The 144,179-nt window shown below is 43.2% G+C and overlaps 3 protein-coding genes across 3 annotated transcripts in view; 1 reads left to right on the top strand and 2 right to left on the bottom strand.

The window, feature by feature from the left end:
- Positions 1-24,378: 24,378 nt before the first annotated feature.
- LOC121620537 (pyruvate dehydrogenase (acetyl-transferring) kinase isozyme 2, mitochondrial-like) lies at positions 24,379-33,305 on the top strand. Its single transcript, XM_041956622.1, has 11 exons — positions 24,379-24,616; positions 25,301-25,442; positions 26,953-27,024; positions 27,181-27,368; positions 27,516-27,605; positions 28,716-28,793; positions 28,891-28,967; positions 29,449-29,547; positions 30,931-31,041; positions 31,129-31,242; positions 31,424-33,305. The coding sequence occupies exons 1-11, from the start codon at positions 24,499-24,501 to the stop codon at positions 31,565-31,567; spliced, it is 1,233 nt and encodes a 410-aa protein (XP_041812556.1). The 5' UTR covers positions 24,379-24,498; the 3' UTR covers positions 31,568-33,305.
- Positions 33,306-59,071: 25,766 nt separating this feature from the next.
- On the bottom strand, positions 59,072-119,818 carry LOC121620842 (potassium voltage-gated channel subfamily C member 1-like). The gene is made up of 5 exons (XM_041957072.1): positions 119,252-119,818; positions 87,914-88,045; positions 86,037-86,898; positions 82,698-82,910; positions 59,072-59,223 (listed from the first exon to the last, which is right to left on the bottom strand). Exons 1-5 carry the CDS (start codon positions 119,792-119,794, stop codon positions 59,072-59,074), a joined length of 1,902 nt encoding a protein of 633 aa, XP_041813006.1. The 5' UTR covers positions 119,795-119,818.
- Positions 119,819-138,707: 18,889 nt separating this feature from the next.
- LOC121621474 (apoptosis regulator BAX-like) overlaps positions 138,708-144,179 on the bottom strand; it is a 7,846-nt gene continuing 2,374 nt past the window's right edge. The window contains exons 4-6 of the mRNA XM_041957952.1: positions 144,028-144,166; positions 142,747-142,851; positions 138,708-141,271 (exon numbers count right to left, since the gene is read on the bottom strand). Of these exons, the coding sequence (XP_041813886.1) occupies positions 141,128-141,271; positions 142,747-142,851; positions 144,028-144,166 (388 nt within the window). The 3' untranslated portion in view covers positions 138,708-141,127. The remainder of the gene's footprint in view (positions 141,272-142,746; positions 142,852-144,027; positions 144,167-144,179) is intronic.

Raw genomic sequence — 144,179 nt, 5'->3', positions numbered from 1 at the left:
GCACAGGAACTGATGGCTGCAGCTCTGGCTGAGGAGATCGCTGCAGCACAGGAACTGGAAACAGCTGCAGCTCTGGCACAGGAGACATCTGCAGCTCTGTCTTAGTCGATTACTTCACTCAGGCTCAGAAGATGGCTGCAGCACTGGCTCAGAGGATGGCTGTAGCTTGGCTCACAAGATGGGTGCAGCTTTGGTTAAGCAGAAGGCTGCAGTTCTGGCTTAAGAGATGGCTGCAGCTCTTGCTGAGGACATGGCTGCAGTTCTGGTTCAGAGGAGGGCTACAGCTCAAGCTTAAGAGATGACTGTAGCTCTGGCTCACGAGATTGCTTCAGGTCTTGCACAAGAGATGGCTGCAGCTCTGGCTCAGGAGATGGCTGCAGCACAGGAACTGATGGCTGCAGCTCTGACTCAGGAGATGGCTGCAGCACAGGAACTGGAGACAGCTGCACTTCTCTCTCAGGAGACTGTTTCAGATATTGCATAGGAGAGGTTGCTGCAGCTCTGGCTGAGAAGATGACTGCAGCGCTGGCTCACGAGATGGCTTCAGCACAGGAACTTGAGACAGCTGCAACTCTGGTTTAGGAGATTTCTGCAGCTCTGGCTCAGGAGATGGCTACAGGTCTGGTTCTGGAGAAGGCTGCAGCTGTGGGTCAGGACATGGCTGCAGCACAGGAACTGGAGACAGCTGCAGCTCTGCTTTGTTAGATTGCTGGACCTCTGGGTGAGGAGATAGCTGAAATTCTGTCATTTGAGATTGCTTCAGCTCTGCCTTAGGAGAGATGGCTGTAGCTCTTGCTGAGATGATGCAGCTCTGGCTCAGGAGATTACTGCAGCACAGGAACTGAACTGATGGCTGCAGTTCTGGCTTAAGAGATGGCTGCAGATCTTGCTGAAGACATGTCTGCAGCACAGGAACTGATGGCTGCAGCTCTGGCTCAGGAGATTACTGCAGCACAGGAACTGAACTGATGGCTGCAGTTCTGGCTTAAGAGATGGCTGCAGATCTTGCTGAAGACATGTCTGCAGCACAGGAACTGATGGCTGCAGCTCTGGGTCACAACATGGCTGCTGCACAGGAACTGGAGACAGCTGCAGCTCTGTCTCATGAGATGGCTGCAGCTCTGTTTCGGGAGATGGCTGCAGTTCTGGCTTAAGAGATGGTTGCAGCTCTTGCTGAGATGATGCAGCTCGTGCTCAGGTGATTGCTGCTGCACAGGAACTGATGGCTGCAGCTCTGGCTCAGGAGATTGCTGCAGCACAGGAACTGAACTGATGGCTGCAGTTCTGGCTTCAGAGATGGCTGCAGATCTTGCTGAAGACATGTCTGCAGCACAGGAACTGATGGCTGCAGCTGTGGGTCACAACATGGCTGCTGCACAGGAACTGGAGACAGCTGCAGCTCTGTCTCATGAGATGGCTGCAGCTCTGGTTCAGGAGATGGCTGCAGTTCTGGCTTAAGAGATGGCTGCAGCTCTTGCTCAAAGGAAGGCTACAGCTCAAGCGAAGGAGATGACTGTAGCTCTGGCTCACGAGATGGCTGCAGCTCTGGCACAAGAGATGTTTGCAGTTCTAGCTTAGAAGATGGCTGCAGTTCTGGTTTAAGAGATGGCTACAGCTGTGGTTGAGGACATGGCTGCAGTTCTGGTTGTAGACATGGCTGCAACTCTGGCTCAGAGGAGGGCTACAGCTCTAGCGAAGGAGATGACATCAGCTCTGGCACAGGAGTTTTCTGCAGCACAGGAACTGATGGCTGCAGCTCTGGCTGAGGAGATCGCTGCAGCACAGGAACTGGAAACAGCTACAGCTCTGGCACAGGAGACATCTGCAGCTCTGTCTTAGTTTATTGCTTAACTCGGGCTCAGAAGATGGCTGCAGCACTGGCTCAGAGGATGGCTGTAGCTTGGCTCACAAGATGGGTGCGGCTTTGGTTCAGCAGATGGCTGAAGTTCTGGCTTAAGAGATGGCTGGAGGTCTGGTTCTGGAGAAGGCTGCAGCTGTGGGTCAGGACATGGCTGCAGCACAGGAACTGGAGACAGCTGCAGCTCTGCTTTGTCAGACTGCTGGACCTCTGGGTGAGGAGATAGCTGAAATTCTGTCATCTGAGATTGCTTCAGCTCTGCCTTAGGAGAGATGGCTGTAGCTCTTGCTGAGATGATGCAGCTCTGGCTCAGGAGATTGCTGCTGCACAGGAACTGATGACTGCAGCTCTGGGTGACAACATGTCTGCTGCAGAGGAACTGGAGACAGCTGCAGCACTGTCTCATGAGATGGCTGCAGCTCTGGATCAGGAGATTGCTGCAGCACAGGAACTGATGGCTGCAGCTCTGACTCAGGAGATGGCTGCAGCACAGGAATTGGAGACAGCTTCACTTCTCTCTCAGGAGACTGTTTCAGATATTGCACAGGAGAGATCACTGCAGCTCTGGCTGAGAAGATGACTGCAGCGCTGGCTCACGAGATGGCTTCAGCACAGGAACTTGAGACAGCTGCAGCTCTTTTTTAGGAGATTTCTGCAGCTCTGGCTCAGGAGATGGCTACAGGTCTGGTTCTGGAGAAGGCTGCAGCTGTGGGTCAGGACATGGCTGCAGCACAGGAACTGGAGACAGCTGCAGCTCTGTCTCATGAGATGCCTGCAGCTCTGGTTCAGGAGATGGCTTCAGTTCTGGCTTAAGAGATGGTTGCAGCTCTTGCTGAGATGATGTAGCTCGTGCTCAGGTGATTGCTGCTGCACAGGAACTGATGGCTGCAGCTCTGGCTCAGGAGATTGCTGCAGCACAGGAACTGAACTGATGGCTGCAGTTCTGGCTTCAGAGATGGCTGCAGATCTTGCTGAAGACATGTCTGCAGCACAGGAACTGATGGCTGCAGCTGTGGGTCACAACATGTCTGCTGCACAGGAACTGGAGACAGCTGCAGCTCTGTCTCATGAGATGGCTGCAGCTCTGGTTCAGGAGATGGCTGCAGTTCTGGCTTAAGAGATGGCTGCAGCTCTTGCTGAAGACATGTCTGCAGCACAGGAACTGGAAACAGCTGCAGCTCTGGCACAGGAGACATCTGCAGCTCTGTCTTAGTCGATTGCTTAACTCGGGCTCAGAAGATGGCTGCAGCACTGGCTCAGAGGATGGCTGTAGCTTGGCTCACAAGATGGGTGCAGCTTTGGTTCAGCAGATGGCTGCAGTTCTGGCTTAAGAGATGGCTGCAGTTCTTGCTGAGGACATGGCTGCAGCTCTTGCTCAAAGGAAGGCTACAGCTCAAGCGAAGGAGATGACTGTAGCTCTGGCTTACGAGATGGCTGCAGCTCTGGCACAAGAGATGTTTGCAGTTCTGACTTAGAAGATGGCTGCAGTTCTGGTTTAAGAGATGGCTGCAGCTGTGGTTGAGGACATGGCTGCAGTTCTGGTTGAAGACATGGCTGCAACTCTGGCTCAGAGGAGGGCTACAGCTCTAGCGAAGGAGATGACATCAGCTCTGGCACAGGAGTTTTCTGCAGCACAGGAACTGATGGCTGCAGCTCTGGCTGAGGAGATCGCTGCAGCACAGGAAATGGAAACAGCTGCAGCACAGTAACTGGAAACAGCTGCAGCTCTGTCTTAGTCGATTGCTTAACTCGGGCTCAGGAGATGGCTGCAGCACTGGCTCAGAGGATGGCTGTAACTTGGCTCACAAGATGGGTGCAGCTTTGGTTCAGCAGATGGCTGCAGTTCTGGCTTAAGAGATGGCTGCAGCTCTTGCTGAGGACATGGCTGCAGTTCTGGTTGAAGACATGGCTGCAGCTCTGGCTCAGAGGAGGGCTACAGCTCAAGCTTCAGAGATGACTGCAGCTCTGGCTCACAAGATTGCTTCAGCTCTTGCACAAGAGATGGCTGCAGCTCTGGCTCAGGAGATGGCTGCAGCACAGGAACTGATGGCTGCAGCTCTGGCTCAGGAGATGGCTGCAGCACAGGAACTGGAGACACCTGCACTTCTCTCTCAGGAGACTGTTTCAGATGTTGCATAGGAGAGACAGCTGCAGCTCTGGTTTAGGAGATTTCTGCAGCTCTGGCTCAGCAGATGGCTACAGGTCTGGTTCTGGAGAAGGCTGCAGCTGTGGGTCAGGACATGGCTGCAGCACAGGAACTGGAGATAGCTGCAGTTCTGCTTTGTTAGACTGCTGGACCTCTGGGTGAGGAGATAGCTGAAATTCTGTCATTTGAGATTGCTTCAGCTCTGCCTTAGGAGAGATGGCTGTAGCTCGTACTGAGATGATGCAGCTCTGGCTCAGGAGATTGCTGCTGCACAGGAACTGAACTGATGGCTGCAGTTCTGGCTTCAGAGATGGCTGCAGATCTTGCTGAAGACATATCTGCAGCACAGGAACTGATGGCTGCAGCTCTGGGTCACAACATGGCTGCTGCACAGGAACTGGAGACAGCTGCAGCTCTGTCTCATGAGATGCCTGCAGCTCTGGTTCAGGAGATGGCTTCAGTTCTGGCTTAAGAGATGGTTGCAGCTCTTGCTGAGATGATTCAGCTCTGGCTCAGGAGATTGCTGCTGCACAGGAACTGATGGCTGCAGCTCTGGCTCAGGAGATTGCTGCAGCACAGGAACTGAACTGATGGCTGTAGTTATGGCTTAAGAGATGGCTGCAAATCTTGCTGAAGACATGTCTGCAGCACAGGACCTGATGGCTGCAGATCTTGCTGAAGACATGTCTGCAGCACAGGAACTGATGGCTGCAGCTCTGGGTCACAACATGGCTGCTGCACAGGAACTGGAGACAGCTGCAGCTCTGTCTCATGAGATGCCTGCAGCTCTGGTTCAGGAGATGGCTTCATTTCTGGCTTAAGAGATGGTTGCAGCTCTTGCTGAGATGATGCAGCTCGTGCTCAGGTGATTGCTGCTGCACAGGAACTGGTGGCTGCAGCTCTGGCTCAGGAGATTGCTGCAGCACAGGAACTGAACTGATGGCTGCAGTTCTGGCTTCAGAGATGGCTGCAGATCTTGCTGAAGACATGTCTGCAGCACAGGAACTGATGGCTGCAGCTCTGGGTCACAACATGTCTGCTGCACAGGAACTGGAGACAGCTGCAGCTCTGTCTCATGAGATGGCTGCAGCTCTGGTTCAGGAGATGGCTGCAGTTCTGGCTTAAGAGATGGCTGCAGCTCTTGCTGAAGACATGTCTGCAGCACAGGAACTGGAAACAGCTGCAGCTCTGGCACAGGAGACATCTGCAGCTCTGTCTTAGTCGATTGCTTAACTCGGGCTCAGAAGATGGCTGCAGCACTGGCTCAGAGGATGGCTGTAGCTTGGCTCACAAGATGGCTGCAGCTTTGGTTCAGCAGATGGCTGCAGTTCTGGCTTAAGAGATGGCTGCAGCTCTAGCTGAGGACATGGCTGCAGTTCTGGTTGAAGACATGACTGCAGCTCTGGCTCACGAGATTGCTTCAGCTCTTGCACAAGAGATGGCTGCAGCACAGGAACTGGAGACAGCTGCACGTCTCTCTCAGAAGACTGTTTTAGATATTGCATAGGAGAGATCGCTGCAGCTCTGGCTGAGAAGATGACTGCAGCGCTGGCTCACGAGATGGCTTCAGCACAGGAACTGGAGACAGCTGCAGCTCTGGTTTAGGAGATTTCTGCAGCTCTGGCTCAGGAGATGGCTACAGGTCTGGTTCTGGAGAAGGCTGCAGCTGTGGGTCAGGACATGGCTGCAGCACAGGAACTGGAGACAGCTGCAGCTCTGCTTTGTTAGACTGCTGGACCTCTGGGTGAGGAGATAGCTGAAATTCTGTCATCGGAGATTGCTTCAGCTCTGGCTTAGGAGAGATGGCTGTAGCTCTTGCTGAGATGATGCAGCTCTGGCTCAGGAGATTGCTGCTGCAGAGGAACTGATGGCTGCAGCTCTGGCTCAGGAGATTGCTGCAGCACAGAAACTGAACTGATGACTGCAGTTCTGGCTTAAGAGATGGCTGCAGAGATCTTGCTGAAGACGTGTCTGCAGCACAGGACCTGATGGCTGCAGCTCTAGGTCAGGACATGGCTGCTGCACAGGAACTGGAGACAGCTGCAGCTCTGCTTTGGTAGACTGCTGGACCTCTGGGTGAGGAGATAGATGTAATTCTGTCATCGGAGATTGCTTCAGCTCTGCCTTAGGAGAGATGGCTGTAGCTCTTGCTGAGATCAAGCAGCTCTGGCTCAGGAGATTGCTGCTGCACAGGAACTGATGGCTGCAGCTCTGGCTCAGGAGATTGCGGCAGCACAGGAACTGAACTGATGACTGCAGTTCTGGCTTAAGAGATGGCTGCAGATCTTGCTGAAGACGTGTCTGCAGCACAGGAACTGATGGCTGCAGCTCTGGGTCAGGACATGTCTGCTGCACAGGAACTGGAGACAGCTGCAGCTCTGCTTTGTTAGACTGCTGGACCTCTGGGTGAGGAGATAGCTGAAATTCTGTAATCGGAGATTGCTTCAGCTCTGCCTTAGGAGAGATGGCTGTAGCTCTTGCTGAGATGATGCAGCTCTGGCTCAGGAGATTGCTGCTGCACAGGAACTGATGGCTGCAGCTCTGGCTCAGGAGATTGCTGCAGCACGGGAACTGAACTGATGGCTGCAGTTCTGGCTGAAGAGATGGCTGCAGATCTTGCTGAAGACATGTCTGCAGCACAGGAACTGATGGCTGAAGCTCTGGCTCACAACATGGCTGCTGCACAGGAACTGGAGACAGCTGCAGCTCTGTCTCATGAGATGGCTGCAGCTCTGGTTCAGGAGATGGCTGCAGTTCTGGCTTAAGAGATGGCTGCAGCTCTTGCTCAAAGGAGGGCTACAGCTCAAGCGAAGGAGATGACTGTAGCTCTGGTTCACGAGATGGCTGCAGCTCTGGCACAAGAGATGTTTGCAGTTCTGACTTAGAAGATGGCTGCAGTTCTGGTTTAAGAGATGGCTGCAGCTGTGGTTGAGGACATGGCTGCAGTTCTGGTTGAAGACATGGATGCAACTCTGGCTCAGAGGAGGGCTACAGCTCTAGCGAAGGAGATGACATCAGCTCTGGCACAGGAGTTTTCTGCAGCACAGGAACTGATGGCTGCAGCTCTGGCTGAGGAGATCGCTGCAGCACAGGAACTGGAAACAGCTGCAGCACAGGAACTGGAAACAGCTGCAGCACAGGAACTGGAAACAGCTGCAGCTCTGTCTTAGTCGATTGCTTTACTCGGGCTCAGGAGATGGCTGCAGCACTGGCTCAGAGGATGGCTGTAGCTTGGCTCACAAGATGGGTGCAGCTTTGGTTCAGCAGATGGCTGCAGTTCTGGCTTAAGAGATGGCTGCAGCTCTTGCTGAGGACATGGCTGCAGTTCTGGTTGAAGACATGGCTGCAGATCTGGCTCAGAGGAGGGCTACAGCTCAAGCTTAAGAGATGACTGCAGCTCTGGCTCACAAGATTGCTTCAGCTCTTGCACAAGAGATGGCTGCAGCTCTGGCTCAGGAGATGGCTGCAGCACAGGAACTGATGGCTGCAGCTCTGGCTCAGGAGATGGCTGCAGCACAGGAACTGGAGACAGCTGCAGCTCTGGTTTAGGTGATTTCTGCAGCTCTGGCTCAGGAGATGGCTACAGGTCTGGTTCTGGAGAAGGCTGCAGCTGTGGGTCAGGACATGGCTGCAGCACAGGAACTGGAGACAGCTGCAGCTCTGCTTTGTTAGACTGCTGGACCTCTGGGTGAGGAGATAGCTGAAATTCTGTCATCGGAGATTGCTTCAGCTCTGGCTTAGGAGAGATGGCTGTAGCTCTTGCTGAGATGATGCAGCTCTGGCTCAGGAGATTGCTGCTGCAGAGGAACTGATGGCTGCAGCTCTGGCTCAGGAGATTGCTGCAGCACAGAAACTGAACTGATGACTGCAGTTCTGGCTTAAGAGATGGCTGCAGAGATCTTGCTGAAGACGTGTCTGCAGCACAGGACCTGATGGCTGCAGCTCTAGGTCAGGACATGGCTGCTGCACAGGAACTGGAGACAGCTGCAGCTCTGCTTTGGTAGACTGCTGGACCTCTGGGTGAGGAGATAGATGAAATTCTGTCATCGGAGATTGCTTCAGCTCTGCCTTAGGAGAGATGGCTGTAGCTCTTGCTGAGATCAAGCAGCTCTGGCTCAGGAGATTGCTGCTGCACAGGAACTGATGGCTGCAGCTCTGGCTCAGGAGATTGCGGCAGCACAAGAACTGAACTGATGACTGCAGTTCTGGCTTAAGAGATGGCTGCAGATCTTGCTGAAGACGTGTCTGCAGCACAGGAACTGATGGCTGCAGCTCTGGGTCAGGACATGTCTGCTGCACAGGAACTGGAGACAGCTGCAGCTCTGCTTTGTTAGACTGCTGGACCTCTGGGTGAGGAGATAGCTGAAATTCTGTAATCGGAGATTGCTTCAGCTCTGCCTTAGGAGAGATGGCTGTCGCTCTTGCTGAGATGATGCAGCTCTGGCTCAGGAGATTGCTGCTGCACAGGAACTGATGGCTGCAGCTCTGGCTCAGGAGATTGCTGCAGCACAGGAACTGAACTGATGGCTGCAGTTCTGGCTGAAGAGATGGCTGCAGATCTTGCTGAAGACATGTCTGCAGCACAGGAACTGATGGCTGAAGCTCTGGGTCACAACATGGCTGCTGCACAGGAACTGGAGACAGCTGCAGCTCTGTCTCATGAGATGGCTGCAGCTCTGGTTCAGGAGATGGCTGCAGTTCTGGCTTAAGAGATGGCTGCAGCTCTTGCTCAAAGGAGGGCTACAGCTCAAGCGAAGGAGATGACTGTAGCTCTGGTTCACGAGATGGCTGCAGCTCTGGCACAAGAGATGTTTGCAGTTCTGACTTAGAAGATGGCTGCAGTTCTGGTTTAAGAGATGGCTGATGCTGTGGTTGAGGACATGGCTGCAGTTCTGGTTGTAGACATGGCTGCAACTCTGGCTCAGAGGAGGGCTACAGCTCTAGCGATGGAGATGACATCAGCTCTGGCACAGGAGTTTTCTGCAGCACAGGAACTGGAAACAGCTGCAGTTCTGGCACAGGAGACATCTGCAGCTTTGTCTTAGTATTTTGCACTCGCTCGGGCTCAGGAAATGGCTGCAGCACTGGGTCAGAGGCAAGCTCCAGCTCTGGCTCAGGAGATGGCTGCAGCTCTGGTTCAGGAGATGGCTGCAGTTCTGGCTCAGGAGATGGCTCTAGCTTGGCTTATGAGATACGTAGCTGCAGCTTTGGCTCTGGAGATGGCAGCACCTCTGGCTGAGGACATGGCTGCAGTTCTGGTTGAAGACATGGCTCCAGCTCTGGCTCAGAGGAGGGCTACAGCTCTAGCATAGGTGGTGACTGCAGCTCTGGCTAATGAGATGGCTATAGCTCTGGCTCCGGAGATGGTTGCAGCTCTGGCTGAGGACATGGCTGCAGTTCTGGTTGAAGACACGGCTGCAGCTCTGGCTCAGGAAATGGCTGCAGCTCTGGCTCAGGAGATGGATGTAGCTCTGGTTTAGGAGAACACTGCAGCACAGGTGTGAGTATTGTCTGGACTCCCCTTTTCTGAAGGGCAAATGACAGATAAGGTGCAAAAACTGTTAATATTTTCATCAAAATGGTTTCAAAAGAAGAACTATTGATCAGTATAGAAATGCTCATAATAATAAAACAAATATATATATTTACCTATTCTAAGAAGAGGGTTCACAGTGCATGCTTTGTCATCTTTTTGCTGCTTGCCTCCTCTGGTCTTTGTCTCGTGTGCTCTACATGCTGTTTCATTTCCTGTCTTCTCTCACAATATATGCTGTCTCCTTTCCTGGTCACATTGGGACTCCTCTGCTTTTTCTAAAAGAAGAGTTGCAAAGAAGGGAGGATAACAGTCAATACATTTGGTACCTTTGTTTTCGTCTTTGATGTTGCTTGGTTACTGGATTACATTGCAGCTTACATGTTTTCATTCACTCTCATGAATTACCAATTCATAGCTTTATTGTTCCATACTGTGGTATTTGGAAGGGGCTACTTAACCAGAAACACTTTCAGATTGATTGTAAAGGATGACTTACCACTTTGTTCACTCTTGATGATGTTTCCAAGCAGAGTCCACCTTCATTTAAATCTTTGAACAGCCAAGTCTTCTCCTCTCTGTCCACTGCTGGCTGGTGTGGTTAGCTGTGAGAGAAGTTCAGGAGGGGTTCAGGTCTTCATTGCCCTCTATCTTGCTGTTATTGTCTTGTCTAGATTGTTCTATCGGCTTCTTTTTTCTTGTTCACCTGCCTGTCTTTTGTGGATCCGCACATTGTCGGGTCTGACGCTGTTCCTCCAACTCCTCATTTCTTGCAAGCACTGACATCTGAAGTTTTTGATGCTAGCGCTGAGTCTCAGTTATGAAATCAAGTTGCATGTATTTCTAGCTCAAGAAAATACATTCAACATAATGCAAAGAAATCCATCTTTACAGCTTATGCTATTTCAGGGTAGTTGGTGTGGTAAACCCCGGGCAACAGGGCACAGAGAGTTCACAGTTCACAGTTCATCTTTTATGAGAAAAATAAAATTGTCTTCTGCTACTATGTCGGACACACAGGCCAGCACAAAGAAATAAAGAAAGGTGCATGATGCACCGGTGCAAGACGCACCAAAACCACTGACCTGTGGACCATAACAAACTATTTACAAACTCTATGAAAATGTACAGTATTAACCCCTCAGCCAACCATATTCTTCGTATGGGGCAGTATATGTACATGGGCCTCGGTGCAAGACGCTACCAGAGGCGCTCGCTGGTCCAGCCAGACGCAAAGACCAGCTCCCAGGGGTCACTATAATTTTAGATGTATATTTGATGATTATTATTTCAGCTACTTGTTTATTTCATGTACTACTGAATTACTACATTCAGTGCAGTTTGGCTTTTTTGCTGGTGGTAGGCTGCTGAGGGGCCGGTTCATATGAGATGTCCACATCTATGAGTGGTGGAAAGACTCCTGCTCCATATGACTCTTTGATTCTCAGGGGTCCAACATCACTGTCTTCTGTGGTGACTCGTGGACGGTTCAGTTTCTCCCAAAGGCGCTGTTTTATTTTGCGTCCAAGTTGAAGGCTGGATGGGCGAAGCCGTCCGCTTTTGTAACTGTGAAAAATGAAAGACACAAAATAATTGTTGTTAGCATTCCAAGTGAAAAAAGAATAAACTTAAACGTATTTAAAGCATACTCAAATATTGCAAAGTATGTTTCCAGTACATTATCTATTTGAGTGTATTCTCTTTCAGAGGGGCAGTGTTTTTATTCATTTGATGATGATTTCATTAAAGCTGCACTTATTTAGGAGAAAATAAAGTAGAATTCTACTTCTACAACTAAAACAATGTACATTCAAAATGGGGAATGTCTGTCAGTCATTGACACATTTCCAAGGCTAAATTCATATTTAACATTTTTCTCATTTTTATGGCGTAGAAACATACGTGAGCATTTCGTCCACCACAGAGTGGTAGATCTTCTTGTACTCTTCAATACAGTAGCCATGGATCATCAGAGGCGTCTCAGTGTGTGGGACATGTTCCTGGACACCAGCAGGGCTCAGCTGAAGGGTGGAGGCCGGGAGGTCGGGAGTAGGGCTAGTAGGAATGAAGCCCTGGACCTGTAGAAGAACATGAATGCTGTCAGAGAGACGTCACACACTACTAACAGACAATGTATATCTGACACACTGCAGAGCTCCACTGTGTCAAAGTCGAGGACCGCTCGTAGGTTCTGTCCATTTTACAGACATTTGTGTGACATTTGTCCCACTCAACAATCACTATGAGTATATGGAATTGCATTCAATTTGAGATCATTTTTAATCCAGTGGAATTCAATGTACAATGTGTTGAGGACAGTAAAAGCAAGTGTTTACCTGGTTACAGGAGCCTTCCGGTTTTTCCTGAGGCACGGTGACCCTCTTCCTTTTCCTGCAGGGGGTCCTCTTCTCAGAGCCAATGGGCACGCAGCACTGCAACAATACATACACATGTATACCCAGGTCAAAAAGTGCTATACTATAGTGGATTAGAAATATAGCTGAAGTATAGAAAAGTCATGATAAGTACACTTTTACTTTTTGTGCTTCATTTAAAGTGTGTTTGACACAAACTTTTAAAAAGTGTACTTTTAACTATATGTCATTAAATTCCACCAAAATGAATTGTATTTTTTTTATCTCTGTAATTACAAATATGTTTAATAGTAATGAGGTGTACTTATGAAAAGTACACTTATTTTCAAGTCCTTTGTAACACACTATTAGCAGCTTAACTGAAGTCTACTTTAATTTCACTTCATTCAAGTATATTTCCAACACATTGGTGATATAAAACAATTGTACTGCAAGTGTGTGTTGAAGCTCATGAATCCTGATTTTCACTGGTGTATTTCAGCACACTTCACAACTATTTACAAGTCAACTATACTCAAGTATTACTCAAATGATACTAAAGAACTACTTGAGTATACTGAAGTATACTTAAAGACTCCAATAATTCTCAGTACATAAAAGTGTATTTAGTGCATTCTTCCAAAAGTTTGCTTTAAGTTGAATATATTTTTCACCTGGTTACACATCAGTCCATTAAATTTGAGATTATTTTTAATCCAGTGGAATTCAATGTACAATGTGTTGAGGACAGTGAAAGCAAGTGCTTACCTGGTTACAGGAGCCTTCCGGTTTTTCCTGAGGCACGCTGACCCTCTTCCTTTTCCTGCAGGGGGTCCTCTTCTCAGAGCCGATGGGCACGCAGCACTGCAACAATACATACACATGTATACCCAGGTCAAAAAGTGCTATACTATAGTGGATTAGAAATAGTAAAGAAGAAGTGCATTCTTCAAAAAGTCTACTTTAAGTTGAATATATTTTTCACCAGGTTACACAACAGGTTACACAACAGTACCACTGAGGCAAAACATATTGTGTTCTGTCCTGAACTGCATAAAAATGTCACATGCATAATATGCATCTTCTACAAATAACTAAGAGCAACTACTTAAGAATTGTCATTAAATTTCAGGAGCAATGGGTTTGTGGTATCTTAATTCATTTCAAACGAGTTAAGAAGAACTGAAGACAACACTTGCACATGACACACACACACACACACTCACTCCCTGGCTGGACACTGAAATACCCCCCCCCCCCACCACCACCACCACCACACCACACACACACACACACACACACACACACACACACACACACACACTGGACTCTAAATGCCCCCCACCACACACACACTCTGGACTCTGATATGCCCCCACCACACACACTCACACACACACACACGTATACACCCTGGACTCTACAAACTCTCACTGATGTGAACTCCTCCCCTCAGGAAAACAACACACTGTCACTTTATTCACCACCAGTTGTTAAGCTAATTCTTTTTGCACTACCGTTTACATTTGCACTATTACATTCTCAATGTTTCATTGTTTAGTTTGTACAATTTTTACTTAGTTTGTACAGTTTTTATCTAGATTGTACAGTTTTCTTATTTATCTCTTTTCTAATATATGTCCTGTCACAAAGGGTTGAAGAGTAACGCAATTTCGATTCTCTGTTTGTCCTGTACATACTGCAGAATTGATAATAAAGCTGACTTTGACTTTGACTTTGATGATCTTAAGGCACCCTTTTAGTAGAGGGTCCCTGAGCTAAAAGCATTTTTTATAGCTTCAATATCTCTGTTTAGATAATGCACTACACTTAATACCTCTGTACTCAATCAAGTTACCACAAACATTAATGACTAACACATTCACAATGTGCAGACAGGGTTAATAGGGGGCCAGTGATTTTAGTCCTGGGCCCTCTGGTGGGTTAATCCGGCCCCTGGTGTGACCAAAACCAGCATTACATCAAGGACAGCTCACCTGGCAGCATCTCACAGGAAAATGTGCGTGCAAAGTTCATTAAACTGGTTAAATTCCTGTGATCCTTTTGCATTTAAATGACAAGTTTTACATATTTTTGCTGAATATTTTAGCAAATGCTACATATGTTACAAAGTGTTCTATACAATATTATATATTCTACAACACAGATCACTGAATATTATTTATCTTACTGTCTTTCTTTTGAGCAAATCTTAACAGCAGGACAGTTATCCATGTTATATGATGAAAAGGCTCCAATGAATGGGAGTCATATTGTTCATCTCTATCATACAGCACAGATGTAGAGCTGGGGGGCGGCTGGGTCTCTGCACACCCTGTGCACAGTTGATGGTTTCACAGGGGCCAGTTTGGTCAAACGCAGCTACTTTAATGGGACACCAGCAGCGTGCTGTGAGGCCTGTGGCAGTCTCAATGGCAAATTACCAAAGTTGGAAATAAAAAACCTTCAAATCTTACATTTTCCATGCTGGAAGTGTTTTTTTGCGAAGTCGGAAGACGAACTTTAGTAGAAATCTGGTGAATAGTCGAGACTGGATGTCACTTTCTTTTCAACAAGTCGTGTAAAAACGCTGGAAATGAGGCTGTAAAATGGCTGACCGACACTTTCCGTTTGAAAGTGGAATGTTTTGGATTGATGCTCCTGGAGACGGAGCATAGCAACGTGGAACCTGTTGGAATGATGCTCCTGGAGACGGAGCATAGCAACGTGGGACCTGTCAGGTCAACTTCGAGGACCTCCTGCTGCAGCCGGAGCATCGCTGCATCCCGTCAATCACACAAGTAATCACGCAACTTACTTATCCCTGAAGCTCTCGGCCGCATCTCGTTGCATTCCTCTGCAGACGGCGCTGCTGAAAACGCGGCTTGACTTCGTGGCTGTTTTCATCTGGTGTGAACAACAAATGGGACAAAGCTGGGAACAAATCATGTGTGTTTGCAAGTTTGAGGTTTTTAAAGGCTCCTTCACGCACATGACAATAAAACAAATCTTATACTTGCATAACTGAGCAAAATCCACACAGCTGCTTTTCCACTAAACAATAAGCATTTACTAATAAGTTTAAACCATCAGACTAAAACGTGTGGAAATGTGCTTATTATTTGAAAAACCTTTCACAGTGTTTAGACTGTGATTTATGATGTGTAATTATTATTCTAACTATTAATAACTTTGGCTCATTCTAGATTTTCCTCTCTACACTGTAGGAGAAGAGAAATGAAGAAAAAAGAAAATGTTCATGTTTGACAAGAGGATCCAGATATGCATGTATACTGTTAGTAATGTGGTGTGTGTTAATAAACTAATAAACATCATTTTATTTTGTCTTGTGAATGCGTTTTTTTAACTGAAAAAATAAAGGCTCAAAAACTTGATTGTAACTCAGGCTCCTCTACAAGGGAGCAAATTCGGCAGGCAGACGGGCTGCTGATGAGGCCGCCGCTCAGGATCTGTACCGTGGAGAAGACCGGAGCCACGTGTTCACACTCAATGAGCGAATGTTTGGACCTGCCAGAAGCTCTGGAAATGTCCACCATGCTGAATTTTTCAAACCGTAGTTCAGCAGTGGAGTCACAGGGTGGAGTTGAAGCTCCACCACACAGACTTTATGCTCATTTCCAACATGTTTCTCACTGCAGACACTGCTGTCTGTTTGCTTTCTTTTATTTCAAGATCCACTTCCTGGTTTGATGATGGTGCTCTCATGAACATGCCCTCCGCCCACAGATTACACCCACCCGCTCCTTCACCAGGTGTTGCTGATTTAGACTTTACCACTTGAATTTCCTGTTTTATTTCCTGTATTTGTTGTTTGAGCTTCAGGTAGATCTCCTGCCTCAGTAAATGAGGAACTCGCTCTGACTGAACAGTGTTGCTTTATCTTTGCTGATATGTTGATGGTTTGGATCATATGGTGTATTTTTTTATGTATATTTTTATGGCGTTTTTTATAGTTCTTTGTATAAAATACACACATATATAGTCTACTTTTAATTTGTATTTCCCTATTCTGTTATTATTCCTACTACTATTGCCTGCTGCCTGTAACACCTGAGTTTCCCCAGCTGGAGATTAATAAGGTCTTATCTTATGTAAAGCTTCTGTTTCATTGATTATATATTTCAGCAGATGACATGTGTGACTTTGATTCTGTCAAATGGGAGATATGGTTGTGTGTGCAGTCAGTGATAGTATCTAACAACCTTTTAGAGGCTGCATCATTGCATTTTCCTCTGTCGTATCTTATGATCATATATTTTATCACATATTTCATCCTTCTGTCTCTGTTGAAATATACCTCTAATGTTATTTTGAAGTATTTATTAATAAATGTGTCAGTTTTTTTCTTCTTCATTTGTAGAACCTAATAACTCCTGGACATTCATCTGGAGGATTTTCATTTTTCAATTAGAATTTGTAATGTCCAAAAAAAAAGAAAGCTTTTTCAAGTGCAGTGACAGCAGAGCAGCATCCTGAGCAGAAGGAAAAGCAGAACTGAATAACCACATAATACATGATGCACACAGAGTCACTGGGGCTTCCGCTCCCATAATGCGGTGACACATTTAAGCGCCACCTGGTGGTCGATGAGTAAACAACCTAGAGGTTAAAAACCTGAACTATTTTCAGAAGGTCTTTACTCTATTATTAGCTTTGTACTAATACCAGTGCTACTGCAGTAACTACACAGCAGCAAACTTATTAGATGGCCGTATCATTGATCTGTTTTTGACTGAGGTGTCTGAGCCCACTGATTAGTGTGTTTGTCCACACAATTTTGCCATATAATGAACCTGTTTATGGTGGAACTGTTTAAACCACTGAATCATCTAAACTGGCAGCTTTGTTGTGGTGAACTTGCTCTAATGTCTCAGTAACAGAAGGAAATGGTTTTGGGACACTAACACCTTCCTGCTTCCTGATAATAAAGAGGACAATGTAATGGCATGATAATAAATGATATGATAAAAAGATACTAGTCCAACAAGTCGTCCAGCACTGGTTCGTAGCAGAATTTATTTTTCTGGCCAAAAGGACTCAGTAACTTTAAGACAAATATTATTTTGGTACTGTCATTGAGCAAAATGATGGCATGCATTCTGAGAAAAAGCCAATTTTCCTCTGTAAATTATGTTTCATTCTTGTATAGTTTATTATTTGTCTCCCTGGTTAAACTCTGTCAGTTAGTCCAAAATCAACAAACAGGACTTCTCCATGCCAATGCTGACTTTAGAGAAGTCATCTCTGTTCATTCCCATCTGGAGTTTTCTATCATAAACTAGCGGCCTGCAGCAGCACAGAGACACACAGACGAGTGAGCTGCAGGCTCTCAGATGAGCTCTGAGGTCAGTGGAGCGGTTGACTTAAGTTTTGAGTTGTTTTAAAGGTAACTTTATGTGTGTCAAGAAGCACCAGTTGAGTAGCTGCAGGAAACCTTTGAACTGTGCTGAATACTCCATCAATTAATTGTTTCTAATTTTAGTAACTCTGCTTCTGAGGACCATGCTGGGTTCTCAGTATCTGTTAGGAATTACTGTTTGCAGTCTGTTTTATTGACCACAACTGAAATGAGTTGCTAATATCAATGATATCATATCATTAAGCGTTATATGATATGAGTGTTACTCGATACTGCCTGCAATGATTCTGGAGACTTCTGAACAATATTATTTCATTTATTGAAAAAAAAATGTTAATTTTTTCAGTACTCCTGCTTATTATGATTCCAAAAACAGTGCAACGCTGTGGAAAACATAAATAAAACAGAATGTGATCATGCTAATCTTTATTCAATTCAAAGACAATATATTTAATGTTTGACCTCAGCAGCTTCATTGATTTTTGTAAATATCTGCTTATTCTGAATTTGATGCAGCAACACGTTTCAAGGAAGTTGGGACAGGAGCAACAACAGACTGTGAAAGATGTGGAACGCTCCAAAAACACCTGTTTGGATCATTCCACAGGTAAACAGGCTGATTGGTAACAGGTAGTATATAGTATCATGTATCATGATACATAGTATCACATAGTATCATGATTGGGTATGAAAGGAGCATCCTGGAAAGGCTCAGTGGTTCACAAGCGAGGATGGAGCGAGTTCACCACTTTGTGACCACATGACTGGATGAAGGACATAACTGCATGGGCTCAAGAACACTTTGTGAAACTTATTGTAAACACAGTCCATTTACAAAAAACTTCATGCTGTTTTTATTGAAGTTTTAGAGTCCCAATTTTTTGGGTTGTAATATTACTTCTACTGTTACTGCTACCATAAGCAGAGCTACTGCTACCGCTGCTAGCTGTAGTAAGACCAGCGCTGCTATGCACTGACGTTTCATCGAAACTGTTTGCTGTGACGACTCAGTGACAGAAGCAGAGAGCTTCTAACTCCATCCAAACACACACTTCTGCTTGATCAAAATGTAAATTCAAACCGATAAGGGCCTAAGAGTCTTACTCAACTGTTCATCTCATGCTTGAAATGAACCAGTGAAGAAAATGCCAGTTGAAAGAAGAAAGTAGCCAATTTAAGGTTTCAGCCACAAGAGGTCAGGAGTGCACAATTTTTAAGTGGCAGGACGAGCTTCAAAAAAGGCACAATATTATTATTGGTACAATATTAGCAAATGTTTTGATGATTAGGTTTCTGTTTTCTTTGTGTCTTGTGCCCAACTTGCATGTGCATGATGTAACACACGTTCCTGCCCGTACTGTATTCTCCTAACTGACAGGGTGACAGTAACACGCCAAAAGACATAGCAACTAGCATCACTGACCTGTCCTGTGAGCATGGATGGAAAAAATGTATGCTTCAAAATATGAAAAAGTCTTTACAATGTTTTCAAGCTGTGAAATACTTACTGTCAACATTATTTGTATGCTCCTTAGGATCAGTGCAGTGTCTTGACTACTTTATATTATTTATTCCCAGAATACATCTTTATATCCAAATGAACATTCCCAGTGTTGATACTTAATCATAATAATTACTGCGGGTGATAAGGCAGGTACAGCTGGTTTAGGGTTTGGCTTTGTTAGTTCTTTTGTCAAGTTTTTCTGCTGGTGAATTAATTATAGTGACTCAAAAAGTCAAGGAAAGGGCTTTTGGAGGGAATAGTCCACCCTGAAACAAACCTGTAGGAAATGCTCCTCCAAATACAGTATGTGTCCAGTTGTTCACGTGGAATTTTACAACATGACAGTGGCCTTTAGTTTCTGACAATTAGTTTTAAAGAACCAGTGTGTAGGATTCAGTGTCATCACACATGATGGCTGGATGCCACTAAATCCAGCCATATTATGCTAATATACTGAGATGTAGCAAATACATTTTACCCTTAATAAATAAACTGAGTTGTAACAAAACAATCACATATTATCAATAATGGCAGTGTAATAATGACATATAGTATCAGAAGTAACAGAAGCAATGGGTCGAGTCACAACAGTCAACAGTCACAATCATGGTCACTGGTAAGAGAATAGTTTCAGAAGCTATTAACTCTGGTGTACAGATACTGGAAATTTTTATTACTTGGTCATCAGTTGATATACTGAGATGTAACAAATCAATTAGACATTTGTTATAATGGCACTGCAGAAGAAGAATGACATTATGACTACTTAATAGGATTTACATGGAACGAGGACCATCTTGAGGCCCTTTGTGTACAATATTTGTTCCAGAAGTATTTAAATTGTGTTTTGTACAGAAAGTGCTGGAGGAGGACAGTGAGTTGAAAGATTTACCTTTACAGTACTTACGTGTAAACATCCTAAGGTTTTCTTTGTTTAGCTGTTTTGTTGAATTTGTTTAATAAATGATGTCAACAAATGAATGCCTTTGAGCAGGCATGTCCAAACTATTCCATAAAGAGCTGTGTGGCTGCAGGAGGAGCACGCCAGGCTGGACTCATTTAATCAGCTGATCTCAGGCTTCAGCTTATAACTAGGTGACCTCTTGACCTCAACAACCTGCAGCCACACGGCTCTTTATGGAGTAGTTTGGACATGCCCGTCTTAGCAGATTAGCAGAAGACTCCGGGAAGGTCTAACACATCCTAACCGTAACCCTTACTGATCAGGGAATAGCATCAACTCTGGTTTATAGTTTCTGGCTATTAGTTTCAAGTTCTCATCATTAGCTTCAAGTGGAAATTGGTTTTCTGGCTGTTTCAATTGCCATTAACTGACAATAATAAAAATGTTATTAGTCATAATTAATATTGTCAAAAGATCCACTTGTTCTTTCATACTCTTTGTCTATATTTAAAAGAATGACAGTGGTAATATTATATTATTTTTATTATTACAAACAAATCTCATCAGAGACCAAAAGTAGCCATGTGTCTGACTTCCAGACTCTGTTTGTAGTTCACTGGTTCCTACTGATAAAGTCGATTTCAGTAATCTGGGCACTGTAGTTTTTAGCAAACATTACTCAAACAATCAATAGCGCATCTGTTGATGACTATTTTCAGTATTGATTTAAAGCCCTGTGTGTGGGATTTAGTGGCATCTAGCTGTGAGGTTGCAGATTTCAACCAGCTGAATACCCCACGCCTCGCCCGTCCACTTCACAGCATGTGGGAGACCCTGTGGTGGCAGCTAAAAGGGCAAAAGGCACTGACCAGAGCCTGCGTTTGGTTTGTCGTCACTGATCATCAGGTTCTAACACCTGACTGCTCTGTCATCCTAACAATAAAAAACAGCTCCCAGCCTCTCACACATGCACGATTCAGAGAAGTGACGGTGCTCATTCTAAGGTTATGAAAACAAAACACTGGACTTTTAACACAATTCTGATGGGAGGATTGTTCTTGTTAAGTGGATATCTGAGTTTTTCTGTGTGAAAACCTGCTTGTCCATCATCTTTATCAGCTCAATGGGAAATTTTAAAATTCCATAATGTTTTTGCTAATCTAATTGATAGAAACGTGCACCAGTGTGGAACACGTGTGAAGCACCAACATAAAGCCTCAATGGTCCGACTCCTGCCTGTGACTAACTCCTGAACCACCTGGACCCTACTTTGTATCAGCACTCTCCTCTTCTGAACTCCCCTTGCTCAGTCCTTCATCACCAGCCTTGTCTGGCTCCCCAGCGGTTTACGTCTCAGCCTCTGCTCACCCCTGGCCAAGCCATTCTGCTGCCTGCAAGTTGCCATTTGAGTGTTAATAAATTCCATGTCGCACCTACCCTGCCTCAGCTTCTCTGTTCTGCACTTGAGATCTCACAATTAGTCCTGTGAAACAGTACCCATGGATCTTTTTATCGAAGTCTAGTCCCCTTGTAGAGGCTTCAGATGAACTTGCTTCATGACAGAGGCTGGTGTGACAGATATGCCTGTGTAATGTGTGTGTGTGTGTGTGTGTGTAGAGTGTCTGGCAGGGAGCTAAACTGTAATGTATTCTCCCGCTGTCACCCACCCAGCTTCTCGACTGTAAACAAGTTATATTAGGGGCTGCTTAAGTGGAGGGTGGTCAGTTGTCTGATGCAGGAACAAGATCAGGAGGTCAAAAATAGAAGGAACAGCGTCTATGACAACAATAGCGAGAGGTGGTCAGGAAGTGAAATGTTTTCCAAAAGCACAAAACACTGAAAAACACTTTTTGTTGTGTCTTGAAATCTTCATCCCATAGGATTTTTTTTTGTTTTACAAGTGTGATAATATAGTGAACCTGTTTTAGAGAAAAGCAAGTATATCAAGTGAATATCAACCACATTGATAACGTAGGATGTTATTTTGAGCATGTACACAGACAGCTTCAGCCGGAGCGACGCAGTGAGTAAACGCAGGTGGCAGTGCAACAGGCCGTCACTCAGGTTACACATCCAGAATTTTTCCACACACATGACGCATTGGTGGCTGATAGAGAATGTTCCTCTGCAGAAAAACACAAGGCAGGAACATACAGAACAGACAGCTGCTGCCGTCCGTCACACACTGACCCGGAGACACGGAGAATGAAGAGCTGCTGCTGTTTGCATTTGATTTCACTATTTGGTTTTGACAGTTAATATTTTATACTTAGACTGTACTATTTTCCTCACTGTGTGTGTAGCTGCACTTCCATTTACAGCCTGCCCTCATGTGTTTTAACTTAAGTTACATAACTAAAGTACTTGTTTTAACCCAAAACATGAACCCACCCTAAACTATATATGACATATCATGTCATTTTGCCAGGTGACCCATTTAGTCATTTAGGTATGAGGAGGTGTTGCCCATTTAAAGCTGGAGACAAGCTACAGTATGTACACACAGTGTTGAATGAAACATGATTAGAAATCAGAAAAATCTGAGAATAACTTTTTAACTAAAAAGCCCAACAGAAAATACAGAGCCAAGGTGAAACTTCTGGGCTCTTTTCTAGAACACAGAAAATCTCAATCAAAATCCCACTGACATTTGAAGCAATGCTAATAAGTGCTATAAATACAGCCTTTCATAACAGAATGCGGTGAGGTTAGGTTCATATGTTTAGGTAAGTAAGTAAATTGCAGGAGTAAACCTCATTTTTTCAGACACGCCAAATAAGAACATTAGCTTGAGTGACTTTGGTTCATAGTAAAACTAAATGAACATCTCTGCAGATTTGGAAGATGCGTAACAATATTTGCTTGGTCATAAATGTCATAAATGCGACAAAACTGGTCTAGCAAAGACTCATTTGTACTGAAAATGAGTTCTCATACGTCCCTTCATGGCTTGTTACAGCTACAGATAAGTTTGAATCCAGCTTGGAAGAACTGAAAAATGTCAAATCATCGCCACTGAAACCAAGTCTGTCAGATGCCCATATGAACACTGCTGCAATCATCCTGTTCATGTGGCTGATCCTCTCACTCTTCCAGTGCGGATGATGGGGGGCAAAGGTGAAGGTGATTCAGCCAATCGAGTTGAAGTTACAGCCTTCTTAATACAAAGGTCACCTGTTTTGTGGCTATCCCTTTACTGCAGCTCACAGAAAGACTGTTTCTTTTTTTTTTTTTGGGTTTTTTTTTAACTAAAACGACTGTAACTTTGGAAGATATCCACTTCATTTGACTGTTGAATCCTCAGCTTGATTAATGAGCAAGTCAGTGCCCAGCGATCAGAGAAACATGTTTACAGTCGGCCTGCAGCGAGGAATGCAGTGACATAATCCCTGTGATGTGAGTGTGCTGCTGCTTCTCTCTCCTTTACTTGACTTTGTTATTGGTCAAATGTTGTGTTCTCTCTGTCCCTGCTGTCACATCATCACTATAAATATGTGTGTGTGTTTGTGCCTGCATGAGAGAGTGATGGGACTCTTGATGGTACATTAAGGATGCTGGTACGCTGGTTCTCACAATGAAACAAACAAAACAATAGTGTTGACTAGTGGTCAGAAGATTAAAAAACAAGAATAGGAATTTGTGAACAGCCAACATAAAGTAGTCAAAGCATTCTGCCCTCTAATCCATTACTTAGTTTGGATGTTTAGTGCTTCCTAAGTTCTTAAGTACCAGCTAGTTTCCGTTTCTTAAATCAGGTTGCAGCATTAAATCTTAAGACATGTCTTACTTGTTAGAGACTTTGTACTGTGTAAATTGATTGCTGGGTAACACCTATAACACCGTCCAATCAAGAGCAATCCACTAAGTGAATATAGAGTGACTGTAATGTCACAAGGAAGCTGTGAGCATATGTTTCATAATATGAGGCACAGATTTTTCTGCACTAACACGGAGGACTCTGGTTAAAAATCCAGGGTTGTCCAGCTTTATGAAAAAAGACAGAGAGGAATCTAAACCCGCTTTGTGGTTGTTTCATAAGAGGTTGCTGCCTGTCCTGTTCTCATTGGTTTGAAGTGGGCAGGGCTCAGAAAAGGGTAAAATCATATACTATCATGCATCAGTCAGCATTTCCAAACATCTGAATCTGACAACAATTGTTTGCTTGTATAAATGTTTTTGCTTGTGTATTACAGAAAGAGCCTGGACATGTAATTTCGCACTACCTGAATCAGACAGGCCCAACACCGTCACAACTCCAAAAACAGGTGGGAAATCTGACGGAATATGTTTTCAAGCACACGGTTGGAGCAGTGTGGAGATACATTCTGAAGTGCTGATGAACCACCATGTTCTGAGCTGTGTGACTGCAGTGGAAATGTGAACTATCTCTCTTCAGCCTCTTAAAACATTTCTAAGTGCACGCTGATAGCGCGTACGTAAAGAGCTGCTGGTGTTATTGTTACCCACTGTACGTGAAGCAGACACGGCTACACATGCTGTTTATCAGACGGAGGAAACGTTACGTAAAACCCGACGTGACCAGGTCACACACACACGCGCGCCTCCGTGTTTACTATCTTCTTACAGTACAAGTAGGTGGGATTCCTGGAATCCTATTCGCTGGCTGCCGCCCCCCGCGCTCTCCCATTGGCTGAGGTTGTCTCGTTAAATAATAGTGTCGTGTGCGGCGCTGCAGACTGTAAACGCCAGCATCTCCTGCACTGTCATCTGTCCCTGGACTCCTCTCTGCCAGAGGACATCTTCATGTCCTGTTATTTTTTTTTATCTGGGAAATTGACTTTTGAGGAAGACCAGCAAAATGAAGTTTGTTCGCTCTCTGATGAAGGCTTCAGCGCTGGCCAACGTGCCCAAACACATCGATCATTTCTCCAAGTTCTCCCCTTCTCCTCTGTCGATGAAGCAGTTCTTGGATTTCGGTGAGTGCGTCGTATCTATTATCACTATGTTTACAAGGTGCCTGCAGATCCCATGTTACCTGTTGATCTGTAATTAATAGAATTACTAATAGTTATGTCAGTAGTTCAATCAAAGATGCAGACAACAGTTCAGTTTGTCTGACAGGGTCAGATCAGGGAACACCAATAAAAAGCTGCACCAATGTAACTCTGTTATATTATTTTGGCCTGTTGTCGGGACTGTGCTGCAGGTGACACTATCCAGCATTAAGTTCAGCCCTGCTTGCCCTCCTGATCATCTTTGTACAGTCCCTTAGTTTTGTGCTAGTTTTTCTCATGATCTGATGAGAAACTACAGTAACTGGGCCGTTCTTGGTCTCGGTCCACTTGTCCACATGAGTTTTTGAAATGCTTTCAACCACATCTCATGACCTTCATCAGTGAATGGAGTTTGCTGGGGTCGTTACAGTCCCCCTGCATTGCATGACCGCTTGTTATCTCCTGACTGCAATTCCAAACTGCATCTCTAATGATAACGACTGAGCAAACTCAATTTGCTGATGAAGATTGAGAGATGCAGTTGAGAGCACTATCAAAAGCTAATAAGTGGACCTTGAGCTAAGATTGTTTGTGTCAAACCGGTCATAACTAGTTTCATGTCCTTAGTGGGTTTCATTTAGTGCCTGCTTCCATTCTCTCCTCCAGGTTCCATCAATGCCTGCGAGCGCACGTCGTTCGTCTTCCTTCGTCAGGAGCTTCCTGTCCGTTTGTCCAACATCATGAAGGAGATCAACCTGCTGCCTGATCGGATGCTGGCCACGCCCTCTGTCCACCTGGTCCAGAGCTGGTGAGACATGCAGTCGAGACGTCCTCATGAGTACTCACAGAATGAATGACTGGCTTACTAGAATATCTGATTGACTGGTGACTGATTCACTGACTTCACTACTGACGGCTCTTACATGCTACTACTGAGAACATCCCACTGAAGTAAAAGTCCTGTTACACCTCATATGTCTTTTTGTTTTTACAAAAGGAGCTGAGTCCTTGTTCAGAAAACCTAAGCGGCATTCAGAATGACTCTTTTTCTAATGTACAGTACAAGGATATGTTGTCCCTGACGGCACGGCCTCACGCTCTTCTGTTTTGGTACAGACAGTACTCTTCAGTTGTGAAACACTTTCAAAAGTTCATTCTGTTCAGAGACTAGTTCCTCATTTTCGATCTTCGTCATCCAGCTGCTATGAATAGTAGGCCAGCAGTGCTCTGTAGTCTCAGAGAGGGGGAGAGAGGGTGGCTGAACTTTGTCCCAGTTCCTCCTCTTACCCCCGCCTTTCTTCTTTTTCCTCGTCCTGCCTGCTTGTTGTTGCAGATGAAGGCGACGGCGTTCAGAACAGCAGCCTCGCTGCTGAGAGACAGTGATAAACAAAGTCGCTTCCAGCGTCAGGCACAAGAGTACAGCGACTGTGGAAGATACTGAAAGATTGTACACAGTTAATTCAATGAAAGAGAAACATTAAAACGGACACGATTTGCAGCATTAAGTGATAGATGTGGATGTTGTTGTTGTCTCCAAATCCTGACAGCATGCTCTGGGGTCTTTCTGGGAACTTTCTAGGAACTGCTTCTCACCACACCCCCAGGTTTTCTTCTCTTCTTTTGAGGGAAAAACATAACAGGCCAGTAGAGCAACAACTTCCCACTGGCTATTTTGAAGCATTTTCCACAATCCTCAAGACTCCTCTGTCCAGCTGACAAGGAAAAAAGTCAAACGAAGCTGAATGTGACATACGTCCTTGCTCTTTTTGTAAAACACAAGCAAAATGCCAACATTATTTCATAATCTAAAATTGGAACTATATATACGAATGGAACTAAATGAGAGCTAAATTTTACATTTAGCTTCGTGCTTTACTAACTGAGCAACGAGATGTGTCACAGCTACCGTGTTTGAAAGAGACACAGCAGGCGTGGAACCAGAAAGTATCACATAGAGAGTGGGCTGTTGCAGAAAATGGAGCGCAGCTGAGCAATCATTAGCCTCTAATAAGACACAGCAAACTGGACTGACTGATTAGCAGGCTGCTGCTCGTGATCTGCTGGGAGGTGGGTCGCCTCGGGGAACCAGAGTCACGCTTCTTTGAATTACATCAACACACACACACACATATTAAACTACACCCGTCAGGACTGCTGATGGATGTTGGTGTTTATGTCCCCCTCCCTCGCTGTCTCTCCTGTGGAATGTACTGGTGATGCTGCAGGGCTGTAGCGACTGTTGATGTGCGTGTCCACCATGCTCCAGATACCACTGTCTCCTGTGAGTCAATTGCTCTCCTGTCTTTGTGATCTCTCAGGTACATCCAGAGTCTCATGGAGATCCTGGAGTTTCTGGACAAGAACCCTGACGACCAGAGAGTCCTCGAGACGTGAGTGTAGCATGCAAAGAAAACAAAAACCGAGCAGAAGTGGACAGGATAACGTAGCTTTCACTTTAGCTTATTTTTCTCTAACCTAACCATCTGCACCTGTCCTTTCTGTTCTCCCTCTTCTGTCTGTTGCCCTGCTCTGTCCACCAATCCCAGGTTTGTGGAGGTCTTACAGGGCATCAGGAACCGGCACAACGAGGTGGTCCCCACCATGGCTCAGGGAATCATCGAGTACAAAGATGCCTTCGGCCAGCAGGACGCTGTTACTGACCACAACATCCAGTACTTCCTGGACCGCTTCTACACCAGCCGCATCTCCATCCGCATGCTCATCAACCAGCACAGTGAGTTTACCCCACCCTCCCCACACAAACACACACACACTCACCTGTGTGGGCCTGTGTAAATATATTCTGCTATTAATCTACGACTACCAGTAGTGGTAGTTGTTGTAGGACAAGTAATAACTGATTCCCTCTTATTTCTTGCAGCTCTAGTCTTCAATGGCAACATAAATCCCGCCCACCCCAACACCATTGGCTGTATTGACTCCATATGTGATGTGACAGAGGTTGCACGAGGTAAGAAGAAAGAGAAGCTTGACTGACGGTAATGAGGTTCACACCGATCAGCTACAACATTAAAACCTCTGATGGTGAAGTGAATAACGTTAATCATGTGTATAACACAGAAAAAAATAAACTAAATAGAAAAGAAAAATCAATTTAATGCCACCATGCTGGCAACAACCATGAGCAGAGGCCGTATGTTCTCGGGTTGTCTGTCTGTCCGTCCCATCCTTGTGAATGCCATATCTCAGGAACACCTTGAGGAAGCTTCTTCAAATTTGGCGCAAACTTTCACTTGGGTTCAGCAATGAACTGATTAGATTTTGGCAGTCAAAAGTCACTGTGACAACACAAAACACAGTCTTGACCCAAGAATTCATGCTTTAATTCTGACAAGGCTTCACGCAAATGTCTGAGAGCAGGTTTTCGTTCCTACCAAGGAGGAGCACACCAGGCCAACCAATCAACATCAAGGGATCACTTAGTTATCAGCTGAAGGCTGAGATCAGCTGATAAATTGATTTCAGCCTGGTGAGCTCACACGGCCCTTTATGGACATGCCTGTCTTAGAGGATGACGTGATAAGTGTGACAAGGCACATATAAAATGTGCAGGGAGTGGGAGAACAAGGTCCCAGCAGGGTCTAACCAGACAGCGCAGTGTCTGGCCAGCTGGTTGCCAAAATATTACACCCCAAAGATGAAGTGCATCTAAAAACTATTCATTTTGTTTTATATTCAGCAAAGCAAGGGCTTAAATGTCCCACTGCTTTCAAAATTCGATAATGTATTTTCATAGTCTATTATTTCAACAGAACTCCTTCAGTTACCTTTGTGCTTCTCTTATAGAGGAACACAGCCCCCCCCCCCCCACACACACACACATCATTAAATAAAGCAGGTCAGTAAGTGGGGCAGAGCTGGCACGCAGCTCATCCAGTCTGGGCCACTTTCAGTGTTTGAACAGAAAAAGTCAGAGCAGCTGGCTGTGATTCAACACACGTATCAGCCGTAATGTTTACACTGATGATAACCTTGTATTTATCACATCTCTTTATCTTTATGTCACTTTTATGTCTGTACAGGGCAAAGAATACAGTTGTTTTTCTCTGTCTGTCTCTAGACGCCTACGAGAGCGCTAAGTTGCTGTGTGAGCAGTATTACCTGGGAGCACCGGAGCTGGAGTTGAGGCAGATGAATGGTGAGACACACACAAAACACTGTGACCAAACACCTACACTCATGGTTAATGTGTGTGTGTGAGTAGAATATTGACTGTTGTTTTTTCTCTCCCCTAGCCAACAACATCAGAGAGCCCATCTATATCTCCTACATCCCATCACACCTGTATCATATGCTCTTTGAACTCTTCAAGGTAATAATTAATACTGCCTCTGCAGACAATACAAATTAAAAACACTATGTTATACAATGTGCCGCTGTCTCCTTGGTAACTTAAAGGGCCACTCCAGTGGTTTAGTGTTGTAGTTCCATAAAGTTTGGGAACTTTGGAGGGACAGATTATTTCGTAAGAAATGGTTAAAATTCAAGCGGCAGAGGCAGAGATATCTTTCAGACATTGTTACACAAGTTTCAGTTAAACATTTGTAGTGTCTTAAGTCAGATAGTCTAACTATTAAAAGTCCCCACCCATCCAGATACTACCCATGAGCCTCATCAGTTGTTAGTATGGAGAAGAAACCAACCAGTTTCATTGTGAAAGTATGTTCAAAACACTGCATTGCTGTGTCTGGAATTTAAATATTGCACCCAATTTGCGAAATTGATCCCAAATCAATCCAGAAATTAAAGTTATTGCCCAACAGCTGATAGACCTCCCTGTTTCCTGTCTGTAGAACGCCATGAGAGCAACCATTGAGACCCACGAGGCCAGCAGGACCCTCCCGCCCATCAAAGTCATGGTAGCTCTTGGTGGTGAAGACCTGTCAATCAAGGTGAGGTGAAATACAGAAATAACAACTCAAAAATCATCATATGTAATCGTCATAAGTTAGCAGCCCAATCACAGCTTCCGCATGAACTAAAACTAAAACTTCTAAATCGCCGTTCCCCGGAATAATGGATGATTAGTACCTCTGGTGTACTGCATGGACTTCAGCCCTGCTGCACTGCAAACCAGAGTGGAAAACACTTAAAACACACGCTGTGGGATTTCTGCCACTAGGGGTCTCACAATAAAAATCAAAGACGTAGTTTGATGACACTGTGTAGCAGCGGGGCATCGTGCTCACAGGCAAGGTAATGTTTTAAAGTAGTACAAATCACACTGTGTTTAGTCACATTTGCAGAGATCTGGTGTTTCCCAAGAAGTTATAACGACAGGCAACCAAATCAAACACAGATTTCTCTGGTTTGAACGTTGTTGGAAACAGTTGGGATGATGTTACCACACAACTCAATAAAATATATAACGTACAGCGAGTCGTTTTTTAACACTGTAATGCAGAAATGTTGCATATTTGACATTTAACAGAACAGAAGGGAAGGGCACCATGCTGTCCTGGAAGTTGTCTGTCTTATAGAAAGCTGAAAAGAGGGGCTGGGAATCCTGATTCTTGTGTCGTGTTTATGTTGCAGAGGAGTGAGCAAACGCCATTCATGATGGCAGGATGCATTAAGGAGCGGCCACGACATTAACTGAGCTTTCTAGCGTGTCAGAAGTTGAAAGAACAAGGTGTTATCTGAATGACCCAAATTCTCAAACCAAGAATAGAAACAGAGTTGGCTAAACTAAGACTTCTTTACTAAAAAAAAAAAAAAAAAAACAGTAATCCTCCCAGTACTAAAGCTGCACTGAAGCATGCACACATACATTATGTGTAGACGAAGCACACGGGTTATGTGATGATTGTTGAAAAAAAGAGCTAGGTTAAGAATGAGTAGAATGAATGCTTTCTTTTAATCCCGCGACGTGTTTTCACTCGCCGCCACGTGTTCCTGTTACCCTGACTCACCTCTGTTCAGCTGATTAACGAGGTTACATAAACCCTCATTATTATCAAAGAATCATCATCCGCCCAGATTTAGAGCCCATTCGCTGGCATCACTGGCACTAGCACACGCTGCTTAGAGAGGATTAACTCTTGTTAAGCATTGTTTGATAGCTGTAACCTTTGTCCTGCCATAGAAAGGAGCTCCATGCACGTATTACAGGTTATCTTGCCGACGTTTTGCGCGAGCATGGTAACCACGCTGATGGTGTTCCCACCAGGCTGAGATCTCACCCTTCCATAATGACTTAAAACTGTTTGGTACTTGTTTTGCCTCCATCACGGCTGCTGTTTCAGCCTCTCCATAATCTCTGTCCCTCTCTCCAGATGAGTGACAGAGGAGGTGGCGTCCCCTTCAGAAAGACAGAGCGGCTGTTCAGCTACATGTACTCCACAGCTCCCAGACCCTCCATGACAGACAAACACAGAGCCCCGCTGGTGAGCTGCTCACACAAACACACACATTTCAAACCTGACCTTAAATACTTGAGGAGAGCTAACGTGCATGTGTGTGTGTGTGTGCAGGCCGGGTTTGGCTATGGTCTGCCCATCTCTCGTCTCTACGCTCGCTACTTCCAGGGAGACTTACAGCTTTACTCTATGGAGGGTCACGGCACCGACGCTGTCATACACCTGAAGGTAATACAGAGGCAGACTTAATGACCTTTGGACAGAGCCAGGCTAGCTGTTTACCCCAGTTTCCAGTCTTTATGCTAAGCTAAGCTAAATGGCTGCTGGCTCCAGCTACACACGTGTTTGCTTTGGTTTTGATCCTCTCATGAAATCAGATGAACAACAGCAGTTCTCTGTCCGTCTCTAGGCATTGTCTACAGAGTCAGTGGAGAGGCTGCCAGTCTTTAACAAGACGGCTTTGCGCCACTACAAGCTGAGTTTGGAGGCAGACGATTGGTGCATTCCCTCCAAGGAGCCGCTGGACCTGGCCATCTACCGCGCCGCCAAGTGATTTATTCACGACCTGACGTGACTTCTGATGCAAACAAGACTGACCATGAAGTGTCTTTTTTGAGGCAGGGCATTGTGGGACCAGTGACCAATAGCGGCCAAAGAGATCAGAGAGAAGGCCGAGCGACAGCGTCCCGGCTGTCTGGGAACTTCCTTGATTGGAGCGAGCGTCTTCTTCATGTATCTCCTCCTGCCTTCTTTACATGTGTGCTGCAGATGAAGGAAGAGATGGCGGACAGGCAAAGATGCATGGGTGGAAATCCAGAAAGAGGGAGAACGAGATGGAGTGAATGCAGCTGATGGTGGAGCTGTAGATATGAAGAAAGTATCTAATGGACATTTCCTAACAGATAATGAAGTGAAATTTAAAAAAACAGAAATGTTGTTTCTTAGAGAAATCACTGGTCAGTGGCGTCTGACAGTGTTTTGATATTGGTGTAACAATCCAGTATTGGCAGCTCTTCACAGACGAGCTGTTTCACAATGCTGGAAACAAACAAGCGACAAGATCAAAACAAACATTTGATGTACTTAACAGTTTAACTGGGAGATTTTCACAGCTTTTACACTTTCTGCCAGTTGTCTGTCATTTACACTCACTCAGCTGCTTGTCTGCAAACTATCAGATGGATTGTTGATGTGCATTAAGACACTCTGTTAGTGTTCCTGAACAATAGATGATCACAGTCCACTCTGTTTGAGGGCAGATACAGATAGTAGTGATACTGCCATGCAGAGAGCATATAAAGCAGACAACTGGCCAGCTCACTGACCACAGATCAAGTCTCATGGTGAGAAAATTCAGATTTGTATTTTGTCTTTCAGTCTTTGATATTAGGAAGAGACTGTCAACAGTTAAACGTTGTGAACGTTCCAGCATCTGATGTGAAGACATTGCTTTGGAACACAGAGAAACGGTTGTGTCTGTTAATAACAGCTGACTCAATCTGCATTGAGAGGTCTCCATACGTCCAGGCAGCAGTAAGGTGTTCAGATGAGAGAGCTCGCCGAATGTTTTCAAGGGTTTTGATAAGTCCAGAACAAAAAGCAGCACGTCTTCCAGCTGATATTATTCCAACCCTAACCTCACACAGAAAAGCACATTTCACCCAAATGCCAGTAATCTTGTTTTTCATTTTTAGGACGCTTACGAGGTCTTTATCTTTCAAGATGCCAGGAGAGGGTTTGTCCTCTTGACTGAGAAGTGCACTTATTTTCTTTTTTCCACAAGAAACACAACATTTCCTCTTTGTGTGCCTCGCCTGCTATTAGAGTGAATCGGTCAGTGGGAATACTCTGCAAACTGGTGCTGTTTAACTTTTGCCTGTCTTCAACAAATTGACTGTAAGTGAATCCTCTCTGAAATTCCTGCTTTGTGGCCTTTTGCCCCTTTGAGATACAGAACAAACAGATGTTTCACTGCTCAGTTTCTGGTTCGAGTTGAGCAGACACTGGAACACTGTTAGTGTTAAGATAACCTGTCTTCTGTTGACAGCCGTGTTGATCCAGTGATTGGCTTTGCTGACAGTGTGGAAGCTTGCTGTTGAAGATCTGCTGATATCTGACTGTTAATAGAAATAAGAACTGCTTGTTTTACTGTATATTGTGACTGACTGTGTGTATGCACACACTGTTGAGGTGCTTTTATTCTGTTGTACATTTGAAGTGAGCTGTTCATATTGGAGGACTTCTATTTTTTTATAAAGAAGCATTAGGAAAATAAATGATCCTGAAATGAATTAAAGTCATTATGTTTTATTATTATTATTATAGGTTTATATGTTGTGTGATTAATGTGTGTGTGTGTGTGTATGTGTTTATTCTGCAGTAGTTGGCTGAATTCAGTTCTGCTGATTCAGGGTTTCGGGCAGACAGCCTTACTGCATCTGACCGTCTGCATGACTCACAGGCCAGGTTATATAACACATTCATGGAAGGGTGTACAAAAATGTGTGTGTGCATGTGTGTGTGTTTCTTTGTGTAAATGACCTGAAATAGTTCAGGGTCAATGCAGGGACTTTGGCCACCATACAGGGTGTTTGTTTGGACTTCAGGTATCACGCAGTGTGTGTGTGTGTGTGGGTGTGTCTGATCATAGAGATCAGCCTACTAGATCAATGTGAAGGAGATGAGTAATTGAGTTGATGGAGTGCGTTGGGTTGTAGCTATTGTGTGCTTTGACAGCAGGGAAGTGGTAAAGGTTATAGGTTGGGGATGGCCTTAATCACGTCAACCAACATACACTGTATTCAACTCAGGCCTCTACCATTGCAGTGTTAATATGAGGGGCAGTCTGGTCTGATTGTCAACAAATCCTGTGAAAAGACCAAAAGCAACAATGTGTTCACATAACTGCCTACTGATTCACTCTGAAGACCAGAATCTCTGTTGGGTCACTTAAATTTCCATGAAATTTGGAACAGAAATTCATATTCCCCTCAGGATGACCTGTAATAATGATTATTATAATGATAATAATCATAATCATCATCACTTTTTCATCTAGCACCATCATCAGGTCGAATTTGTATTCGTCCAGTACTTTATGTTATGACAGCTGAACAACATATGATGTTTCCATCAGACAAAGCAGTCTGTGATTTTGTGTTCAATGCTAATTGGGAAATGCTGGCATAATGTGCGAAAAGATGGTGAAAGTGGTAAACATTTACCTGCTAAACATGCTAAACAACAAGCTGCCATTGCGAACATTTAGCTGAAAACACAAGAACAAATGTTAAGCAATAACACGACTAAAGAGTGCATTTGTTGGACTAATGACGGACTACCGACCTATCAATGCACTTCTACAACAAAGTAAGTGGGATCAACAAAATGTGAACTGGAGTGCTTCCTAGCAGCATCACTCCTGAATGTGTTGTACCAGCCCCTGCTGTGGCACACATCATAAACAGTTCATAAACTGTAACTAATGATCAATAAATCATCTTGTGCGTGATTTGTAGATCAGTAAAAGGCCTTCAGCTTGCAGCTGTTGCAGATGGCTGTTCATTGGTTGTTAAAACATGACTTCGGTCTGGATGCTGGCCAGCTCTTCCCCACATGGCAGAACAAGTGCTTGAAAAGATTTTACAACAACACACACATACTATTTTCGATTTATTTATCAATCATTAGTAAATAATTCATTAAGCACTCATAAATTCATTACCGCCAACTTATAAACGTCTGTAAACCTCACTAGGACGTGGTACAGAGACGGCTAAGCCTATGTATCGGATGATTTAGAAAGGCACATGATGCATTAAATGTATGATTCAGCAGAAAAGTGCTATTGACCTCAGTCTGATGTAACTACTGACTGTACATGCACAGACAAAAACACACAGAAATGTACCCAGACAGGTTAATGGCAGACTAGCATGAAGCAGTTGTGTAATGAGTGAAGAAGCCAAAGCCTGGTCCCTGTCAAACCAGGACATGATTCAGGTTACCCTGCTCTGCATCTGTACTGTCTGTCCATGATATCTGACAATGTCAATGACATCTTGCACCAAAAGAGAACAAGACACCCCATTTACATGAATCACTGTTAAGTGATTTAATATTGCGTCTAGGCTGGTTCACTACCAGCTCCCAAACCAGACTTAACAATGTTTGATCACCTTGATACCTAATGACTTTTCCTGAGTTTATAATAATCTAGATCTGTGGTTGGTGTATGCATCACTACTTCTCCCAAATCTCAAATAGGTCTGTTTGTATTTCTGTTGTTGCAGTTTTGTAACAGTTTGCTTATAACAGATCAACAGAGACTCTGACCTCTCACAAGAGACTCTGCGATGTACCTGCGGGGTAATAGACTGTATTTGTCCATGTGCAGCCAATATCACATACAAAACATGAAATATTTCCTTGTTTGGTGTCACGACAACAACTTATAGTAGATCCAGTATTTTGTCACCTTCATCCAATGTACAGCCCAGTGTGAGGAAAAAGGAAGAGCTTCCACTTCAAAGGTCCAGTGTGTAGGATTTTGGTGCATTTAGCAGTGAGGCTGCAGATACACCTCACCTCACCCTCCCCTTCAAGTGTGTAGGAGAAAGATCTCTAGAACCAGTGTTTGGTTGGTCTGCTCTGGACTACTGCAGAAACCTGACAGTGCAACATGGCAGACTCAGTGGAAGAGGCCCTGCTCCCTCTGCAGTTAAAAAGAGCTCATTCAAAAGTAATATTCTTATTTTCAGGTGATTTTACATGAATCAAAACATCAAAGTGTCTGAAATCTGAACTGTCTGTTCCATTTCCAGAGCAGATGTCCTGAGTAAAACCCAATAACAACGCAGTGAGACATGTGCTTGGCTCGTTTGAAGGATTACTTAAGTGAAAACCAAAATGTTTAAAAAAGAAAAACGCTGATAACAACATAAAACAACAAAGAAATTCAGCTAGAAGAAGTTTAATAACCACACAAACTATTGAACACTGGGAGATAACAGGGCAGAGGTGACGAGCTAAAAACAATACTTACTGTAAAAGGCTGATCTAAACCAGCCCTTATTTGCTGTTGTTTTACAGTCCATCCCAGTAGAAGCCTTTGCTAAAACTGGATATTGGCCTATTAATGTCATCCATCTCAAATGTGGTGGAGATAAGAGTATGTTTAAGCTCAGCTGTCTGCGGGCCTCCCTCTGCTTGAGTGTTGAAGAGCTGAAGTGTCCACGACGGCCTGGACAGAAGCATGCTTTGGTTTCTCCTGAAGACATGACAGCATGAAAAACAGGCCTGTTGTTGATGGTCTGTGCTCAGTCATGTGATTATTGGCTGAGCAGTGACACCAAGTGGTGAGGCTCAAGAGTTACCATTAACACAGTTTCTTTTTTTTAATACAAACTTATGGAGTCAGTGTCTTTTACAGTTAAATGCGTTCCTAGAAAACAAAAAAATGACCCTTTACACAAATTTGTTTTTAGTTTTCTCTTTTACTTGCCTCTTGTTGTTTTCTTCATTCCAGATGCTGGTGAGGAAGGCCAGCTGTGTGGCGTGATGAGGGACACAGTCAGCATCACCCTGGAAAACTGCCCTCACCCTGCTGCTCATACCCCAGAGATCACTGTTTGATGTAAGATATACAGTATGTGAACTACTAAAATCCTTCTAAAAATGTGGGCTACTAAATTATTCGTCATTTTGTCATCATTCTTATCGCTCACTGGTTTAATGGATAGCCCAACTTACAAACAGAATACCAGTCAGACAGTGTGACAGTGATAGCAGGACACTGAAACTGACCCCAGCCAATGTTCATTCGATGATTTCCACCTGTGCTTCTCTAACTGTCACCTGTCAAAACATCCAGCTGGTTTCCTCACAACCACACTGATCCAGTGCGCAGTGACTTCTTCTTGGTCAACATGGGTTATTCCACTTCTCTAATTAAGTGTATTACGCTGTCTATAAATCTGACAACTATTTCAGACAACTGTCACAACCTTTCACACCTAAATGTTGCATATTTTCAGTCCTCTGGTGTTGTCATAAGGCCACAAGCTGTCAGTTAATGCCACTGAAGTGTGTTGTCTATTGCAGGGCAGGACTGGATAGACAGCCAGTGAGATGTTGAGGGATAGTTACAGTCTGTTTTTACATGGATGTGTTGTATTGAGACATGTGTTTGTTCATGTGAGGTTAATGTTGACTTCTACAATCAGCTGTTTGACGACATCTGACTTGAGGTATTAGTGGGTCACTGTATGCAAGTGTGACACAGCTCAGACAGCTGACTGTTCAGCTGTGATAAAGGGAAGTGTCAGGACAGTGATGCCATGATGACTTCATTGACTTCTGGCAGACGAGTTCAGTGTTCTGAGTGTCATCTTCTCGCAGGACTAATGAAGTGTTATCTGATGTTTGGACAACCGCCACGATGTGCTTCAGAAACCTGCTGAGGAAACAAACGGGTCCAAAAAGACACAGGACACAAATGGGAAATTTTGGCATAAGCTTTGAATGTTTTTATTAAGTTTTTGAGGTTTTCTCTTTAAACTGAATTTGTTTGCTTTTCCCAGTAGTTTGGAGATTTTTTTTTTTAATTATTATTATTATTCATCTGTTTTTTTATTTATCCTATCAGTAAAGGAGAAGAGTTGCTCAGATAAATCAGCATTCACAGTCAAACCTTCATATGTTTTAACAACAGAACTGTTTTTCTCACAAATGCTGTTGAATTATTACAGTTTCACCTTTTTTGTTCTTTACATGTTTCAAAAATAGAAAAGGTAAATAATAAACATTCCATTGAAATATATTTTATACAGTTCTTGACTCTTTGTATTTTATTTTTCTCTCTGCGGTGTAGTGACAATAAAATTATATCCAGCATCAGTCTTTATAGAATAAACCCCGTTCATTAACGGAGGGAAGCCTCTCGTCTTTCTGTCTCTGTCATCCTTCTTGTTTTCTCTGCCTCTTCCAGTGGACACAAACCAGCTTTTGTCTTTGTTGTGGGATCATCAACCAGCCAACTGATCAGCTGACTGATCGATCAGTCAGTCAACAATGACATGAAACCAAGAATCCCAAATCAAAATTCAAAGCTGCATCTGGACTCATGTATTGTTGTGTTTAGGAGGAGGAAAGCAAAGATGAGAACAAGGAAAGTGAAATGAGTAAAAACAACAGACTCACTGCGAGGTGGAAAAATGACCAGAGAGCATTTTTAGGATGTGTTCTGAAATGCGACACAGAAAAATGAAGAATCACTCGGACTGATTTCCCAAACGATCACCAAACCATCGACGCCGCTGCTGAGAAGCTCCTGGAAAACCACGACTGGACTCATGAAACTGAGCTGGCTTTGCCTCCTGAGAGTGATGTGATCACATCACACTCTGCCGCTCTGTGAAAGGTGACTCTGCAGTGAGAAACGCCCATGGCTGCATCATAGTATGAAAGTAAACTCAAGTGAATGAATAATAAGGATGTTTTTGTTTTTTTCTGTCCGACACCGCATCCTCTAACCCGACAGAGAACGGAAGAGGGGGAGACACGAAGCTTTGCTTGTTTTTTAACAGAGGAGAGGCTTCCCTTCACACTGCCAATCACAATTAAGTTAAAGTCATCATTTTAAAGTTTCCCACGCATGCATTTAGATTTCATCTCCAAAAATAGGATAGAAAAACACAAGAACAAGGGATGCAAAAAGAAGCTTCTTCCTCAAAGTAAGTGAAGGAGGAGGAGGGGAGGAGGAGAAGACGGAGAGAGAGAGGAGAAGTGAGGAGCATGGGATGAAGAGGAGGAGGGCGGGTTGCTGTGAGAACAGCAGACTGGAGTTTTAGAGCCAAGCGTTCAATGGACGGAAGCAAAACGTTATCTAGGCTGAGTTCATGCTTTGCCTTGGAAATCTAATCTCTTTTCCTTTTTTTAAACAAAATATTCTCACAGGTCAGGTCAGCTTACTAGCTTTAATGAGATTTGAATGTACGGTTTTAGTTTAGCTTACTAGTTTAACCTAGTTTAACTAGTTGAGCTTGTGAAAACTTGCTAGCTTTGGTAAATTTAACTGAAGGTCTTCTTACCAGAAGGCTACTTTTTATTCAGGATTTTAGGTCCACGTTAGCTAACTAGTCTCTCCAGACCGTGGAGGTGAGTAAAGCTAGACCAAGACCAGCAGGCCAAGACGATTTTAACTTGAGGTCCACTTATTTGCTTTTCAGAAAATTGTAAGATGCAGCTGAAGGTCAGTGGACCTCGAGTGGAGAGCGTCTTGTCAAAGGTCTACCTCAGCTAGTTCTGGCCTAGCTCCACTGGCCTGCATTGTCAGCAACCTGCTGTTCTGCATGAGTTCAAACTTGAACACTTCAGCTCTGACTGCACCCAAATCACTGCTGTGAAGGTGAAAACACCGGCTGTGACATGACTGATTTGGGGTGTGGCTAGATGTGTAGCATGCATGGATGCTTTGACTCACGTAAAGCTGTGATGCAACCATTCCTGCCATGTTTGATTCACCACTCAATAATCTGATTGCAAATACTTGTATAAAGGCGTTTAAAACTCCATTCAGCAGTACAGAAAGGTGGTGGTGGGGGGGGGGGGGGGGGGGGGTGGTGGGGGGGGGGGGGGGGGGGGGGGGGTGGACTGTGGGCACAGCCGCTCCTCTGCATCTTGTCCTGATATGTTTGTTTGTCATTTGGGTTTCAAGTAAAGTTGCACTATTGGTTAGCTCAGCTGTCAGTCTTCTCACAGGGGTGTGTTAGCTCAGCCTGCACAGCACACTTCCTCTCTTACACACACGTCAGTTACACAGACAAACACACACATTCTTACACACACTCACGCTGACACATCGCCAAAACCAGAGTCCCTAAAAAAGCGCTTATGCCATTATTGCTCTGTCTCCACTACGCTGCAGTGGAAGGATCAAGCTTTCTATTTGTCTTTCTGTGCAGCCATCACCACTTCTTCTCCTGCTGCTCTCTAAGTCTCTATTATGTCTTATTTAGCTTGGTCTCTGAAGCAACATGCCCGAGGAAATGTATGGAGGGAGGGAGGGAGATAGGGCTGGCGGGGTGCTGTGGATCCCAGTGTGATGCAGGCCCATATCCATATCCCATGAACCCTTGAAGAATTTCTTTTTCATACATCCGAGCACCAAACCAGACGCTGGAGACATGGACTACCTTTGCTCTGACAGCTTAGTGTTCTCAACTGTACGTGTTACAGAGGTCGTTTCTGCCCGACGCCACAGAATTAAAGAGGAAAAATATTTTTCAACCTTTCAATGTCAATAAACCATTTTCTGATTTTTGTACTTGTGTGCTTTTTTGTTGTGAAATAATGAGCATTTGCAGCTTCTAGACACGACAACATAATCTCCACTTGTGTCAAACTTATGTAGTTGTGCACTTGGATGTATTTCATGAAGACTACAGAGTTTTGAATGGGGGACAGCATGACGACTGCGAGACAAAGTCCCAGGAGGGTTTCCGTTTGGACCATCAGGGTTTCTGGTCTGAAGCAGTCATCCTGTCCTCAACAGGGTTGATCCTCATTACACTACTCGCCACAAACCAAAATGTCAGACAATGACTGTAGTCAACCGAGCCTTTGCTGCAAACTGCTGGCATGGAAAAATGTGGGTTCTTGCCAAACAGCAAGGTTCTAATGACAAACACATTCCAATTGCATTATGGGAATTGCAGGATGCAGCCTTTTTGTAGCTTGACCCATGCTAGGGACTAAAAGTTAAAATACCTTGGCCTCAGCTGCTTTAACTCTGGCCCTTGTTTTTTTAATCTGTCTCTCAGAAGAGTCTCCAACTTCATGGAGGATCATAAGTAGTTGAGTACCCCATTTGAGAACCTTCATTGGCATTTGCTACTGTAAAACCTCTCACTTAAACAGCCTTTAGGCAGAGATACACAAAACAACTTAATGGGCAGTTCTGGTTAACCATATTGTCTCTAAACATTGCTGGCTCAGTCCCATACTGTGTTATTGCTAGACTTCAACTTTTCTGTTTTACATCTGCAGTGAAGGGTTAGGGCCATTGTAGGAGTCCCCTTGTACGCATTCATTCTGCAGTAACAGGTGTAGAGGCAGGTTAAAAGTCTGTAAAACTTTCATGTATATATCTATAATGGCCACATTTGACCCCTGACAATGCCCCCCCAACCCCATATGAGACACATGAACAATTGTTCTCCAAGAGCACAATGACATGAAGCCTGTAGCCCATTTTTTCTCTTTATGAACACTGCATGCTTCAATACAAAAGCATTAATTAATGCATTCTTATAATCTTCATAATCAGAATTCATCATAATTGCATGAGTTAGAATATACAAAATATATGATATGAAAACCAAAAACTACAGTTTTAGCAAATAAAAAAATGCAGAAAGCAACAGAACGATTGACACTGACAGAAGTCGTGTTCACCTTGGTATAGCTACAGTACAGTACATGATAGGCTGTTATTATTTTTGACATTTTTGAAGCTGTACTTTATAGCTTTAGGAAGACAAGAGATACAAAATATCAGGAGCGATTGCTATCTCATCACATACAGTACCACATGAAAAAAAAGAACAGCCTGGAAGCGATGAGACCTGGTGCGGCGAGGAGGGACAGCGGGACACAGATAGGACCAAAATGACAGAAATCTACTTCCAGGCTTCGAGTATCAACAATAACATCTCAACATTTCACCTCCCACATTTTTGATACACTGTTTTCCTGAGATAGGCCCTGTTTTCTAATTGTTTTTCAGCTCCCATTTTTAAAGACTCCCCCAGATTGATACAGAAAATAGTGTGCATGTCTGAAAAACTTAACAGGAAAACAAATGAAAGAAACGCACACTGTACCACTTGTTTTTCTGCTGTGGACTGTGACAACATACAGTAGTTTTGAATAGAGCATGAGTACCAAATATCTGGATCTTCTTGGTCCCCACAATGCACAGCGCAATGCATTTATTGTGTTTCAGCCACGACCCTCCAGTTAGCGGGATTCATACCTTTCTAGTGAGCTACCAGACCTTGGGTGAATCCAGATTTCCAGACTTCCCCACATGCAGACACACAAACTTAACTAACCCATTCTCTGTTAGTGCCAAGGATTTTTCCAAATCCCCAATTCATTAAGAGTGTACATTAATAATGTGAAAAGAATCACGGTTAAGAGGATGTTTTACTGAGCATATCAACCAAAACCTGTCTTAGCTAAACTATGCAAAGCAGCACATCTGACACATCTTGCATTAATTGCCAATGCCAATATTAAGAACCATTTAGAAAAATAATACGGGATGGTTACAGGCTCAAGAATTCATATCAATATGTTTCGTTTTACGTGAGGAGGATGAGGAATTATGCTAGAGGATAATTGGGCATGTTTTGGGTCAGATTCGCACCTCCTACCAACTGTGGGGACTGTTCCCAGTTTAAGGCTGGTCTGAACAGATTATCAGCAGCGTGAGGGGTTCATGACGGTTTACCACTTGACATCCTGCAGTGTGAAAGGAACAGCAATTGAATATTGATAGCCAATGAGAGCAAGGATCACCAACCGGATGTTGCTGTTACTCACCTCCGGCTTGTGCTGCGAAATGTATAAGGAATCTTATTTCCATCGCGTCAGCCATGATTTCATTCCCGTTTTTTTCTCATTTCTCATTCATCGCACACACCATTGCAACCAGCCGACTACAACAGCCTCCGTGTTTTTTCTGAAGTCAACTTCGATCAATCAAATTTCTGTGAGATGCACCACTCTGAAGTGTGTGGTGGTGACTGAATTGTTATGATTCGAATATTAAAAGCTGGTTAAATCTGTCGTTAATCAGCTACGATTTGAAAATCCTCTTGTGTGCTCCAGGTGTTACAGAACATTTGGTCTCCTTGCAGCCCAACAATGTGATGATGGTTCAAACATCATGGTACATATGACACAATTTTGAGGGATCCAGTCCACAAATCCTCAGGGCAGACATCAGGATTTAGACCCTCTGAGTCAGCATGTCTGTCTGTCTATCACCCAAGGAGCACCACTGCTATTCAACAACGTACTCTTTTAGCTCAATAGCCCTTGTTTTTTCAATAGCTGACAAACTTGCAGATATGTCTGGCAATAGCTCAACAGTTTACAGCAAATATATTCTGTCATGTGTGCATTTTGGAGATGCTTTTTATAGAGAAAAGGCTATGAATGGAATGTTTGGTTTGATGTTAGTCATAGCTCAACTGTAGATACCCAGACACAAAATGACTGCAGACAGCACAGCCATTTTTTTTTTTTTTTTTTTTGTGGTCATTGTGTGTCTCCTCGCAGTCATTTGATTGATCAGATGACCTCTAACCCTTTGGCCCCTGGGCCTGTGCCCGGTAGGCCTGATCAGTAATCCTTCAATGTCTACACAGTCTACAATAATTTTGCTCAGGTAGTGGGGCTAAATGGTCTCACAAAGCAAATGCCAATTAAGGCTGAGTCATTAAACATAAATCAAACAGCATCAAATGAACATTAGTGCATGGGAAGCGTCATAAAGATATGAACAGAAGTACCCACACAATCCAAATCCAGACAATCCACAGTCTAGCAATTTTGTTAACCTGACCAGAGCCCGCTAGCTTTCAGTCCACTCACAGTGCTTCTGCCACCTTTAAAGACATTTCCATCTTCCTGTGTCTCCACAGATTGTGAGAAAACACGACTAGTAGAGCGTCCTTGCTTCCGCTGTTCCTGGTGATAGGGGTGATTGGCCTACCCTGTTTGAACACAAAGAACCAAGATGGCTGCCTCTCAGCCCGGGGGGACACCACCACACAGGAGCTGCTGTTCATCCATTGATGCTGGTCTGACTAATGAGCTGTACACTGTGCACCTGTGCCTCTTCTGTCATCTCACAGAGGGGAATGATGCTCTGCTCCTGCGCTGTGTCGCTGGGTTGTAGCTGGTGACAGACCCAAACTACTACAGTGTTAAAGCACCCTGTTAGGTGTGGGAGTTTAACCACAGAGTCTGAATGAGACTTTGTTTGGAATTATTGCACGTTAGCTCATGAAACACTTGCTAAAGTCTTTCAAATGGCTGCTCAGTTTTCACTTTCCCTTTATTTCCAGGCTTGTGGTATAGTTAGCACATGTCTAAGAACAAGTTAGGCTAGTAATGTCATCACTTGGTATGCCAGCAGGACTGTACATGTTCTTGGACAGCTTCTTGGGCAGAAAAAAGTTTGACAGAAACAGAGCAGAGGCTTTGATGATTACCAGGCCAAAGGATAATCTTTTTTAAAGAAGTTTTATAGATGCTTTTCCACAAAGGACACCACAATCAGTGGAGTGAGCTGCATTCGAGCAGTGTGTGTATGATGTCTGTGTGTTCCAGTTTAATGGGTTATGATCCTGATTGACCCTTCTGATGCTGATCTTTGACACTGTAAAGACTTATTTCCCAGCTTTATTCAATGAATAAATAGCGGCTGTGCCAAACAATTTAGGATACACTATGCAACGTCAGGAACAGCATGCAGAAAGGGATTATTTTCCTGAGCTATTTTAAAAGCAAAAGCGTAAAAACTGAACAATAGCGGAGCTTTAACTGACAGATATTGTGGCTACATTCCAGCTACATCAAGTAAGGTTAATGAATCACCAATCCCGTTTAGCACATAAGTTACGAGACAGCGTTCAAGATGAAGAAGAAATGATCCATTAGTCGGGAAGCTTACAGGGACTGTCACTTATTATGGGATTGTGCAATTTTCTGAGTCAAAGGGCAGATTTGGCAACGCTACACCATGAAAAAGCTACTGGATAAAGCATTTGCAGATGACTTCCTTCTGTTTCTGTCAGATGTACTGAGGCGGGATGTTTCCTGAACCACATAGTCTTTCCTTGTGTTTGTCAGGGCCATAGCTACTATTGAGAAACATGTCACACCGTCTGTCCACATGAAATGAGTATCTTACATTCTACAGTTACACATGTTGGGTTTTTTAAGGCTGATATTTTTTGGTAGGAAGTAAAACTCTTGACTTGAACAAAGAATCCTGCATACGGTTGTTAATAAAGTGAGTCCAAGTGATGGGCAGTGTGCTGGATTCTTTAATAAAAATGAGATTCAGTATTATCTACCCAATACCAGGCCATGATATAGGGACATTTCATTTAATAAAGTGAAAAGTTAGAGTAATAAATTAAATATGGGATTTCTCTCTTTTGGACAATGCTTGGGGGTTTTTACTGTCAAAATTTTCTTAAGTGGAGAAGGTTGATCTGGGGAAACTTGGATTTTGGCATTTCTGAAATCCAGCTGTGGCTATAGCTAGAATTAAGAGCTCTAACTCAAAGCCTGTACAGCAGGGATTAATTTAAACCAACCTATGACAACACTGAAGCAATTCTACAAAGAAATTACAAAAAAAGCAAATTGTTGCTTAGAGAAAAGAAGCATTACATCCTCAGATGTGAATCTAAGATAGTGGAATAACAGCCCTGGATGATGAGGCAGCCATCTTGTACCTTTGTGGTTCACTGTGTGGATGAATAGCTTCACCTGTACCTCTTAGCCTTGACCCCAGACTTCAGATGACCTTTCTCATGTTGAAGGTGCGGCGTTGCCTCGGATATCAAGGTCAAGAAAAAGTTCCAGGCAAAGAGACAACAGATGTTTTCAATTTAAATACGTAGAATCAATGACATCTGAGTGTGGACAGCACAGTTCACTTCAGCATCAGTTTGATAGTCCTGGGTCCAGATTGTGACACAGACACACACAGCTGCCATTGGAGAGAGTTACATATAAGGGTTCTGGTAAAAGGCTACAAGAAGAAGAAGAAGAAGAAGAAGAAGAAGAAGAAGAAGCAGAAGAAGAAGAAGACGAAGAAGAGGAGGAGGAAGAAGAAGCAGAGTAGCAGCCAGGTGAGAAGTAGTAGTAGTAGTAGACGAACTTGTAGTAGCAATAGTAGCAATATAAATACTTGCAGAAGTTGAGAGGAGTCTTCATGGATTTTCTTTTTTTGGGGGGGGGTTGGGGGGGTCTCCTATGGTTTCTCAAGGAAAAAAAAACAGGGTAGATGTTGCAACCCCTTTTTCTTAATTCTTCGTCTTGCGTCATTAACAACAAAATTGAGAAAATCTTTTTTCAACATAATGTGAGATTTTTTAAATTTGTTGCATATAACATCACTTTAGTTCAATTTTCATCTTTAAATTCTCAATTTCTAGCCCTGTTATTCGTGGGGGAGATCAGAATGGCTTGCAGAAGTCATGCAGAATATTCATGCTGGTAAACAATGTCATAAAAATGCATTTCTAATTTGCAATCGTTGCCTTTTTTTTTCTTTTTTTTTTTGTACCTAGAATAGTTTCTCAAAGATGTTCTCCTGCTCCTGCTGAATACCTGCTTTCTTTAAAAAGCTTCTATCTTCTTGCCCCACATGCCCAGAGGTATAGAGTGTATGGTCTGCAGAATCTCCTTCCCCCCTCCCTCTTTCCCTCAGAGGGGGAGGGAGCTCCTCCTCATCCATCATGCCGTCTGAGAGAGCAGTTTGCTGCAGAAGGTGCTGTTTCACAAATGCTCGCAGCCAGTTTGGGGGGGGGGGGTTAAAAAGTAGCTTGGATGACGATGACGGTGACTTTGCATTGACATTGCTGGGTGGAAAAAAAGAAATCTATGGCCTCTCTCCCCCCGTGTCATGGATTCCTTCCCTCCTCTCTCCCCACTTTTTTTTATCCACTCATTGTGTCTTTGACTGTCTTTCTTCGGGTTTAATTGGTTTCTTTCATGCCATGCAGTTTTGCTAAAGAGGAGGAGCAGCAGTGATGCTGGGATGCAGGGAAGGGGGGGCGATCAAGAGACTGTGAAGACTCGACAGGGAAAGAGAGAGTGAGAAAGAGAGAAAGAAGGTCAATCACATCTTCTTTTTCAGTGACACCTTTTTTTTTTTAGCAGATGTTAGAGCCTATCCTATCTTTGAGGGGGTCTGTTCACCCCAACCAGTATGTCCATGCACGTGTTTGTCTTTGGGTTGGATCAAACCGGCTCTTTGACCAGTTGAACTTCGAAGTCCCGAGATGTCAACTGTCTCCAGGAAGATCCAGATGATATAAAATAGACGGGATCATGTCAAATATACATGTGATATGGCTGATGTTTTCTGATATGTATGAGTAGATTTCAGCCAGAGGTCCTGTAGCTCAGCAGAGATTAACAGGGCAGGCCGGCCTTTGCAGCCCAGCAGCAACACTGGATCAGACTCTGCCGGAGCTGTTAGACATCACGATGGACCACCCCTCACCTTGCATAGTGCTTTGAGCGCCAAAATAATGGAACATCCACAGGGAATCAACAGTTGTGAGTGCAGCTTGTTGAAATAAAGAGGGGTCAGTAAAGCAATAACACAACTAAATGACGAACACTTGTGGACACAGAGGACGTCCTTGTCGTATGGTTTCCGAATCCAAGTCTCTCATAGGCCCTCTGCTGCTACGCTGGGAGCATCCATGCTGCGGTTGCTCTGAAAATCACTTTCATCTCGAAAAGGCTTACGTGTGATCAGAAGCGTTTTCTTCACTGGGATCATCGGCGAGGTTGCATATGAATGTGTCACACAGATGATGGAACAGTTCAGGTCAGTGTCAGTGACTGCGGTGATCTCTGCCTCTCATCTTCTCTTTTTCTCTTTCTCTCTATCTCCCTCCCGTTTTCTACAGTGAATTCCGTCGGGGGAGATGGAGGAGCAGCGGTTTAAAGTTTATTGTTTTCCTCTTCTTGTAGGGAAAGGGGGGGTTTAGAAACTCAGCACTGAAAGGGAAAAAGAAAAGAGACTTTAGTGTGGGTTTGAAGTGAATAAGGAAAGACTCTTGACCCTCACTCACCAGACCATGGCTTAGTTTCATTGTCGCCTGATGGAAGCCAAAAAGTGAAACAATTAAAGACACGTGATGAAGGCTTTGATTTTGTTTCAGATTTGAAGTGGATTTGGTGACATCCAGGTCTGGTGCAGATCAAGGTCGAAGCCCATTTTGCACATACTGTGAGTCAGTGGAGCGATGCTGGTGGGTAAAGTAATGCCGTCTTTGTTTTCATAAGAACCAGACAGACGGTCCTGCAGCTGGTTGCAGCAGCTGTTCACAAGTTCAAACTGAGCCTGTTCCTGATGTCAGTGTGCAACAACAGCAGGCTGCACCTCGTGAACTACTTCTCATGCAGGGATGAGTTCTTACTGAATATTTACTCCCACTCGCCGCCAGGTGTAGCTGTCACTTCACTGAGGAGTGAGTGAGGAGCAAATGTTTAATCATGATGCAAATCTGAAGACATTTTATTAAATAGACAATGTCACTTAGTTTAGGATAATCTGATAATGTTATAAAGTGTATGTAAATCAAATATGCCAACATTTACAAAAGATATATGGTTTGGACCTCTAAAACTATAATGTTTGGAAGTTATGCTAGCTTGTGATGCTACAGTGACTTGATGTTTATTGCTGTTACTGTAATTAGACGCACTATAGTTTTCTTATTGATTACTATAGTTTTTACTTGCTAAGATATTTCTAAAGTTTTAATGGTGAAACCTGATTTAGTAAATCACTAGTCTGACATCTATTCATTACTAAGAGCTTAGTGATGGATTTATCAATAGCAGGTGCAACCCAATCCTGACCAGTATTGGCCAATGAGATCGTTCTATCCAAGAATCACATTTTACAGCTGATATAGGACCAATTTTACATACAAAACTACGAAATGATACACAGGAGGAGACCAAATGAGCCAGACTGACAATTATTTTACCCACCATCACAGAAAAAGTACATTTCAGCTTTCATCCATTGGTTTTGATTTCTAGTTCCTCTACTGAAAGGTTTGGATATCTGTCTGAGGTCCGGCGTGGAACCACATTAGATATGGGCCTGTTTCCCAAAAGCATCGAGACTGGGTACGATCACTTGTTTGTTGGTACACCTTCTATGCAATAGACGGTGATATGTTTGTGAAGTTTGACACAAAAAAGGGTGTTTAGTATCTTTTTCTGGAGCTTTCAACCACATGTCACCATCTTCATCAGCGGCCATATGTCAACAGGACTGACTTTGAGGTACTTGTGCTTCAGTTGAGTATCTCCATTTCATGTTACTATATGTTACTGCTTTGTTTCTGCAGATTAAATTCCTACTGAAAACATTCAGGGTAAGTTTAGAAAACGCAGTGATAAGCATTTAACTTGTGATTCCCCTGACAAAGACAAAATCTAGCTGGGTACTTTGTGACATGCTTCAGATGTCTGTGAGTTGTTAACAGTTCCACCAAAGAGAAATTTCTCCTTCAAACTACTCTGATGGTTTATTCAAATAAATGCTCAAGGCTTGTAACACTGTTGTATTTGTATTGTTTCCACATGCTTCCAGTGCTGACAGGTGATGGTGGCTGAGCAGACGCCATTGGCTGATGACGACAGCGAAATGTGGTTGAGCATTCCAGACAAATATCTTGATGCCGAGCTGAGATCTTTTTTGTTTTTTTGAAGTATGCACTAAGCTGGAACATATTTGTCTATGTCTCGTTTTTGACATATGTAGGAAGGCCATAAGAGGCCTGTAAGCCTGATTTAAATCGTCTTTATGACTGAAGAACAGGTGTACTTTTGGCAGAATAACACATTTTTCTAAATATAACAGAAAAATTATCCTGCCAAAACTTTTTTTTTTAACATGGCAAAACCTTTTCCCCACCTGTTTCACAGATGAAGGAAAAATGTAAGGAACTGAGAATTTCTTTCTCTCACGTCCCTCTTAGGGCTTCTGTACTTTTGAGAGACTAAATACAGAATATAATGCGCTACAATTTACCACTGGCTATAGAAAATGCCAAATAACTATGTTACTTTGTGTCAAATTTAGCAAATATCTGAATCAGCTCTATACTCTAAAGTACAGCGTGGACTACAGCAGTCTGACAAACATCAACCGCTGTTCTCCCACACAGCACCCAGATCAGCGGGTCGTGTTTGTGTTGTAACTGTCATGGCGACTGCTCAGAATGTATTTGTGCTTTTATAATGTGTTTATAACTGCATGATATCATAACACAAGTTGCCTGAGTGTGGCCATTTAACACTTGTGTTCATAAAATTTCTTCTTCCAAAACACAGTCTCTTCTGCTGTTTTTTCTTCACATGAGTTTATCCAGTAATTCTGTGGCAAACTAGTTATTCCAAATTCTATCATTAACACGCAGAATGCTGGGAACTAGTTTGACTATTTCTATAATATCAGCAGACTTAATCCCAAAGATGCTGTTGGCAAAGAGGCCATGGGAGCTGTTTGTATGTCCTAAATGAGAGTGATAGTGTTCGCCATTGCAGAAACCCTTCTTTCTTTAATACTGCTGCACGTTCCAAACAAACTCCTCTCAGGTTGTATGTAGAAATTCAGAGACTTCTACAATGGCAGACAGAGTTCCTGATCTAACCTGTAGTTTCCAGTGGCGTTCAGTATGAAAGACTTGTCGGTACTAATGGAAACTGCAGCAGAAATAATGCTGTACACTAAGGCGGGGAAATGACAGGCCAAACACACCACTGAAGCAAAGAAAAGACACATCACTACAAAGCTCGCCCAGCCCGGCTGACATGCAGGTACACTGAAAACACAGAGGTTGAATGTGACACACATTATCATTTCTCTCTGTCTCTGTAACTCACACACACAGACACAATCTGCTGAAGTCCTCGGGGGGCTGCTCAGTCCTCTGATATAACAAATCTTTGGATGCTAATTACGTCGTTAATAAGACCAAGAGACCATGAGGTGACAAACTAAGTGGAATCAAAAGATGTCACAGGTCAAAGTTCAAACCAGAGGACTGCAGCCAACCAGGATTGGGCCGAAATCCAGACCAGGAGCTGAGCGTGGAACATCTCAGCTTGCATGTACTGCACATGTACAGACCAGACCTCGGCCAAATAACAACGATTTTTAGCTATTTGTTTGATCCCACTTCCATCAGACAGGCATGGCTAGCTGCATGAGGTCAGTTCATGTCTAATTTATTTCGCTCGGGTGCAGTTCGTGTTTGCCCAAATGACAGACTACAGTTCTGCACCTGTGGGATAAAACAAGCCGTAGGCAGTGTTTGTGAAGGCTGTTTGACCCAGGTGTGGTGTGCACAAAGGCCACACACAAAAAGGTAAGGAAACAGAGTGCTGCACACAACACGAAAACACACAGAACATAAAACAAAATCTCACACCGACACAGAACCACACACAGGTGAGGAAACACAACACAGGGAGCAAAACGGTGCACAGGAAGAACAGTGAGGTACACATTCTTACATGAAGAAGCGGTTTTGCTTCTTTCTTTCTTTTCTCCTCCTCCTCATCACCACACTTTCCTGTCTTCCCCAAACCTTTCCTCCTCCATCTCCTCCCTCTGATGCTGCTCGGCTGACAATCCACTCAGAACACATCATTTCATAGCACATTTCTCCCTCCTCCCCATGTACAATATATCACTGCAGTCTTTTTCATTCATCTAAGTGTCCATTCCTGTCTTCCTCCTCGGTGAAATCCAGTGTTTGCCCAATCTTTGTTTGTTTTTTTTTCTCAGGTGCAAAGGTGCTCTAATTTCGCTCAATTCCTTTTGGTTTTTGCTTCGGGATGGGGGGGGGTGGATGGTGAAGTCAAAGACGGACGCAGCTACTGAGAGGGTGGAAAGACGAGGGACGACACGAGGAGAAGACAGGAAGGACAGTAGGACAACAAGAGCAACACAGCATTTTTGAAGGAGGGGGCAAGAGCCACAAAACAGAGCACAGAAAAGAGAGGAAAAGCTTGACTTTTTTACTTATCTCTCCCTTTTTCATACATACATGTTTGAGGAATAGGAACATGGTGTGTGTGTGTGTGTTTGTGTGTTTTTGTGGGTGGGTGGGGTGGGTGGGGTAGGGTGGCTGGGGTGGGGTGGGGTGGGTGGGGTGGGGTAGGGTGGGTGGCGGGGATACCTGAGTTGTGAACAGATGGAAAAGAGAAAAACATTGGCAAATCTTAGCAGAAGCTAAAGATGCAGCAGTAATTTTGGATTAAAACCTTTCACTTTTGAGGGTCGTCAATGCAACCTCTTCAAAGGGCAGGATCTGCTTTGAGCAAAAACACCAGCGTGAGATCTGTCAAATCTGTCAAAATCGGAAGATTCTGCAAAACCTTGGATTTCATTCAAACACAACAGTTATTGTTTTTTATTTTTTACATCCAGTGCAGATGTTTTTAAGAGAGCAAATAACGGCAAAGCTTAGGTTCGCCAACTACCTGGTTAAGGTTAGGTAAAGACTATTATTACTTACAAACAAAAACTGCAGGTCGGGAGACTGTGGTCTCCTGAAAGTCTGACACGCTACATGCCCATCCACCACCCCACCTCCACCCCCTTACTTCCCCCACCTTGCTACAAAAACAACACAGGTACTTTCTAGGAATACCGGGCTGAGTACAATATAAAGTGAAATGGTAAAGGCTGTGAGCTCTCAGGATTGTCTCTGTAGCCGTACTGTTACTAGTTTAGCAATGTTCTTCAGCTCCAGAGTGTAGTTCAGAGTGTTTTAATGAATCAGTTAAGATAGAATCATTTGACAAGCAGCCCAAAACTTACTGGTGTCACTGGATGTTATGATAATATGATTGGTGGACAAGCCACACAAATATGGAATTTACATTCTGCTTTGATGGTTTGAAGTATTGTTTACCAGAGAACAGGATGAGGGCTCTCTTCTGTTTGGACTAACAAGTGTTTCGTACCTTCAAAAAGAAGGTACGAAACACACAAGAAAGTGGGGCTTGTCTAATAATCAGGGTTGCATTATTGTCAGGCCAATGTTGCATTATGCTAACATGGTGAGCATGTGCATAAAATCGAGGTTCGATCAGGCTAACATGGAGAACCGAGGCAGGGTGGGTTTGCTCAAAACAATTGAGCGGCTCAGTTTTGCTTGAGGCCGCCTTGCAGGTTAATCTGGCCGTGATCCTCATCCGTTGTGGGAGGTTGCACTGAATCCCCGCATTCTCACATTGCAGCGGTACCCTTCTTCTGAAATCACTGCAGTTTAAATGCAAGGCTAGAGAGTAGGACAGGACAGACGGAAATGGAATGAGACACGGACAGACTGAAGTAAGATAATGAAAAAGCAGACGGACGGGGGGACTTTGGAAAGGAGGTATCTTGGGAGGAAGAGTCTCTCCTCTCTCTTGCTGAAGAGGAGTTGAGACAAAGATGGAAGAAGCTGGATTTTTTTTTCATGTCTTAGTATTAGTTCACAGTTACTGCTTCTTTTTGCATATATCTGATAAGCGCAGGGCTTTCAGAACAGTTCTCTGTGAAAAGAGAAGCAAAGAAAGAAGAAAAAATCATAAGCTATGATTGTTAATATGTTTCTCTTATCATAAGTCTCTCAATATCAATAAGAAAGCAGCTATACAAGACCTACTAGAAACATAACCCCTCCCCATCCTGCAAAAATAAACTTTCCCACCCCCACCCAGCCCCGTTACAGTACCTAACTTGGTCTCTTTTGACCAACAGTATCATAGCATTTTGGCATGCATAATATCAGCCCGTCCCACCTCTTGCATTCAAAGAGGTGAAGATTTTTTTGTCCTGCATGCTTTGTTAGTGCATATGTATGCGTCTAAACACACACATCCATACACACTCTTAGTAGTCTAAATGTTTTATACACATTCATTAAGCTTGAGACTAAAATCTTATCAAACCTCCTCACATTATTAGTCATATCAGTATCCTTATTGCTTGCGATGGAAACCCATGCAGACTCATCTACAACACAAACTTTACATATGTACATCATCATGACAAAAGCCACCAATCAGCAGTGGCCTTGGGGAAAGTGACGGACACCCAAAACAAGTGGACGTTGGGAAGGGAGAGGAGGAAAAGGAGACGATGAGATGGTGAGAAACAGCAGACAGGTTCAGTAGAGAAACTGGAGTGTGTGATTACACCTATGTGTGTGTGTGTGTGTGTGTGTGTGTGTACCTGGTGTGCAGTTGGAGTGAAAATGATTTTACAACTAGGAATTTAATCCTGAATTCCCATTGATTAAAACCTCATTCATTCATGCATGGATCAGGATTCAGTTGGACTTCTGAGGCTAAGCAGGAGACAGAAAACCCTGTATGACCCCAAATCAGGGTCACACAAGGTTAAAAGAATAGCTTGATGAAAAATGGGAATAATGCTTATTCACTTTCTTGCTGAGAGTGAGATTAGGAATCAGCAGAGATCTGTACAGCTAGAGCCAGGAGGCTTAGCATAAAGAACGGAAGCAGGGGGAAACAGCTGGCCTGGGCCTGAACAGTCCAACAATTTGCTTGCAAGCACCTCTAAAGCTCACCAGTTAACACGGTGCATCTCTTTTGCTTAACCTGTACAGGTGTTGGTGTAGTATTTTCACATTTGAACAGAGCCAGACTAACTATTTCCCCTTGCCTCCAGTCTTAACTCTAAGATGGCTATTGCTTTCTGGCTAGAAACACAGTGCACAGACGTACAGATTTTCTCCTTTAACTCTGGGCAAGAAAGTGTTTCCCAAAACGTTGAACTAACTCTTTAAAACTGCAGCTACCTGCTCCTCAGATTCTCCTCATTTGATGCCCTCACCTCCCAACACTCCCACCTGTAAAAAGTAACAGGAAGGAGAAACCTCAGAGCACAGATTCCTCTGAAAAAGGAAGCCACAGCTCACTTTTTTTAAGTCCCATTCTTTGCCTCCAAGAGAAAAATGCTGTATAATGTCCTCTTCACATTTAAGTGGCTCTGCAAGAATATTCTTGACTAAACAGAGTCTATGCTCACTTAGTGACAGCTTTTCTCATTTGGGAATCTAATACAAGTAAAAAGGAATGATTCCTTCCAGCTGAGAGCTCTCCAGTACTTTGTGGTGGGAGAGACGGAAGGTGAGAGCGAGGACGAGGGATGTATGCAGATGTGACACCTAGCCAACAGACACATAATTACTGCCTGCAACAGTGTGACGGTAGTTCTGAAATCAAACACATTTCTGCAACATTAGAAAAATTCAGTTCAAAACAAACAAAAACGTTCAAATTTAGGTAAAAAAAAAAACTTTAAAATTAGATTATTGAAAGCAAAAGTACACTCACTGACAGAATGATGACATCATCACGTGAAAACATAGGTTGTTCATAAGAAACAAAAAAGCAAAACAAAATCATTATCTCTCGTTTCTTTCTTGCAGAAGCATGAGGAGAGGAAAATGGATTTTTCTAAATTGGTATTTGTGCATCTTAGTACAGAGGTAGATGCAGGTCTGGGCACACACACACACACACACACAAGCATTGCACACACACACATCCATGTGCACACTTGTCGTGTGTGCCGCAGATATAACATATCTGAACAGAAACACTCAGATCCAACCGCCGCTGTCTCTCTTATCTACATTGCATATTTCTATGTGTGTATGTTGTCTCTTTTCTCATGCTCTCGCTCTTCTTCCCCCGTGGCGTTTGTCATCCGCTCGTCTTCTACCACGGGCTGTCGCTCCAGTAGCCGTTCACGGTGCCTCCTACTGAGCAGCCGTAGCCGAAACAAAGAAGAGATGGACGGACAGAAGAGGAGGGAGGGGGGGGGAGGAGGGATGGGGGTTCAGGAGGGGCAAAAACAGGGAAAGAAAGAGAAGCCAAAAAGGGAGAAAACTAAAAATATTGCCACTGGCTGCTGAGTCACACTGGAGTCAGTGCACCTTGTAACGCTGTTGGCAGCGGTGGTGGTGATGATGATGGTGGCGGGATGAACTCAGGCCTGAGGAAAACCACACCTCTCACACCCAGGCTGGACATGTCCCAAAGGTTTTTTACCCCGCCACCTTAAAGGAATAGTTCAACACTTTTTGAGAACATGCTAATTTGCTTTCTCTGTGAGAAGATGAATATCAGTCTCATGTGTGCTAAGCATGGAGCTGGAGTCAGGACATGGTTAGCCTAGCTTAGCATAAAGACTGGAAGCAGGGGGAATAGTTGGCCTAGCTCTGTTCAAAAGTACGCCTACCAAGTAAAACTTACTAATTAACATGTTGTAATTTGTTAAGTCTATATGCAAATAGAAATATTTTTAAAAAATGACTCTTTTACAGAGTCGAGTCATGTGCTGGGGCTACGTTTCCATTCACCCACGCAGCATCTTTGGGTGTTGAGCGAGTTGCCAGATAATAAAATGGATGAGCACGTTTGCTCTGTAAAGCTATGATGGTAGAAAATCTGGCAACCTTATGGTGACACTTGGTGACAACAAGATCCCAGAAAGTGCACCAGTCAACACCAAGCTGTTGTTCCTCAAGAAATGCTTTTAGCTCTTCATGCTAAGCTAGGCTGACAACATCCAGCTCTGTACTTGAGCGTACAGTCATGAGAGTGGTATCAATCTTCTCATCTCCCTCGCGGAAAGAAAGCAAATAAGCTTTCTTTGTACTGTTCCTTTAAACCTTAGCTAATGACTAAATGGAACGATGACAAAGAAATGAGAGGTGATCATCCCTTTCTTCCGGCTTTGCAGGTCAGCCTTTCGCAGTGAGCCCAGGTGAGAGCGCATGGAGAGCAGGTAAGGAGTGATGGCGTGATGAAGATTAGACCCTCTCGCTCCAGTTTCTTCCACAATGTCTACACTGGAGGTCTTGGTGAAGCTAAAGGTCAGTTCATCGTGTGTGTTCACCTACACTTTATTTTCCTATAGCTGCTTTTGCTTTTGTCTATTTTATGAATATGTTTCATGCACCAGCTAGTCTTAGTCGAGTGACAGCTCAGCCAATACCAACTCTGCTCTTCATGCCATTCCTGATTCCCCTCCCTGAGCATCTGTCATTATTTTTGACAGTGATTCCCAACCTTATCAGCTTGTGACCCCTTAAAGCCAACATACTGTAACTTCTCAGATCAGGGCAGTAGCTATACCACTGAAGACGCTGAGGGTGTGTCCTCTGTGTATATTATGGGAATTGTTTGCAGCTCAATATGTTCCCTGCTTTTAGTCCAATAAAATAAATTTCAGCCCTTCCACATCGTCTCAAGTAAGCCAATAGCACATGTGGCACAACAAAATAAAGGACTGCCCTAATAAAGGCTGGCCAAATGTAACTGAAAGTGTCTTTCCATTCATCATTCCAAGGTCTGTGTGGAGCGATGAGCAGACTGCAACCTTTCTCAAATGAATACATGAAATAAACAGAAAGGTTGAGATGCTTTAATGACATCACAACGTCATCTCATTGTGGTCGACAGAACTCGACTAGCAAATCAATTCTATACACTCGTTATCTCTTTGAAGTAACTACTAATATTCACTAAACAGTAGTGGATAGAAAGGCACAAAAATGTACATTTTCTTTTTCTCATTGCTTTCTAGAAATTGGATTTAATTTGTGTTACAATTTGATCGAATCTCTACTTGAGTCGGGTTGTAATTACCTGTTTGATGGTGGCTCACATTGATAATTAAGAATAATGTACAATTCCACCATTTAAGACTTTATATCAACAGCAGACAACATCAGCAACAGTAAATTAAAATGAATTTATCAAAAACTACTGATTAACTAACTGAAATACACTAATTTTAAAACAGACATGTCTTTAATATTAGCCCGATTCACATGATGATCTGGTTCTACCTGCAGCTGATGTAAATAAAGGCCACTATTTGAGAATTTACAGTATGTCTTAGTAGTCTAAGTATTTTGAGAGCGATTGCTTTATTTGAATAGGGGCCTGGAAAGTTAAAATTATCCAGTAATTCATGAATCACAATTTCACAATGTTTCATAAATAAATTGCTCATTTCATATCAGTTCAGTCGGCTCTCAACTGCTTCAGGTTTATGTTGCAACTCCTCTGGGACTCCAGATTGGGAACCACTGTCCTATGACCTGCATCCCACCCTGACAGAGACATCCACGCTTCTTAACACCTGTTCCCCCGCTGTTCACAGTGTAAAAAATAATTTGTCATCAAGTCCTCCTGCAGTACATCCTGTGAGTGTTGTAGCAGAGCATTTAGGGTCTGAGCAGAGTCTGAAGCCTGAGGAGGAAGCAGGAGAAAGAGGAGGAGGGGATGCTGCTGTATTTCAAAGCTGCTTATGGAGGTGAGGAACTCCGTCTCTCCTGTCTCCCTGTACTAAATGGAAGGGTTACACTGAGATCAAACTATGTGTCCGTGTGTGTTGATACATGAGCAAGTTAGCACAAATGTGTAAATGTGCTGTTTCATCTAAATGCAACACAAAGAACTGAACATCTACAGCCTACATGGCCTTTTTCAAAGGTGCAGAGGTGCTACAGTTAGGGGCATCCCTTTTTAGAGATATGGTTTTGACTTTAAGTGTACAAAAATGTCTTTAGGTATAGTGTATGTTCTTATTCTGGAGAGTCTCATGAGTAAAAACATGCATGCTGCAGTTATATGTGTGTGTCTATGTGTGTGAATGTGTGCATTCTGAGGCTTAATATTAGAAAAGTCTCTTATTCATTGCTACTCTTAAGTATCAGTCTTAAAGCATTGAAGTGCAAGTGCAGTCGAGATACAGGCAAGAAGTAGCACAGGGAAAGCTAGAGGTAAGCTAACTCAACTATCATCTCTATCGTCTAAACTAACCTAGACTCTATCCCTGTTAGTAAGGCAGGTGTGTTAGTGTGTGTTTGTGTATTTTGAAATATATTTGCTTAAGCAACTATCTCAGCTTAATCACTTTTAGCTATTCTGTGGATTTAAAACAGGGCCCGATAGTGCCTAGAAGAACTCTAATTCATTGTTGTCTCTATGAAGAGGAAAACATGTGAGTAATGGTGATGAAAGGGCAGCTAGGATGAATCAGATGTCCATGAGACGCTCCTTTCATGTTGATGCTTTTGCTTCTTTCGCATGTTCCCCAGGAGAAAAAAAAGTTCTATTTTATTGTTGCTGTTGTTGACATTCTGTTGTTTGTGTTCCCCTGTCGGCTATGCTACAAGATGGAGGGAATGGGGGAGTGACATCGCCTAAGGCCAGGCGGCTCGAAGGGCTCGAAGGTGGAGTTGGTGATGGGGGTGAGGCGCAGCGGGGCGCCCGTCATCCCGGAGATATTATTGAGGCTGCGTGACTTCTCATAACCCGTGGCTACATGAAGATGACAAGCACAGGTAAGAGTGGGGTTATGAGTGTCGTTCGTGTTGGGGGTCAGCAGTGAAGTTATGATATGGTGAAAAGTTGAAATGTACGGAATGTGTGTCATTGGGTGGAAATGAGAATTTTTACAACAGAAAGTAATGTCATGATATATTCATTTATGTTATGACAGCATTGCACATCAGAAATAGCAAATATAAACCGTTTGTTACAGTTACAAGCATTTGTAAGTGAAACAAAATTTAAAAAAGAAAAGAAAAGAAAACTCAAAACAAAACCAGCCCAAACCAAGTAAAATATTTTAGACCAAAGGAGGAAGTTAGAAAAAGACAGACAGACAGACAGACAGATGGACGGAGGGACAAACAGATGGACAGACAGACAGAGACAGGACAAAACAGGAATATTGGTTACGAAAAAAACAGCTATCAGTTGCCACAATAACCCTTAGACACCTAGGGGTGGCGCTCTGCAGCACTGACATAAACTGTGTAGGAGGGGAGGATGCACTAGTCCAGTGGACATACACGAACCCCGCTGATCTGAATACATCCCATCATATTTTTGGACTTGTACATCCACTGGACTACCTGCTCTGAGATTCCCAAAAGCACACGAGCAGTGGTACACTTCAGGAACAAAAAACACAGCCAGTCTCGGTGGTTCAATGAGTTTTAGGAAACTCAGAGCAACTCAGGTGGGTAAATCATCTGGAGCTGAGCACAGTTAGAAATACACGCAGTCCTGCATGTTCACGCTCCAATCGTCAAAACAAACTGCCTCACGGAAGACATTTTCATCTCAGAGTCCAGGTGGTTTAGCCAGTCTACCAGTAAAAACAGCAGGCTGCTGTTAACAAAGAAAAGTCAGTTAGACAGAAAGACAGACAGACAGACTGACTGAACACAAACCCCCTCCGAGGTCAGGGTCATGTGTGTGCATCTCTTTATTCAGAGGGTAAGATTTAGTGGGTTTAAACGTCCGTAAGCAGCTTGTGAGGCTGCATTTGGCCACAGCAGCGCTTTGAGCTAAATGCTAAGATCAGCATGCTAACAACGCTAACATGCTGCTGTTTAGCAGGTGTTATGTTTACCATGTTCACAATCTTTGTTTAGTGTGTTAGCATGCTACCATTTGCAAATTAGCCCTAACACACACACAGCTGTGGTTGGGTTTTTTGTTTTTTTGGGGGTTTCGGCTTTTTGAAGGGCAGGCTGACATAGCAGGAAGTGGCAAAGTTAGGTGGTCTTCCAACATGTTTGATGGTTTGTGGTTAAACTTTATGTCATTTACACCTGGCTTACATCTGATCATATTTGTTTTGACACATTTGAATAAAAGCCTTATATAAGAACTAGAACTAGCCTGATAGATACTGGATTTTTTACTGGACGCCAGCAAGGCTAAGGAGATGGTGATAGACTGCTGCAGGAAAGTACCACAGACTACACCAATGTGCATCCAGGGTTTGGACAACTAGATCTTGGAGGAGTACAAATACCTGGGTGTCCACCTCAACAATAAACTGGACTGGTCCACTAACACTGATGCCCTGTACAGGAAGGGCCAAAGTCATCTCCATCTGCTGAGAAGACTGAGTTCTTTGGAGTATGCAAGACATTACTAAAAACTTTTCATGACTCTGTGGTTGAATCTGCAGTCTTTTATGCAGTGGTCTGCTGGGGCTGTGGAAGCTCTGAGAGGGACAGAAAGAGCCCTAATAAACTGGTCAGGAGAGCTGGTTCTGTCCTGGACTGCCCTCTGGACACCACTGAGGATGTAGGTGAGAGGAGGATTTTTTTCTGACATAAGCCCTTTGTGTTAAATGTACATATACATAGTCAGCTTTTATTTTGTATTTCTCTATTTCTGTTACTATTTTACTTGTTAATGCCATCACCTGCTGCTTGTAACACCCAATTTTTCCCCAGCTGGGGATCAATAAAGTATATCTTATCTTATCTTATTTTTTCTATAGGCCAATGTGACAGAGATTTGAGGGTATAAATATGCCATTGTGGTGTATTGGCTGACAATCTACACACATCATTAAAAAATATTTTAGAAAAGGTTTCTTGAAAAGCTCTCTGTCGGACAAACGATATCACAGAAACACTGTGTCTAAATTACCAGGAGGAAGGGTGCATGCACGAGTGCTGGTCCCCTGTTTCAAATGACCTTAAAGCATGTGTATTGTGTGTTGCTTTGTGTTGTTGTGTATGGTGTCTGTATGCCAGTGCCAAAGATGAATGTCTATGTTATGTAAATTTAATGGACAATCAGTATCTGGATGCAACATTTTCATGGTACATCAATTTGTGGACATAAAATTTCGACAGCTATTTCGATTAGCTCCTCTAATATATGCTCTGGCTGATCAATTGGTGTTGATTAGAAAAAAAGAAATAAAATCTCAATGTAAATGCAGAGAGTGGGGCTCCAGCAGGGGGCGCTGTACTGTGATGGGCTCAGAGGGAAGAACCAAATCATTTCAATCACATTAAATTCCTACTTATCTGGAGGTCTGGAAGTCTTATTTAGGAGACAATGCTACCAATTATTTTACATTATTCTGTCTTTAATCTGTAATTCCAAAGTAACCTAAATTGGAATTATTTCCTCTTTCCCCCCACCTGCCTCTGGTTTTACTTCCACTGAAGCAATCAGGGCTGGATTTCCTATTATAATGTCAGCATTGAGGTATTTTAGATTTTCTGATCGACAATGGACTATGTAGAATAAAAGCAACCTCTGTGAATTTTATTGTACTGAATAATTGTGCTTTCTTTTTGTGATTTCATTCATTTCATTCATTGGAATAAGGCTGATGTGTCAAAATGCTTCTACAAAACCCAGCCACACAGATGTCTTAAAAGTAGGAATTCTACTAAACAGATCTAATGTGAACACAACAACAGAGGTATGGCTGTGTTTAGACCGGCATTAGCACTCTGTGAAAAGGCACAACTTTCTCACTCATTTCAATGAGACCATTGATTTGCCATAGCAGTACTGCCTTAACAACAGCTCCTGCAACAAAACACAAAGTAACCCAGCTCAAAAGTTGAACAGGCCTCAATTGTTGCTACAGTGCGATGTGATGTCATCTGGCAATGCACTGCATTGGCCAAACAAATATAAACTCCTCCTCCGAACAGTGATTGTCCAATCCAGGCTTAGCTACTGTGACTAGGCCCATTAGGCCGATCAAACTGATGCCTCCACCTGCCAAAATGGAGCAATGGTAAAAGCAATATTCAGTATGTCAAAAGTTTGGAGTGTGGGTCTTTAAGCGTTACAAAACCAGGTTCACTAAAAGAAAAAACTGTGTTTTTAACAGCATTTTGGCTAGCTACCTTAATTTACTACATAATATTTAGCCGTAACATTTAAAATTCAGCTGGACACGGTCTGCTAGCCACAGCCGTCTTTTCAGCCAGCAAAATCCGCAGTTACTGGCTAGAAATGAGAGGCTGTTTTTCCCTCCTTCTGTCTACAATCAAGGACCCATTGTTGTGAAAATGGCTGAATTGAATGAATGAATTGAGGTGGTACTGACACCATTAGCACTGTAAACTGTATATTTGCTATGTGAAAATATAAAGCTCAACGTAAGTAGCAATAGTATTTGAGGGGTTGGGGCTCAGGGAATGGTTAATTGCAGTTTTAAAAATTATAAAATAGGACTGTCACTTTTTAAGAAAAAAACTTTGAATGACTAAGAATGAACACTTTTCATTTGGACCTAAGCCATCGGACAAAACAGCCGTTGCTCTGCTCATTCATCGTGCCTCTGCTGCCTCCCTGGCGTGACAAGCTAACAGCTGACTTTATATCCATTGTCACCAACTTCACGGTAAGGCAGCTCCATTTAGAAGTTAAGTAAGTTAAGTTAAGTCAGATTTTGCTGTCAAATCTGAAATGGCTGTCATGATTAACCTTCAGTACAACTCCACCTCCTGCTTGAAGGACGCCCTCTGACTGTTGTGGATTCTGTGGATTTTCACTAACGTTGCTGGATGGGAAGATTCGAGCCTTCTTTACTGTCTACCTCTGCTACTACACATTTCCATACATTCTCCCATAATAGATTTCCATGCCTGTGGTTGAATATTGCCACAAACTGCTGCTTTAGCAATTCTGGCATTCAAACAAACATCGGACATTAACAAGTGACAAGTGTGGTGATATCAGAGCTGGCATGTTGTGACAGCTGCTGCTTTTAGCACCCACACATAAAGCTCATGTTGTCCTTGGACAAATCATGGGGAGAGCTGACAGCAAAGTACTAAAGGGCATCTTTACCTTGCACCCACATCACAATGGCTACAACAATAAACAACTCCAAATCAACACATACATAACCCACCAACACATGATACAGCACAGTTTTTAATTACTCATCAACACCTCTCAGGAAGGGTTTGCCCTTGTGAGGTTAGACTGGGATCAGTTTCAACTCCGCTGTAACCTGAGTTGGATGTTGCATAAAGAGGAAGTGAGGCACTGATCTGAGACCAGAATGCAAAGAGAAAATCCGAAAACCAGAAAACAAGAGAACTTTATGAAACTGCCTACTGAGAGAGCTGCTCTGGTTTTCTGGACTAATTTGCTGTTTTTCTATAAATTGTTGGCCTGAGGGCGTCTTTAAAGGTCCAGTGTGTAGGATTTAGGGGGATTTATTGGCAGAAATGGAATATAATATTCATAATCATGTTTTCATTAGAATATAATCACCTAACTAACCTAACTAGGAAACACGTTTCCTTAGGTTGAGCCCTAGTACTTGTACTCGTACCACTAGTTTTTAGTAGTAGTCCAATCTCAACTTTTAAACCAACATGAAGAAGTCCTTAAAATCCTCACAAAAATGGTATGGCAACCAGGCAAACTACCTCTGCTGAGGAAGAATGTGACATGTGATCAAAAGTTCCAGGAGAGCCAGCAATGGGAGTTAGTGAGATTGTTTTGCCAACCACCAAAATGTAGCCTACAGGTGTCTTAGGGTTTCCTGTGACATGAACGTTGCCTTGCATGTCACAGCAGTCCCTCCAGAGTATCCAGCATCACTTTCCTTGACTTGGGACAGGTTTGTCTACCTATTTTGAGACAGAGATCTTTGAAGAACGCTTGAAATCTACAATATTTCCCCCTACTTTTTATTTTGGAAGAAATGTAGCCAAAAAAACATGTTTGAGAAGGTCTCTATACTTTTCCGTTAGTAAGTGGAATTAAAAACAATCCTTCTTAAAACACAAAATTAAATATAAGACTTACTGAATATAACCACCTTTAATACCTTGCTTGTGAATTAACAAAAACTGTGAGGAGGTCTTTCAGCTGTGCTGTGTGTCTCTTCACTGCCTGGTCCAGGTTATTTTGGGATGTAAAATGGCATTATTGAAAATCCTGCTGATTTTCATTCATCCATCTAATGGCTAATGCCAATCATGGTCTCAGTATATACTATAGCGGTATGGTACAGTATATAGAACACCATAGTATGGAGTTTGGGGTGGTTGCTTTTGCTGAATTAGCCAATGAGAAGCCCTCAGAATGCCTCCTGAGGTTTAAGCAGTATCTCACTGCTTAAACCTCAGGAGGCATTCTGGGTACTGGATACCACAGCGACAGATCTGGGTCACCATGTTCTAAGGATCTGGCTATTCAATGCACTGTATATGTGTGTGTGTGCAGTGGGGTATAGCTGTGTATTACTCACTTGTGGGGTGCTAGGTTTGGGTTAAGTTAGGGTTAGGATTAGGCTATGGTTAGGATAACTCTCCAGGAGATGAATGTAAGTCTATGTAACGTCCCCAAAAGTGTAAGTGAAAATATGAGTCTTGTCTGTGGATTAAATGAATGAATATGAAGGTCTTTTACATTGGGCCTCAGATCTGAGAACAGCAAATACTGTCTCATTTTCTCAAGTTTGTGCACTGTGTGTAAGTAGTTCATTCATACCATTCCAAAATGAACGACCAAAGTCACGTCTCAGCTTTATATGTGTTGTGTGTGTGTGTGTGTGTGTGTGTATATTTGTGCATGTTTACTGTGTAACAGCACACATTCTGCTGTGTTTAAATAGCTGTGTTTGCAACGTCAACTCCTGTAACCACAGGAATAAATCAGCAGTACTGCGGCTCTTAGCTGATTGGGACACACACACGCACACACGCAGCCCAGTGTTAGATTGATCGGGATCAATAACCTAGTTTCTAACATACAGCAGCAATTTATAGTGACCTGTAATCCCTGATCAGGACTGCTATCATCAGAAACATTCACAGTACTACCAGACAAACAAAGGCAAAGCGCATCATTGCTTCAGAGATGCTAATGCAGGGGCTGCTTCTGGTGTGGCTCTCGCTGTATACAAAGTCAAGCTGAAAGGTGCTTAGCATCTATAATGAGTGCCTCTGCAGTTTGCTCTGCAGCACATGCAGCGTCAGGCAGCCTCAGCTATGATCTGCCACTTCATGTGCCTGGTGTTGTGCTCACGGCCTTTGAAGCTGCTTCATCTTGTAGTGTGCTGCTGCTTCAAATGATGATATGTCTTTATTGACCGAATGGCTTCAGTCATCTACTGCACTAGGCAGCAATGCGTTACAGACAACTGTATTTAAGCAATGTCATTGCTTTTCCAGTTAAGAGTAGTGTCAGGGATTACACTCTGTCAATTGGCCTTGTTATAAACTCAATGTCTAGTGAAGATCACCAAATTAAAACAGCTTTTATCATGCAACATGCTTCCTATGTAGAGGTTAATTGTTACTAAACATTTGCACCCAGCATCTCCCACGTGTCACTGGCTAAACGAGCCTGCTAACGTTCTGACCGGTTAGAGGTTAGAAGAAACATGGTCGACATATCTGACCTGATACTTCACTGAACTGCTGTTTAATAATAATATAATCTGGGAACATTTTAAGCTATGATTCACAAAAGTAGCCTCATATACCCCAAAATACAAAATGAAAGCATGTGCACGCTTAACCATCCAAGGATTGAAGGTAAGTTAAACATATTGCTTGTCCCTATAAAACTATTTTTGGAAGTTGCTTTGCAGTAGGTCATTCTATAACGGGCTTCCGAATGACGTCATCAGTGACATCCACATGCTCGTGGGAGGTAGACTCAGAGCCTTGAGGAGATCGACCTGGGGAGTTGTTCTTGTGCCTTAAACTGCATGAAGCACAAAAGCAACAGGTGCGTAGTTAGCTACTAGTAGAGCAGCGATCTAGTCAGAGCCATAGATTTCAATGAGGCAGAGGATGGTTTTCCACTGACACTGCAGGAAGAAATGTATGTTATAATGGCGAATGCAAACTTTTGTCAGACTCTGCGATCAATACTTTGGTGATCCATTTGACATGTTTGGAGCTTCGGTGTGCCACTTGCCACACTGATCGAGGTACAAACTGGAAAATTTGGATGAATAATGATTAAAATGTTTCAAAAGCAAAAACGAGGTGTTCAGAGTCTGTTTTCATGATCCTGTGTGGCTGATCAGTGATACTTATAAAACCCTGTTTCTTATGAGTGAAGCTTTGCCTTTACACACTGCTGCCATCTCTAGCATGACTATATACCAGTGTCTGGTAAATTTTGAGGAAACACCAGGATTTTCATCCATGGTAATGTTACAAACATAATAACCAGAATGTGTCTGCATGTGCTCTTAATTTGTGCAGCAGTCAAATAGCAGGACTTTCATGCTAACGTTGATGCCATTTGTCACTGGAATATAATAATATCATGTTAGCTAACCACAGCTGACAGATGTCTCACAAAGGTGACATGTGGCAAAAATAGTTTACTGGTTTCCAGCAAGTTGCTTTGTGTATACTGAAAATGAAAGCTATCATGATGTTTGTCAGCAGGAAACTTGTCGGATGTCCCTATAGATGTTTCCTTGCATATGATTTACACCTTACCAAAGTCTTTACAAGCTCTTTACACTCTACTTGTCAATCAAAATTAGTACTTTAAAACAAAAAAACTAATGGAATAGAACCCAAACCAGGTTCTGTACTCAAAGATGGAGTTGGTAACTTTTGAGAAATGAAAAATCCCTTCCTCCACATGTAAGAAAGCACCTGACACCCTAACATAATGAACGTAAAGAACACACATTGCTATTGTCAGTACTCCCAGATGTCATGCTAGCTCGTTAGCATATGGAAGTTTTGGCTGCACTTTCTCTGCCATTCTTGTGAGAGTAGCTTGCTATAGCAATATATCAATAGCAATCATAGCAACATATCTGCCGCGCCTTGTGGATCATTCCTGTCATGCACGATGAGTTCATGTAAATAGACATCCAATCATGGATTCTGTTCAGAGTTGGGTGTTAACCATCTTCACTTTGAGGACAGGACCTCAGAAGTGGTTTGTGCAGTCACCGGGACTAAGCTAACTGTTGATGATCACAAAAGGTGTCCAAACTGCAGGCTGGCTGCTTCTTGTTTGTATGGAAGAGAGGACATGTGGGTGTTGAGGCTTTGTGTAATAATAATCTTTCAAGTGACTTGCACACCACATGTCTTGATCAACAGACACCGCAGGTTTTGTGAAACTGGAACACATTTCTTATGCCATCAGTTAGCTGTATCTGCCTAATTACACATATGCAAATCTATGATTACACAGTTTTGACATTAAACTTAAGTTAGAATAAAAATGTCTAATAGGCTTACATATCTTTAGGGGTATAGAGAAATGTAGTCTACTTTGGGTTAGCCATTGTTCTATTTTATTCACAGAAATGCTAGAGCTCATGGACATGTCAGCAGTTTAATGTTTAGCCTCATTCCTTTGAAATATAAACTGCTTACAAAAAAGAGGGTGTCCAGCTGACTGCTTGAGTTCAGATTTACTACTGAATACGTCACTTCAGCTCGGAGGTCAAAGGTTGTAATAACTGTGCGGGGCACAGTTATTACAAGTTGGCAGGTTTTTTTTCACACAGGCTAACATCTAGCTAAGATGCTTTCAGTGTTAATGCACATGTAAAAGGACAAGACGAAAGGAACTTGTACTCCAACCACGTACATCAGTGCTTCTCTCCATTTTCTCAAGCATTGGTGCGCTGTCACCAAAAACGACCACCACATCCTGCATTGATGAGGAATGATCCTGCTATGTGTTAATGCCAGCTGTACACAGGGTCTAATTTGTCAGTTGGTCCAGTAGTAATTGTTTCGTTGCTGCTCAACACAAAAACAGTAATAGTACTAAACTTTAGTACTATTGTAGTACTTTATACAGTACCCTGAGGGTGGACACATATTCAGAAGCTTCCCTGGATTCTAGACTTCAGCTTTTACTATTTTAAAGGCAGACACATCATCATTGGTTGAGTTAAAATGCCCCTTAATTTAAAGAATAAGCAATGCAGAAGAGCAGTTCAATAAAGTCGGGGGACGTTCTCCTCAACAGATTACTGACAAGTATTATGATCAGCATGTGTAACTGAAAGACCAATGGAGTGGCCCTTTAATTATCGATGGATAGAGTAAAAGTAAATAAATTATGAAAACCAGTTGGAAAAGGCAAGAAAAGAAGAAGACATACCTTATTGATACTCAAGATATAATGCCACTTAGCTAGGGTTAGTAATTTGTTCCGAGGGTAAACTAAGCCTAAACAAGACTAAAGTAGCTGCATTAAGTCACCCAGTGAGATTATTTCTGACCCCAGAACAGCTCTTTGTTTTCAAAAGTCTAACTTTGATTTCTGAGTTATTCTCTTCAAAGCCAAAGCGAGAAGCTAAGCGAGTGCTCACACTGTAGCGGCAGATGTAGCTAGTTAGCTGTGCTGTGATGGTGACTTGTACATACCTCCACTCAGTCAGACTTTAGTAACACAACGCAGGGGGAGAGACTGAGGAGGATAGCCTGAGGATGGGATGGATACACCAGTGTTAGAATGCCATGCGGAGACATGAAGGAGGAGGGAAAGGAAAGGGGAAGGAGGGAGGAGCACGGGATGATGGGAAAAGGCAAAGGAGAAGGAAACGAGGGAGTGGAAGCACAGGCGAGAGTGGATGGGATGGAGCGAGTGTCTCTGCACTGGAGGGAAATCACTGAACAGCCCTCAAAAATAATTGCTAAATAAACATTACCCACCAAAGAGTTTCATTTGTGAAAGGACATTTTATCTAAAATAACAAAATATAATGTAACACTATACTGAGTTCATTCAGTACTATATATATAGAGAGAGTCAAACAATAACCAAAACTTTTCAACAAGTTCAAATTAAGCAATCCCGGCACAGGTTCCACCAATGCAGTATGTTGTGATGAAACTATGTTGGCCCTACTCACTGGATTAGCCTTGCTTTATATTCCAAGTCTACGCAGGGTGAGTATTATCAAATGTAAAGGACCTGTCAGCCCCACTATCTCATTTATACATATATATATATATATACATCAGTAAATACACATCTAATACCTTTATGTGACAAATTGAACTTTTATGTGTTAAAATGTGAACTGTCAACAAATCCCATAAAAAGACCAAAACCAACAAGCCTGTCTTTCACTACTCTCTGTCAGTGACGCTCTGATCCAAGCTCCTTTGTTCCTGCTGAAGATATAAATCTTTAAAAAATGTCTTGAAAATATATAATTTTAATTTCAGCTTGGTGTGACTGTGGGGAGGACAGTGTCAGTGGGTCAATCAGTGTAAGACTGTGGTCCAGACTGAAAAATCTCAACAAATTGAGTGGACTGCTGTGAAATTTGGTACAGATATTCATGTTCAGAGAATGAACCCTGCTGACTTTGGTTATTTTTCATTATGTTTCCATCCAGTGGAACAGTGTGGCTCTTTGATGTGTTTTCTATCATTTTTGGACAACAATGAAGCTCTGTGGCACAGAGGAAGAAGAATAAAAACATACTTTACAGTGAGTTACACTGTTGGTTTGGTCTTTTAATGGGAAAAATATAAAATATCACCACACTTGCCTTTTATATTAAATATGTATTTAGGCTATCTGTGGACCTACAGATAGAAACCACAAGTCTCTATGATGTTTATCAATGATCTGTGATAGTTGTAATGGATCAATGACATTCCTGTGGGGAAAGGGAGAATAGAGGGACAGGTGAAAATGGAAAGTAATGAAAGGGTGATAGTAGACAGAGCAGAGGAAGGAGGTCAAGGAAGGAGTTGGGAAAGGGGAGACACAAGGAAGAAAGGGGAATGGGAAGGCTTGGGGGTGAGGAAGTGTACACAGAAGTGAACAACCAGGGCAAATACTATTCCAACAACAATCTGCATGCAGAAAACATATCGACATGTGTTTCTGTCACAGCAAAATGCTCGTTATTTTCACCTATTTGGGGATAATTACAAATCGTTTTTATGTATTTAACAGAATATGGTCACACACATACATGCAACTCAAATTTCATTTTATCACTTGAAACCACATGTGGATTTGAGATTGTTAAGAAATAATATTTGCATCAAATACAGACATGTGAAAATGCAACATGACATTACATTACCAACACACTGGACAGTTGGTTCAACAGTACACACATACATCCATATAACATGCATGTATGTGACACGTGACACAGCTCATTCAAAAGTGAGGATAAGGAGGGGAAGAGGAAAGACATACACACACAGGAGAAAGACAGTGGAAAGAACCTCATTGCACAGATGAATACATTAACCATGAAAAACAGAGAGAGAGAGATGCACATGCAGTACAACCTGAACAGATAATACCATGGTTATATACATCTAATCGACTAATGAAGGTGCTGTTTAGCCAAACACACGAGTCCGGGGGCTACATTTCATGGAATGGAAAACATGGCAAGCTTGTGATATTACTCAGATGTAGGGGGGAAGGACAGAAAATGAAAGAGAGTATAAGAGTACAAGTAAAGGTATAAGTATAAACTACTACAGTAGTAAGGGAGATATTTCCAAGGCCAGTTTGTATTGTGTATCACTAACTGGCTACATGACTTTGTGGGGTTAAAGGTAAGCTTGAAAAACAGCCCCATTCATGACTAGCACATTAGGGGACGTTTAAGCTCGACTCCACGTTACTCGAGGTCGTGTTACTTCTACCAATTCAAGCCGTTTTTCTTGTGGCATTAAAGTAAAAACACACCCTTAGAAAATACGAAGTATATAAGTTAAGTATCCAAAGAGTGCTCTGGTAGAATTAAATAACCGGAAACTGCGTATTTATGTTATGTGCAAAAATGTAAAGCTTGACAGGCGTCGCAACAGTAACAGATGAGGGACGGGGCTTAGAGAAGTGTCAGGTATGTTCATCCTGGATGATTCTGCACCTCACATTTTCTGTACGGTGTCAATGCAGGGAGTAGTGTGTCCTGCATGGAGTGAGGGTAAAGGTGTGGAGGTCCGATAAAGGAAGAGTGTGCCTGACTTTCATGTTTGAGACAAGGATTCCAGAGTTTGTCTGGTCACAAGCCTATAATTAACCATACCTTAACCGCAGTTTGTCATAACTATCTTTCTGTAACTTTAACAATACTATAGTTAGCATGGCCAGATATTGTAGAAAGAAAGAAGTTAAAATCGTGTTACTGCACATAATCAGCTGAATTGTCCAATACCAACATTCTTACCTGCTGATAGGTAGAAAAATCTCTGCAAATACATAAAACACAAGCAAATGAAGAGTCCTGCCTTCGCTGCACACAGAAACACACCACAGATAAATGACGAATGGAAAACACAAGCAAATGCAGAAACTGTGAGAGCTGCATTTCCACAGGAGTCTAAATGTTGAACAAGAAGGGTTTGAGTCTCTAACAAATAACAAATCCACATCACTGCCGAGCGGTCACGTCTCACTGCCAGAGCATGTTCACCAGTTTTCAGTGATTGCCCAAAACCTCTGTTGTGTTTTCTAAAACTCGCTGTGTTTCTATATTTGCTTGTGTTTTCTTAATTGCTTTCTGTATGCAGTGGATGTGCTGTGAAGGGATGAATGTGCCTCTCTGTTTTCTTGTGTTTTTTAAATTTGTGTTAGTCTATTTGTGCGTTTTCTTAAATTGAAGAATATCTCAGCTACAATATAATATTATGATGTTTTACATGTTTGCTGATTTACTGCTGAATTGAGGATTTGTTTGGAACATCCTTTGTTACTATATTATATGTTATATATATGTCTATATGTTTCTGTCAGATGGGTTCAAGGTAAGAATGTATACAATACTCCGGCATACTGATGAGAAGTAAAGGCAGGGCTATATACCAAAGAAAGAGCTACGTCTTACATAGTCTTTGAGTAAAAGTAAACCCTGAGCCATCACTGTAAATAACCTTTACTGAGCTGTATAGTCACTCTAAATCTCTGGTTACCCTTCATAAAGGTACAATGTTGCTCACATGGCAATTTCCGCTGTATAAACATAATCCACACAATCGAAAAGTTTACACTTTCCTTGGTCAACACAATGCCCCTCCTGACACTGTTGTGGCTCAACTGTTGTAGTAGCACTCAGGAAATAAAATAATGTGAGTGCAATCCAATAGGCCTCAGGGGATTCTGACCAACAAAATGATTAAATAGTAGCTTAAAGGCCATCGATCAGTGGCTGGAGAAGGGGAACGTGGAAGAAAAAACAGACTGTGTGTGAACGAGAGATAAACAGAATGGAAGCTGGTGAGAGGAGAGTTTAAGGTATAAGGTACAGGTATGAACTGTGTGTTGGTGGTAGAACACAAGGGAGAGGAAGTGAACGAGAGAGAGGGAGAGCTCGCCACTCTGCTATGGCGCAGCATATCTCCTTACATCAATGAGCCTCTGAGTAAGACTCAACAGTGAGTTCAGGCCAATGGAATCTGTCTGTCAATGAAGAGAATCAATACTATTTCTTCTAAGAAGGGGGGGGGGACAGGGAGAAAAAGACAGAGAGAAAAAAAACAAGGGGACACAGGATGCAGTCAGAGAGAGCATGAAATACAAAGCAAGGGAGTGATTAATGCAACATTTCATTCCTTTATTCGACCTCCACCCACGCACTGATTAGGTTTCCCAATGAAAGGGGAGATAGACGTGTACAGTATCATAATGCAGAGCGTGTCTGCTGCCTTTGAAAGTCCTGCAGTCAGGAGGGGGGTGTAATGTGCAGCCTTGGCCTTTGGAGGCACTAGCGGCACTGCACCAATGATCACTCCAGAGCAGTACCTCTCTGCAGGTTTTTTTCTTTCCTGAAGGAGAGCAAGCAGTGTTCTCCTCTTTGCATTTGAGCAGGCAGGGCGCTCTCCCCGACCATTAATCTTGTTTTGTACTGAGACAGCAAGAAACCTTAACAAGTTGCAGAGTCACAGAAAGACAGAGTTGTAGTGGGATTCTTTTTGGAGCAGCAGGACAGTAATGTCGACTGCAGGCCAACAACAGGGTTTATACCTGTGCTGAATGGTCTCAGTCAGAGGCCGACCCTGCTGCCAGACAAGACTGCTGATGATGGGTGACTCTGCAAACACCCAGATAACATTTACTGAATTCACAACCAATGGCAATGCTTGTAAATTTCTGGATGTCTAAATAAAAAAAGTGGTTCAAAGTGGTATATGGTTAGCTTTAGGCGACTTAACGTCTCAGCTAAGGTTAGGGAAAGATTGTGGTTATGGTTAGTAAATAGACAGGTCAATGATGGGGTGCAAACTCCTAGTCCTCTACATGTAAACCATGAGGTGTCACATTTGCTTGCACACATAAATAGTGGTGGATGTTGTTATGTGACGAATGAAAGACAAATGCTTGAGAGACACGTTCAGAGCCTGCCTTTCACACCTCCACACACCTGGCCACAGGTCGCCACGTTTGTCAGCTTGTACTTTCAGTTTCTTTAACCCAAACAGGTTCTATGAGTAAAGGTCTAGAAATTCTCACTAATATGCCCATCTTACCTAAGAGAATAAAAAAAACATGTCTGGATCTCTGTGTGTTAAATGGGATAGTGGACCATCATCAATCCAATCATCCATGGTTAATCACCAGCGTTACCATGCCACTCCAGTAATGGCTACGGCATTGATGTCTATACTCATGGTAAACAGTTTCTGAGTGGGCAGAGTTGTGTTTCTATGGATACAACTGTAATCAGCTTGTAGTCTGGTGTGTATTTTCACAGTTTCACAGCTATGTGCTTCCTTTTGACCACGAGACTAAACAATCGGTAAACAGTGGACATAAGTCAGGTGTCTTTGTTTGTTGAAGGTTGTCATCAGATTGCAGTTTTTCTGCTATCCAGCCCTAGAACAGACGACAGCCTGTTCCCATTGTGAATGCTAATCTTAGAGAATCTGTGCAGGGGGAAACTGGCCTCATTAGAAATATGATAACAACAACCTTTGTGGCCATGACGTTGCCACCAGAGCCAGGTGTTCAGATGCCGTTACCTACAAACAGTCAATGTGAGTCTCTTTTAATCAAGACCATCTTTTCCTACTAAGCAGCTTAAGTTGCTTAAACCTAACCAAACCATTGTGGGCACTGGACCTGAAAATGCTGGTCCTTTGGAACATGATGTTTTGCTGTTTCTGTTGGAGGACTTGTGGGTGCAGGACGACAACTAGAATCCTGTTGGAGTCTGTAAATAAGTAGTTGTTAGTATAAAAGTTACTTTATTTACATGATGGTTTATTTATCTTCACCCTTCCCAATTAAAAAGCAAAGACAGCTTGCCTCTAAATGAAGACATGAATATGAGTGTGTGCCAGGACTGCTGGTTTGCTGTTCAGTAGGTACTTTATTGCCTACAGTTTAGGCTCGGCTTAGATTATGTCCTTGTACGCTGTGCATTGGCATCATTTACCTCACCAAAGGTTTCTTTTGTCTCACCATTCGCTTCCATTGGCTTGACTGGATGGTTAGTGAAATGCAGCCCACCGTATCGATATGAATCAATACTGCAATCAAACACCAAGCCTTGACCCAAAATGCTTTGCTGCACCAAGTCCCAGAATTCCCCTGTCCACTGTTTCCGTAGCAACAGCGGGTAGATAAGTAGAGAGTGAGAGTGAGAAGAAAGAGAGAGAGAGAGTGTGAGAGAGTAAGTGGAGGGATGGTGGGAAATGATCTAAGGATGGGAAAGTAAGTCAGAGTGATTAGGACTGATAAAATAAACATGACATGCAAACACAAAAGACGAAAAATAATCATTTCAATGAGGTGAAAAACTATTTAAAACACATCAGCACATTTCCAACAAAACCACAGATAGACAGATAGATAGATAGATAGATAGATAGATAGATAGATAGATAGATAGATAGATAGATAGAACCTCGAATCCAAAAAAACGTGTAGAGTGAGAAAGGTCCTCTCAATTTTTTGACCTCCTGTGACTTGTGCCCTTAAGCCTAGATCACCAAAGGTCAAAGCATTGCATTTCACAACATAAAACCATGACCAAGCTACGAATCACAGGGATCCCTCTGGCAGGGGCGAAGCAAAGGTGGATCTTGAAGAGTTTTGCATTTATAGGGACTTTTGTTAGAGTGCTATCGTTTTAAAATCGTATTTCAGGTTTCCTGAATCCGAAGTAGTAGCTTGCGCCCCTGCCCTATCGCTCATACAAAGAAAAAGGAGCCAGGGAAAAAGCAGAAGAAGACGAGGAGCAAAAACATCGCACAGACGGGAAGAGGAGCGCTACAATGCAGTGCTGCCCTTTTCAGAATGCCTCCGAAATGCTCGAGTCTTTCGTTCTTCCCACCCATCGCAGCCACAGATCTGATAGTGTTGGATTACAGTGACAGCAGTGACATTAAGATCTGTAATTAGCCCTATCCAAGTACAGCACAATCTGTTATAATGTCAGCGAGAGGGAGGAAGGAAGGAAAGAGGAGTGTCGTAGAGGGATTGGAAGAGAGCCCCAGTGGCACTTTTAAAGCAGAAGCCTGGCAACCATTTTGAAATGTGTGTGACTGTGAATTCTTGAGGTGTGCTTGGTTGGTCTTGCCAAGAAACTTGACCAGTCCCAAATGTGAGAAGAGTTACTAAGCAAACATTTTCCCAGACGCGGGCAGCTGCGACTTTTTCTGGTTGATTTGAAGCTTTTAAAGAGCAAGCTAAGAGGCCATCACAGCACAGCAAACAGTGCCACCACTACGCTAGTCACCACAGCCCTTCGAAGTTGGTAATACTTACCTGGATGTGTGTGTGTGTGTGTTTTTGGGGTTACTTTGTCTGTCTGTCTTTCTTCCTGCCTGTCTATCTGCTGGTCTGTCAAAGCACCTGCTACATCTGCTACAGCTTGTGTGCTTTTGGAAAAGAAGACCATTGGGTGTCTTGCTGGTTAGACCTTCGAAGCACTACAGCAGTCAGTGTTCCAGCCCAGCCTGACAGAGGGTCAGACACAGCTCAGCTGCAGAACACACTGTTTTCATTTGCCAACTTTTAAAAACCTTTTTGCAAATCAGGTGTACAAAATTGTTCCCTGAAGGGTCCGATCGGTTGAATGCCATGATGTAATGGTTGGAGCCGAGTCCGTCGTGAAAAGAAAACAGTGCTCTCTGTGGGCTGCGCTGCGAAAACTGACCTGAGCTCAGTTCCAGAGGACACGACAGAGGAAACCACCCAACCAACCAGTCAGCGACCAGCTCTCACTGGCCTGGCGGGGCAACGAGCCAACCAGTGCGCAGCAGTCACCTTCACTCTGGCACCCATCCCGAAACAAACATGTTTGATTGAATCCCCATTTTTATTCTGTTTTTTTTATAGTTTTGCCATATTTTTGTGGAAAAAGTCACACAGTGTTTTGGTGCAAAATATTTCTCGTTTTGTTTTTGACTCCCAATAGTAAAATATTAGATTGATCTCAATAGGACAACACGTCCTAACTGCACTGGAGAATCTGCAATCCAAAGCAGTTGTATCAAGTTTTGTCCACGTTTAAAGGAAAGTGTGGAAAGAGCAGGCACCATCTCCACAAAAGCAGGAGGAGTAAGGAGTAAGACCTCCCTGGCCCACGTGGAACCAGGCTGACTTTGGAGCTAAAGTTCTTTGAGGGGGAAAACGTGATGGTGAGCGTTCGGTTTGTGACGCCCCCCTATCTGTAAGTACCAGAGTGAGAAGAGACCGGGTGAGAGGAGGAGAAGGAGGAGGAAGAGGAGGAGCAGGAGGAGGGGAAGACAGCTACGCACGAAATACAGACACACACAGAAAAAGGACAAACATACAGACAGAAACAAAGAAAAAATAGAGAAACAGACAAACAGACAGACAGATGGATAGGTGTAACACAGACCGACAAGAGCCAACGTACAAATGCATGACCTGACACAACCTGGGGAAGGAGACAGTAACACAACAACAACAAAATAACAACAACAGCACGCATCAGACATGGACCCGCACTGTGAACGTTAAGCTTTCAACCCAGGCTGACCCCATGACCTGTTCTCCCTACAACACACTGCAGGTGTAAAGAGGGAAGGCATATCGCTCTCACACAAACAAATGGGCTGAACAGCACACAGAGGCATGCATTCAGTCACACAGTCATGCTCACAGACTCACACAGTGTGTTAATGTTGGTTAAATGGTCTTCTTGCAGGGATTTGGCTACATTATCCATAACATCAGCTAACACTGTTTTTGTCTTAGAAATATACAATTAAACTCACTTATTGCACAAAAAAAAACCAAACTACCAAAAATGAACTTCAACAATCACAGATGAAATGTGATGTGTAACTATGGCATTACATTTGTGTCGCAATTCTGAGCATGAGATGGGACATGAGCACAGAAATAATTTCAGAATTGACATTAAGAGAGAGAATTCATCACACAACAAATTGATAAATTTCGTAAAAAAAAAAAAAAAAAAAAAATTTTTGCTAATAAATGCATTGCCATTTTTACTATTAGCCAACTGTAGGATTAAAGTAGTCGGATTAGGGATTATTATCATAATCAGGAACTAAGGCCTGGTCACACCAGAAAGTGGTCCAGCAGAATATCCGTGCAAAATATTTGGTTCTTGAAGCTTGCTGACTACTCGCAGGGCTATTAAGTCTTCCTATTTTATACAGGTCAAAAAAAGGTCACAAATGTCATGACAGCGCACTATTGGTTCACAGCACAAATTTGCTAGTCTATGTTCATCAAAGCTGAACTCAACATGACAAATTCATGCACATTTTTAGTGAATCCACATATTTTTGCAGTGCCAATGGAATGAATTGATTTGCTGCTGCTCTAAATGCTAATGTGACCTGGCCTCTGGGGAAGCACTGGAATAACTGGGTGACTGGATGGCACAGGCACATCCAGTTTTATGAATCTTTATCAATGATAATTACATGAAATAATGTTAAAAAGTGGCAATAATTTATAAGTTCTGTGCTTGTGTAATTTTCAGACTTTCTCAAAATGGCCCATGATGTGCGCAAAATTGAGGCACAAATACATCCGTCTGTATAGGCATGTCATTTGTATTATTTGTGCCAAGGGAGGGACTGTAGGGAATATTACAGCAAATGCTGGGGATTTTACCTGCCGTGCAGGTATTGCAGTGGCAATGAGCTAACTAGCTAGCTTGATCATAAAAATGTTAACAATAAGCAGTGAAAATCTAGCTGTCAGACAGTAGACAGTAGACTCTTTCATTGTGTACGTTATGTAAATTGTTCTAATATTTCCTTCAGCGAACAGAGAATGAATTCCTTTATTTTAAGTGAATGCTTGGGTCAAGTGTTTTGTAGTGTATGGACAAAACATACACACACACGTACACACACACACACACACACACACACACACACACCATGCATATGCCCCCCACCCTACACACCACTATTATTCATTATATGAATATAACCACACTTAAAAGCTTTACAATAACAAACAACCTGCATGCACCTCTATACATTCAAACTGTGTGTGTCAATGTTGTAATGATAAAAAGTCTGTCACTTGGTGTGCGTGCGTGCGTGTGTGTGTGTGTGTATGTATGTGTGTGTGTGTGTGTTGCGAGGCTTTCTGTTGTCTGACCTGACCTTGATGTTGTTTCTGGGTTTGGAACTCTTCCTTCTCAACTTTTTCACCACTTCATTGTGTTTTTGGCATCTCTCTAATGTTCTCTAATCTATTCCCTCCAGATTAGAATGCATGCTCAAATATATGATTTAATCTGCTCCATCCCACTAGTCAAATTCAATTTTTCTTGACTTGTCTTTTTTTTTCTATTTTGCTGTAGTCTGATAAATGCACATTAGCATATGGGACTGAATCAAATTGATTCAACACATAGAGATATAATCCAACAATGTAATCTAGTTTAGTCCTGTAAAGGCTGATAAATATTAAGACTAACCTAATTTGATCTATTCTACTGTAATATAATTTTAATTATTTAATCTAATGCAGTCTAGCCCAGTGTAATATAATACAATATAATCTCATCAAATCTAATCTAGTTTTATCTACTCTATTGTACTCTGATCTAATTGAATCTAACCTGATCTATTCTAATCTAATGTAGCGTACCTTTATTTAACTGCAGTCTAGTCTAAGTAAATTTTATCTAATCTCGACTAGTGTAGTCTATTCTAATCTTTCTCCAGTGTATACTAATCAAACCTGAACTCCTGTAATCTAACCCAGTCAAATGAAATGTAATCTAATCTAGATTAGTCTAAATCTGGTCAAATGTAATATAGTCTAGTCTAGTTTAATTTAACCTATTTTAGTACAGACTAAATTTCATCAAATATAATCTCATCTACTGAAGTCAGATCTAATCTGATATTAATCTGATCTGGTCTAGTCGATCTTAATCATTTTTTATCTATTGTAGCCAAGTCTAATGTGATCCTGTCTATAATCTGTATTCTAATCAAGCCTATTCCAGTCTCACGAAGTTGAATCCAGTCAAATCTAACTTCGGTTCACACAGACAGTTTGTCAGTTTAGTTAAGCCTCCCAGTGAGCTGAGGTTGTATTACTGACAGCAGAAATGTTTCTCACTGCTTCGTGCACCGTGTGGAAGTTTTACCTCTGTGTTTCTATGGTTTGATCCAGGAGGAGGTGGAGTTAACACTGAGCTCCTGCTGTAGCAGAGGCCCCTCCGGCTTGAACCACTCCTCTCCCAGGGAGGATGTCATACTGCTGGACTCTGAGCTGTCTGCGGGCGGGTGTGCATTTTGGAGTGTGTTTTTTTTGTGTGTGTGTGTGTGTGTGTGTGTGAGTTGGGGGAAATAGCACATGGAGAGTGTATAGAGGAGTGTATGGGGTGTTAAAGGTGAAAGGTTAGGGGTTGTATTTTGAAACAGAATTCATTATTATCGTGTTAGCAGGTCAAGGTGGCGGTAGGCAAGATGACAGTAGGAAAATGGAGAGGAAAATGAATGGAAGATGCAGGGAAAATGTTACAGAGGACATACAACAAGCAGGGAAATGAGAATGAAAGAGGAGAATAGGATCAAGGAAAAATGGAAAGTCAGTGGAGGAGGTGGGCGAAAAGCAAACAGAAACGAGAAAGAATAGAGTGTGGGGAGGAGAGAGAGAAAGAAAGGATGAAGAGTTAATGAATTACAGCGTGGAAAAGTGAGAAAAATAAATCACACAGTGAGACAGACAGAGCAGAACAATGAAGAAGCCTGATGTGATGGCTGAGAACAGAACAGCACTCATCTGATCTGCCTGTTCAGCCAGATCAGATTCAAAACACTGCACATTTACACATGAAGAGTTTCATTTCAAAACAAGGCACCCACAGACAGACTTATACATTTGTCACGTTAAAATGCTGCAATATAGTTCCAATAAGAGCAAGTACGTAAGTACTTAAAAGAATGAGGTTGGAAATATTTTCTATTTTATTACTGTCAACAAATCCCAGAAAGACAAAAAGCCAACACTGAATGCATCCAGCTAACAGCCTGATACTGTATATCCTCTTCCACTGTGCCACAGAGCTTCATTCATGTCCATAAATGATGAAAGGACACATCAGTGAGCCACACAGTGGAGCTGGAAATGCTGTTTTGAGGGTATTTGGTTATAAACCAAAGTATTGGACAAATGAAAATGTTGACCTGATGATGGCGCCAAGATGGCTATCTGACTGCCATTGCCATCTATAGAGCAATCCATAAATACATTGAGGTGCTGTAACAGCATCAGCAGAAGAAGAAGACCGTGTGGGAGAATGTGTGGGTATTTTTCATCTGCGTTTTTTTTTTTCGTTGTTGTTGTTTGTTGACCCATCCATCCATCCCGACCTTTTCCCTACAAGGTGCTATGAATATCATCGTGTCACACTCACAACAGACAAAAGTCATAACTCACATCTCTACGCATATGTAATGTAAGACAACAGACACTAGTCTTCTCGTGTCTTTATGTGGGATTTGTTGATAATAAAAAAAATAGAATTACAACAGTGTTATCTGTATCCTAACACCTCTCTGTATCAAAACTTACGGGTGACACTATAATCCCAATAAAGCACTGTTTTGAAATGAAACTGTATGTACAAAGTTTAACACAATGAACTGTATCAGCTGGGATGCACACAGAATACAGCACATACAGAGGACCAGTGCTATCCTGCATGTAGTGTTGCTGAGTGACTGCTGACCCACCTCACTGAGGATTCATCTGCAGAATGTGAATACTGCATTATTTGACCACGATGCACAAAAAAAAAGCTGTCATGAATACTTCTGTGGTACAGCAGATGAAATCAAGTCACTTCAACATCAGCACAGATGGCAGTGCTGCAGCAGCCTCTGCAGTACCTCTGCAGTACAGATGCAGGAGAAATGCATGAAGGGGATTTCTTCTATTACAGCTGCAGCTCGGCGGTGTAAATCAGAAGTATCGTTGGATTAAATATCAATGGCATCCATTGGACATTGATATGTTATTTGTACCACAAGACGAAGCCGTTCATGCTGAGCGGTCTGAAGGGAGAGCCTCCCTTCAGATGCTGAGGTGTCACTCAAAATGACAGAGGGGAGTGAGGCGGAAATGTAGTATGTTGTGTGTTTATGGGCTTTGCCGAGTCTTAGTTTTAGCCTCGCTTTTATTTTGAAATACACTTGCTACATATTCTTTATGTGGTGTGTGTGCTTTTGCGTCTACTTTCTGCACGTGTGTCTGTGTGTTTAACACATTCTATAGGTGTATGAGGGTGGACACAATACCATGAACACCTGTAGAATGCATTTTTATATTGTAAGGTGTTTTATCATTTTGTCCACCTCCTGCATGTGTGTGTGTGTGTAGTTGGATATGTGTGTGCTTGGAACATATAGATCTGACTATTACATGTGTGTGTTGATATTTGTGCACACCACACACACTGTCGGCACATATCAATCAGGACCATGCATCGAGCGACAGACCACTGCTGTCGCTCAAGTACCGCCCTACCCCCGCTCTTCCTCCTCCTACCCCCTCCATCCTCCGCCTTCCGCCCTCCACCCTCCTACCTTTCCGAACGTTCCCATCCGTTGTGCGCTGGAACTCCCCGGCGCTCAGCAGGAAGCAGGCCCTGTCATGTGGGTAGCGCTCGCGGCTGGTGGTGGAGCCGAGGCCCCCGGTGGCTGGGCTTCGCTCGTCCCCAAGGACCTGATCGATGGTGGGGCAGTCCTCGTTGGCCAGGGCTGCTGCATTGGCTGCCGCATCGCCATTCTGCTTGGAATCTGAGAAGGGGGGGGGGCAGAGAGATGTGGAGGGGGGGAGTGGCAGTGGAGGTAAAGAAAAAAAGAGGGTTCAAAATGACAGGAAGATTATCAAGGACGGGGAGAAACAGGAGGAGAAAAGAATAGAGGAAAGGAGTCATGGAAAGGAAAGGAGATGGGAGGAGAGGAGAGGAGAGGAGAGGAGAGGAGAGGAGAGGAGAGGAGAGGAGAGGAGAGGAGAGAAAAGAAGGAAAAAAGGAAAAGAAGATTAATGGTTGTGAGAAAGTAGGTGGAGCATGGGGGGAAGAAGCCATTGAGAGAAACAGGAACGGCAAGAGCACAAAAGTAATAAAAATGGAAAAAGGAGATAAGACCGGAGGTGGTGAAGAACGGCTCAGAGGAAGACAAGGAGAAGGGATTTGAGTTGAGAAACAGAAGACGCAAAAAAAAGATGAAAGAGAAGTGGCCAGAAAAAAACAATTAGAAGGTAAAAATAAAATTAAAGAGCGTAAAGAGACGATGGAGAAGTGATAGAAGGGGGGGGGGGGGTGTAAAGGAACATTAGCGCCTTGTGATAGCTATCCTGATCACATGACCAACACACTGCAGCAGAGCAGGCTGTGGACACACACACACATTCACACACACACACACACACACTCACACACACACTTCATGTACTCACACAGTGAATTTAACAGCACTGAATGAGAGAGACTAAACAAAGGAGTGGAAGAAGGTGAGAGAGAAAGAACATATATAGTGTGCTGCACACACACACACACGCACACAGACACACGCACACGAGGAGATGACTACAGGGGAAGCAGCGTTTGTAGCTTTCAACACAGCTGTCAAATCTAATCTGATATGATTTACTGCTCAACAGTTACAGATACAAGCCAGAGGGATGGACACACACACACAAACACACACATGCACACACACACACACACACACACACACACACACACAGAGGACACAAACAGCCACACACAAAAAACTATTAACAAGACTTAGACCCCATTTACACCTGGTATTAAAATGCGATCTGTACCTTTTACATTGAAAAACAATGAGCTGTGATCAGAATGTGAACGGATCGGCCTGACCACAGCTGGAGGTGGTCTGGCTCGCATTATATTCTGATCTTAGGTCGGTGCACACGCAATCCATACAATGTGCAGGCAACACAACATAACACTGATACAGATATTTGTTTTTGGCTAACACATAGCCTAAGCTCTAAAGAGAAAGCTGAAAGAGAAGCGCTGCTCTATGCCACGAAAGTGCCAAAAGATGACTTATTCAACAGAACTGCACAATCTTTTATGCAAAGAAAGGAAAAATAATTATTGTATTACATTTTCACAAGAAGAGGCAAATAATGAAGAATTTGTCGTAGACAGATTTCATAAATTGAAAAGTTTCCCCTCCATCAACAGCTCACAAAACTCTGTGATTTTTCAAGGGAGTCTGGGGCTGATTTGCCTCCACCTCACATGCAGGTTTTTGTCTGGAGGACGTTGATTCGATCTTAATGAGGGTGAGTAGAACACAGTAAACATTTTGAAAAGTGTAAATGGTTTATAATCCAGATGACATGTCCGGATACAGATCACATTTTTATACCTGGTGTAAATGGGAACTTAGGGTCAGGTTGCTGAGAAAGGACTGGCTCGTGTGGTGTGTTGCCTGACTAAATTAGAAATCAAAAGCTTTTTTTCAGACTTCTGAATTGCCACTCTGGAGCGAAAGGCTAGCTAATAATATAAATAAAATCCATTGTTTAAATACGGGAATAATCTCCTGGAAAACAGTCATAGTGCTGTACACATGTTCACATGACAAGTTTTGGACTCTGCGGCTCTCCATACCATGCAAGATGTCCTTCACCCTGACAGTGTAGGTTGATATTTTGTTAATGTTGAGATCTAGTGTTGAGAAAAAACAACTATTGTAGATGGTTTTCTTAGTTTCATTTGAAAAGTATTCAGCAGAGCAGGCTGTGGACACACACACACACACACACACACACACACACACACACACACACACATCTGTGTCCCCTGCCCACAATGCAGATGATGCCATGTCCATTAAAACAGCATGGCAGAGACAAGATGAGATGGCCTGGATCAATGTTTGGACAGGCAAAAAATATGGTCTATCTATATAGACCCAATCCAGGATTATCATATCACGCCAGCCTTGGTGGTGCAGCGCCTGGCTGCGAGAGGAAAGAGATGGATTTGTTGAGAGAACGTAATAAGCTTTTTTTCAGCTTTCTCATCCCATCGTAAATTAAAATCTATTTTAGTGTACTCCACTCTTGGAAGAACGAGGACATCAGCAAGTTATTTACAGCTTCAAAACCTCTTAAATACACACTTCTCACATCAGCTCAGTGCTTGAAATCTGACCTCTGGTCATCAGTTAGATGAGAAAGTGAAAGACTTTGACAGTATTATATAATCATTTTTGTTAAGGCCACTCGAGTGATTAACTTTAGAACTTGGAATTCTATAAGTAGTAAAGAAGAGATGACACACATCTGACACAAAAACAAATCCTTTCTCAACCATGCTGAACCATGTCCAGATCAACCTCCATGACCACACACAAACTCAGAAAACACGTCCCATGACCTCTACAGCTCCACCACAACCACATTCCAACACTCGCATGCAAGACAACCCCTTTCAGAGACTGACTCAATCAAATTCAAGAACTCTAAACTTTGGTGTTCTGAGGAAAGATGTGACATTGATCAAACTTAAAGACATGGTTCAGAGGCCTCTGTTTTATCGACACACTTCAGTGTGAAAACAATGAACCAAATGGTCGATTAGTTGATCGAAAGGAGGACACTATCTTGATAACTGATTATTATTACAAGCCTTTTCTGTTTCCAGCTGAGGATTTGCTGCTTTACTCTGGTTCACATCATTGTGAATTGAATACCTTTGGGTTTTAAGCTGCAAGGCAGAACAAGCTATTTGAAGATGTCACCTTGGGATCCGATTATGGGTATTTTTTGCTATTTTTAGAAGGTTTGATTTTTTTCCTTCAGATCCACGCAATTGGCCCATCGGAACACACCATTCGAACACACACGCATGATCTCATTTCTTCTAAATCCCTCACCTGCCCGGTTGATCTCGATGATCTCCTCCTGTGCCAGTGGACAGTCTCCAGTTCCCATCATACTGCCAGATCCCACCATGCCCGGCCCGAGTACGTTGCCCATCAGCCTGTGCGGTGAGGCGGTTGCCATGGCCAGGGCGTCTGGCTTGCAGTAGTTGGGGCTGCCTGGCTGTGGTGCTCGTGGGATGTGCTTGTTCCTCTTCTTGGGGAGCTTCTGCTTGGCCATGGCCAGGGAGTAGTACATGCCGAAGTTGTTGACAATGACGGGCACAGGCATGGCAATGGTCAGCACACCAGCCAAGGCGCAGAGGGCACCAACCAACATTCCCGACCATGTCTCAGGGTACATATCTCCGTAGCCCAGCGTGGTCATGGTCACCACAGCCCACCAGAAGCCAATAGGGATGTTCTTGAAGTTGGTATGGGCTGCGGCTGTTGGATCGTCTGGGTCGGCACCGATGCGCTCGGCGTAGTAGATCATGGTAGCAAAGATGAGGACGCCCAGCGCCAGGAAGATGATGAGCAGCAGGAACTCATTGGTGCTCGCCCGCAAAGTGTGGCCCAGGACCCGTAAACCCACAAAGTGACGGGTCAGCTTGAATATACGCAGGATACGGACAAAGCGCACCACACGCAGGAAGCTCAGCACGTCTTTGGCTGTTTTGGAGGAGAGGCCGCTCAGTGCCACCTCTAGGTAAAAGGGCACAATGGCCACAAAGTCTATGATGTTAAGGGCGCTGCGGAAGAACTCTGCCTTGTCAGGGCAGAAGATGACGCGCAGCATCACCTCAATGGTGAACCAAATGACGCAGACGCCCTCCACATATGTCAGCCAGCCATCTGTGACGACCTCATACACAATCTGCAGGGCAAGAAGAAACCAATAAAGGGTTAGTTGATTTTTATCAAGCCTGTACTTATTCATTTATTACAAGGTATATTCCCAGAGGCACAATGCCATGTTCCCCAGGACATATTGTTCCACCAGCTAACTGTCACATGAATTTGTGCAAATATACACATGAGTGTACAGAAATTCTGGCCAGTAAGAAATTGAAGCTCATATGGAGGCAATCCTAACAACCTTATAGGTCTCTTCTGTCACAGATAACCTTTAACGCTACCTCTGTATGAAGCTAACCACCACTAGCAGCAGCAACAATTCAGTTCTTTACCTTCCCAACACTGAGTGCAGCTCCAAAATCCTGAGGAAACAACATCAAACTATGAAAGAGACCTCTTTAAACCCAGTCCATGAGGTCTTTAATACAGGGTTTATAATCCAAGAGACTTCTCATTTTATTCATCCTGCACTGCTTCAATTTAGCTACCGAAACACTTGAGTTCCCAGATAAGGTAGCTAGTACCACAACACGCTTACCTTGTCCATGACCTGAGTGACCTTCTAACAACCGAAATGCTTAATTTGATTCAAATCTGTGTCAACCCACCACTTTTAGACAGAAATGTCGGTTTACTAGTTATGAGCAGGACTGTAGCCAGTGAAAACAATTGTGTAGCGACTTCTGCGGATCTGGAGGAGCTTTGTCAAGTCTGAAAACAAGAGTTTATCTTGGTTTTGGCTTAAAGGTGAGAGACTTAGGGCCATGGTCTTGTACCTTGCAGGGAGCGTCTTATGGAAGCATGCTATAGATTGCATCATGGGAAGTTAATATTGAGCATTTTTGGCAGTTGACCCATACTTAAAGTCAGACTACCTCGGCCTCTGCTGTTTCATTTGTTAATCTTTTTTTAAATTTTTTAAATCTGTCTCACAAATCTCCCAAAATAACAGTAGAGTAATACTGTATTGCTGGAATGTCCCTTTAAAAGTCACATCACCGTCTGAAAAACAGTTCAATAAAACTTCTCTGCACCTCGTCATGTGTCGTGTTGCCAACGGTGATGGTCTCCGTCTTGTTGTAGATGGTGTTGAAGGCTTCGTGGGTCTCCAGGCAGAAAGTGGAGATGGAGAGGAGGATGAAGAAGAGTGAGCCAAATGCCACGTACTGCAGAGAGGGAGGGAAACAGAGACGGAGGGAGAGAAGCGTCACAATTTGCACATCAAGCATAAATCAGCTCCGTTCACTCCAGTAAGACTACAGGAAGCTGTCACACCTGCACACCAACATTTGCTCTGCTCAGGTGAAGTCTTTGTCATTAGCATTTTGGTGTTCATGTGATTGCTGGTGGAGGAGGAGGGGTTTGGGCCATTGCAGTATGTGGACAGCAGTGGTTATACCAACAAGCTTCAGATAGGGGGCGCCAACAACACATTGAGGAGCGTGGAGGAATGCTGTTAATTCACTGCAAATGTCTTGACTGCTCCAATCCCATTGATAACAGCGCAGGCTGATAGAGGGAGAGGGGAGGGAGGGAAGGATGATGGATGGAGAGTGTAAAAGCAATGAGGTACACAGGGTATCTGTGTGTGTGTGAGAGAGAGAGAGAGAGAGAAAGAGAGAGGGGAAGAGAAGAAATGGATACACAGTGTATGTGAAGAGAGAAAAACAATGGAGGAATAATGATGCATTACTGTGAGCACCAATATGAAAACATGCGTCTTGGATCACAGAACTTAAACAAATGCGAGTGTGTGTATGTCCTTCTGCCACACACTGGTTGAGCAGTCAGCATACAATCAGTGACCATCAGTTTGTCTTAGACTCCCCATCAGACCACCGAAACATTCACATACACACACACTTCATCAACCGTGCCACTGGCAAATCATTCATATTCTGGATGTAATCTATAATCAATTGTTTTCAGTACGGTACTCAGGTCAGGTCTATATAATGAGATTTCCTTTTCTCTGCATCCCCCTGCCCCCTACTATTCCTATTACTGTTCCTTGCCCTCCCGTCTCTCTCTTGCTCCGTCATGGTTCATTCACACATGCACAAATCTCAAGGACCCCCACCATCATGTAAGATCTTTTTCTAAACCCCTTTCCTTCATTTTAACCCTGATGTTCATTCTCAGCAATGTCCTGCCTCACAATCATGCAGGTACTGAGCTGCCCAGATACAGACCACATACATTCTCCACTCGGAGTGCATTTGCATATTTTATTTATATATTGCATACATATTGCATATTTGCATATATTCCAAAAGCAAGAGCATTGGAAGAAAGGTTGATCAGATACCACATGCCTCACATGTCACCTGATGAATGTAAATCTAATAGTCACTCTCTTTTAGCTCTGTTTTTGGTCTTCATCAGCTTCTGACAGAATCTGGCTCCACTGTGTTCACCAGCTAGATGCTGACTGTGTCTGTCTGCTGTTTGTCGGAAGGACACTAAAATGCTCTATAGATCTGAGGGGAAGTGCAGAGTCAGCTGATGATTTCTGTTGGCTTGTCATCACATGTGACCTGTTCCACATGATATCATTTTATCCATTTTTCCTAACAGTCAGATTAAACTGGAAAAATGAACACTGAACATCTCATAAACAACCTACAAAGCAGGTTTTTGGGTTAAAAGGTCAGTTCACCCAAATCACACAGACACACACAAACTTATTTTCACTCTCATGAGAGTATCTAGTCTTGCTGACACTTTAATACATATATGAACAGAATTTTGATAAATGACGTTTATAAAATTCAAAAGCAACATGTATTTCCAGAAACAGTGTCCTAGCAAGACCTCACTCAAACTGCTGTGTGTGCCACGAATAAAGTTACAAACTCAGAGACACATATCTCAGCTATGTGCACGGACAGATGCACCACCAGAGGTAACTGAACAGAGGTTTGAAAATGTACGTTGATGTTAAAAAAGCCCATTCTTATTCATATGTGAATCATTGTGCAAAAAAGACACATACATTGTTGCTGATGCTGAGATCAGGATCACAGCATCATGAACATTAACATGATTTGGTTTCCTGTTCATGCCCGCAGGAAGTAGAGGTGTAAGGGTGGTTGCACCTGGATGTCTGAGCTATGCATGACGATTTACACCCCTGCTCTCCTGGGCCACGTCAGCCATACAGCCTTTTTTCTGCTTTGTAAAATCATTGCATCTGTGTTTCTGGTTCACTTTTACTCGTGTCCAGGTTGAAAAGTTTTGCTTCATCAGCAAATAATTTAAAAACTCATATTGTGCTCCCACGTGGTTTTGTTCTTCTTCAAGTCAAGATTCCCTCCCAGGAAGTTTGAATCAGTCCCATTTAGACTTAAGATGTAATAACAGTAGCATCTAGTTGAGATCCTTCAGGCTAGGAGCCTCCCAGTCCAAAGCACATCTCCATCAGGCTCTACTGTGCAGGCAGACTGAAAGAAGTCCAAAAATTTGTGAAATACACTTATTTGCTTTATTAGAGAGAGATAGATGAGGACATTGATGTCACTCAAATATCTGTATATAGCTAAACGTAAAGCTACAGCTAGCAGCTGGTCTGCTTAGCTTAGCATACAGAAGGACTGGAAGGACTGTTGTTCTTACTTGTTTAATCTGTAATATTTTCTGACTATTTTTTGCCTGGCAGTAACTTCCTGTCACTTAATTACCACCAACAAGTGCTGATTATAATAATAATAATGATAATAACAATCATTACTATTATTATTATTTGCACATTGTAAACATGTAAGAGTGCTCTGCATTTACAATGCTGCAAGCAAACTTTAAAATATGTTTTATAATTGTATAATTTAGAATATATTTAAAATACAATAGAATCTTTTCTTTTTTACAAAATATGTGAGACAACTGAACTATTTAAAGCCAGTTCCACGGTTTATGTCCATGAAAAGAAAGGGCTGCCTTTCTATACTTTATTGTCTCTAACTGTATATTTAATGCTGTTGTGTTTGATGGCCTACAGCAGCAGCTAGATAGCAGAGGAGAGACAGTGAACTAATCGATTGTAAAAGACACAGGAAGCCAGTGTAAAGATGTTCTCATTGACTTCTTTTGAATGAGACTCTGGCAGCTGCAATATGTGCAAGCTGAAGTTTGTTCAGGAGCAGGATTGCTCTGACATATGAAAATATTAGCTAGGTGTGAAAATGCAGTAACACAGTCAGTGTGCTTTCTTAACCTGATCTATAAAGACACCCAGGCCTTTTGGCTCTGACTGAACCTGTTTTGCAAGTTTTAAGGTCACTGGGACATTCTTTAATTCAATAACAAAGTTGGAAATGACTATAAGCAGTCTGTTAAACAATGTGGTCTGTTTGGGTCATTGGGTGCTACGATAAAATACAACCGTGCACCAACTGCATAACTGTGAAATATCACATGATGTTGAATAAGTGGGAGCATGTACAATGAGAATAGACCTAAAAATCTGGACCTTTGGAAAAGCACAGCTGTAACTATTCATATTATTTAGTGGCGGATGGCAACTGCAACCATTTGAAAGTCTTCTGCCAATCTTTTCCATCAGCATGGAACAAGAAAGAGTCAATCAAAAGGGAGATTGTTTGCCATCATCTATGGTGCATAAGCGGGTTCACCAACAGAACAACATTCTTTAAAGTGCTGACTGATCAAGGAAAAAACTTCAGAAGTTACATACTTAATATATCACACTGAAGACTCTTTAAAAACGTGTTGATGTGTCTCTAAAAGAATGCAAAAGACTTGAATTCCTTTGCGCTACTTCATCTGAATATAACGATATATCGAAGACCTTTGACTCATTAATCGACTGCTTTACCAGACCACGCTGAATCAGCTTTTATCGAGTTAATGGGCGCACCTTGTTTTCCAGGTCATGTTGTCATTGGCTGTGTATACAGATCACTGAGCTGTAATGTTTATTACTAACAAGGAGCACACACCCTGTCTTATACTGGGTGATTTAATATTCATTTACTGCAAACCACTCAGAAAAAAATGTGACCAGAATACTTGCAAATGCCTTCGTTTATATCACAAGCCACTAGATTCACTTAATCAGTAAGTCACTGAGAGACAATTTTAGTACCATCTGTACAATTAAATATGAAGTGTCTGGTATAGTCTCTACAGATATATCATTTTTTTTATTATTATTATTTTTAGAGCAAGTTGTTGCAAATACCTTCTCAAGAATTTTAGTTTTGTGATAAGCTGGTATTAAATGGAATAAAATCATGATGGGTCTTTTTCACGATTAATATGAATTACATCTTAGCTACAGTACACTGCTGCAGCCAAACCCAGCAGCGCACTTCATTAGATTTAAGACCTGTCAAACCATGTCAAAACCACTTCCTGTGTGTGTGTGTGTGTGTGTGTATGTGTGAATGTTCACATCTCACACAGCTACTGTGTGCTAAGTCAGTGATGAAGGTTGACTTTCTGCTGTGTGTGTGTCTACTAACATGCAGAGTGCACATACATTGCATTAGCAGTTGTATGTCCAAGTGCATGTATGCATATACTCTTATGTACCTATGTGTGTGTGTGTGCCTAAAATGTGTGAGTATGCTCTCAAGTATGTACATGTTTGTGCATGTGCGTGTGTGTGTGTGTGTGGGTGGGTGTGTGTGTCAGGTCAGTGATGAAGACAGACAGATGAAGTCTTCCTCAAATCCTCAGGGAGCACATCAAGTCCCACAGCTTATTATCATGGTCTAATTTAACACTGCTATCTAGAGCTGCCCTGGATACACACACACACACACACATGCGCGCACACACGCGCACAAACATACACACACACACACACACATTCTTGACCATTTTCGGGGTGTTGGAGAGATATTAAAAGCAAACACAGAAGGATACACAGCATAAACACACCCTCATTTAATTTTACAACTTGCCTTGGCGAGCTCCTTCTTTAAATGGATGTTTTTTAAAAAATCTCATTTTCACAACTCATTTTTCATTCACCCTCCGAGTTATTATATTTTGGTATTATATGCAGTTTATTGATGCAGCACAGTTGCCCTGCAGCTCTTCTCTTCTCAGATATTTAAATAATATAGTTTCTTCTAATCTAAGACGGCGTTCTGGATTTATAATGGTATATAATGGAATACCATTATATACCATTATATGTCATTTTAAACTGTAGTATAAATATATTCTGGGAGAACACAGCAATCCAAACAAAAAGCAAGAAAAATAGAAGAAGAAAAATAGCAAATGAACATGGACGTAAACAATACAGACTAATTTAATTTAACTTGCAAATGTTTTATTAGGATAGAATGGATACCCAACACCCATGTGTTTAGGTGAGTAGCTCTAAATGGAAACAGAAACTTTGTTGCCGTGTTAAAATGTGCTAAATTAGCACTTTATTTGCCTTGAGGAGACACTTCGCTAAGATGGAAGGTCAGAGGGAATCAACAATGTCATTAGGATTTGTCTGCTGGGGACCATGAATCAGATTGTATGGCCATCAGCTCAATATCTGCACAGATACTTCACTCAATACCACAAATGTCAGTGTCATGGTGGTCCTGGTGCTAAAGGCAAGGGAGCAACAAAGTCGGTAGGATTCACCCTCTGGGGACATCTACACAAAAATTTCATGGCAATCCATCTGATCTATTGATATTTTGGTCTCTAACAAACTGGTCGACTGAACCGGCCGTGCTGCTAGTGGCTAAAAAAACATCTATTTGTTATGTCGACTGTCAGTTCAGGTGCTCATGATTAAATCTGAATTTTGTTGGGTATACAAAGAGGAAAAATATCCTACATCAGAAAACTGTATGTCCATTGGACAATGAGAATTGACTACTGAACACAGTTGTGTCATAAATAGCCCCTACACACACTGTGAATTGTAACACATGTGCTGATCGTTGGTAAAGAAGCTGACTTTTGGTGACACTTCTTTTTCTGCAATAGTTTATTTTGTCTTAACATTTTGTCTACACAAAACCAGGTATTTTCACTGACACAGTACACTGCTTTTCTATTTCTGTTGTCAGTCTGCATGTGAGATGTTACAGTGGGAAATACCTTCTACCAGCCAAACGCTGCCAAAATGTGTCTGGCTGGTGAGTCTGTCTGCTCTGCCAGACACTTTGGCAAGTAACCAGCAATCATTTGGCATCATAGTCGGCTGGTAAAATAATGTGATTGTCAGACTGGTTGATAACCAACACTTGCTGTTACTGCAGCATCCACAGGTGTTGCAAACTCAACCTGGACTAAAATTTAACAACACATTTAACAACTTTAACTTCCATTTATGTGTTATTTATAATCCTGACGATAAAGCTGGATTTTCTGTATTTTATAATGTGTACACGAAAACATATTTACAGTAGAATACAGAATGCATTGTCTTGGAACTGATATTTAAGCGACATGTACTGTATATAACAACTGTAAGGAGATAAAACTCCGTCCAAGCATCAATTATTGCTGACTAATTTTAGGGGAACAAGAAAAACATAAAACAAAAAAATTATAAAAATTCAAAAAGATTGCAATGAAAAAAACACTGTTAACATACACAAGCAATGCTGAAGTTCATCCTGTTCTTTTCCTTCCCCTCGACTTTCCTTCATACATCCCTGCCTCTTCCTCTCCATCACATTCCTCTGCTCGTGCCAGTCATACAGAATGACCTAAATCTCTTTCCTTACCTCCTCCCCGGACAATCTCCTCTCTTTCTTTAGCTTCCTCTCTTTATCTTCTTCATCACTGACTACCTTTTCTCCCTCCTGTCTCTGCTCCTTTCTCCTCTATTTCTGTCACTCTTTTTATACCTTTCTCCTTCATTTGTGTTCTTCCTGTTCTGTCGTCTCGTGGTATTGTTAGATCTCTCCTCCTTCGGCCCTTGTTTTTGTTCCTTTCTCAATTTTCTTTCTGTCTTTATATAATGGAAAGAAGTCGCTAGTTGTGACAAATCCAGACGAGCATTACCCAACTCTGCATGCATGTATCTTTTTAGCCACCGTTAGCTTTTTGCTTGGTTGTGCATCTCATAATAATTTCTACATTCACAATCAGCTGTTTTCAGGAAAAGAAAAAAAATGCAAAAAAAGTTGCTTAAACTTACATTTACTAGGAATAGAAACAGACTTCACAATGGCCGCTAACATTGCTTGTTGCTGACATTAGTCAAAACAGTTTTGTCAGGTAATAATATGCCTGAGATGTGTGATTTCCGCTTGTTGTGAAGTTCCTCTGCCCAATGGCAAAAAAAATAACAAAATAAAATAAAATAAAAAAATCACAGCTCACTGTCAAGAGCCAGATATTTTTTTTTTCGGGATTGGTAGAAACCAAAGCTAAAAGAAGGAGGAACCTTGTGCTTACATTCATCAACAGAAAAAAATCAGTTGCTAATGTTTCTCTGGCTGTAACCTGGACGTGTAAATAGACAAACAATCGAATCAAAACCAATCAGCAGACAAGCAGAGTTAGCTTTTCTGCCCCCTGGTGGCCAAAACTCAAATAATACGGCTTTAATACTCATACATTCTGCTGATGTAACTACCCAGCTATTAGCTGGCGTCTACAAATGACTGCAAACACTGATCAAAAAATATAAGCCTGTTAAAAGCATTTAAGTGGTCTTACACAGGTTTGCTTGTGTTAGCATATCGGAAGGAATAGCACTAAAACATCTTCCGGTGAGTCAGAAAATGCTCATTACCTAAGTACTTGGCTAATAATGTCAATACAAGAAGAGGAGCGATGGAGGGGGGAGGGATGAAGACAAACAGCAAAAAGCAAGTGTGCAAGTCAGCAAGGGAAAGAGATGTAAAGAGAGAGAGGGATGATAGAGGAGACAGAAGAAGAAGATAAGACAATTGCAAGATGGGGATGAAGCAAGAAAAAAGTGCTCTCAGCTTGGGACGGAGGATCAAAAGCTTCTAATTAGAGTCATTTAGCTTGGCCAGGCTTGAGATTTGTGCCCAAACTCATCACACTGATCCCACACTGACCTATATGTCAGTGGAGAGAGGGAGAGAAAGAAAGGGGGAGGAAAGACGGGTAGCGAACTGCAGAAAGAAAGAGCTGTGGTACGCTAATTGCAAGCTGTGATCTCCAGCTGGTGGATATACCGTGAGGCAACCTACCATGAGTGTAAGCAAAACAGTGTAAAGGACCATTCACCTGGGACGCAGACGCTCATGTAGGACTAACCTGTCTCAAATTAAGTTTATATACTACTAATATGGAAGAAAATGCAACTGTTGCCTGTATCATGTCAAGTGACAAAGTTTTTTCCAGTGAAGGAAGTGCACCCTTGATGTACAACATGGAATTCAGTGGTAGGTACAGAGTGTGGGACTGTGACACCAGAGAATGGTTTTCATGTCCTGAGTCCTACATGTGGTTGGGTTTAGGTAACAAAATTGCCATGGTTTGGGTTAGGGAGATGGAGGTTTCAGCTGAATCTCAAGTAAACTTTCTCTCCCTCTCAATATAACACTGTGGGCACACAGGTATATATCCCATATTTTGGGAAATGTGCTCGTTCGCCATCAGTTGTTTTCAGCAAATGCCTGAAGATGGCGTATGCTTACATTCAAGTCACAAAGCCCTCTAGTGGCAGAGGAAAATTTGACTCTTGTCCATTTGGGGACAAAGGAGGAAGGAGTGTGATTTTACTATAGAGCAACCAAGTCTGCATCTGCAGGGAGGAGGTCAGGGTGGATGAACGGGTCAGCAGAATGAAAAACAAGAGACCACTGTTGGTGACCTGTTTTTGGTTTCTTCTGATAATCATGTTCCCTGACCTTAACTAGGTGTTCATTATTGTAACCATGACGATGAAGGTCCCCTATCTTGCCCCAACCTTAATGGAACTTGATCATTTTTATTCTTGCTCCAGAGATGTGTGCAGTTTTGGAAGACACAGACAAACGATGTCGTCCTGCTGAGAGGGCCTTCAGATCAGAAAACCCTGCGATGTGTTCTGCTAGACGGCAGTTTGAGATTATGCAGCATGTTGTTCTATCTGGAGGACTTGAAAACAAGAAAAAGCTTACATCTGCTGGACACAAATTTCCTGTGTAAACATCACACAACGTAACACAACACAGGGTGGTAAACTGAATTCCTTATTCCAACGCTGAGTGTAGACACGTGGGACACATGCACCCACTCAGACCACAGTCTGAAGCTAAAAACTGCAGCCAAATGATTATACAAACTGATACTTCATTAATTACATCACATCTTCTCTCCTGTAGCAGTGACGCAGCATTCGGGATGTCCTCTCTAACACTGCAGAAAAGACATACACACACATACACACACACACACACAAACACACACAGTGTCCCTTGTAGAGGTGACTTCACTACAAATAGCCTGGCTGAAGATTTGCATACTGTTTGCTCCCCAAGAGCAGCATACAGCAGTACGTTGGCTGGGATCCCTCTGCACACACACACACTTGAAGTGTGACTTCTGCCAAGTCAGTAAGAATCTAAGTGTCCAGGCTGTGGGAATAGGTGTGTGTATGTGAGGGAGTGGGGGATGAAAGCAGGCAGAGCAGCAGAGGTTCAGGTGAGAGACGGCCTGCATGTGGTCTTGTAGCTGTGTGTTCAGACAGTAGGAAGTGGTGCAGTGCATTAGTTCTCAGTGTGCTGGAGTAGCTGGGACGTCTCAGCATACCTCCCTCTGTGGATTTCCCACTCTCTTCCCTTCCTGTTCCACTTCATTTTCCCTGTTTAAACTCATTTATCTCTTGCTCTTTATCCAGCTGTCTGTCTGGCTGCCTTCATCCTCACTGCAGTTCATGCTTTTCCGATTCCCTCGACCTGTTTGCTGTCTCATTTCTCTGTCTCGCTCTCTCTCCCTGTTCTTGACAGATGGCGACATGCAGGAGTCATCAAAGATCAACTTCGACACAAACAAGCACAAGAGGTCTGGCAACGTTGGAATGGATAATATTAAAGAAGCTTTGAAAGCAGCAGTATTGGCCTTTTTAAGTCTTCCAGTCATCCCACAGACAGGGTAGGGTATGAACTACTCCCTCAAGCTCTCATTTTCATTCTTTACACAACTACTCACGTCGTTTCTCTTGTGTAAAACTGAGAGCAACACCATGAATACTATCAAGAAGAGACTGTCCCCAAGTGTGAAAGCACAAAGGCATGCAGAAGAGACGGAGTTCTTGGAGAGAGATCAGGGAGGCAGGTGGCTGCAGCCAGGAGGAGGCTACGACTGCAGGCTTTTCACCTCGCTTTTCAGTGCGGCCACTGGGGACAGCGAGTAACACTTTCTCTTCTAAACCATGAAAGCTCATTCATCTGAAGCACACTGAGCAGGGCTTCAGTTGATGATTCGTTTCATTACTGACACGTTTCCTTGATTGTTTTGTTTGATTAATCAATTAAACATTTCACAGTAAATGTCACAAAACAATGACACAGCCCAAGTTGACATCTTTAAAGTCACCAACAGCCTAAAAACAAAAATATATTCAGTTACATATTCAGCTGAATAACATAGAAGTGTATGAAAGAATGTAAAACAATGCAAACAACTAATCGATTATTAAACCTTACTACACTCGGTTAGTCGGCTAATCATTCCATCGCTTCACTGAATCTGCTAACTGTCCCGGGCCCTTGTTCATCAGAAGCCCAGAATGCTAAAAATTCATTGTCTGTCCGTTCTGTTGTGGTTATTTGATCGCAATTTTGCTCAGGAACATACACAACTAGAGCATTATATTGAGAAGCAGTAACAGCTGCGGTGTTGTAATCCTGTCTTACTCATCTATTTCACTGGTTAAGGCTATTCAGTCACTTTTGTACGCTTCAAATGAACTAATTTAACTTCTAAACATACACATGCACCATGTTGCATTTGGCCCACCCTATCCCTTATTTCCTTCCACCCTCCTCAGAGAGATGGACAGAGCAGCCTGCTATAGCCAACCGGCCTTAGCCTTGCATAAACCTCCCAAAGCACTCTGATAGTAATTGCTGTCCGGCCTTCACCAGACGTATGCGTAAGCAAAGCTAGACCGCACTGAATCAGCAAGGGGGGGGGGGGGGGGGGGGGGGTGGTGGTGGATGGAAGAGGATCGATGAGACTCTTTTGGATGAAAAACAAAAGAGCCCTGATGTCTTTTCATTATAAATCGATTGATTAAATCCCATCAATCACAACGCATCTCCATAAGTCATAAATACAGCTGGTAGGGCGGACTTCGGATCTTGTTTCCCCCTGTGCTGCAGCATGCCCAAGCGGTGTACGCTAAAAGAATAACTAGCTAAGAACAGAGCTCATTTCGGGGGGAAAAGAGCTATTTTCGTGGCTAATTGAATCTACTATGCAAGGCGGTATGTGCTTGGAAAGATTGGACAGAGGGAGAAGGAGCGAGACCAGTGGAGGGAGAGCACACTAGTTACAAGCTAATGCAATGCCTGGAGCCACATACTGCGCTATAATGACACGCACCAGCGGGTACCCAAGGTAGAACATTGAGACGGGAAGTTAGGAGGAGGAGGAGAGGTGCTGTCACAAAGCGACGGGGCTCTGGCACTGAGAGAGCCACCCAGCCGTACACTGGCTACAGCACTAAAACAGCCCTGAGCCACACTGCAAAACCTGCTGCATCCAAGTGTGTGTGCAACCAGATTGAGCCACTTGGTTGGTTTAATAAGCCAAAAAGGGGCTGTGTTAGGGAGGACGTTAAGTGTACGACAGAGACATTAAGAGAACGGCCTTCAAAAGTAGATTAAGTACTAAAAAAAAAAAAAAAAAAGTTTTAACTCGCAGAATGATTTAAAAAAAAGCGGGAAACTCCAGAGAGAGACCTGTAAACGCAACCAGTATGTGAATGGCTTCCCTCCTCCTTCCTCTCCTGTCCTGCTGTAGCGCTGCTGCAGGCCGCAGATTGCTGCAGTGCTTCGCTCGGTGCGGAGCTAGCTCCAATACACTAAGTAGGAAGGACGGAGCTCTGCCAAATAGTGCCCCGGGCTGCCAAGGCTCAGAGCGAGGGCCAAAAGCAGCTTCTGCCAGAAAGTTCCTGGTACCTGGGGGATAGGACTGGCCTTACGGGACGCTGTCTGACACTTCCTGCTACTCAGGTGGGGATTAAGACCCCCACCCTAACAACACCACCGCAGTTCTTAAAAAGAGCCTCACCACCATGACAATCAGTGAAAAAATGACCGTTATCATAATATTTTTCAGTCAAAACTGGACCCTCGGGATGATCAGTTGACATCTTTTAATCTTTTACTACATCACTACATATTGGTAGCAAAGCCAAAGGCCATATAGTGACGGGGCAGAGCAGCTCAAAACGAGCTTAAAACTCATCAGCAGTTCGCAAAACGCCTCTGAGCAGCACAGCGAACAACTTCCTGCTCATTCACAGCGAGCTGCAGCGGACTGGAGCTTCAGCTGAAGGCCAAAAAGCAACTAAGTAATGAATATTAAATGAGCACAGCTGACTTTAGCTATGTTGTTGTAGCCACAACATCTTGAATTCAAACAAGCATGCAGGAATTTACAAAAGATTAATTCAGGCATAACTGCATGAGATTTTCTCTCATGATATAAAAAAACTTTTTCAGTTTAAAGTTGTATTTTTCTGTATTGATGTATTTATTTATTTGTCACGTGGGACAATGAAATTGTCCATTTACACACTGCATATAGCTGAGGGGAACTGCAAAGGATTACACCAATGAGTGACACCTTTTCTCATTTTCCATCTGAAAATATTTCTTAGTGCAGCTTTCATGAATAAGGCTGTCATTCTTCTATACGTTTTAATATTCTCATCAAATCCAGTGAAAAGACCAGAACCATAAACTGAAGAGTTGGACAAAGTGAAATTTTGACCTGATGATGGAGCTAAATTCAAAGCTACTTACAAGTCATGTTGAGGAGAGCATGTCTGGAAAAGCACTGCCCATCCCTAAAGCCACACTGCTAACGTGGCTAAATAGGCTTATTAATGTCATAATAATCCACGTTTGCTGCTCTGGGGAGTATTTCCAGCAGCAGACCGGCGGCCTGTATGTGGGGTTGAGTCAAAACAACCTGAAGTGTGTGTGTTCATGGTAGTGACGGAACGTGTCGCCCAATGCAACAGCGTGACTCATTTTTGTGTTTGCAGACAACAATGGAGCTCTCTGGCACAGAGGAATAAGATACATCAGCCTTTGGACACACAATACTAATTAGGAGGATACATTCAATGCTGCTTTGGAGCTACAGATGGGGTTTGATGATAGGAAAAATATACAATGTCGCCAGCCTTTAAGTATATATTTGATGCAATGAGGTTACTGCGGTGGAAATGTCAACAGCAGTAAAGACTATGTTGCAATTTAATATTTAGTTGTACTTCCTTTGAAGAGTGAATCCTCCACAGTGATACTGGAGAGATTGAGCATAGCTACACGAAAGGGGACTTGACTGGATGAAACCTCCAGCTGTACACTGTAATGATTGACAGCTTGGCCCCGCCTGCCTGCCCCCTATTGATGTTTTAACTGGGCGGTTAGATGAGGTCATCAACTGAGAAGAGCACTCTACTAAGGTCATATATTGATCCCCTATCTTTCCATGTGTGTTTGTGTGTGCTGGTATATTGGTGTGGGCGGTCTTAGCTTGTGAAAAACAGAGGCAGTCAAATTACCAATAGGGCAGCGAGATCAGTGAGATCCCTGCAGATTCCAGCACAAACATACAGTATTTATATCTGAGTAGATGTGTGTGTGTGTGTGTCGGACTGAAATAGTTACAAGAGCGAGACTAAAAGTGGAGAAGTTTGAAGAAGTCCCTTTTGTCTTAAAACTCTACAACAGCAAAAAGAGAACTGGTGCAGAGACTGGGGATGTAGCTCGACCATCAACCCACTGACCCACCCACCCACACACACACACACACGCATGTGCAAATAATGCATTCCCTAGCCCCTAAATTTAACTTAACTACTGCAACTAAATGCGTAACCCCAACCCTCATCCCTAGTCCTAACCTAAACCTAATTCTAACCTTAAACCTTAACCATAAAGTCTTAACCCTAAAACAGCCCTTTGAAGTTGCGGGGATCGGCCAAAATGTCGTCACAAAGCAGGAATGTCTCACAAGGCTGCTTTTAAATTAGTCCACACAAAGATAGCAATACAAGCACACACACACACACACAATACTGCAGAGGCCCATAGACCAAGCAGCTGGTTGCGTTTCTGGGCTGAATGGACAAGTGACGGATGGTTACAGACTCAACTATCCAGCTAACTGGGACTGTCCTCACCATAAATGTGACAGCAATGGGGCAAGGGCCTATTGTGGTCATTGCTAACTGTTGTCCTCAGAAGCACTGCGTGAGAAGGAGTAGGTGCAAAAGCACCAAACACCCCCAGGACACACATCCCGCTCCCTGCCACTGTTAAACACTAGTTTCTGCGCAATCTCAACCTAAAGCAGCTGTTCATGACTGATACTACAATGTTCACTTTAAGTAGTTTCATTATTTTCCATGAGTGCAGTCTTTACCTATCCTTTACTAACAGCAGAGGCATACTACACAACAGCAGCCCAGTCATCAGGTCATCACTGCATGAATAAAGCATGAACATACATCTACTGTTTGCAATCTTCATGGAAGATAAAATGATATCAAGAATTTATGACCATGATCTAAATAAAATGTGACACAGTGACCATCTTGAAAGATATTAGTTTGATGTTGACATGAGTCGTTTTAAAGCACTGAACCTCAACCACAGCGGCGGTGTTCATACGAACAATCTTTGTCGTGGTTATCCGTTTTTCTAAGCTCTCAAATGTTAAAACTGGTATCAGCCTCAAAAATCCAGCATCAGTTATGCTCCAGCTCTCGATCTCACCCCACCAAATCGTTTCATGAGGTGGCTGAAAACAGACACAGAAATTTGTCTTCAGGAAGAAACAAAGCTCCACCCAGATTTCAACAAGCCTCATTTTTTTGGGAACAAATTAGGTGCATCTATATATCAAATCATTGTTAATGCAATTTGTCAACGAGTTTGTCATTGCCCTTTGCAGATTCTTCCATTCCAACAGGACAGTTTAACAAGGTGACTTTTTCCAAGGCAAAAGGTTTTCTTCTGCACAGCACCTGCAATATGACGATTACTTCTGTATTTCATCAGCTACACCAAGACACATCAGGGAATACGCCTGGGTGTTTGTGTGTGTGTGTTCACATCTTTCACTCCTCTCTATCGCCCCATCTAGTCTCTGTCTCTCCCTCTTTTTCTCCTATTCTTGTCCGTGTGAACTGTCCTCTGTCCTCAGCGTGGTCTCTTGGGGGGGGTTCGCTGTGTCTGGCTCTCCTGTGCATTAGGGTTGGCGTGCCCACCACATGTGAAGAGCTGCAAAGAAGCTGAGGAGCCTACAGACTGCCCAAGGCTGCCCTCAGCAAAACAATTACAGTGTTTGTGGTTTGAAGACTATTTTTACAGTTTCCTGACAAGTGACCTCTTGTGGTCATGAGAATAATGACTGACACTGAGAAACAAAGGAGAAAGTAGCCCGACGTTGACGGAGCCACAAAGGGAGGAGGTCGGGTCGGATGGCTGTGTGTACAAAGCAGTGGCCACACCTTGCATCTGGTCTCCTGCCTACAGTCATCATTGGTCTCTTTGAAGCACGACTAAGCTTGAAGCTGGTAGTTGCAATTCACCAAACCTTAAGCAACTTTGTTTTTGTCATTACAATAACATCATAAACATTACAACACATGTCTGGACCTCACGTTGCACTGCAGACTTCACCTCAATGGCTCCTTTGTCATTGGAAATCACTACACCCACTTGAAGGAGCTGCATTTAGACCCTGGTTCCTGCATTGAAAATGAACATAAAGTTCCTTAAAAAGCTTCCAGGGATAAAAAAAAAAAAGTTCCTGCGGTATGAACGGGTTATGCATTTCACTAAAATTACACCAGCGACATCTGACATGTTGCGTGTGAGCAAACAAATAGAGACTCTTCTGCAAAAAAAAAAAAACCTAATGAAAGATGTCCTTCCCTTTCCAGACACACACAAAAATGAACTCACGAGACAGAAATACACACAGTGAGTAAATAATGGAGGGACGGGGGGGTGGTTGGGTTTCGCCCCACGGTCAGGGCAGATTCTCTGCAAAGGAGGAACATGTCAGTTGTCTGTCACAGCGCCAAAAAGCAAAGTTCTCTGAGGTTTCTGCAGGACACAGGTGATTTGCATTAGCGAGAGAAGAGGAAATGAATTGCATGGCTTTTTTGTTCACAATTCTTCTGGTACACTTAGCCTTTCTAACGCAGCACATTACAACTGCATCACACACTGATGTAAAGAAAGGCCTGGAGGTACATTAACTGGCTGGCTTCCTGTCTTTGACCTGGTCTGGCTGCTTCTTGCTTCGTGCTTCCTCTCTTCCGTCCTCTCTTTCTTTCTTTCTCCATTCATTTTCTTTTTGTTCTTTTTCCCTTCCCTCCATCCCCCCTTCCTTGCTTTCTTCCTTCATGTCTTTCTTCTTTCCTTCTCTTGTCAAACACAGGCTACATGATGAAATTGTAAAAACGGAAAGAACGCGAGAATAAAAAATAGGGTATATGATAGAAGGAGATGTGTACGCTCATGTATTTCTGTGTGTGTGTGTGGCTTTGTGCACAGCTATATGTCCCTTGAGTGATTTAAGAACAGCACAAGACCTCAGGGACAAAAAGAACGAGAGCAGGATAATGGAATATGATATTATGCGGAGGGACGAGGGAAAGAAAGAAAGACAGACACAGAAAGAAAGAACGAAAGAAAGAAAGAAAGGAAGAAAGGAATAAGGAAAAAAGTTGTGTTCTGTTATGTTCTGTTACGTCTGACGCTCTTGTGACTACATATATTTGTCCTCTACATTTCTGTCACTGAGGCTTACTGAGACTGCTCCATCTTATCTCCTGGCTCCCTGGTGCACATACACACACACACCTCCACCCACACGGCCCACTGAGGTGAAGCAGCCAAACAGAAGGTAGTGCACTTTTCCTGCTTAGTTCTCCTGCTCTCCCTGATCACTGCAGCGCTCCACAATACCATTCACATCGTCCTTGCGAAGATATTCCTCTCTGTTGGTGTGTCCTGTCCTCTCCTCCTAAATAAAAGTACCTCTCACCTTTTCTGAAGTCACAACTTCAGGAATTCAACAAGGACTAACTGATCTCAACCACTGCGAGAGGCCGCTTCCAGCAGAGAAAGGCTCCTGACCAGAGAGCAGATAACCAGAGTTCAGGGTTTGTGAACATATCTGACCATCAATTGAGTTCAAAACATTTTTCTCAGAAACTTAAACCAAACCAGAGCTACGAGGAGAGTCGTTACGGGTTCATCAGTCCTCAAATGCATACTTTGTTGGACTGAGGTGAGGTGACTCACTTCCAACGTTCCACTGTTCAGACATAAAAATCTATCCTTGTCGGTACATTTAGGATGGTATTATTGTCCTGGTGCAATGTCCTGAAAAAAGGCATGTATATGGTGTCATTTAAATATCTGTTTGCAACCCAAAGGTAAAAGGAGCTAATGTTTCACAAAAAAGCTAAGATTTTAAATCTAAAACAATCAACACAAATTTGTGTAGGAAAACTATCCTATTAATCCTAGAGCTCCAAACCACTGGACTGAACTAGCTGTTTAAAAGCAGCTCCACCTCGAGCAGCTACAACAGTGGAATGCTGCTACACGCTGATGCATTAACATTAACAGTATAAATTAACAATACAGTCATATTCAATAAACAAGGCCAAGTACTTTTACTTTTGATGCTTTAAATCTGTTTTTGCTTTATACTTAAGATATTTCTACTCAAGAAAGGACTTTCACAAAGAATGTCTGAAGTATTTTTACATTGTCGTTTTAATACTTTTACTGCAAAGGACCTGTATACTTCCTCCACTAACACTCACTGCACAATGGTAATTAGCAAATCCTAACATGCTAAATGAAGATGGTGACCACGTTGAACATTACCTGTTAAACATCAGCGTGCTAGCATTGTCAGTGCACTGCTGTGTCTAAGTAGGCTATGGTCTCCCACAGCTGCTAGCACGGTGGTAACTTTAATTTAACTGTAGCTATTCCAGACTTAGACCTGCTCCGCATTAAAAAGTAAAACACATTGTGTTCACAGAGCAGCTGAGCGCAATGTGATTATGTGTGTGTTTGCAAAGCAGTGGTCAGCAACCTATATCATCTTCACCATCAAATACACACACATGCGCACACACACACACCTGCAAAGATTTCTTGGCATAATGATGAAGCTGAAACATCGGAGCAGATGAATTTATACAGGGCGAACTATCACAGGGTGTCAGGAGGGGAGAGGAATACATCAGGAGAACGTCAATCGAGAAAGTGGAAGTGGAGAAAAACAGAGCGATGGAGGGGAGAGATCCCCTTCATCTCTTCTCCCGAACAGAATTCCCAGTTGCTGCTTTCCCCCGGTCTTCATTTCTCATGGAATAATCCCTCCTCTTCCTCCCTCTCTCATCGCCTACTCCTCTTCATATGCATCCACTCATCCTCCAGCTTCCTCTCCTCTGTGTCTTTATGTCACTTTCTGAACACTGTGCCGCAGCGTTACGCTGTTGTCATTCTGAGATTCTCCTTTTCTTCACTCACGTCTGGTCCCACACTATGCAGATATGTACACACACACACACACACATACACACACTCGCACAGACACGCACGCGCACAACAATCAATCAAGAGCGTGGTGTGAGAGACTTGAGTACAGCAAACACACAGGAAGGCTTTACAGAAATCATCGCATTATCGATGCAGAACATGAGGACTGACAGAGAGGTTTATGGCATGATTGTGAGTGTGAGCATGTGTGTGTGTGTGTGCGTGTGTGTGAGTGTGTGTGAGTGTGCACAGAGATAAACAGCCGACTTTACAGTAATGTCAAAAGACAGGAGGTAGAATGTAACTGTAAAATGTACACGTCTTTATGTCTTCCTCTTTTCTTCTTTTTTATGGGAGCCTGTGGACGTACCTCGTAAATCCAATGCATGTGTCTGGAAAGGGAAAACAGCTAGCCTGGCTCTGTCCAAACACATCAGCACCACTGAAGCTCACTGATTAAAACATTATCTCATCTTATTTCTTTAAATCATACAAAAACCAGGTGAAGAATGGGTTTATAAATGTAATGTTCTGGTTTAAAAATCACCAACCAAACAGTCATTATGTCTCTGGGACCAAACTGATAAAGTGCCTGTGGATTCCCCTGCAGGCTGCATTCAATAGACCTCTCTAGAAAACTAGATTGGACAAAGGAGGAAGTATGTGCTCTGTAGTAAATTAATTACACAAAATGTATCTTTACTAAAAGAGCTGGAGGAAGCTGATGGAGAATATACTGCATGTAATAGAGAGATCTTTTCTGCTAATTAAGGGGGAGGCAGAAAACTGTATTTTAAGCTATCTAATGTTGATTTTGATTAAGAGGTAAGTGCACCACCACTTCCATCAGCTCCATCGGTTCACGCCTTTAACATCTCAAATGAAATATGGCTACCTAATTAAACCTCTTTAAGGGTTAGGGTTTTGAAGTTGCATGATTATTACTATTATTTTATTTATTGATTTATTTATTGATTTATTGCACATTCACATCCAGGAGACTCAGAGCAACATTAGCATTTATTTAGACTGGTTCAATATTCACTCTCCTGTTTGCTCTGGTCTCCCAAGAAAGATTCTTGGCTCTTTGGCTGTTAAATGTTCACCAGCTAGTTGTTAACTGCGCCTGTCTACTGCTTGATGCTGGCTGGGAGGTGTACAGTAAGCTTATCGGAGCTTTTCCTCTACAAACAGCTGCCGAACACAAGGCTGATGAGAGATGTGAGACTGAACAAAAACAGTCACATTGCAGGTCGCAGAACCAAAAGACTGAGCTAAAAGGTGCTAAAAAGCTCAGTTTTTCTCATGGGAAGGAGTAGAGTTGATAATAATTCAATATAAGTAAGCCCTTACACATTAGTCACTTGATCCATCGTTGATATATAACATTTTGATCTTTGCAGCTTTGAGACACATCGTGTTTTTGACTGAATTTGGTGTTTTCTTCTTACATTTGGTACTAAAAGTGATGCTAATGAAGTGATGATCTTATTTTGGAATTAAATTCATAATATATTTGTACGTATATTCCCTAAAAAGCATTATAGCTTTCTTTGAAGTGCCTCTGAAAACCCTGCAGCCATCGCCTGCATGCCTGCTGTTTGCTACAGCGCCCCCCGCAGAGCGTCACCATGAACACTGCCGCAGGGTGTTCCTCTTCGTGCAAAGAGGCGAGCTGTGTGTGTTTGTGTGTGTGAGACTGCACCAGGGGCTTGTCTCCAGGAGCGTGCATCAGAGGCGCTATAACACCTCCACCCCCAACCGGGAGGGGGGGCGAGGTGCGTGTGTTGAAATGATGGAGTGAAAGAAGTCTATATTTAGAGGGGAAAAAAGGAGCAGAGGAGGAGGGATGGGACGGAGAAAGGGATCCTCTTCTGGGTTTTTGGCTACTTAAGGAGGAAGATTCAGAGAAGCTGTAGGACATCTCTGATTGGTGCATTCGAGGTTGTAAACTCACGCAGCCAGTGTAGAAAGCGTATTTTTATGTCCGTTCCCAGGCTGTGGCACTACTGCTTCTCCCGGTCTCCCTCAGGAGGAACTGTTTGGAAAATCCTAAGATTACTCCAATTAAAATCAGGTTACGCAGCTTCTCGTGGCACACAATGAGAATATCTGAACTGCTCTGTTTGTATCTGAATGTTAAAAAAATAAAATATCTTTCCTGTGTCTGTGCAAGAAGTCAGTGCCAACTGGCTCTGTGTCAATCCGTCACTTATCATCAACAATTAAAAAAATGCCTTCATTAGGCTTTGAATGGCACCCACAGAATGACTGTGGGTTAGTGGGGGCTGTCCTCTAATTGTAATTTTGTCATGTGGTATGTACGGCCAGTGTTGAAGTGATACTGTTGGTTTGGTCAAACAACTATGAAAGGTTTCCTCGGGTCAATACTTCCCCTGAGAAAGCTCTTCAAATGTCATGTTTGTCATGAATAAATAAAGTCACGCTGACCGCAGTGTGTGTGTGTGTTTGTGTGTGTGTGTGTGTGTGTGCACTGATAAGTAAGCACGGCTTTGCCTGTGATGTTCACGTGGGTTTACATTAAATTTCAGATTATACCTTTTCAGCTTTTACTCCAAGCTGTTCACAGTTATGAACTTGTTTAACTCTGTTTGGTTTAAGAAGACGTCATGCTTGATTTGAGCTAATTCTAGCTTTTAAACACTATTATGGTTCACATGACAAATACATTTCCACAGCATTGATTTACAAATACGCACACACGCACACACACATGTATATAGTCCTCACATAAGTTGCCAACTCAAAGAATCAAAGTCTTATAAGTAGAGGTTGACACATTAGTATCAAACACATTTAGAATAATCATATTATCACAAACTAATTTCAGTATAGTGGGACTGGGGAGTCTGGGGCCCCCAGGGTATGGAGTGATCCAGGTTTGGCCATGGCAAGCTCCCCCTCATCACAGTGATGTGACTTAAATCAATTAGGTGGGATGATGACAGCGATGAAACATTTCATCAGGCTGCTTTCAAGTGGCTGCATTCAGGATCTCAAACCTCAGTGAAACTGCTGTCTGTACACTATTTCAGCATTTCAGCGCCGGACAACTTCTGCTTCAGCAACTGCTTCACCATTTGAAAGTGCCAGCAAACAACTGCCAGAACTCAAGTGCTCCCAAATTAAAATTGTGTTCTCGAGTTGATTCAGCACTTCTTCACTTCCAGCAATGCTTCTATTTTCATGTCATTACTCGGTGCCAGCGACCCACATTAGCCACTTCAGCGCTGGATGGCACCCTGGGGGAACAAACAGCACATGTAAAGCTTTTCATTTTTCATAGACAGCTCTGTTAGCTGAAACCTACACCCTGTATCAGTTCTCTCAGTACTGGATAGTTCAGTGGCTCAGCACAATGACCGCATTCATGCGTCGTGAGCACTTTCACTATCAGCCATCCATCCAGGGTCCGCTGACACCCATCAAACACCACTACACACAACGAACCATTTTCTTCCAATGTGCTTATAACAAAGTTCTTCAGAGAGGCTCTAGGATGTCTTCAATTAGCGTCTGTTGTGGTCGCGTTGCATTCTGGGGAAGCCCTCAGGGAGCGTACTCGTCCTGCTTTGTACTTACGTGCATTCACAGTGAGAATGCTAACATGCTAATGGTGAGCATGCATAGTGTCTCCCATGGTCAAATGTTAGTTTAGTGCGTTAGTTATGCAGGTATTTGGCATTAAACCAAAGTATTAGACAAACAAAATTTCTGGCGTGATGATGGAGCTATGGAGAATGAGACGGGATCGCCAAAGTGAGGAAAACATGAATGTCTGGACCACATTCCATGGCAATCCACCCACTCTCGTAAACACATTTCAGTCTAGAAAAAAGTGGTGAACCTACAGAGCCATCAGTGGAGTCTGAGATACAAATTTTGACATCTGCAAAAATGTTGAGATAGCAGTGCTGTATTTTAAAATGATGACTTATGGTGTCATGTTCAAATTACGAGACTGTCAGTACGCTTCAAACAAAGTGCTTGATGTGCCTGAAACCTCCTTTCCTGCAGTGGAATCAGAGCGGGGCCGCGTTCAACAGTCTTTGTAACTGACAGTCTGACAATCATGGCTGCTTTATGCAGTGACTGGCCAGGTGTGAAAGTAGGCAGGGTGTGAACTTCTGTCCAGCTCTCTGTTTTCATTCTTCACACTAGTTCTGTCACTTTTTGTGCGTGCAATCGCTCCCGACACCACGGAAGCTTTCGAGGAGAGGCTGTCTTGTGAATTAGGAGGCTACAGGCGAGTGTGGTCACTCCAAACAGGCCGGGACACTTCAGACACGGTCGTGGTCAACCCAACACAAACCCTGCCCTTACCCTTCTCTCCCACCGTTTATTTAAGACGCCAGCTGATATATGTGTGTTTGTGGTTGTATTGCTGTCCCGTGTTTCATCTTACAGGATACCAAGCAGTGAGTGTGAACAGGCGGTTTAACTTCGCCCCTCCCGGCCTGGATGCAACAGAGCCAATGTTTTGGGCTGCTGTTGGCAGGTCCATTCTGCTGGAGAACATTAAGCACCTGCTCAGCCATGACAAATGAAAGTGTGTATGAGCATGTAAGTGTCCAGATATGTGTATGCGAGTGCTGTGTTGCTCAGAGTTGTTGTTATTTGGTAACAGGGACTTTAAGCAGAGCATATGGTGTTATTAGCCGTTGTAGGGCTACAAGGAGGCAGCTTAGCGCACATAACAGCTGCTGAGCCGACAGCAATTTTTCTTTGGATTTCCATCCATAGAAACAAAGTGACAAGCGGGTTATTCCCGGTTGATATCATTTCACTTTTAGTCGTGAGAGATGCTGATGAAAGAGACTGAACAAATGAAATAAGTTTGATGATTTGAGACAATTTCGCCTCAGTAGTTTCGCCAAATGCTTGAAACGACCACTGTTCACCTTTCCCTGGTGGTCACGTGAAGAATGGCTGTCGCTCGCTGAGTATTTGTGACGTTAAACTGGCACAGTAAAGTGGAGGTCGGGGTTGGTGGTTGGCTGTACAAAGCGTCTGACTTTGAAACCAGAGAGCGCTGTTCATATCCTGTCCTCTTCAGGCATGAGCACGGTGGTAGATGGGCATGCATAATCCTTCTGATTTACTACCCTAACCCTAATCCAGTGGTGTCGCAGCCTGGGTGCCTGGTATAATGTTTTTTATAAGTAAAAGCCTGAAGTGTGTTTTTTACCCTGACTAGCTTCAATCTCAAACTGTTGCCTGTCCACCACCAGTGGTGCGCCAAGCTTTGGCTACCTGCCCTCCTCCCCCGACAAGCCACACTGCATAGTCTGACAGCCCCTGTTCAACTGTGTTATTCAGGCATTTATGTTGTGAATTTCACTGTTGGATAATAGGGTTTAACCATGCATGAAGAGATGTGTGGTGTTGGACTAAAAAAGTGTTCTGTAATATAGTTCCATATTCATACAGTAATACACCCCCCCCCCCCCCCCGATATATCCTCTTCCTCTGTGCTACAGAGCTCCATTGTTGTCCAAAAACTATCCATCAAAGAGCCACACTGTTGCACTGGATGACGTGTTCCTCCATCATCATGAACACACACTGTATTATTTTGACTCAGTCCCACATACACCGTCCTGCTGCCCCAAACACTCACCACAGCACCAAATATGGATAAATCCGCAGCTGAATACAGTCCCCAGAAGTCCACTCCATTGTTGCATGCATTGTCACTTTTGGCCTTTTCATGGGATTTCTTACAAATATTACAAAATAAAGAATAACAATAGTTTTACTGTTTCAAGAGAATCAAACTTGCATATGTTAGAGCTGTTTGGAGATACTGTGAGCATTTGGAAATTGGTTTCAGGAGCTTTCTTGTTGCAATCTCAGCCACTCAGATGGTTTTCATAAAGCCCAATCTGCTGTTTCAAGAGTAAACAGAGGCCCCAAAACAGTGAGGAGGTAATGTTGTTCAAATCCAGCAAGGAAGCCAGAAGGGGATCAGCTCCATTTCTCACCTCTACGCACACACACATACACACACGCACGCACTGCACAGCACATCACAGCAGATCACTCTGCAGTAATCTGCTGCATGTGAGAGTGTATTAGGCAGTACGAGGCTGGAGGCTTACTGCACATGCTATTTTCTATGCTCAATTAGCTTTTTTACGCAATTGTGTGTGTCTTTGTATTTAGCCAGGATGTGTGTGTGCGTGCACGTGTGTTCATGTGTGTGTGCGTGTGTGTTCGTTGGCTGTGTTATTGACCCCTGCGAGGGGAGAGGACAGTGGAGATCACTCAGAGGTTAAACGCTTTATTTCTTGACATGTCATCAAATATAGTAGCTCTTTCTCTCTGCACCCTCTCCTCTTACATTCGCTCCTCTCTCTCCGTCTCTCCCTCCTGCCATTGGCGACACATAGAGAAAGAAAGCTCTGTCGCAGCATTATCCTGAAAAGCACAGAGGGGGAAGGGGGACCCTGGTGGATATATTGCCTATAGCGCAACGAAACCACTCGAGAGGGAGGGGGAGAGAGAGCGCTACTAAAGGTTTTAAAAACGGGAGGAAAGACGGCAAAAATTGTCAAGAGACAAAAACATAGGAAGATTTTGGAAACATCTAAAATGTGTGTGATTACATTTCACAATCTGGCTGTCATTGTTTTGCTGCAGTGGTATTAAGCTCATGCAGTGACATTACTATCTGGCACCACACTCTATAGGGAAGGTCAGAAGCAATGTACCTGCTCCATAAATAACGCTGGCGAAGTCATTGTTTTTGGGTGAATCGGTTAATAAATGGGGCCAGTTTCCACCCACTGACCATCTGTCTCACCTTAGCTCTTAAAGGAATAGTTCACCATTTGGGGTAATAGACCTTGCATTCAAGATTCACAATTGAGGTGAACTGGATACCAGTGTCCCCAACCTGTTTTGGCCCTATCAGACGAGCTCCAGCACCGCTCATCATCCATCATGTTCCAAACGTGTTCATTTGTGAAATGTTATTTAACACCGTAAATCATTTATGTGGATATTGTAACAATATTTTTTCATACAAATGGTTTGGTCAATTTGGACAAGTTTGCATTTACTACTTTCAAAAGAGTGTCAGCAGATGGATTCAACCATTACCAGCTACTTTATCCATGTTCAACCATTACATTATATCTTTCACAACTGTTCATAGATTAACTTCACTTTAAAGTAGCTATTTCAACTATGATATGTCCACATACTCCCTGCAACAATATCCGACAACTCTTGTGTTACATGCTCCACTATGTTCAGTAAAACCAAAGCCATGAGCTAAAAGAGGCTGAAAGGCTCTGTAGCACTGAGGGGAACAGCTTCTGTGGGTTTGTCACCTTCAGAGTAACACAGATTTTATTCATGGTTAACATAAATATATCGATGTGTGCAGCTTTAATTGACCATAATAATTGTCCCGCCTTGCGTAGTATATCCATCCTCACTGCATTATAAATGCTGACATCCATAAACATCTTTGATTTTCATTCAACGGGACGTGATGAAATTTAAGTGTGGGTTTGGTGCTTGTGTTTTGGCAGCTTTCACACAGATGACGTAAAACTAGCCACATCGGTGCTTACTATTGATTTAGCTATACGCTAACAGGAGCGAGCTTAGCTTATTTTCTGCCTGCACGGCAGCTGAGGACATTGCAGTCTAATAATAATGAACCCAAATAACTCACATGTGCAACCAAGCCTCTGAAAATGAGGTCAGAATGACAATAACAGTTCCACAATGGCCGTGTGTGGCGGTACAGTAAGTGTGTGGAAGTGTAGGCGCGTGTGCGCGTTGCCACTGTGTTGGTATTTGTTTCTCTCCTTGAGGGAATGGGAATTGCCGTCGCACCCCGCAGTGTGAAAGGATGGAGGGAGTCAGAGGGAGAGAGGGAAAGAGAGGATGAATGTGTGTGTGGGACGGTTTTGCTTACAAAGGAGCACCATTCAGCTGAGACGTCCACCTGAATGAGGCTGAGCTGAGACGTGCTGCCCGATCGATAAACGGATACGAGCATCCCAGCATGCCGAGCTCAGCAGAAACGGGAAAAAAAAGAGGGGCAGCGGGAACGAAAACGAGGGGGTGCAGAATGTGACCCCCCATCCTTGTCGTCTTCCTCCTCTACTGCTTCTTACTCTGAATTCATTTCACCACCACCCTCACCAAAAACACCTTCCATCCTGTCCCCCCCTCCCCTCTCTGTGTGTGTCTCTCCCTCCTTCTCTGCAGCAGACTCCAGCGCAGTCAGCTACTATGGGGACTGCAGTGTTACGCTATAGCACAAGTAGAGAGCTGGAGAGAACGAGAGGAGGGGGAGAAGAGGTGGGAGAGATGGAGGGAGAGGACGTGGAGGGGGCGAGGGGGGCCGAATAGCGATAATAAGCAATCCAGCACTCAGCTCTGAAATCATGGTAATAATGCAGCACGAGCTGTCAGTGGTGATGACGGGGAGAAAAGGAACGGGGGGGGGAGTACTGTACAAACGATAGAGTAGAAGAGAAGAAGACAGGAGGAAAAGAAAGGAATGGAAAGCCCAGATATCTCTGCAGGGATGTTGTAATATACTTAATGGACAGATGCGAGAATTGAACCAGCAATCCAGTCATTAATTTTCCATCGCTGTCTTCCAGCATCCGACATTTCCGTCTTCTTCAGCCGAGACGTTGGCAGGGACGCGCAGCTTCGCCCTTGTCGTTCTCCACCGAGCTAATCAGCTAAAACCGAGCCGGCAGCCTGACCTCAGCCCACCTGAGCGCTGCTGCTGCTGCTGCTGCTGCACCACCGGCCACCCCCCTCCACCTCTTCCAACCTATCTTTATGTCACCGCGCTGGCACCGAAACTATTGACTGCAACACTTTCAAAGTCACCTCAGCTGTCATTCTGGTGCCCCCCAACCCCCCCCCCCAACATGACACCACCCCGGCGTCCAATATTTCTTTTTTGACTGTCAACCCCCTCCTTCGGTCCTTCGATCACTTGTTTGGCTGCCATTTAATTTTCTGACTGGTTGAGTTTTATGCATGAAAAAGCTGCACCAGTCTGGATCTTTTGATCAATAATATCTGCCTTGATAACTTCAATACGATGCAGCTGTGAGGAGACAACGCTTCCTCATAACTCAACGGCTGAACAGGCTGAGTGCCGATGACTCCTATAGCGAAGATAATGACGAAGGCCGACCTTCATTCTACCAGACGTTCACCCTCACATCATTAATGATGTGAAACTGTCGCACTTTGCTTTGGTTCAGGCAACAAATGCAGTTGGCTAGGTTGAGGAAAAGATCATGGGTAAAATAAGTCCTTCACTATCAGGTGCGTGATGTAACACAAGTACGTTCTGTCACCTAAAATCACCCAGGATACAACCTGGGTGAAAGTCCTGGGTCTCCACCTCGTCTTCCTCTAAATACAGACTTTCTTGCTCTTTATATAACGTCACCTGACTTCCTCCTTTGCTCTTGTTATAATTACTATGGCCACTAGAGGTCACCACCTAACAATAGTCATAAAGATATGTCATAAAAATAACCCACATGCAAAGCCGACCTGTGTGGTCGTTTTTTGTGGTGAGGACGGGCTCAAAAAATAAGATTCACGTGTGATCCAAACTTAGTACGATCTTGCCTTTCTCTTGTTCCTTTGGCATCATTTGGTATGAACCAGTGGTTCTCAGCCTTTTTTCAGTACTACATCCCTTATGATGAGCTGGCATGCCTCATAGATGAACTGGCAGCTACAGACATCCCCAGGTGCACATTTGTGACCCTGCATGAAAAGTACGTGTGACCCACTGAAGTGATGTCGCCTGCAGAGAACATGTGAAAACATAAACCACACAGGCGGTCGGTTGTCGTCCCTCACTTTTGCTGAACGACAAAGGAAGCACTCAGACATCACGACGGCAGATTCAGGAACATGCACTCCTGCAAACTTTGTTCACTGATGTGCTTTAGAAATGTGAAGGCACTACAGAGACAGATGTATTTTGGTAAGAGCCATTTTTAAAGCCCATTCAAAAGAGATGCTGAGGGTACAGGCTTGAAGATGTGCTAACTCGTGACAGAGCTACAGGGCAGCTAACGTGCAGTGTCGCTGTGCCCCAGTGGACATCCTGGCTATGCAGATGTGGAAAGTATGATTTCCATGTTTAACTGCTGGGCGCCAGTGTTTTGAGGAGGGACGTCTTTCTCAATCTAATAGTGAGAAAGAAATTTTAATAAGGAAATCAACCAACTAGAAAATCACGATATGCAGATATTTATTTTGAAATCTTCCCACAGACCTCCTGCATAAGTCGCAAGGGGTCTGTGTGTGTGTGTGTGTATAGTATGTGTGCCTCTGATTGTATGTCTCCATCCTAAGTCACTAAGAGCGGCGAAGTCAATATGCTGTCTCCGTACGTATGGCAGAGTCGACAAAAAATACACCTCAAGTCACAATGATTCAGGTCAGCACTGGCCTCCAGCTCTGCAAATGGCCATAGATTTTTAGAGACAATTAAGCAGAGGAAGGCAAACGGAGACACGGGTGAGAGGAGGAGAGCTGACCACCCGAGTAGAGAAAAGGGATGAAGCTGAGGAGGGGGAAAGGAGCTGGAGAGAAAAAAGAGACGGAGACAATACAACTGCAGCAGAAAGGTAGGAGAGCAGAGGGAAACAGAATCATTAACTGACTGGAAAGTGTGTGTGTGTGTGTGTGTGTGTGTTAATTTTCTGAGCAACAGTAATAACTACCATCACTCCAGCTGATCTTTTCAACTATACTGTCTGTTATGCTGCTCAAAACTTACAAACGTACATGTCTCCTTGGAGTTGAAAGGTATATTAATCAGAATCCTTGTGATGATACAGCTAAGTCTGATTTAAATTTTATTTGTTGACCCCCCCAACTGTGGAAGCAGCTACTATGCTAAGTCTCACAAGCGCAGCACTGGCTGACTCTCTCTTTTGCACAGAGATTATAATGACAGCCATCACACTAGCGTACCTAAATACTTTTAAAAGTGGAAACTAAAAACATCCTTAAGTGACTTATGACTCCATCACCTGCAAAGCCACGGAGCTCCACCACTAGCTGACACCCATTCTTTGACATCCACTTTCCTCTGTTGGACCTCCATGTCCAGGACAGCCGCAGCCTTGGATCAAAGAGGCAGAGATTTGGCCAGAAGTTAGGGGGTAAGGGCCTCTGCACCACCCTCCACATCATGTTTGAAACATTCTGGGAGAGGCCGGGCAAAAATCAAGGGTGTACACAGCCTGTAACAGTTGGATTGACACCAACTTCAGTCTCCCACATGAAATCCGAATGCACTTCCTGCCCATCCACGACCCTGACCTCCTCACCCTTACTCTGTACATGAAGGATACACTACGTCCTGTGGTTGTACTAAACACCACCTGTGACAGACAGCTTTGTAGACCTGTACACTTTATGGTGTAGCTTCACTGGATCCTTTCAGATATTCCACAGTAAAACTTTTCCTGATGGTGCCATCAGGACACTGCTACATGCTCTTTGTACTTTTTAAGGGCATAAAGAATTCATCTCTGTGCCGTAGAGCAGTGCAGAATATTTCACGCCAATTTCAACGAACTAAAATTAGAGGCTAACAATAATATTTGATTCATTAGCGTTGTGCTCTGGTCTAAACTGGCACTGTGTTCACCAGCAAAGTCAAAGAAAAAACTGATGAGCAAATATAAACCAGTTCTGATAGATGTTCAAGAAAGAACACACGCTCACACACACACACAATTACAAATGCCAAAAGCACTCCCCATCACCTGCCAGCACACCTGAGGTACACATTCAACAGAAAACAGTATTCATGTGCACACACACACACAAACATGCACAAACCCAGAAACCCTGGCTGAAGAACGAGGCAGTTTCACACATAATGTCAACAACATGTCAGAGAGAGAGCAGATGAATGAGGCAGGATGCCTCACCAACCTTTGGATTGTCACTTTCAGTCGCTTGGTGATTAAGTCAATTATTGAACTGTGGAACGATTTTCACCAAATGCAGACTGATAGTGGAGAGAACTGGATCCCAAATTAGGGTAATTTCTATTTAAATCATGTTAAGACTGTTCAGTATTTTATATTGAACAATTTGGCGCACACATACAGACACTAGAGAGGGAGGCAGAGAGAGAGAAGGCTGGACTGATGCGCACAGACAAATGGGCATCAGCAGTGGCCAAATTTGCGCACAATGATGTCAATGGCAGAGACTAAAAGGAAGTAGCAGCGGCACGATAGTGAAGTGGGGGAGAGGAGCGAAGAGATGAGCAGAATGGAAAGCAAAGACGTGAGAGAAAGAACGAAGCCGTGGAAGAAATGAACCACGGGATCATACTGGCGCATATGCACCTATTAAACTATATCTGTCTATCTGTGTGTCTATCTGTCTGTCTGTCTGTCTTCTGTTTATCTATAGCATGCATTTTGGTTTACTTCTGGAAAAAACACTGTGGTGCATTTCTCATCCTCATACTCTTCCAAAACAGTTTAGGGGTAACTTTACGCGCAACAATGCGCAGTGGCGACAACAGTGCCAAACACTGGTACGTGAGCGCGTGCCAGAGAAACAGCACAGAGGAGAGCAGACACTTGTCCGACCACTCACCCGGGCGTATTTGGAGGAGTAGGGGTCCTCGAACAGCGCCCACATATTGGGCTGCCACACCTCCCACCATGTCGCCCTGCGGCCGTCCTCCTGCATGCACAGCCGCTTCAGGTCGCCGTCAGCCCCGCCGGTGAGCGCCGGGTCATCCTCTGGTGCGTCCGGCTCGGGGGTCTCGAAGCTGTCCAGGGCTTCCTCGGCATCGCGATGTTGCCGGTAGTTCATCCAGCAGCACGCCTCCACGTCCGTCTCATCGATGCCCCAGAAGGCGAGCTCCTCCTCGAAGAGCGGCCCGCACACATCGTTGGGGCAGTGGAGCTTGCCGGTACGGTAGTAGTTAAGGATGAAGGCGAAGGTGGCCGGGTGGCGGTCGAAGAAGAACTCGTCGGACTTGGGGTCGTAGTCGAAGTTGCTGTAGGCGTCGGGCTCGGTCAGCCAAGACAAGCGCGTCCCCGGCAGCGTCTTCAGGGTGCTCCGGTAGGTCTCGTGTCGGATTCCGCCGCAGTTGATCACGATCTTCTCGCTATCTGACGCCGAGCAAGTCATGGCTGCGCTGGAGCATGCTTCGGTCGATGCGCCCGACTGCTGCTGCTGCTGCCGCTGCGGCTACTGTCCGTCCCCATCCACCGCCAGTGCCCGCTCTGTAGGCTACTGTTATACCGTCCCGGCAAGGAGTCAGGGGCAACTGAGAGGAGGAGGAGAGGAGGATGGGGAGGAGGAGTCTGCGCGCGCGCGCGTGTGTGAGTGTGTGTGTGAGGGAGAGAGAGAGGGAGAGAGAGAGAAAGATGCGGATTTTATGAATCAATAGATTTGCCCGCTGAATGAGTGACTGCCTGATTGACTGACTGATTGAATTCATATTACTGGATCATTTGATGTTATTAAGGTTAAAACCGCCGCCGCTGCTGAGCAGATCGATCCACATCCTGCGCTTTTGGCTCTCCTGCACTGTAGAATTTGCTGCATCCTTGGACTGAACTGCAAAGAAATAAAATGCATTGAAGTGAGAAATGGAGAGAAACGAAACTAGATGGTTTTTTTTCACTTTATGCTCAAATACAGACATGATGACATCACGTGTGGTGTTGAACAGAAGTATAACAGCTTTTCACCACCGGACCCTGGCTGCAGGGGTTTGCTCCCGAGCATCAGAGCATCGGTGCGGCCCAGTGCTGGTGTTCAGCCATGAGGTCTTGGATCACAGTCAGGGGTCCAGATCATCGGATGGGGCTGAGGTCAGGACTCCGTGCGGCCATTTCTTTAAGGAGCTGGCTCTGTGTTCAATCCTTCGTGCTCTTTAGTTCATATTGCGCTTTTGAGGCGTACAAAACCAAACAGATCTGCAATCAGTCACATCACCACACACAGTCCCACTCACTGAACCCGGGACTCCATGCCGGGTTCAGCTCAGAACAGTCTCGAGATGCCAGCCTGTTCATTTCAGTGGCAGTCACTGGGTTGTGTTAGAGCTATTTGTCTTCTTATTGATTGCCATAAATTGATTTGCGTGTATTTCATATTGCATGACGTAGTTCTGTGGTGTGTGTTGTTTTCTCTCCTCATATTGTAGTTCTTTTGCTTTTTGCTTTTGCTTTGCAGGTATTTTTTGATTGTTTTTTCCTCTGCTTGTGCACACGGAAAACATCTACATCACCTACATCTGCACATGAGTGGTGAGGCGGTGGATGAGCCAGTGGCTGGGTGACATGGGGGGTAGCTAGATATCAACGGACATTGTAGTCTCTCCACAAAGGTATTCGTGCTGTTCTAAATGTTGCAAATAAATAAATAATCACTTCTTTCTAACTCCACACTAACACATTTGTTTCATTTTCAGACTTGTAGTCTTCAGCCCCAACATGATGCTGACTCGAGTGACATCAGATGAGGACACGCACACACACGAACACACACACACACACACACACAAACTAGCTATTTAGGCCTGCTAAGAACACAGGCCTGACTTTGCGTGTAGACTAAGTCATGGATATGTGATTGGCTGCTACAAGCCAATCACAGTACAGATGGATGCATCCATTTCACCTGAGTCAACATGTATTAACAGTAAAATGTAGGCTACTTAATGCTGCTCATGCTTTGAAATGGTTTCGCGGGTTAAATTATTTATGTTATTATGGGTCAGCGTTTTTTTTAATGTTGTAAGTGATGAAAACGTTCGTCACATATATGTAGTCGAGTAAACACACATGTAAAATGAACAGATCTCAGAAGAATTGAAATGCTCTGAGTGCCAGTAGCTCAGCACTGTTTAACATTTGGTTTAGTGTCCAGCATGAAAATGACTCCCCCCCCCCTCTCTCTCTCCCTTTCTCTCTCTCTCTCTCTCTCTCTCTCTCTCTCTCTCCTTCTCTCTCTCTCCCCCCTCTCTTTCTCTCTCCCCCTCTCTCTCTCCCTTTCTCTCTCTCTCCCTCTCCATCTCCCCCCCTCTCTCTGTCCCTCTCCCCCTCTCTCTCTCCCCCTTCTCCATCTCTCTCTCTCCCTCTCTCTCCCACCCTCCCTCTCTTTCTGCTGCATCACTCCCTTCCTCCACACTGTCTTTCAATCTACTAAAACACTTGGCTCAATTAGAGCAGAGCAGGAGGGATATGATAGAGTGTTTCACGCCCACCGCCCAGTCCCCTCCCCCCCACCTCTCTCTCTCTCTCTCTCCTCTCCTTTCCAAGACAGCCCCTCCACCACCAGTAAAAGGGGGTTGGGGGGGGGCAGAAGCAGAAGTATTTGCTGAGCTCCACAAAATGGGGAGAAAAGACTGCAGACCATCAGATCATTAGTGCTCTCCCATTTTCTCTCTCTCTCACTCTTTTTCTCTCACAAGGTGGATGCTCTCCGTTTCTCTCTCCACCCTCCACCTCTCCTTATCACCTATGCTGCCTGCAAACACCCCCCCATCTCTCTTTCTCACTAGTGCAGAGCTAACGTGCTGTCTTGGTCTGCAGCACTGTGCTCTGCTGTATAGGTTCACTACAACGTCACTGGAACACACATACGCTCACACACACACTCACACATACACACACTATACTATTCTAAGGCCTTAGTCAGTGGAATACCCTAAACCAATCACATTCACCCAAATCCATGCATGGTCTGTGTGAAAGCTCTGCATGGAGTGAGCACCTACACACCCAATCCAAGGTTGTCTCCCAGAAATTCTCTTTGTATGCTACTAATCTGCAAAGGCAAGGATGCTTTGAAGCATTAATGGTGCCTGAAGTACGTTTTGAATCAACATCACTGGAACACATTGTTATCTAGCACACATAGCAAGTCACAAACTGTTGGTGCTGAGCAGCAGAAAATTGTTAACTGACAACATATTTCATTAGTTTGCCTAAAACATGCTCCTGAAATCCACTATATGATTGTTACAACATCGGCCTTTTTTATGGTGATGATTATAGACCGGCAGCACTTGGTTGAGATTGGAGAGCAGTTGTGGTTTAATCTTGAAAAACATATTATCATGCTTTGTATATGAAGCACGTAGCTGCACAAGTTACATTGATTACCTTATTACTTCATAACTAAAGTGGTTATACTACCAAAACATGACCAGGACTCAAGCCCGATCCTGCATTTTGTAAAAAAAACTGACCGTGACATCAGGTGGGCAGGAGCGATGTTTTATTTCAAAAACCTTTTTGGCAGTAGAATTAGTACAGTACATGTAACACATTTTTAGAAGACCTGACCTGTTCACGAGAGACAAGAGACCAACACTAACACAATGTTAACATTCTGGAAGAAAAGGTTTCGCATGCTAACATGTGCTAATTAGCAAGTCAGTGTTCAACATCTGGGAACCATGAATGTCTGAACCAAATCTGATGTCCATCCAACAACGGTGCAGACATTCTGGACCAAAGGGTTACCTCAGAGTGCTGATGACACTCAGGAAGTTAATGCAATGTGTGTCACAATATTTAGCTTGAGGTAAACAACAAGCTTCATATTTACTGCAATGAGAGTATCGGCCCTTTCACTTTGTCTCAATAACAAAGCCATGAGCATATTTCCCAAAATGTCAAACTATTTCTTTACACAGCACATTTTATCCCCTCACAGCCCGGCAGCTTTGCACATTAGACGTGATGATGGCGAACACATCACAGTATGTACAAACAAAGTCTGCAGGGGTCGAGTCAACAAGTCCAGGGGTGGACATCTGAGCCTTTTTCTACCTTGTCAGAAGGGACACGTACAGCAGACACTCTGCCAGTGTCTGTATTTTTAGTTCAGGCTTTTATCATATTTTGGACTTTTGAGGGAACACATGCTTAGTTCAGTGACCTTCAGGCTCCTAAAACACATCCAAAGGCCTTTCTGACAAACTGAAAATGCAGCGTCAGGTTTTCTTTGTCAGTAAAAACATACAAAGATATAAAGATAAGATATACTGTATCTAAATACATATATATATTTTATTTATTCACACATACTGACACTGCACTCTATGGTGAATTATATTTTTGCTGCAGTGAAAGCAGTCTCCTTTTTTATCTCTGCTTCACTCCATCTCCTATCCCTCCCTTTCCTCTCTCTCTCTCTCTCTCTCTCTCTCTCTCTCTCTCATCTATCTGTCTTCTCTCACCTTCCTCCTCCTCTTCCTCCCTGTCTCTCACCCCTCATCCCCGCTGCATAGGGAGACTCTGTTTTCTCCTCTCCCCCATCATGCTCTCCATGAGAATACGTGATGAAATGTGAAGATCAGCCGAACTCTCTGGCCCTCCTTCTCTCTCCTACTCAGTCTCTCTATCTCCTCATCTCTGCTCTCCTTTCCCTTCAGCAGCTTTTCTCTCCGTCTCTGCTCCCTCTCTTTCTCTGCATCTTTTTCCCCTGTTCTGCCCTCAAGACTTGGTCATTGCTCAGAAAAACTGAGTGGATAGCCATGCAAAGAAAAAATGCAATGGGGAACAATGAAACAAGGAATAATAAAATACAAAATATAACGACTGTTGATAAATGTGTTAATGCAGATGAAATGCATGATTCAAAAATCTGAATCTGAATGTGAACTCAAGACAGACTTACTAGGTTTCTTCTCCCGCTGTGTGCCTATATCTCATGGGCTTTGAGTTTCCTCAGGTGTCATGGAGTTGTCATGTGCTCATGTACACGTTTTCACTCTTTTATATGACAAAAAAAGGAAGATAGAAATTATTTCTTTTTAAAAGTCAATACAATGTCTGCGTAGCATTTTTGCCTTTCATTCTGAATTAATAGAACAACACTGAAACTTTTATAACATACTTTGGCAATACTGTACTTACTGACATACACACACACACACATATGCCTAAATTAATAAGAGAAAAATAATAGAAACACCTGTCAGTATAGCACAATACAATTCAGCAGCACAAACTGCAGCCTCCAAAATGATCAACATCTCTCTGAAAGTTTCAACAAAAATTGCACACTGCACATTAGAACCTTCACAAATAGAGGATTTATTGCAGGACTGTTGGATTGGACTGTATTAGTCTTAGCTGGGTGTATCTGATAAACATGCCACTCGGTGTAAAAAATATGAAAACTGATCAATTATTTTTATTTTTTGTAGTCTGCTTTACTTGTTCTCTTTTTTCCAGGCTTTGCAGCGAAATAAATTGTGACCTAGCTGCTTTGCCCAGGACATTTTGTCTCCGCTTGGGACACAGTGCAGCAGACATGCTGTGCCCGCTGTGTTGAGAGCAGACGGACGAAACCGCTCAGCAGAGAATCCCGAGAGCTGTCCTCATCAGTCCTGTGCTGAGGGACTCAGTCAGCTTTCAGCACCGCGGACAGCACCGACACCGCTCGCCTCTGCTGGGAAAACAGAGTGACACGTCTGGCCTTCTCCAGCGAACACGTGACCTTGTCAGCTTCAATGGGAGAAATCCTGAATGTACCTGTGTGAGCAGTGTGTATGAATGAATGACGTAATTGCTCTGTCACTCCAAGAGCTAAAAATAAGCATCATGCAAAAACAATTGGTAGTCTTAATCATAACAAGGTGTGTATGCAGCTGTGCTGATTGAAGGGACACAGCCCTGACACGTCCCCTCGGAGGCCTGCTATTGGCTGATTCAGCATTTGAGAGAGGACATGGGTAGACACAGTTGTATAATATATTTCAGCTTCACTTTCAGACCTTTGAACAAACTTCAGAATAAAAGCTAGTGTTCAAATTTCTGATGACTTAAAAAGTCATGAGAGCTCTACAGGTTTCTTGAGTTGGCTCAGAGTAGGTCCTAGACACCTGAAGTATAGAAAAACCTGCTGACACGTTTGGAGTGAGTGTACAAAATATCATTGGTCATGATTAACACTGAAGCATCTATCATTTGAAATAGGGTCGTTTTAGCCTGTTGTATGAATTTGACTTAACATTCGTTAGCATTTTGAGCACTTTTTTGTTGCATTCCTCAGGGGTGAAAACAAATGAGAATAAAGCTTGAATTGCTTGTTTGTTTTTTGTATTTATTTATTTATTGGAATTATTTTGTTTGCATCTTCATTATCTGCGCTTATCATTACGGTTCTAAGTTACCTTTCATATATGTTTTCTCTGAAATACTTCACCTGACAACCTATGCAATCATTGATTTTTTTGATTGCAGTGCAATCTATTATCATTTTATGTATTATGCAATCAGCTCCTTCTTTAGCCCTGCCTGTGACACACGTCCTCTCCTGCTTTCTCCTCTTGCATCTCTTTTTTTTTTTTTCGTTACTAGAAATAACTGATGGGTCGGCCACGGCTGTTTGTTGCTGTCACACACTCACATGAACACATGCACTCTCTTTCACACGTCTCACACAAGAACACACACCCACTTTCACAAACACAGAGCTATGCACAAACTGTCACAGAGATGGACAATGCATTAGCACATATGCACCGACACACTCACTCAGTTAATTAAGTTAACATGCTGACTAAGGAGCTACGGAGCTCTTTGCAGTATGAGGGTGATAGAGGAGGGGACACATGCACACAAAGTACACACATAGGCAGCACACACGTGGATAGGATGAGACAAAGTCAACCTGAAAAGACCTGTGTTTGTTTTGACATTGCACCAGTACACAGGGGTGGAGACAGAGAGAGAGAGAGAGAGAGAGAGAGAGTATGTCTGACAAAATACATGACATTATTTTTCATTACCTTCCAAAATAACCCACGTAAGCATTTTCCTTGCGCCTTTATTGTTGGAATGTCATTTGTCATTGCCTTCCAAAACTGCTACAAAAACAGTTCATATTATTATCTGCCACCTCTTTTGTACATGTTTATTTAGGTTCAGGCAGAAGACCTACTTGGTTAGAGTTAGATCATGGTTTGGGTTGTGATATCTACTATAATATAATCAGATACAGCAGACCTATGTTGTCTTTTCTATTCCTGGTGCCTACATTACCCACAATGCTCAGTAACTCCACTACCACAGTTTCATTTTCAAACTTGTAGTCTATAGCTCCAACCAATGCTGACTCAAGTGACATCAATGGCGGACAATAATCAGACTACAAACAGCACCCCCAGAGACACTAAAGGCTTTTTGCACTTATGCAATAGTCCCCCCCGAAACATCTGGAAACACACATAGATGTGGGACTTTTTAAGTTTAGGACACCTAGATCATCGTGATAAAAAGAAGTAGGGAATGATCACAGTCATGGTTAAAAGACCCCGACTTTGATTGTTGGTAGGAAAAGTTGAAAATTGGAACAAATAGTCTGCCGCATCAGAGTCAGACACTTTGTCATTCCATCCATCTGTCATGTCCCACCTGCTCCTTAGGCTATGTTTGTCTTTGTTTCATGTCCCTCATTCACTGTTTCCAGTTTGGTTTGAAATACCCCTCCCCTTGTTTCACTTACTTTACTTCCTGCCCTTGTGTGTTTCCGTCTGTGTGATTGTCTACCCCGCCCTGATTAGTTCCATCTGACGCTCATTAGCCTTCCCTCCCTGGTGTATTTAGTTTGAGTCTGTGTATTCCCCTCTGTCTGTAACAGCTCATCCTTGTACCTTGTGTTAAGCATTCTAGCCTAACCTAGGACCCCTGCACAAGTATTACCACTTTTTACAAAATTCATTCATTTTTATTAGCCTATATCAATGTGAACAGAGTCCTACGGAACATGGAAAATCTATAATGATAATTGGATACTTGTCAAAATTGCTGCAAGAAGGTAATCAGTGCTCAATAAGAAACTCACAGCTGGTAGTCAATGACCGAGTGCTGATGTCAACAACAACCCCCTGTTCTGTTCAGGAAGAAAACAAAAATACTCAGTTTGAGACTCAGTACAACAGTTGGCCAATGAAAACAAGCCAAAGTGACACCTCTTGCATCTACTGCATAAGCTAACTGATTCCATGACAACTCCATAGTGACATCACGCAGTTCACAGAGTAGAGAGGATAGATTTGGAGAATAATCGAATTCTGCAGAATAGGTGAACTATAAATTACTTTTGGGCTTGTTGCCAGGGGTTGGCAAGCTAATCAACAATCACTCTCAGGACAGACTGGGCCTCTTCCACTGGTAAGTAATGTTTAATGTGCATTTTCTGAATTCATTAACATTCTGTGAGCTGGATGGGAAGCTTTGGTGGGCCGTGTGCAGCCCACTGGGCCTGCTCCTCAGTAGTTTTGTTTTTTGTTTGACTGCCTTTATCTGGTTTCAACCCTTGCCTGGCCCACCATCCTTATACCCAGTTGTACCTTGGGACAACTACTTTTGTGCATTAAATCATTAAGTTGCTTGAGCTCTGCTCTGGTGTCTGCATGCAGGTCCTATTCCACGTGTTCTTGTGATGCCCTTTACGAACCATTTTGACAGTCCATTTTGACTGGTCAAAAAATGAACTCAGCAGAGTCTTGCCACTCCTGCTGTCTGGTTTGACTTGGGAGTGACAAAAGAATGTTTTGTTTCATGAAAAGCCAAGATCCCTGAATTCCCTTGTTGTGTATTGGAAGTAGGACCACATAATTGCCCAGTTGGTAGCATTCTACAAGCCAAAACCTTAGCCTCCTCACTGCTTAGCATCACAGAGCTGCCACCAGCTTTGTCAGGTCCCCAGTCGGCAGCCCAGCCAACATCTAGTCCTGGTTCCCAGTCAGCGGCCCGACCGACACCTGTTCCTGGTCCTCAGTCAGCAGCCCAGTGGACACCAGTTCCTGGTCTGCTGTCAGCTGACACTTAAGCCTTACCCCCATCCAAATGTCTCCATTGATGTCCAGCCTGGGCTCCCACACCTCTACTCTGCTGCCCCTACTTACACCCTGCCTGAAACCCAGTCGGCAGCCCCTGCCAACCACAGTCAGGCCTCTAGTCAGCAGCCCCCGTCAATCAAAAGTCAAACATCCTAGACCATCAGTCAGTAATCTCCACCTACCAACAACCAAACCTCCCACATCATCAGTCAGTCATCTTCAATGCCCACTTAGACCTTCAGCTGCCAGCCTCCTGCTCTGCATTGCAGTTGTCCCCTCTTCCTGTGCTGCAGCAGTCACTAGTTCCCATGTTGCACCAGTTCCCTGTCACTGAGCTGCAGCAGTTATTAGTTCCTGAGCTGCAGACGTCACCTGTTCCTGAGCTGCAGCAGTTCCCTGTTCTTCAGCTGCAGCAGTCACCAGTTCCCATGTTACACTGGATCCCTGTTTCCTGGCTTCACCATCTTATCTGCCAGTCTCCCCGCCTCCAGTCCTTCAGTCCTGTCACCTGTCACCTGCTTGGCTCTCCTGTTGCTGACCTCCTCCAGGTCTCCACTAACTCTATGGTCTGCATTTGGGTCATATTCCCCATGTTCCTGAATACCCTGACTGCACAACTGTGACAACATCCACTATGAGGCTCTATAATAACGTCACACTAGCTCTCCCTTTTCTTCTCACATAAGAGGGTCATTTTTCTCAAGGTGGCCAGAGGTCCTTGTCGGGGACACAGGATTTCAGCCAGAGCATGCCTGAGGTATACCTCAGTTATATTTTAAGTTCATAATATTGATATTTCAATCACTTTGATAAGATCTTTGGACATTCAGAGCTGAGCATCAGCCTTTTCTGTCAGTCTTTGAAATTATAACATTAGCTAATGTTAGCTCAGCAGCTAAAGACAATACAGGATACCTCCTGGATATAACAGTGACTCCTTTAATGGTATTAATCGGCCCATCTGGCCTATCAGTTAGGCTTTACCTGCTGGCAGGTCCTTAAGTCTCCAAAAACATTCGAACAAATGTTTTAAAAAGTTAGAATGATCTTGATAAATTGGCAATTGTAGGGAAATTACATTAACTTGTTTGGGGCACCACCTCCAAAGAGGAAAATAAATAACCAAATGAATTCAGTGAATCCACTTAAATTGATATTGAAAATTGTGACTTTTGAATTTAAGTGATTAAAAAAATAAAAAAAAAGTAATATTGATCTGTGATTGATGAACTAAACTACAGTATGTAACAAACTGAGCAATGGTGAAAGAGAGGGAATGATTGCCTATGGCTACACTTATAACTAATATTACGATATCTATAGTGAAATCTGAGGGTTACATCTGTTTTTCAGAGTAGGTCAACATCAATCCAGTCATGAGCAGAAAGAGTTTTTGAGCCTACGTTGAACTGCGTTGGCTATTGTTGGAGACTTTCTTGGTCAGATGCAGCTGGGAACCTCTTCCTGACAGACTCCAGGGTGTCTTAACCAGAAGATGCAAGCAAAGAAGGAGATCACACCTTAGTGGTCCTTCCAGTTCTTTTGATGTTCCTTTTCCTGTGGAAGCAAACAGTGAATATCAAAGAGAGGTGAGGTCTGATTGCTCTTCCATTGTAGAATGAAACTCACTTTCTTTCTGTGGAGATTTTGATTATCATTTGCGCTGTTTCCTTTTGAGTCCTGTTAATCCCACCAGGTACTGTATCTGTTGGAAATCTTCATGTTGTGCCAAAAGCTGGTCTTGTCCTGGGAGAGGATGACTCCACCTCTCTGGTTTATTTTTGTATGATCATTTTGCGGTGAGAGGGCACAAACAACTAAATGTACCCATCACGACCTTCTCAATATCATGTCAACAATGATGAGGTTACCTCTAAAAAAAAATCCAAATTCAATGTGTTAAAACTATCGCAGCTATAAAATAAAATGGGTTTTCGCTCTCCTCTGACATCGCAGTTGGTTGATGCATGTTCCAAAAGTGTGCTTGATAAAACGTGTGACGCAAAAACACGTGGCTAAATCTTGACTATGAACTGGAACAGAGCGTAAGCTGGGAGTGATGACGCTTTACTGAACACAAGAGCAGGGACAGAAGAAGGGACAAAGAAGCAGACTGAGAGGGACCTACTAAACTGATCTACTACAAAAGCTGAAAGTCCGTTTCAATCTTGTTTTGCTCTGTACACGATGAACAGTGTACAGGGGCATCGGTACCTCTGGGGGGACACAGATCAAGGTGGGGCACGCGTGACCAGAGGAAAAATGTGGAGTGAGACTAAAGTGAAACTGAACATTTTCAGAGCAGACATGATGACTTCTCAAAACAACTATTAACATTACTAATTACTGCATTGCAATAATTGCTGGAAAGGAGCCATCATTAGTTCCACCTACGCTTTTCCTGCTATAATAAATGAAAATGTTGACTGAAGAAAGTATTCGACTCATTTGGGAACAATAAGAGAGGTCAGTTTCCAAAGGGGGGCTTGATAGCAAAAGTTTAGTAAACACTGTGTTAATATAGACTGAACTATAGTCATGCAGTTGTATAGTCTATTATAGCATGTTTTGTTGTTTTTAATAAGTATACTAACATAATGTAAACCCTGTCCAGCTGGCTTTGGTTATACTGGACTTTATGATGGTCACGCAAATTTGCGAGTTTGAATGTGAGAGAGAAAAAAGGGAGAGAGGAGAGATGGAGGGAGATAGATGGGAGAAAAAGACAGTGATAAATTGGTTGGTGTAAAACAGGAAGTGTGTTTGTGTGTGTGTGTGTGTGTGTGTGTGTGTGTGTGTGTGTGTGTGTGTATGTGTTGGATAGACTGTTGGAAGAGTGCAGCAAGCAGAAAGCACAGGAACACTGTTGGTATACAGCATTCAGAATGAAGGAGAAGGGGGGCTGCTTTTCTAATTCCAGAGAGAGGGGTAGAGCAGGATGTTTTAAAAGAGAGACAGAAGGGCAGATACTTTTTGTAAAGGAATAGTTCATTTTGGAAAATACTAATTTGTTATCTTTTCAGAAGCGGGATGAAATGATCAGCATAGTTATGTTTGTGTGTTAAGTATCAAGTTAGCCTAGCTTAGCATAAAGACAGGAAGTAGTATGTCTGGCTATAGCACGGTTTGTCAGATACAGACGGCAGAGATCGAGTTTGGTTTTAGTCTGTGTACAGGCACAGACGCAAATGTGGCAAACCTCACTGTGAATCTGGGAAGCTGTGCAGAGTACTGCGCCTAGCTGCTACCAAGAATTAGTCAAAGCATACAACTTTTTTTCAGTCTTTCTGAAACCCAGGAGCAAATGTGTAAGGAATGCATTAAACAATGTGTTTATCTACTTCAGCATAAGCTTCAAACATTACTGTGTCGAACCAGCTGGCTTGCTACCTATAGCAGTACGGCTAATGTAGCATTACTTCATGGCCAGGATAGAGCATATCATAAACTGGCTACATTAGTTTGTTAGACTTTTGCAGGGCCCATGAACTGCTGAGGATGCTGACTCTTTGCTTTGGACATATAGCTTTAGCCTCAGACTTTTAACATAATATCACATGGCCTGCAAGTACTTATTTTACAGCCCTTTTACAAAATTCTGCTTTAAAACGAGTCATCTGGTAACATTAAAGTCAGCCTGCGACTGTTTTCAGTCAACTCATGAAGCTAACATTACCTTCGTGAGCTAGCTACAGTGGATAAACCCTACCAGCCACCCAACAGCTGTTTTTTTCTGTAAACAAGGACCCATCTTTTCAGAAATGACTACGACTCTGCAGCTATCATCATTGGCCAAGTTTGCAGGCAAATTTAGGACGCTTTTTTAACATATTGTTTTTGGCAGTATACCCACCTCAGCCAAGTGTCAAAACATATGTACAATATTTGGACTTTTTGAATTCCTGATGTTTCCACTCAGTTTTTGTTTTTATTGATTTATTAGTGAGCTTTGAAATTTTTGGTTAGTGTATTTCTTCCCTTTGGACAGAGCCAGGCTAGCTGTTCTCCTTTGCTTCCAGGCTTTATGCTACGCTAAGCTCTCCACATCCAGACTTAACAGCTGTGGTCTTAACATAAATACATGAGCTTGATATCAGTCTTCTCATCTCACCCTCAGACAAAAAGCAAATCAGTCCATTTGCCAAAATGCTGAACCGCTCCTTTAACAACGACAGAAAGAAAGCAAGCGATTGCATTAGTGATCAGGGAGGGCGTAAAACTGCATTGTTGCTACAGAAAGAGAGAAAGTCTGTACCTGAATGTCTCGCTTGCCCTCTCTTACACGCGCACAAACACACACGCACAAGCACACGCACACACACATACGTGCGTGCGCACACACACACACACACACACACACACACACACACTCTGTGCAGTGCAGTTTCTGCATCTGTTCTCAGATCTGTTGCACTGCAGTGTGGTACACGGGGACATCTAAGGGCCAAAACATAGAACTGCAGGAGACCAAAAGACTGCAGTCTCCCCTCCTTCTCCCCCGCTCTGCCTCCTCCTCTTTCTCTACCTCGGGCTGTCCGTGTGCCCCCTCTGACCTCCTCGTTTCCTCCCCGCTCCCCCCGTAACTTGCCTCCTCTCCTTTCTTTCGTCTTACTTGCAATAAAAGATGACAGTTTGGGATGTGTCCCAGGTTTATCACATAAAGAGGAGAAGAGAGCACAGGAGCATGAAGAAGAGAGGAAAGGGAACAATCAAAGGTCATTGTAAATTTTTCAAACCAATGTAGGCAAAAATGTCTCCTGTTTATTCACTGGCTGGTTTCTATATCACACACACACACACACACACACACACACACACACACACCTAATAAGAGATTAAGTTGTGTATCAGTGACTCCCAAAACTGACATATATGACCGTTGGAGAGTACCAGTGACAGACGTACCTTCATCATCACGTAAATGTTGTGAAACAGTAGCAGTTTGCTTAGTTATTTATTTGACATTAGAGACGTTACAGCTCTGGCTGCTCCTGCTGGAGGCACTGCTGTTGGAAAGACAACACATGAGGCTGCTCAGAGTGTTATAGTGATTACAGTACTGCTTTCAATGACAATGGAGTCAGTTTGTTCTACTCTGATGCAAGACTGATATCAGTTTAGCTCCCAGTTGACAGACTGACACAGGAGCTGGTGTGGAGGAGAAACGTGTGTCCAGCAGTTGGACTACTGGTGACGTTGAATTAAAGGTTAAATTGAAATGAGTTTTGTTCAGGGTTTGTGGGTGTGTGAAAACAGACTGGGAAAGTTGTGGAACGCTGCCAAAACACCTGTTTGGATCATTCCACAGGTAAACAGGATGACTGGTAACAGGTGATAGTATCATGATTGGGTATTATGGGGGCATCCTCTGTTCACCACTTTGTGAACACATGATTGTATAAAGGATATTATTGTTGGTTTCACAGTGGGGCTGTCAACGAATATCCTAAATTTGAAAATATATTCAAATTGTAAAAACAGCAAATTCATTTGATTGTGAAAACAAACATTTCATTGTGGGGGAAAAAAAGCAGCACCTGTGCAGCAGTTGCACTGAATGCACTGCATGACAGACAGGAGTCACAAATCCAGAGTTTCTGTTATCCAGTAATTCATGTTTTTTTCCACTGGGAAAATATGTTCAAGTCTGACATATTTAAGTTGCTCTGGTCATAATAAATAATTAATAAATAATATAAAAATAATATGTATTGATTTTCCTTCTTGTGGACATAATGTGTAAAAACAGATATTTGAATTGTTGGAACCAATGTGTCAATTATGGCAAATTTTAGCCCTATTTCACAGTTTCTTTGCAAATGATGGCATTCTGTTTTTATTTATTATTTATGCCGCATCCTACGTTTCTCCCATATTTTACCCTTGTCTCCCACTGACCTCTCTTTAAAATATTTTTCTGCACATATCCCAGATTTTTACAGAAAAAAAGAGGGTTGGCTGTAACATTGACAGGATAGGATAACCGCCTATTGGATGTGCTTACTACATTCCCCTCTGGTCCAGCAGGTGGCAGTATGTAGAACATTAGCTGTAACATCTATTGAGAGGAGCCACTCACTCAGACAGCACCTGCCAAAAACACATCAGAGGGATGGAGTACCTGCCAAAGAGGCTAAAAGTCTGGGCAAGTATCTCAATAAACGGGAGGATTACTTGTATGTCGGTCAAAGTCCTGCTTTTTGTAAAATATGCCGAACAGATTTAAGTGGATCATACAGAGGAAAAGGCAAAACAGCTGCCAAACATAAATACCCAAGGGGTGCATCCATCCATCCATCCATCAATCAGGGCTTATCCATGCTTATGTTGACAGATATGTTCTCTACAAACTTCATGAGTAAAGTGAGCACACAGCTATGCATCCATTCATTGTAAGGCTAAAGACTTCAAGTCGGAAGAATTCCTGTTTCTAAATTCTGAAATTGTCTTCATAGGACAACATTTGTTTTAATGAGACTAAATTGAAATTGATTTGAACGTTTTCGTTAATGATTAACGAGTAATTGATTCCACATCATTTCTGCATGGTGTTCTACACACATCATGATAACAAGAAGCTACGCTTGGTTTTTGTAATGGTGGCAGGCATGTGCTGCTGTCGGGCCAGGGTGTGGTGCAGAGGGGCTCCCTCTTGTGCCCATTGTTAGATATTATGATAATGACGGCTGTTAAAACTACACAATAACAGTTATTTCTTATTCCAATGTCCTACTGGTTATTTTTCCAGTCCTGAAATACATTGAGTTCATACTGAGACAGTCAGTGTATGAGAAATGCGACCAGCTGTTCACAGCTGATGTTTTCCAGAGCTGTGGATTTCCAACATGGCTGCCAGAGGGCACGTTACATCACCTGAGACCTGTAGCACAGGATGCCCCTACCAGTGTTTTTCTACTGCACAGCCATAATAAATGAGCAGGGAGGTGGGCAGGACTCTACTGAGGGATTAATAATGAATGAGCACAGACAGACGGAGAGAGGGGAAAAGAGAAGGACTACTGGAATCACACACACAACCTCACATACACAAGCCCAGTTTCCATGACTTATTGAAACTGCAGTGAAAACCTGCTACAGGCTGCTGCTTGAAACAAAGCACTGTCAGACACTCTGTCATGACTTTAATGGACATGCTATTCAGCAGTTACCATGTCATTAAGACAAAAAAATTCCACTGTACTAAAAAAACTGAAAGGGTCTGCGTTGGTGTGCTTGAAAGCAGGTAAACTACCAGTCAGAAGACCCCAATGGATTCCACCCAGGAAGCTTTGAATAATAGATAGCTTAAGCAACACACAGCAGTTCATAATACTCTGAGAAAGGATTTTACACCTGTGGAGAGTTCTCACTGTGACAGTGATGTTATCCTCTGGATGTTCATCAAGTGAAGTGGAAGAATAGGTCCTCACATTATCAGGAACGCATGCTGGGCGACAGCGTTGAGGCAGGCTCAGCTTCATTGCTGGGTACCTTTACCCACTGTGGGGCGCAGAGGTCTCACTGAAATAAATGAATGTGATTTCTAGGTGTAAATGCATCAAATGTTGGTCACACCAGTGTTTGTATATTGTGACAGTGAAATGATGTTTCAGTTTATTGTCCATGCTCTCGGTCTTCTGAGACAATGTGATGTGAAGATGTCTACAGCCCTGTCCATATTCTGATGTGTTCTGTATTACAGTACAGAAGCCTTAACAGCAGTGAACATGTACAGTCTTACTTTCTACAAGCTCAACACCCCTCCTCCATCATCCATCCATCCATCAATCAATCCCTCCTTTGCTCATCCCTTATTACTGGCTAATTAATAAGACTACCCTTCCCTGCTAATTGTCTCCCGTTTATAGGACCACAGGAGACACCAGGGAGAGAGAGAGAGAGATAAAGAGAGAGGTAGCAGTGTAGGGGTATAATTATGTTAAGCCAAATCACACATGAACTTGATAGAGCTTATTCTTAGCACAGGGAATGTAGGAAAATGACAGGATGGAGGAGGACTCGAGTTTATTTCAGTTCAAAGACTGTTTAACAAGGCTGATCTAATGCACTTTGTAAGGAAGAAGGGTTTTTTTAAAAAAAGACAAGCAGAGAGAAGTAAGAGAATGTCTGAAATAAATCCTTTCTGGCCTCTTATCCAAAGGCCTCTAAACACTGAACCATTCCAGCCATCTTTACACTATCAGGGTTTGTCCTGCAGACGTCGGTGGTTGCCAGCACTGGGATTCACACTGAAATAACTCAACAGCTGGATGGGTTGCCATGAAGTCACATTTTCCAGCCGGAAGCCTGAGTTTTTATCTGCCATGAGATTAAGGTCAAATGTTTTATTTGTCCACTTCTTGGGTTTATGATCCAGTACCTGCATAACTGACAGTCCATCAGCCTCAGCAGCACTCTGTGCTTAGTGCTGACTGCTAAATGTTAGCATGCATGTACTTCCACTGCATTTCCCCTGGACCGCAGAGAAAGCATGCTGCCACTGACTGTGGGTTGAACTCTGGCTGAAGCGGTGGCAGAGGTGTGACTGTGGATATGGCTACAGCTTCACGTTAGCTGAGAAAGCACAGTAAATCCAGACAAGATGGATCTGAAGCCAGTGCTTGGATTAGATGAGGCAGAGATGTCGTTAATGTTCAAACCATGGCCACAGAGCATTCTACATTCTGGCTGGAGGGTGTGGATTACCTTTTGACCTCGTACAGCTCTTTGGGAATGATCCCTTGTGTTCCACAGAGTTTAAGGATATCTTCAGCAGAACGCTCGACCGGCACGACCACGGGAAGTTCACTGCACACATACAACATGCCAAAATCTGTCACAGCAACCACTACAGCCCTAATCAATCACAGAAAGAGCAAGAGTCAGTCATAAGACAACTAGGCCACCGATAGTCTGCTAGTTATCTCATTACCTGCAGTGATGGGGACATGCAGAATGTGGGACACGGCATGAAGAGGAGAACTGAAAACACAGCAGTGCAAAAAGCCACATCCTCCATTCACACTCAGTATAGATACATCGTATCTATATAAGAAACCACAACCCAGAGTGGCCAAAGTGTCCTCGTGTAGTAGGACCACAGGCTCAGTCACAGACACTGAACTAACCGGGCTGCTGTGAACATTCTGCTGAAAACTCATGTCTTAAATGCCACGAACACAAGAAACCTGACTCCTGCAATCAGGTTCAAAGACTCAGAGAAGCTCAGTTAATACACATGGACACACACACACACACACACACAGCAGGCACAGGCTTCCCTTATCTAAAGGTTTATCACAGCTGCACTCAGGCCTCAGGGAGTCATTACCTACTTGTCGTCAATACAAATAAATACTTCCTGTAGATGTTTCAAATTAAAAGCCTACTGTATGAGGAACAGACTGGAAGGCTCTTAATGTAAATCATTTCTGGGGGGCAGCTGAGAGGCTCAGCAGTGATGCTTCAAAGTCCCACTGGCCCAGAAAAACATGTACAAAAAAATCTCTTATTCCCTCAGTGATCATCACCCTGAAAGAGACTGTTTTGTTTATTGCTGAGCACTGTCAAAGGGAAATTTCTGTTGCTTTGTGACAGAAAATAAAGTCTAAAGTCTAAAAAAACATCAAAGAGGAAGCACCCATAAACTGAAAACAGACGTTTAACTGAGAGCAGCAGAGTAGGAATTTATCAAGAAAACATGGAAACACGGAGGGACCGTCGAGAGAATTGACTTATTTTAAAGCCAAATAATGATGAATTGTTATATTGATAATGGGGCATGATAATGGCCTTAAATGTCTCCCCACTGAATAAAATGAAAGCAGATTGGTAAGATGAAATTGGACAACATATCTGAAATGAAACCTGAGACGCCACTTTGAAAACAACCAGAGTGAGCTCCTCCTCAAACCTCACAAATGTACCCTCGTTTAGACGAGATGGTTTGTATCGTGGTCCTCCAGTCGACTGCCCTCACACACACACTCACACTCAGTAGGCAGACGTCTTTCAATCTCTATCCGAAACATCTGCTATTGTATCAAAACTGCCAGAAAGAAGACCTCAGAGATGGTTAATAGTTGCAATCCTTTAATAACGTTTTGTTTTTTCATTTTTGTGTCCATCTTTGGTGAAAAACATTCCTTAATATTCCCTCTCTCCATCTACGGCACGTACTTATTGCACAGTGACATTAACAATGCAAAGATTCTGCAATCACACAAGGGAACCATTTCACATCATTTATTCATTCAAACAACTATAAACCTCTGGAATAGTAAGAAGTAGGAATTCATATTACAACATGATTTTACTATTTAAAAGGCAACATCTTCAAAATACTAAAGGTAATGTGCTTTAAAAATGAATAATAAAAAGATGAAAAACTGCATATGGAACCGTTCAGACACTGAATGCACACATTTTACTGGCACACACTTTTTTTTTTTACTTTTTAAATCTGTGAATTTATCAAACGAGACGGTTGTTATATTTAACTTTGACAGGCCGAGACTTGCTGTGACATCATCAGTAGACTGATGATGGTGACATTCAGCGATCAGAGTGGCAGAATGTGATCACAGCGACTCGTGCGTCGAGGTCGGTCTGTGGGACTGTGGGAGCTTTGTTTCCTCAAACAGACAAGTCATGTGAGGAGGTGATCAGCATGCAGGAACCTGAGGGGGAGTGCTTAAACACTGACGCTGATGACGCTGTGAGAGCAGCATCCATCACACATTCAGTCATTTTTGCTATTATTGCTCTGTTGTCATTTTTTATTTTCAAATGGAAAATAAGACAGAAATCACTACATATTTATTTGTGTCATTTACTGATGTATATTTGTGAGTTTAATATTTAAAAATCCAGACTATGATGATAATGTTTCATCATTTGTCATTAGTGGTAATAAAGTAAACACGTCACATGACAGTTTGTACCTGATGCGCAGAGGCGAGTGTCATATGTGTCTGAACGGAAATAACACCTATAGATAATAAAACATTCACTGCTACCTGAACAGCTGTCCCTGACTATAATATCATTCATGATAGAGATAAAAATACAAAACAAAATGATGCCTACAGTAACACAGATTCACTGGTTTTCAGCTCAATGGAAGCCCATATTGAGAATACATTAAAACACGTGATGCAACACCTGAGTTCCTTCTGTTATCTGTGCTGGCATACACATGCTGTGCTGACATCAGGCCTTTAAATCAAAACTTCTAACTCATCTTTTCACCTTAACTTTCAATTTGTTGCTTATTCTTTTATTCAAGCCTTCTTCCTGTTTCCATCAACGGATCATTTAGCCGTGCTCCTTTACAGGCCACGTTTTTCCATATCCTCCGTACAGCTTCACATTCTACAATTTTGCCATCATGATTGTCCGTACTGTTGTGTTGCCATGTTGGTTTATTCTGTGCACACGACATCTATTTCCTGTCTGTGGTGAGGAGGGACCCCTCCTCTGCTGCTCTTCCTGAGGGGGAGTTTTTCCTTATCTGAGCGGAGATTTGTGATATTTTATAAATAAAAATACATTTGACTTGATCTGATGCAGTTTTAAAGCAGCCACAATGTTCAATCAGAAACAGATTTTTCATAAAGGGGTGTGTTAATTTCATAGAACATATAAGACTTCCAGGGGAGACTCTCGATGGACCACTATGATCTGCAAAGCTTGATTAGCCAGTGAGCTAATCTGCTAGCATGCACACTATTATTACACTGACAACTTCTGAGGGAGAATCGTGTAAAATAAAAGCAATGATAAAATACTTTGAACCATTGAGGTTAAATCCTGTTGAGCTGAAGTATGAATTTGTAGGAATATTTATGAAAATGATAAAGAGGGAGCTTGGCTTGTTACAAGTCTTTTTTAGAATTGCCCTCAGTTTTATTGCACTGATCATATTTGAATCACAACGTGGTAAAAGAGACGCGGCAGGCTGATTAACAAGCTTTGCCACGTCTCTCCCTGTGATGTATGCCTTGCTACATTTTCATGTACAGTTTTGTAAGTGAACAAGCTCACAAGGCTGCAGATAACTGGCCTAGTGACGCCGTCTGCGGTCTCTGCTGGTCACGTGACCCTGGCCTCGCAGGTCGCAGCGGTCCGTCGAGAGAGGCTCGAGAATAGAGGATGGGATGTGGCGATGTACTAAAGCTGAGCGCTGTAGCTGAACATTTAGAACACACCTACATCCCGATGGTCTCAGCCAGTATGGAGGTGTGAACCAGCACGAAGAGCACAGTGTTACCGACTGTTCACCGCTGGGAAACGAGAGGCCTATAGGAAGCTAATGTTGCCATTTTTGGTTGTTCTGCCATAATTACTCTGAGGGTGACCTGCACACAGGATCTATTTGGTATGATACAGTGCCTCTTGCATAAATAACATTAGAGAGAAGTCAGGTTTCGACCATCTTAAGGCAACATGTGATGAGGACATGACAGAATCTGGGCACTTCTTCAGACATGTTGTCATTACATGACTTATTATTACATGAATTATACACCCTCTGGTAAACATTTTACAGTCAGGCCAAATACCACCTATTTGGTAAAAGCCTAAAATTATTTGTTAAACACAATGACGACCAGGTTTGGAGTGTGTGTGTGCATGTGTGTGTGTGCGCCTCAGAGCTGTCTGGTCAGTCTCCAGGTGATGAAGCTTCCTATGGCCAGGCCGGCGACGAAGATGAGGACGAGGCCGTAGCTCTGAGAGCTCATCGACGACACTCTCTGCACGGACGCCACCGCCAGCTCCGAGAAGCTGTTGATCTGTGGAGGGACAGCTCTGATCATGTGCCGCAGCGCAAAGTCAAACACCTATGCTTTGAAATGAACATGACTTTATGGAATTTGATTGGCAGATATTAATCTGGTTCAAAAAACTATAGTCCACCTATAGTGCCTATAGTTGGTGCAGGATGTGAAAACAGGACTTAACATTATTCCTACAAAGAGTCTTTGAAGCATATAAATTAATTATTTTTGGAATTGATTCTATGACGTCTATATTTGTTCTCAGGACATTATGATCATACTGCTCTCTTTTCAACTGCAGCTGTTTTTTAATGAATGGATCATTATGCTGCCACTGGTGTTGGTGTTCTCTCTCTATCAGGGTCTGTTCAGGTTGACCACATTGTGGATTGGTTCTAATTATCTTCAGGTCTACTTGCATCGGGTCTTAATTAATTCATTTGTGAGTATTGGGATTAGGTAGGTTTTCTACAGGTCCAGTGTTGATTGGGTCTGATATTTTGGACCAGTGGAGACCTCTACTGTGTAGATTAGATCAAATACCCTGATGATGAATTAAAAATCACACTGTGGCATGTCTCTGATGATTGAATAGATGGAATGAATGAATAGCAAGCAAGCATGCTGTGGATGGGAAGAGAGTGAGAGGCAGAGCACCTGTGTCTACAGTGACTATCTGCTGAGTGTTTCATGGTTCTTCAGGACATGATTAACATAAATCTATCAGCAAATAAAGCTTCATTTCTCACATTCACTTGCTCTCTCGCCACAGTTTCCTCCCTCTTCCCGTTGCTTGTGTTCTCAGCTCATTCTTGCTCTCTCTCTATCTCGCTCTTTTTATAACTCGTCAGGAAGCAGACAACATAACTTTATTTTTAACGTCAATAAATTACAGCAAATTAAAGTCTGTGTTTGGCCGATCGTTGAGGCTCAGCACTTCAAACTAGGTACTTTGGAATACTTGATCCAAGTTCCAGGTAGTCTTGGGGGAAAATGCAAAGCAGCAAACGTGACAACTAAGAAAGCAGGACATGCGTTTACATGTACACTGCACGGATGTGGGGCGTGGGACTATCTTTCAGAAAGCTCCTGTGGTGGAGACGCTGTGGCTGCATTTTTATCTGACAAACATATTGTCTTAAAAGCAACAATAAAAAAGAAGGAAGCAACTTAACTGCTGCAGAAATGAGAGCACTTCTCTGTGGGTCATTTCATCTAAAGGTTAAACAGCTCCCCCTACTGCCCAGCTGATATCACTCCCCGCTGACATACAGTATAAAATATCCCTGAGCACTAACCTCTGTGAGTAGAATGTGTATACCATATAACACAACCCACCTCACTGGGAAAATGAAATAAATATGGCTTTATCTACGCTGCTGTATAATCTCAGACTGACAATACTTGAACCAAGGACTCAGTGCTCTTACAATACGCCTGTGATCACAGAACTAACACAGGAAAGTGGAAGAAATGAAAGCCTTACATACCCATCCTCCATGTTCCCGAATCCAGCCCAGGAGATTTTGCTTGAAAAAATCCACAGTCCACTTCAGGATCTCCTTCACTGACTGAGGGAGATGGGTCTCCACCATCTGAAGGACACCCACACACACAGTAGAGTAAGATGTTCTGTTGGAAAGGGTGAGAAAGCTGTATCTGTTTCTGGTGGAGCGCCGTAAACATGGACGAGGGTTGCCCAAACATGAGAGCAGCCTCCATCAGACCCACTTAGCATGGAGGCTGTTTGATAGAAAATAGTGTAAAGTTGTGTTACATCAAATTCATTGATATTCATTCAATTAGATTAGACACTCTTGCTGATGACAACATGTGATTAAATTGTAAAATGTGGAATTCAGACAGTTAAAGTTAAAGTTAAACTGAAAACACTGAATTTAAGAAAAATACAACAGAATTAATACGACCCTAGCTAACAACAGCTAACATGTTGAGACAACCAGCACGCTGCTATCACCGGCAACTCAAACCATAAAAACCAACCAAGCCTCTTCAGCTACTTCTTAGCACGCAGCACACCATACCCTTCTGTCTATAACGTCACAGGTTAACAGTATAAGTTTAAGATTCTGCACTTGACCATCCTTGCCCCAGCCACCTTTCTTCCAGCCCACAGCCATTCACTGGAAACGTCTTCCATGGGCATTAATGTGCAGCTAGAACAGCCTCCGCTCCTCTGGTTTCAGGCTTTCCATCAGACGCTGGGACCTTGCTGCAGGTATTTGCTCCCGTTCAGCCACAAGTGCACTGAGCATGAAAAATGATCTCCACCAAGTCTTTTGGATAACAATACATGAAACACTGAAAGAGCAGAAGTAATCTGGGATCACAAGCAGCAGATGTCGAACTACGACACGTCACGACGCATTTCCACCTCTGATGGAGACAGGAAGTCAAGAGGCAGTTATCAAAGCAGAGATCCCTTGCTGGTGGGAAACACAAGGTGGGGCTTAGGCTTCTGCTTGTCTATACACTTGGTGTCAGGTAGATGTTGCACAGGAAGTGACAAGTTCAATAAGAATCCTTTGGTAGTTAGAACTGACAGACTCTACAGATGAACAGACAAGCGACTGACACGTCTACAGACACAACCTTTCCCACAGAGCAGCCAGTCACAACACTGCCCTCTTTTTGATGAGGTCAAAAAGACAAGATGTCAACAAAAATGTAGAAAGCGAGAGGCACAGCAAGCACCACTTTAGATTTCCCCATGGCCCATTGTGATCTGCAGCAAAGAGAAGCTAACCCACCCTGACAGCCAGCTTGCCGGCGACATAGAAGAGCACAGCGATCCTCTCCCAGGTGATGCCAGGTTGAAACACTTTGTCGGCTACATCGTTGAATCTTTCCCAGACAGGGCCAGAACAACAAGACACTCCATCTATCGCACTGCAAGAGACAC

This window comes from Chelmon rostratus, chromosome 17 (assembly GCF_017976325.1).
Source record: "Chelmon rostratus isolate fCheRos1 chromosome 17, fCheRos1.pri, whole genome shotgun sequence".
In the NCBI taxonomy this organism is placed as follows: domain Eukaryota; kingdom Metazoa; phylum Chordata; class Actinopteri; order Chaetodontiformes; family Chaetodontidae; genus Chelmon; species Chelmon rostratus.
This window is presented reverse-complemented; position numbering and strand designations above follow the sequence as displayed.

Bases quoted from the DNA above. Each gene is read 5' to 3' on its own strand.
- LOC121620537 (XM_041956622.1), top strand. From the start codon at position 24,499: ATGAAGTTTGTTCGCTCTCTGATGAAGGCTTCAGCGCTGGCCAACGTG. The intron at 27,025-27,180 runs GTGAGTGTAGCA...CACCAATCCCAG, and splicing joins GACCAGAGAGTCCTCGAGAC to GTTTGTGGAGGTCTTACAGG. The intron at 29,548-30,930 runs GTGAGGTGAAAT...CCCTCTCTCCAG, and splicing joins GTGAAGACCTGTCAATCAAG to ATGAGTGACAGAGGAGGTGG.
- LOC121620842 (XM_041957072.1), bottom strand. From the start codon at position 119,794: ATGACTTGCTCGGCGTCAGATAGCGAGAAGATCGTGATCAACTGCGGC. The intron at 86,899-87,913 runs GTGCAGAGAAGT...CTTGCCCTGCAG, and splicing joins GCAACACGACACATGACGAG to ATTGTGTATGAGGTCGTCAC. The intron at 82,911-86,036 runs GTGAGGGATTTA...CCCCCTTCTCAG, and splicing joins CATCGAGATCAACCGGGCAG to ATTCCAAGCAGAATGGCGAT.